The following is a 102,964-nucleotide window of genomic DNA, read 5'->3' on the forward strand; positions in this document are numbered from 1 at the left end:
TGCTTTAGATACATTTTAGGTTGTTTTTACAATGCTTTAGGCACATTTCAGGTTGTTTTTACAATGCTTTAGGCACATTTCAGGTTGTTTTTACAGTGCTTTAGATACATTTTAGGTTGTTTTTACAATGCTTTAGGCACATTTGAGGTTGTTTTTACAATGCTTTAGGCACATTTTAGGTTGTTTTTACAGTGCTTTAGGTACATTTTAGGTTGTTTTTACAATGCTTTAGGTACATTTTAGGTTGTTTTTACAATGCTTTAGATACATTTTAGGTTGTTTTTACAGTGCTTCAGGTACATTTTAGGTTGTTTTTACAATGCTTTAGGTACATTTGAGGTTGTTTTTACAGTGCTTTAGGTACATTTTAGGTTGTTTTTACAGTGCTTCAGGTACATTTTAGGTTGTTTTTACAGTGCTTTAGGTACATTTTAGGTTGGTTTTACAATGCTTTAGGTACATTTGAGGTTGTTTTTACAGTGATTTACACACATTTTAGGTAATTCCAGTCATTGGTTGAGTTTTGATCAAGGTATAACACATTTCATGAGCTCATGAGCATATTTCATGACTTAAGCTATGATTGACTGCAGGATTTGAACAAACAGTAATTTCAACTACATTTCAAGTAAACTTTTAGGGTTATTTCTACCAATCCATTGACATTGCTGTGGACCTTGGCCATGATCAACATGGTCAACATGGTTAACAACACAGCAGAAAATCTGTATTCAGGACACATACAGGACACATACCTCAGCTCATGATTCAGTCTCTAAATATAGGGACACACGGAGGCAGTGGGGTGGGCAGGGGAGACATGCAGGAGGTAGGGAGAGAAGGGAAGCTAGGGGGAGAGGGGAAGAAGGGAAGCTAGGGGGAGAGGGGAAGAAGGGAAGGTAGGGGAGTGGGGAAGGGAAGCTAGGGGGAGAGGGGAAGAAGGGAAGCTAGGGGAAAGAGACTGGGGGGAGGTAGGGACACAGAGGCATTGGGGTGGGCAGGGGAGACATGCAGGAGGTAGGGGGAGAAGGGAAGCTAGGGGGAGGGGGAGAAGGGAAGCTAGGGGGAGAGGGGAAGAAGGGAAGCTAGGGGAAAGAGACTGGGGGGAGGTAGGGACACAGAGGCATTGGGGTGGGCAGGGGAGACATGCAGGAGGTAGGGGGGGAAGGGAAGCTAGGGGGAGGGGGGAGAAGGGAAGCTAGGGGGAGAGGGGAAGAAGGGAATCTAGGGGAAAGAGACTGGTGGGTGAAAGGGACACAGAGGCATTGGGGTGGGCAGGGGAGACATGCAGGAGGTAGGGGGAGAAGGGAAGCTAGGGGGGGGGGGGGAGAGACTAAGGGGGAGGTAAGGGTAGGAAGACAGAGGTAGGGTTAGGAAGACCTGTGTTTATCTCCATCTATCAAGACTCTATGGCAATAACTCCCTGGTAGATTAGGAATGTGGATGCCTAGATGAGACAGATACCATTTAATTTACGTAGCCAGCTGACTCAGTGTGCTGTGTGATGGCTGGATCACCCTGGGATTATCCTATAATGATGACTAAACAATTACCAATTATTAGGGTGACTCAACTGGGATCTTTTAGCAATGCATTTCCACAATCTACTGAACTCTCTATAGAGCAATTAGTTGTGACAACTGAAGATCTAACTCTCTCCCTATGGCATTTCTATGACGTAAGAAACATTGTGGCAAGCCCTCATGCTAGTCAGGAGCATACAGTACGTACTCATGCTAGTCAGGAACATACAGTACGTACTCATGCTAGTCAGGAACATACAGTACGTACTCATGCTAGTCAGGAACATACAGTACGTACTCATGCTAGTCAGGAACATACGGTACGTACTCATGCTAGTCAGGAACATACGGTACGTACTCATGCTAGTCAGGAACATACAGTATGTACTCATGCTAGTCAGGAACATACAGTACGTACTCATGCAAGTCAGGAACATACAGTACGTACTCATGCTAGTCAGGAACATACGGTACGTACTCATGCTAGTCAGGAACATACGGTACGTACTCATGCTAGTCAGGAACATACAGTATGTACTCATGCTAGTCAGGAACATACAGTACGTACTCATGCTAGTCAGGAACATACGGTACGTACTCATGCTAGTCAGGAACATACGGTACGTACTCATGCTAGTCAGGAACATACAGTACGTACTCATGCTAGTCAGGAACATACAGTACGTACTCATGCTAGTCAGGAACATACAGTACGTACTCATGCTAGTCAGGAACATACGGTACGTACTCATGCTAGTCAGGAACATACGGTACGTACTCATGCTAGTCAGGAACATACGGTACGTACTCATGCTAGTCAGGAACATACGGTACGTACTCATGCTAGTCAGGAACATACAGTACGTATGCTCCTGACTAGCATGAGGGTTTGCCACAATGTTATTCCTTCAAAATTATGATCAAATTAGGCAGGTGAGAGCATGCTTTCATCGTCTCAGTCAAACCTGATTGTTGATCATCATGGCAAAGGAATTAATTAAGGAAAGAACGATGGTACAGATGTAGGATCTTAATTTCTTTAACCTTCATTTAACTAGACAAGTCAGTTAAGAACAAATTCTTATTTACAATGACGGCCTAGGAACTGTGGGTTAACTGCCTTGACTGATTTTTACCTCGTCAGCTCAGGGAATCGCTCTAGCAACCTTTTGGTTACTGGCCCAATGCTCTAACCACTAGGCTACCTGCCGCCCCAATTTGACCACCCTGTTGCAGGAGAACTTTCCAGCAATGCAGGAAATAAAAAAACGTGTAGTGTATTTGAGGTTTAAAAGGCTTCTGAAATTTGTAATTTCCACTTTGAAATTCAAGACTTGATTTTTCCTTATGAAAAATGGGTCATCCCCAACAAAAATGTCCATTAATTATAATCCACATAATAATTCACATGTCCTGTTGCTGCAGGATTATTTTCCTGCTGTAGCAAACTAGCTCAAATTAAGATCCTACATCTGTAAGAAAGAAAATAAAAGAGAAGTCCTGAAACACTGCTAAAGCCCTACCTTTGACAGTCAGGTAAACAGAGCTGAGGGTGTGTCCCAGAGCGTTGGACGCAGCACACACGTACAGCCCTGTGTCCTGATGTTTACAGTACATCACTTTGAGTGTGTAGTAACCCTCTCTGTCCTCAAACAGAAGGTGACGCCTCCCAGCCTCTAGGGGCGCTCCGTCCTTCTTCCAGATGATCTCAGGCTTAGGTTTCCCTGTCACGAAGCAGCGGAACTTAGCATGTTTCCCCTCCGACACCGCAAATTTCTTCACATTGGCAGAGTTCAGATTGGGCTCGTCCGGCTGTCTCGACAAACCGTGTCTTCCCATCCTGTGCCTCATACTACGAGGTGATGTCTGACCGTTGCTGTGCCCATTTGACATGGACGCCCCGCTCTCCTGCCGTTCCGGGACGAGCTCCACAAGCAGCACTGCGCCCGCCAGCGCCCCTCCTTGATTGTTATGGGCTCTGCAGGTGTAGACACCCCCGTCGGGCATCCTCGTCCGGAAGATCTTCAGCTGGAACCAGCCTCCGTCCTGGCTGCTGACGTTGAAGTGGGCGCTCTCGAAGATGTCGCTCAGCTTCTTCCCGTCCTTCTCCCACACCACCTGGGGCAGAGGGTTGCCCGACAGCTTACAGGAGAAGGCTGCGTCCTCGCCCCGGTCCACCCTCAGGGAGAGGGGCTTGATGAGGAAGTGAGGTCTGTCGTCTGACAGCAGGGGCTCCCCTTCATAGCGCTGCTTCTTTTTCTCCCGCTCACTCTCCTCTCCCTTTTCCTTCTCTACCGCTCCGCTCTGTTGGTCTACCGCTCCGCTCTGTTGGTCTACCTCTCCATTCCTCTGCTCTATCTCTCCATTCTGTTGCCCTCCATACTCCCTGTTCTCTTGCTGTCTATATTCCCCATTCTGGTTCTGTTGCCCCTCCAACTCACTGCTCTGTTGCCTTCTAAACTCCCCATTCCGTTGCCCCCCTAACTCTCCATTCTCCAGCCTGGTTTGCTGCACCCCATTGACCTCTTTCTGTTTCTGTACCCCTTCCTGCTCCTGACTGTTCCCCTCCACCTTCAGTGTGGCAGGGGCGCACGTCTCACCCACGCTGTTACTGGCCTTGCAGATATACTGGCCAGCGTCCTCCAGCCTGACCCCAGTGATGTGTAGGAAGTAAGCCTGGCCCTCCTCCGACAACCTGTAGCGTCCCTCTGACAGGATCTGTACATTCTTCTTCTCCCAGACCACCTCGGGACGAGGGTCGCCGCCGATCTTGCATTGCAGGACGGCATCCGTGCCACACTGTGCCGCCACGGGGCGCGAGTAGCCCAGTACACGGGGGGCACCACCGAATATGTCCATGTTGGCTTCCTGCGTCTGTCTCAGTCCGTTCTTCTCACTCTGATGGGCAAAACAAATGGGCTCCGTAGTAGAAGTCTCTTGTAGATTGTGCCACGCGGTCGTCTCTACCGCATTTCAATCTGCAGAGAAGATATGAGTCGTAGTACATTAACAATACAGTTACTACATAACTCTCACACAGTATCTAGTGATGTCTTTTATGCATAATTTAGCAATAAGGCCCGAGGGGGTGTGGTTTATGGCTAATATAACACGACTAAGGGCTGTTCTTATGCACGAGTGCCCGGATACAGCCCTTAGCCGTGGTATATTGGCCATATATCACAAACCCCCGACGTGCCTTATTGCTGTTACAAACTGGTTACCAACGTAATTAGAGCAGTAAAAATATTTTTGGGTCATACCTGTGGTATAAGGTCTGATATACCACGGCTGTCAACCAATCAGCATTCAGGGCTTGAACCACCCAGTTTATAATGCCTTACATACAGCCCATCAGATTTGTCTTGGAAGAAGTACTACAGCCTTTCACTCTGAATGTTTTGCATCTAGTGGACAATGTATTCACTGCTTTGTGATAACAGAAGGACATTGAATACAGCCCCAAGCTGAAGGACAGTGCTTTCTCCTCAGTCTAGTGGTGTTGACCCAGTAAAAGTAAAGTAGCGTCTCAGTCAGAACTGAACAGACCACAGCCCTCCCAGCTGGTGCTGTAGCTCAGCCAGAGGAGTATTTCAAGTAGTCTGTCCAAATAAAGACCCTGCCTGGAGGCCTTGTGTCAGATAACAGAAAATCCACACAGTAACATACAGTATCTACGCCTTTACTCTCCAAGATAAGAGCTCCTATACACTAAAGGGAAAATATGATACCTCCTGGGATTTTTGGATTACTGTTGATGTGCTACCTTACCTGAGAGACAGTCACAATCTGAATGCCCACAGGGATTGGGATCAGGAAAAGGGAACTCTAGAAATGCCTAATACTTGCTGTCATTGTTGCTATACTAGTAACCCCATATCAGGTTCAGCTATAGCCTTCCAAATGCATTGTGGTGCAGTTGATGTTCCTATAGTTTGTCTATAGCAGCTGTAGGTTTCATCTCTGGCATGGAGGGGCTATTTCCCAATACAGAGATAACTCTCTCTCTCTCTTACACGTGAACACATGGCATTTGATACTGCAGCCAATGTGTCTAGGTGCTGCAGTATATTCCCTCCAAAAGGCTGTCACACAGTACATTCTACTGGATCATGCCATTGACCCAGTTATCTATTTGGTTACCATGGGGGCAAAGATCCTGTTGATAAAGAAGCTATTTTATCGACTTCCAGTGTTCTCCAAGAGTTGCTGCATTTCCTCTTCCCTCTCATAGGTGAGGTGAAATGATACACAATCCGCGTCGCTTAAATAATGATACAATCGTACAAACTATGATAATCAGAAACTTACCAGTGATTCCAGAGTGACACTTCCTTTGTTCCACATTGACAATATAGCCCACAAATCAAAGCCACTCTTCAGAATCTCCCGTCAGGGTTCAAGAAGACTTGGACCCCATTGATTGGAATGACTTTTGACCCAGGTGTAAGTCTGGTTCCGCGTCCCTTAAAATGGCCGCTGTCTCCTCTGTCCGGTAGGGATATGTTTCCCGCTCTCAGTGGTCTGCTGCAGTCCTGCTCTCTCACTAAGACAAGAATGTCTCTCAAGATGCCCTGACTAAATAAAAGCTAAATGAGTGTCTTGATCAGCATCAAACAGATCCACAGCTCTCAAGGCTCGCCCTGTTGCTGTATCTGTCCATCCAGTGAGGTGGCTGTGGCTTCTGGAACTGGTGGGGGTCTGGAGCTCCTGTACAGGGACCACACAATCCACTCTGACTGCCTGGTGGTTTCCGTCACCCGGTCCTAAGGCACCCGGTGTGTCAATGTCAGGGAGAGAGAGAGAAAGAGAGAGAGGGGGAGGGAGACGAACAACTGTTGCCCTGCCACTGCTAACCGCCCCTAAAAATACCACAGGTTTTGATGACAGCCAGTCAGATAAGTCTTGGCCCTCCATTCACAGACCCTACAGGAGCTAAAGATAGACAGAAGCACTGAGCAGCACTGCTCTGTGACTGATCATCAGCTTCCTAGAGATACTCTGTTTAATCTCCACAGAGGACACCCCACCTGCCAAGACAGTGACTCCCGGCATCAAGCACACTAGCTCATCATCCGTAAACACAGACGATGTATGATGTGTCATTGACATAGATGTTTAAATGTACATTCTGGAAGTGCAGTTGATAATTGCTGAGCTCAAACTCTGCTTATAAACAATTGGTGAAGCATTTAACCTTTCACTGCAGTGAAAATCAGGGTCACAGAGTGATTCTTGTTAGTCTTAAACAAATCTGCTTTGAAACAAAAGTATACACCTCACACACATGGTTATGGGATTAAAACAATAAGACACCTGTACCATGTCAGATATAGAGTTGAAATGTATTACATCTTGATTTTGCATCCCAATATAAATATCCACATAAATAACTAAACATATAGAGAGTCAATCATTACTAACACTGCATATGCTATGGTAATGGCCTCCACTATTAGTATCTGTCAGTCCCAGCCCCCAGCCCCCCAATCACCAGCCCCCCTTCCCCAGCCCCATGCCACCTCATGCCCCCAGAGCCTCACTCTGGGTTAGCACACATTGTTTATTAGAGGTGTATGTAGGATAGTGTTATTCGTCAGAACCCATTACCGTCCGGCACATCAGAACTTCCTCACCACCCGAGTCACCACCCGAGTCACCACCCGAGACTGCCATGACATCTGTTTCACAGAAATACAATACATACAGCTGGTGTTGTTTCATGGAAACACAATAAATAAAACTGAGGTCACTGAAGCACTTTGAATTGTTGAAGTAGCTACAGCTTAACTACCACAACACGTACTATGGTACGACCACAGACATGTAAAATATGTTCTATTGCACTACGGATGGGTCCATAAAAGTCTACATGGCATGGAGAATCCTGTTTGTTTTACACATTCAATTTATATAGGAGCTACAATGGGACTTTCCTTTCTTCTGTCCCGTTCATGTCAAAAGAGGTAAACTACAAACTCTCTATGCTTGTATGGTGAGAGACTGGGCCCATAACAACAGTTTGACTACAGCTTGTATGGTGAGAGTCTGGGCCCATTACAACAGTATGATTACAGCTTGTATGGTGAGAGACTGGGCCCATTACAACAGTATGACTACAGTTTGTATGGTGAGAGACTGGGCCCATTACAACAGTATGACTACAGTTTGTATGGTGAGAGACTGGGCCCAATACAACAGTTTGACTACAGCTTGTATGGTGAGAGACTGGGCCCATAACAACAGTATGACTACAGTTTGTATGGTGAGAGACTGGGCCCATAACAACAGTATGACTACAGCGTTGACATACAACCCCCACATTCTCAGACGATAGCGGAATGTCCACCACAGCCAATCACAAACACTTGGCATCAGAGGAAGATGACCTCCGGAAGGTCACATGCTGTAGCTTCAGGATCCACTCATTTAGTTAGGATGACGATTGTTGACAACCCTCTCCACGTTGACCCTATTCGATCTAAATGGATCCACCATCATCATCATCCAGCTATTCCCTGATGTCTGTCTTTAGGGGTCTTTAAAGGTTGGCCTAGATCTTGGTTCTATATCTTAGTGATATCTACAAAGTGGGATATGATATAATGTGGTATATGATATAATGTGGTATATGATATAATGTGGTATATGGATATAATGTGGTATATGATATAATGTGGTATATGATATAATGTGGTATATGGATATAATGTGGTATATGGATATAATGTGGTATATGGATATAATGTGGTATATGATATAATGTGGTATATGGATATAATGTGGTATATGATATAATGTGGTATATGATATAATGTGGTATATGATATAATGTGGTATATGATATAATGTGGTATATGATATAATGTGGTATATGATATAATGTGGTATATGGATATAATGTGGTATATGATATAATGTGGTATATGATATAATGTGGTATATGATATAATGTGGTATATGATATAATGTGGTATATGGATATAATGTGGGATATGATGTAATGTGGGATATGATATAATGTGGTATATGATATAATGTGGGGTATGATATAATGTGGTATATGATATAATGTGGGATATGGATATAATGTGGTATATGGATATAATGTGGGATATGATATAATGTGGTATATGATATAATGTGGGGTATGATATAATGTGGTATATGATATAATGTGGGATATGGATATAATGTGGTATATGACATAATGTGGGATATGATATAATGTGGTATATAATATAATGTGGGATATGGATATGGAGATATGGGATAAAGAATGTTTATTTTTACCTATCATTGTTGCATGTAGGAAATATCTATCTGACAAAAGGAGAAACCATAGTTTATATGATTTTGCTTGTTTTTTAAAACAATGACCCACCTGTCCATGTAAGGGGGCTGGTCCCTCTGACATTCACCCTCATGCAGTCATCTCTAACCAGCTGCTGGGTAAGAGGACAGTCATAGGAATCAAAAGCATAGTGTTAGATTCTGTTCTGAGATTGTATTTCAATATCAAACAGCAGTATGAAGGTTAATCTCTTCACAGGTCAGTCCTGATCCCCTCCATCCAAAATCAACAGCAGTCAGGGATGTACATTTTCTTTCTTAATCGGGAGTATTGAATAGTGCTCCCAACTTTGAAAAAGTTAGGAGCAAAAAAAAGAGAAAAAGCGATTGATTTAAAATAATTAAGATCTACCATTTGGCCATGAATTATCTGAGTTTGTTTGGGTTGACAGCAATGGAGTAGGCAAGAGCACAAACAGATCTGGGGCAAGGCTACCGCTTGAGACAAGTGGTTTTCTGCATTTACAGGTGCAACCATAACTGTCCAAAGATGTTGTTCTCTAGTATGTGGTACTCATGCTGCATTCATAAACAAGTGGGAAGGTGGTATTTACCACATATGACTGGAAAAAAATGCAACTGGTAGTTAAAGCTGCAATATGTAACTTTTTGGGCAACCAGACCAAATTCACATTGAAAAGTGTGTTATAGATCTGTCATTTTCATTGAATATGTTCTATGTACCCTATTTCTATGCTCCCATTCTTAATTTTTGTTGTTGTCTTTTACTTTCTGTTTTGTACACAAGCTTCAAACAGCTGAAAATGCAATATTTAGGGTTATGGAAAATATATTTCACAGATGTTTAGATGGTACAATGATTCTCTACACTATGCTTACTTGTTTGTCACATAAACAAAAATTAAGCTAATTATTAGAATTTTAGCAACCAGGAAATGGCATAGCGATTTCTGCAAAGTGCATCTTTAAATACGAGTGGTAAACTGATCTAGCATCTCTGAGCTCTGACTTCTCCCACATGCTCTGACGTCACCTATTAAGGAAATTACCTCAATAACAGCATTTTTGGCAGTTAAATGCAACAACAAAACATTATTTATAAATAGCAATCTATTAACGTGGTTTTTGAACACTACAATTTGTTTACAAGCATGATAGCTATACTTTTAGTTTATAATTGACGCAGCTTGTTGGCCATTGGCAAATCGCCATTTCTCAGAGAGTTCAAAGCAGGTGAATGCATCCAACTAATATTTACGACTTCACAACTGGTAATTACCACCTCCCCACTTGGTTATGATTGCAGCATTAGAGACTGCGGTAGGCCTAACGATGCCTAATCAGCCCTGCCAGTGCTCATGGTTGTCATAGATGCAAAGAGACCACTGATGCAGCTACCTCGCTCTCCAACCAGGGTGCATGAAATGAGGGTCAAACATAAGTGAAGAGGAAATTCAGCAACTTTCGGAGGACAATGGATGTTGAGAAAAGTGCTTATTGTTATTGTTAATGTAAAAACTTGTTTTGGCCCTTCCCTCTTTGTTTAGAGATCATGTGTGAATTTAGGTATGCTAACGTTACCTCTAACTCTCTCACTCTCCCTCCCCTCCCAGAGGACCTGAGCCCTGGGACCATGCCTCAGGACTACCTTTCTGGATTTTTGTTTTAGATTCCGTCTCTCACAGTTGAAGTGTACCTATGATGAAATTACAGACCTCTACATGCTTTGTAAGTAGGAAAACCTGCAAAATAGGCAGTGTATCAAATACTTGTTCTCCCCACTGTGTGTACGTTTGAACATCTTGGCCATGTACTCTTATAATCTCTACCCGGCACAGCCAGAAGAGGACTGGTCACCCCTCAGAGCCTGATTCCTCTCTAGGTTTCTTCCTAGGTTCCTGCCTTTCTAGGGAGTTTTTCCTAGCCACCATGCTTCTACATCTGCATTGCTTGCTGTTTGGGGTTTTAGGCTGGGTTTCTGTATAGCACTTTGTGACATCTGCTGATGTAAAAGGGGGCTTCATGAATACATTTGATTGATTGATTCATATACATGAAGGAGGCCTGTAGATATTTCCAAATGGCCTCCCGTGATGTGATTACCAATCACCTCAGGTTTTGTATCCCCATTGTGACTGGTCCCTGAACTCACCGGAGGCAATTTTGAAATATATATAAACCTCACCTTCATTTTCTTCTGTAAAAACCAAAGAGATTACACCTTGATGAAGGTTAGGGCCAAAACCCGTAGGTTTTATGGTTGACAACAAAGAAACTATTTTATCAACTTCTAGTGTTCTCGGAGAGTTGCTGAATTTTCTCTTCACTCTCATAGGTGAGATGAAATTACACAACGTATCACCTTTGCACATAATGTGCGCCGCTTAAATAATGATACAATCGTACCGGACACAAAACAACTATATGATACTATTAAACTTTTTTTGCTAGCAAATGGCAAAAAAATATGATTTTATAATTCAATGTTTTATCATGACTATTTTTCTAGTCAGAGTTGGACATATGTGTGCTAAACACTCTACCCCACCACTGGCAGCCTCATTCTAACTACACTTGTCAGAAAGAGATACTATGGCTATACTTCTGGCAGAAGCACAGAGACTGGTCTCCTCACTTCCCTGTAGTGAGAGAGTTATAGAACTGCTGTCCTTATCTGTGCAATGTTTGAAATAAAAGACATGTCCTTTTCAGGTTTCCCTTCCTGTGGGCCTTTTGTTCAAAATTCATTTGGTAGTTCTTGATTGAGTTAGTCAAAGCATAGTCAAAGGATATAGATCCCTTATTTGATTGTAAAATAAAATGCCATTCACTAGGGACATGTCCCCTAACACACATTCTGAAATTGCATTTTTGTCCCCCCCCAGTTTTATAATTGGAATGTGATACTAAACGAGGCAACGATGTGCTTTAGGACCATGTGGATGCCTCCGAGCGGTCGGGTAGGCTGTTTGGAATGTTTATCCTACTGGATTAAAAAAATATACATATATTAAACGTTATACTAATAACGTTCATATGCAGTCACAGTTTAAGTGGCACCTTGAAAATGTCACTTCCTGTGCTTTGACTGCCCAAGTTGTGGAGGAAGATGGATGGAGTCTGGCTCTGGAATGAAGGCCCTAGAAACACAACGCCTAGATACACACCTCCAGGCTACATAGCTGAGCAGCGTGGTGAAATCTCTCTGAAAGACGAGTGGACCTGCCTGTCTACGTGTGGGGACAAGATCGAGGTCGAAATGAGGTACCCGGGGATTCAGAGTTTCAGACGTGCAAGCTAACCTAACACAGGAATAGACTAGTCATTTAAAAACTCATTGTACATGGTTCACCTCTCAGAAACGTCAGGCATGTTCTGGCAGCACTCTAAGATTACATGATGACCTTGACATTTTGTGTGAGTTTCCTTGGCTTACTGAACTAAATGACAGGCGAGGAAAATTGGCTGCGTTTCGCAATTCCTGACTTGTTAACAACCGTGACTATGTTGACCCTCCTGAGAGGAGAGTGAGAGTCATTATGGCTGTCAGTTATGTGTCTTGTTTCCTGCACTTCCCTTTGGGATAAGACAACTATTCCATTCTATTGTATTATATTACATTCTATCCTATTCTATCCAATTCTATTCTATTGTCTTCAATCCTATTATATCCTATTAAATTCTATCCAATTTTATTCTATTCCATTCCAACCATTCTATTATATTCCATTCCATTCTAGTCCATTATATTATTTTCCATTATATTCTACTCCATTCTATTCTATTCTAGCAGCTCAAGCCAAGCCAAGGGTAGGATTGCCCTCTACTGACAAAGAAACGCCATCACTGATCAATTGGTCAGCAGATCTGACCACACCACACATAGAGTACTGTCGCTAGCAGTGCAAGGCTGAACTACGCAACCTGCATACAAACTACATAATGTACAATTAATAACATGGGCATATAATGTCCGCTGACATGACATGAAACATATTTAACATTTGCTTGAACAGTATCAATAAATGCCACTCTTTAGGGATTGGGAAATCACTCTTGAAAAGCAATTCAACTGGCCATACAGGGCCTTCGGAAAGTATTCAGACCCCTTGACTTTTTCCACATTTTGTTACGTTACAGCCTTATTCTAAAATGGATTAAATTGTTTCCCCCCTCATCAATCTACACACAATTGACAAAGTATGACAGGTTTTAAGAAATGTTTGCTAATTTATAAAAAACAATTAAAAACGGAAATATTACATATACATAAGTATCCGTTACTCAGTACTTTGTTGAAGCACCTTTGGCAGTGATTACAGCCTCGAGTCTTCTTGGGTATGACACTACAAGCTTGGCACACCTGTATTTGGGGAGTTTCTCACACAGCTGCACAGCTATTTTCAGGTCTCTCCAGAGATGTTCGATCGGGTTCAGGCTCTTGCTGGGCCACTCAAGGACATTCTGACACTTGTCCTGAAGCCACTCCTGCGTTGTCTTGGCTGTGTGCTTAGAGTTGCAGCCCCATTGTAAGGTGAACCTTCACCCCCAGTCTGAGGTCCTGAGCACTCTGGAGCAGGTTTTCATCAAGGATCGCTTTGTACTTTGCTCCGTTCATCTTTCCCTCGATCCTGACTAGTCTTCCAGTCCATGCCGCTGAAAAACATCCCCACAGCATGATGCTGCCACCACCATGCTTCACCGTAGGGAATGTGCCAGGTTTCCTCCAGACGTGGCGCTTGGCTTTTAGCCAAAGAGTTTAATCTTGGTTTCATCAGACCAGAGAATCTAGTTTCTCATGGTCTGAGAGTCCATTAGATGCTTTTTGGCAAACTCCAAGTGGGCTGTCATAAGTGGGCTGCCACTTTATCATAAAGACCTGATTGGTGGAGTGCTGCAGAGATGGTTGTCCTTCTGGCAGGTTCTCCCATCTCCACATAGAAACTCTAGAACTCTGTCAGAGTGACCATCGGGTTCTTGGTCACCTCCCTGACCAAGGCCCTTCTCCCCCAATTGTTCAGTTCGGCTCTAGGCAGAGTCTTGGTGGTTCCAAGCTTCTTCCATTTAAGAATGATGGAGGCCACTGTGTTCTTCAATGCTGCAGAAATGTTTTGGTACCCTTCCCCAGATCTGACACAATCCTGTCTTGGAGCTCTACGGACTATTCCTTCGACCTCATGGTATGTTTTTGTATACATTTGTTCAAATGTCTCAAAATCTGTGTTCGCTTTGTTATTATGGGTTTCTTTTTTAAATTTAACCTTATTAAACTAGGCATGTCGGTTAAGAACAATTCTTATTTTACAATGGAGGCCTGATGAATTTGTTTTATTTAATCAATTTTAGGTTAAGGTTGTAACATTGCAAAATGTTGAAAAAATAAAAGGGTCTGAATACTTCCTGAAAGCACTGTCTGTCTTCATTAGAGAATATTGGTTTCCACATGTAGGCTTTAACAGTGTGGGTGGGTTGATTTAGTGCTAGAAGGACAGACTCACTACACACTGCACACTGCACACTCACTGTCTGTCTTCATTAGAGAATATTGGTTTCCACATGTAGGCTTTAACAGTGTGGGTGGGTTGATTTAGTGCTAGAAGGACAGACTCACTACACACTGCACACTGTACACTCACTGTCTGTCTTCATTAGAGAATATTGGTTTCCACATGTAGGCTTTAACAGTGTGGGTGGGTTGATTTAGTGCTAGAAGGACAGACTCACTACACACTGCACACTGTACACTCACTGTCTGTCTTCATTAGAGAATATTGGTTTCCACATGTAGGCTTTAACAGTGTGGGTGGGTTGATTTAGTGCTAGAAGGACAGACTCACTACACACTGCACACTGCACACTCACTGTCTGTCAGCTAAGCAGCTTTTCCATTCTCTCTGGGTGGAATGCAGGGTTTAGGGGCATGTGTTGTATGCCATCATGTCTCAACATGGGGACATGTATAAGCCAACTAAATGCTGATAATACCGTTTTCCTGCAGCCTTTGATTAGGTTTAGTCAAATGAGTCTTGGTGTACAGAAAGCTTATTGAAGAACTTGCATATTGTGTAAATAATTGTTTGACTGTGCCCTAGGTTAGCTTACCTGATTTTGAAAAGTATGTGGATATCATGAAGTCATAAAAGGCGCCAAATGTCAGTGTGTTCAGTATGTATTTTAGATTGGACCTGTCAGTCACGGAGGTTTGGATGAATCTGCCAAACGTAGGATACTTAGGACCCAGGGGAAAATCCCGTCGATAAATTGAGGGTTTGTCCATAGCGCCCGCGAACTAACGTTTTACTGTAGATTATACTGTCAATTCTGTTTCGGTACTCAAGGTTCCGTGCGCAGGCAGAGAACTCACCTTGGAACTGTGCAAAGGCTGCGTAGCCTACCTGCCATTAATTCCAACGACACTGTTCTAGGACCGAGACGGAGATGCCCAAATGTGCATGAACCTTTTAGCTTACCAAACAAAAGGACTTGTGGAAATATTTTGCACAAATAAGCGGAAAAGCATGCCTTGTGTTGACAGGTGGTCGTTTGCTCTGCATACATGCGTACTTCTGCTGGCTGTCACATGGACAGAAACTCAAAGGACAGGTAAATATGTCGGATACATTGTTGCAAATTCTTAGAAATGTACAGGCAAAATTGAAGCCTTTCGAGTCTTTAAATGCATGTGACTTAATTATCTTTAATACTATTGCATCTCTAGTTGGTAATTACAACATAAAATAACAGCCTACTATGTTACATTTTGTGAATAAAAACATTTTACATCTGCGTTATAGGAGATTATAGATTTTATTTGACCCCCTCCTGAACATTAGTTTATTACAGCTACTCTTGACATTTCGGTTTCTATGACACCTATGCTGTGGACGGTTCTGGGCATAATCAGGTATAGTGATATTTGATCCATCACTCAAGGGAGGAATGAAGTGTGGTGGTTGTGCTAATGGTAATGTATGTCTAGGCTTGTCCGGAACTATGAACAGCTCAAATCGCAAAGACAATCTTCCAACACCAACGCCAATAGCACATTCAATAGTTGCATTGGAATAGAAAGTACAATATTAGGTTAGTCTACTATACAAGCCAGAGCTTGTGGTGGTCTTTTAACCTGCTAGATATAATATTGACTTGACGTTTATTAGTCTTTTCATCTTTGTAATGTTTTCACTGAAATCCTCAATCAGCTATTATAATTGAAGGGGCTTTATTGGCATGGGAAACATATGTTTACATTGCCAAAGCAAGTGAAATAGATAATAAATAAAGTGAAATAAACAATAAAAAATGTACAGTAAACATTACACTCACAAAAGTTCCAAAAGAATAAAGACATTACAAATCTCTCTCTCTCTCTCTCTCTCTCTCTCTCTTCTCTCTCTCTATTCTCTCTCTCTCTCTCTCTCTCTCTCTCAATTCAATTCAAATCAAGGGGCTTTATTGGCATGGGAAACATATGTTTACATGGAAATGGATAAACAAACGTGAAATAAACAATAAAAAGAGAACAGTAAGTATTACATTCACACAAGTTCCAAAATAATGAAGACATTTCAAAATATACAGTGTTGTAATGAAGTGCAAATAGTTAAAGTACAAAAGGCTAAATAAATAAACATAAATATGGGTTGTATTTACAGTGGTGTTTGTTCTTCACTGGTTGCCCTTTTCTTGTGGCAACAGGTAAAAAATATTGCTGCTGTGATGGCACACTGTGGTATTTCACCCAATAGATAAAAAATTGAATTATTTTTGGGTCTGTGTAATCTAAGGGAAATATGGTCATACATTTGGCAGGAGGTTAGGAAGTGCAGCTCAGTTTCCACCTCATTTTGTGGCCTGTGTGCACATAGCCTGTCTGCTCTTGAGAGCCAGGTCTGCCTATGGCGACCTTTCTCAATAGCAAGGCTATGCTTACTGAATTTGTACATAGTCAAAGCTTTCCTTCATTTTAGGTCAGTCACAGTGATCAGGTATTCCCTGTTTAGGGCCAAATAGCATTCTAGTTTTCTCTGTTTTTTTTGTTAATTCTTTCTTTCTTTTTGTTTTCTCATGATTTGGTTGGGTCTAATTGTGTTGCTGACCTGGGACTCTGTAGGGTCTGTTTGTGTTTGTGAACAGAGCCCCAGGACCAGCTTGCTTAGGGGACTCTTCTCCAGGTTCATTTTTATTTTTATTTTTTATTTCACCTTTATTTAACCAGGTAGGCTAGTTGAGAACAAGTTCTCATTTACAACTGCGTCATGGCCAAGATAAAGCAAAGCAGTGCGACACAAACAACAACACAGAGTTACACATGGAATAAACAAACTTACAGTCAATAACACATTAGAAAAAAGGAAAGTCTATATACAGTGTGTGCAAATGGTGTGAGGGGGTAAGGCAATAATTAGGCCATAGTAGCGAAGTAATTACAATTTAGCAGATTAACACTGGAGTGATAGATGAGCAGATGATGTGCAAGTGGTGATACTGGTGTGCAAAAGAGCAGAAAAGTAAATAAAAACAATATGGGGATGAGGTAGGTAGATTGGGTGGGCTATTTACAGATGGACTATGTACAGCTGCAGCGATCGGTTAGCTGCTCAGATAGCTGATGTTTAAAGTTAGTGAGGGAGATGTAAGTCTCCAGCTTCAGTGATTTTTGCAATTCGTTCCAGTCACTGGCAGCAGAGAACTGGAAGGAAAGGCAGCTCCGGGTGCTACGGGTGGGTGTTGTTATCGTGACTAGTGAGCTGAGGTAAGGCGGAGCTCTCCCTAGCATAGACTTATAGATGACCTGGAGCCAGTGGGTCTGGCGACGAATATGTAGCGAGGGCCAGCCTACTAGAGCATACAGGTCGCATTGGTGGGTGGTATAAGGGGCTTTGGTAACAAAACGGATGGCACTATGATAGACTGCATCCAGTTTGCTGAGTAGAGTATAGGAAACTATTTTGCAGATGACATCGCCGAAGTTTAGGATCGTTAGGATTAGAGGTCGACCGATTAATCGGAATGGCCGATTAATTAGGGCCGATTTCAAGATTTCATAACAATCGGAAATTGGTCATTTTGAACGCCGATTTTGCAGAGTTTTTTGTTGTTTGTTTCTACACCTTTATTTAACTAGGCAAGTCAGTTAAGAACACATTCTTAGTTTCAATGACGGCCTAGGAACGGTGGGTTAACTGCTTTGTTCAGGAGCAGAACGACAGATTTGTACCTTGTCAGCTCAGGGATTCCATCTTGCAACCTTACGGTTAACTAGTCCAACGCTCTAACCACCTGCCTGTTACGCGAATGCTGTAAGAAACCAAGGTAAGTTGCTAGCTAGCATTAAACTTAATCAATCATAATCACTAGTTATGGTTGATGATATTACTAGTTTATCTAGCGTGTCCTGCATTGCATATAATTGATGCAGTGCGCATGATGCAGTGCGCATTCGCGAAAAAGGACTGTCGTTGCTCCAACGTGTACCTAACCATAAACACCAATGCCTTTCTTAAAATCAATACACAGAAGTATATATTTTTAAACCTGCATATTTAGCTAAAAGAAATCCAGGTTAGCAGGCAATATTAACCAGGTGAAATTGTGTCACTTCTCTTGCGTTCATTGCACACAGAGTCAGGGTATATGCAACATTTTGGGCCGCCTGGCTCATTGCAAACTAATTTGCCAGAATTTTACGTAATTATGACATAACATTGAAGGTTGTGCAATGTAACAGGAATATTTAGATTGATGGATGCCACCCGTTAGATAAAATACGGAACGGTTCCGTATTTCACTGAAAGAATGAATGTCTAGTTTTCGAGATGATAGTTTCCGGATTCGACCATATTAATGACCTAAGGCTCGCATTTCTGTGTGTTATTATGTTATAATTAAGTCTATGATTTGATAAAGCAGTCTGACTGAGCTATGGTAGGCACCAGAAGACTCATAAGCATTCATTCAAACAGCACTTTTGTGCGTTTTGCCAGCAGCTCTGCTGTTTATGACTTCAAGCCTATCAACTCCCGAGATTAGGCTGGTGTAACGATGTGATGTGAAATGGCTAGCTAGTTAGTGGGGTGCGCGCTAATAGCGTTTCAAACGTCACTCGCTCTGAGACTTAGAGTAGTTGTTCCCTTTGCTCTGCATGGGTAACGCTGCTTCGAGGGTGGCTGTAGGAGCGAGGAGAGGTATGGAGGCTATACTAATACTAAAGTGCCTGTAAGAACATCCAATAGTCAACGGTATATGAAATACAAATGGTATAGAGAGAAATAGTCCTATAATTCCTACAATAACTACAACCTAAAACTTCTTACCTGGGAATATTGAAGACTCATGTTAAAAGGAACCACCAGCTTTCATATGTTCTCATGTTCTGAGCAAGGAACTTAAACGTTAGCTTTCTTACATGGCACATATTGCACTTTTACTTTCTTCTCCAACACTTTGTTTTTGCATTATTTAAACCAAATTGAACATGTTTCTGTTTCATGTTTTTTAACATTATTTGAGGCTAAATTGATTTTATTGATGTATTATATTATGTTAAAATAAGTGTTCATTCTGTATTGATGTAATTGTCATTATTACATTTTTTTTTTTGAATCGGCAGATTAATCGGTATCTGCTTTTTTTGTCCTCCAATAATCGGTATCAGTATCGGCGTTAAAAAAATCATAATCGGTCAATCTCTAGTTAGGGTAGTCAGTTTTACTAGGGTAAGTTTGGCGGCGTGAGTGAAGGAGGCCTTGTTGCGAAATAGAAAACCGATTCTAGAGTTGATTTTGGATTGGAGATATTTGATATGAGTCTGGAAGGAGAGTTTACAGTCTAGCCAGACACCTAGGTATTTGTAGTTGTCCGGGCGGGTGCGGGCAGCGAACGGTTGAAAAGCACGCATTTGGCTTTACTAGCGTTTAAGAGCAGTTGGCGGCCATGGAAGGAGTGTTGAATGGCATTGAAGCTCGTTTGGAGGTTAGTTAACACAGTGTCCAAAGAAGGGCCAGATGTATACAGAATGGTGTCGTCTGTGTAGAGGTGGATCAGGGAATCACCCGCAGCAAGAACGACATCGTTGATATATACAGAGAAAAGAGTCTGCTCGAGAATTGAACCCTGTGGTACCCCATAGAGACACACTGAGCTCTGTCTGCGAAGTAGTTGGTGAACCAGGCGAGGCAGTCATTTCAGAAACCAAGGCTATTGAGTCTGCCGATAGGAATACGGTGATTGACAGAGTCGAAAGCCGTGGCCAGGTCGATGAAGACGGCAGCACAGTACTGCCTTTTATCGATGGCGGTTATGATATTGTTTAGTACCTTGAACATGGCTGAGGTGCACCCATGACCAGCTCGAAAACCGGATTGCACAGCGGAGAAGGTACGGTGGGATTCAAAATGGTCGGTGATCTGTTTATTAACTTGGCTTTTGAAAACTTTAGAAAGGCAGGGTAGGATGGATATAGGTCTATAACAGTTTGGGTCTAGAGTGTCACCCCCTTTGAAGAGGGGGTTGACCGTGGCAGCTTTCCAATCTTTAGGGATCTTGGACGATACGAAAGAGAGGTTGAACAGACTGGTAATAGGGGTTGCAACAATGGCGGCGGATAGTTTTAGAAAGAGAGGGTCCAGATTGTCTAGCCCAACTGATTTGTACGGGTCCAGGTTTTGCAGCTCTTTCAGAACATCTGCTATCTGGATTTGGGTGAAGAAGAAGCTTGGGGAGTCTCGGGCAAGTAGCTGCGGGGGGTGCGGCGCTGTTGGCCGGGGGTTGGGGTAGCCAGGAGGAAAGCATGGCAAGCCGTAAAGAAATACTTATTGAAATTTTCGATTATCATATCATCATTATCATCTCTCTGTAGGTGATGGCTTTGTTATGGAAGGTTTGGGAATCGCTTCCTTTTAGGTGGTTGTAGAATTTAAAAGCTATTTTCTGCAGCTTTTTTTAAGTCAACAAAGCATGAGAAGACTTTGCCAATGTTTTGGTTTATGTCAATTAGGATGTGCAGGGTGAATACAAGGTATGTCATATGGTCATTTGGTAAAAAGCCAATTTGACATTTGCTCAGTAGAGGAAATGTACAATTCCTTTCACCGAGGAAATGTACAAGTCTGGTGTTAATGATAATGCAGAGGATTTTCCCAAGGTTGCTGTTGACACATATCCCACGGTAGTTATTGGGGTTAAATTTGTCTTCACTTTTGTGGATTGGTGTTACGGTGAGTGAATGAGGACCCAAAAGCGAACTAACTTAAACAGAGCCTCTTTAATAACCAAACATAGGTAGGCTCAGATAGACCGGCAGATTCCGACAGGACAGGACAAGGTTACAGCAAACATGACGATAGTCTGGCTCAGGCATGAAACACAACAAACAAGAATCCGACAAGGACAGGAACAAAAACAGAGAGAGATATAGGGGACTAATCAGAGGGAAAAAGGGAACAGGTGGGAAACGGGGTGACGAGGTAGTCAGGAGGAGACAAGGAACAGCTGGGGGAAAGCGGGGGAGAAAAGGTAACCTAATACGACCAGCAGAGGGAGACAGGGTGAAAGGAAAGGACAGAAAGACACAACATGACAATACATGACAGTACCCCCCCACTCACCGAGCGCCTCCTGGCGCACTCGAGGAGGAAACCTGGCGGCAACGGAGGAAATCCTCGATCAGCGCACGGTCCAGCACGTCCCGAGAGGGAACCCAACTCCTCTCCTCAGGACCGTACCCCTCCCAATCAACGAGGTACTGGTGACCACGGCCCCGAGGACGCATGTCCAAAATCCTGCGGACCCTGTAGATGGGTGCGCCCTCGACAAGGATGGGGGGGGGGGGGGGGGGAAGACGAGCGGGGGCGCGAAGAACGGGCTTAATACAGGAGACATGGAAGACCGGGTGGACGCGACGAAGGTATCGCGGAAGAAGAAGTCGAACTGCGACAGGATTAATGACCCGAGAAATGCGGAACGGACCAATGAACCGCGGGGTCAACTTGCGAGAAGCCGTCTTAAGGGGAAGGTTCTGAGTGGAGAGCCAGACTCTCTGACCGCGACAATATCTAGGACTCTTAGTTCTACGCTTATTAGCAGCCCTCACAGTCTGCGTCCTATAACGGCAAAGTGCAGACCTGACCCTCTTCCAGGTGCGCTCGCAACGTTGGACAAAAGCCTGAGCGGAGGGGACGCTGGACTCGGCGAACTGAGATGAGAACAGCGGAGGCTGGTACCCGAGGCTACTCTGAAAAGGAGATAGCCCGGTCGCAGACGAAGGAAGCGAGTTGTGGGCGTATTCTGCCCAGGGGAGCTGCTCTGACCAAGACGCAGGGTTGCGAAAAGAAAGACTGCGTAAGATGCGACCAATAGTCTGATTGGCCCGTTCTGCTTGACCGTTAGACTGGGGGTGAAAGCCGGAAGAGAGACTGACGGAAGCCCCAATAAACGGCAAAACTCCCTCCAAAATTGAGACGTGAATTGCGGACCTCTGTCCGAAACGACGTCTGACGGAAGGCCATGAATTCTGAAAACATTCTCGATGATGATTTGTGCCGTCTCTTTAGCAGAAGGAAGCTTAGCAAGGGGAATGAAATGAGCCGCCTTAGAGAACCTATCGACAACCGTAAGAATAACAGTCTTCCCCGCTGACGAAGGCAGTCCGGTGACAAAATCTAAGGCGATGTGAGACCACGGTCGAGAGGGAATGGGAAGCGGCCTGAGACGGCCGGCAGGAGGGGAGTTACCGGACTTAGTCTGCGCGCAGACCGAACAAGCAGCCACGAAACGACGCGTGTCATGCTCCCGGGTGGGCCACCAAAAACGCTGGCGAATGGAAGCAAGCGTACCCCGAACGCCAGGGTGGCCGGCTAACTTGGCAGAGTGAGCCCACTGAAGAACGGCCAGACGAGTAGGAACGGGAACGAAAAGAAGGTTCCTAGGACAAGCGCGCGGCGACGGAGTGTGAGTGAGCGCTTGCTTTACCTGCCTCTCAATTCCCCAGACAGTCAACCCGACAACACGCCCCTCAGGGAGAATCCCCTCGGGGTCAGTGGAGGCTACTGAAGAACTGAAGAGACGAGATAAAGCATCAGGCTTGGTGTTCTTAGAGCCCGGACGATAAGAAATCACGAACTCGAAACGAGCGAAAAACAGCGCCCAACGCGCCTGACGCGCATTAAGTCGTTTGGCAGAACGGATGTACTCAAGGTTCCTATGGTCAGTCCAAACGACAAAAGGAACGGTCGCCCCCTCCAACCACTGTCGCCATTCGCCTAGGGCTAACCGGATGGCGAGCAGTTCGCGGTTTCCCACATCATAGTTACGTTCCGACGGGGACAGGCGATGAGAAAAATACGCGCATGGGTGGACCTTGTCGTCAGAGAGGGAGCGCTGAGAAAGAATGGCTCCCACGCCCACCTCTGACGCGTCAACCTCGACAACGAACTGTCTAGAGACGTCAGGTGTAACAAGGATAGGAGCGGATGTAAAACGATTCTTGAGGAGATCAAAAGCTCCCTGGGCGGAAACGGACCACTTAAAGCACGTCTTGACAGAAGTAAGGGCTGTGAGAGGAGCTGCCACCTGACCGAAATTACGGATGAAACGACGATAGAAGTTCGCGAAGCCGAGAAAGCGCTGCAGCTCGACGCGTGACTTAGGGGCGGGCCAATCAATGACAGCTTGGACCTTAGCGGGATCCATCTTAATGCCTTCAGCGGAAATAACAGAACTGAGAAATGTGACGGAGGAGGCATGAAAAGTGCACTTCTCAGCCTTCACAAAAAGACAATTCTCTAAAAGGCGCTGGAGGACACGTCGAACGTGCTGAAGATGAATCTGGAGTGACGGTGAAAAAATCAGGATATCGTCAAGGTAAACGAAAACAAAGATGTTCAGCATGTCTCTCAGGACATCATTGACTAATGCCTGAAAGACAGCTGGAGCGTTAGCGAGGCCGAAAGGAAGAACCCGGTATTCAAAGTGCCCTAACGGAGTGTTAAACGCCGTCTTCCACTCGTCCCCCTCCCTGATGCGCACGAGATGGTAAGCGTTACGAAGGTCCAACTTAGTGAAAAACCTGGCTCCCTGCAGGATCTCGAAGGCTGAAGACATAAGAGGAAGCGGATAACGATTCTTAACTGTTATGTCATTCAGCCCTCGATAATCTATGCAGGGGCGCAGAGACCCGTCCTTCTTCTTGACAAAAAAAAACCCCGCTCCGGCGGGAGAGGAGGAGGGGACTATGGTACCGGCGTCAAGAGCTACAGACAAATAATCCTCGAGAGCCTTACGTTCGGGAGCCGACAGAGAGTATAGTCTACCCCGGGGGGGAGTGGTTCCCGGAAGGAGATCAATACTACAATCATACGACCGGTGTGGAGGAAGAGAGGTGGCCCTGGACCGACTGAACACCGTGCGCAGATCGTGATATTCCTCCGGCACCCCTGTCAAATCACCAGGCTCCTCCTGTGAAGAAGAGACAGAGGAAACAGGAGGGATAGCAGACATTAAACATTTCACATGACAAGAGACGTTCCAGGAGAGGATAGAATTACTAGACCAATTAATGGAAGGATTATGACAAACTAGCCAGGGATGGCCCAAAACAACAGGTGTAAAAGGTGAACGAAAAATCAAAAAAGAAATGGTTTCGCTATGATTACCAGAAACAGTGAGGGTTAAAGGTAGCGTCTCACGCTGAATCCTGGGGAGAGGACTACCATCCAGGGCGAACAAGGCCGTGGACTCCCTTAACTGTCTGAGAGGAATGTCATGTTCCCGAGCCCAGGTCTCGTCCATAAAACAGCCCTCCGCCCCAGAGTCTATTAAGGCACTGCAGGAAGCTGACGAACCGGTCCAGCGTAGATGGACCGACAAGGTAGTGCAGGATCTTGAAGGAGAGACAGGAGTAGTAGCGCTCACCAGTAGCCCTCCGCTTACTGATGAGCTCTGGCTTTTACTGGACATGAAGTGACAAAATGACCAGCAGAACCGCAATAGAGACAGAGGCGGTTGGTGATTCTCCGTTCCCTCTCCTTAGTCGAGATGCGGATACCTCCCAGCTGCATAGGCTCAGCTCCCGAGCCGGCAGAGGAAGATGGTAGTGATGCGGAGAGGGGGGCAACGGAGAACGCGAGCTCCTTTCCACGAGCTCGGTGACGAAGATCAACCCGTCGCTCAATGCGAATAGCGAGTTCAATCAAGGAATCCACGCTGGAAGGAACCTCCCGGGAGAGAATCTCATCCTTTACCTCTGCGCGGAGACCCTCCAGAAGACGAGCGAGCAAAGCCGGCTCGTTCCAGCCACTGGAGGCAGCAAGAGTGCGAAACTCAATAGAGTAGTCTGTTATGGATCGATTGCCTTGACATAGGGAAGCCAGGGCCCTGGAAGCCTCCTCCCCAAAAACAGATCGATCAAAAACCCGTATCATCTCCTCCTTAAAGTCCTGATACTGGTTAGTACACTCAGCCCTTGCCTCCCAGATTGCCGTGCCCCACTCACGAGCCCGTCCAGTAAGGAGAGATATGACGTAGGCGACACGAGCAGTGCTCCTGGCGTAAGTGTTGGGCTGGAGAGAAAACACAATATCACACTGGGTGAGGAACGAGCGGCATTCAGTGGGCTCCCCAGAGTAACACGGCGGGTTATTGATTCTGGGCTCCGGAGATTCGAAAGCCCTGGAAGTGGCCGGTGGATCGAGGCGGAGATGGTGAACCTGTTCTGTGAGGTTGGAGACTTGGGTGGCCAGGGTCTCAACGGCATGTCGAGCAGCAGACAATTCCTGCTCGTGTCTGCCTAGCATCGCTCCCTGGATCTCGACGGCTGAGTGGAGAGGATCCGAAGTCGCTGGGTCCATTCTTGGTCGGATTCTTCTGTTACGGCGAGTGAATGAGGACCCAAAAGCGAACTAACTTAAACAGAGCTTCTTTAATAACCAAACATAGGTAGGCTCAGATAGACCGGCAGATTCCGACAGGACAGGACAAGGTTACAGCAAACATGACGATAGTCTGGCTTAGGCATGAAACACAACAAACAAGAATCCGACAAGGACAGGAACAAAAACAGAGAGAGATATAGGGGACTAATCAGAGGGAAAAAGGGAACAGGTGGGAAACGGGGTGACGAGGTAGTCAGGAGGAGACAAGGAACAGCTGGGGGAAAGCGGGGGAGAAAAGGTAACCTAATACGACCAGCAGAGGGAGACAGGGTGAAAGGAAAGGACAGAAAGACACAACATGACAATACATGACAATTGGGGTCATCAGTGCTTGGTTCCAAATATTGGGTAAGAGGATGATGAGGATGAGGATGATGTGAAAGAGTTTAAGTAAAGCCAATTGGAATTTGTGGTCCACAGGCCTTTTTGGATTGGAGGGTTTGCATTTTGTCTATAGTTCTCTCTCTCTCTCTCAGTCTGTATGTACAGTGGGGCAAAAAAGTATTTAGTCAGCCACCAATTGTGCAAGTTCTCTCACTTAAAATGATGAGAGAGGCCTGTAATTTTCATCATAGGTACACTTCAACTATGACAGACAAAATGAGAAAAGAAAATCCAGAAAATCACATTGTAGGATTTTAAATGAATTTATTTGCAAATTATGGTGGAAAATAAGTATTTGGTCACCTACAAACAAGCAAGATTTCTGGCTCTCACAAACCTGTAACTTCTTCTTTAAGAGGCTCCTCTGTCCTCCACTCATTACCTGTATTAATGGCACCTGTTTGAATTTGTTATCAGTATAAAAGACACCTGTCCACAACCTGAAACGGTTACACTCCAAACTTCACTATGGCCAAGACCAAAGAGCTGTCAAAGGACACCAGAAACAAAATTGTAGACCTGCACCAGGCTGGGAAGACTGAATCTGCAATTGGTAAGCAGCTTGGTTTGAAGAAATCAACTGTGGGAGCAATTATTAGGAAATGGAAGACATACAAGACCACTGATAATCTCCCTTGATCTGGGGCTCCACGCAAGACCTCACCCCGTGGGGTCAAAATGATCACAAGAACGGTGAGCAAAAATCCCAGAACCACATGGGGGGACCTAGTGAATGACCTGCAGAGAGCTAGGACCAAAGTAACAAAGCCTACTATCAGTAACACACTACGCCCCCAGGGACTCAAATCCTGCAGTGCCAGACATGTCCCCCTGCTTACGCCAGTACATGTCCAGGCCCGTCTGAAGCATTTGGATAATCCAGAAGAAGATTGGGAGAATGTCATATGGTCAGATGAAACCAAAATATAACTTTTTGGTAAAAACTCAACTCGTCGTGTTTGGAGGACAAAGAATGCTGAGTTGCATCCAAAGAACACCATACCTACTGTGAAGCATGGGGGTGGAAACATCATGCTTTGGGGCTGTTTTTCTGCAAAGCGACCAGGACGACTGATCCGTGTAAAGGAAAGAATGAATGGGGCCATGTATTGTGAGATTTTGAGTGAAAAACCTCCTTCCATCAGCAAGGGCATTGAAGATGAAACGTGTCTGGGTCTTTCAGCATGACAATGATCCCAAACACACCGCCCTGGCAACGAAGGAGTGGCTTCGTATGAAGCATTTCAAGGTCCTGGAGTGGCCTAGCCAGTCTCCAGATCTCAACCCCATAGAAAATCTTTGGAGGGAGTTGAAAGTCCGTGTTGCCCAGCAACAGCCCCAAAACATCACTGCTCTAGAGGAGATATGCATGGAGGAATGGGCCAAAATACCAGCAACAGTGTGTGAAAACCTTGTGAAGACTTACAGAAAACGTTTGACCTCTGTCATTGCCAACAAAGGGTATATAACAAAGTATTGAGATAAACTTTTGTTATTGACCAAATACTTATTTTCCACCATATTTTGAAAATAAATAAATTAAAAATCCTACAATGTGATTTTCTGGATTTTTTTTTCTCATTTTGTCTGTCATAGTTGAAGTGTACCTATGATGAAAATTACATGCCTCTCTCATCTTTTAAGTGGGAGAACTTGCACAATTGGTGGCTGACTAAATACTTTTTTGCCCCACTTGTATGTCTCTCTGTATGTATGTCTTTCTGTCTGTGTGTCTGTGTGTCTGTGTGTCTGTCTGTCTGTCTGTCTGTCTGTCTGTCTGTCTGTCTGTCTGTCTGTCTGTCTGTCTGTCTGTCTCGCTCTTGCTCTCTCTCTTTCTCTGTGTGTGTATGTGGTGTGTGCGTGTGCAGCATTGTTTGTGTGTCCCTCGAGGCTAGTGATTGATGGTGTGCTCAGACTTTCCCTTCTCCGGGGAGGGTTGAGGGTTGGCCCGGCCAGTCTTTCCAGGGAAACAGATGCCAGTTCATCTTGTGGCTCCTGACTTCATCTATCTTTGTTTCCTTCTCTTGTTGACCATGCCAGGGTGGCAGGGAACACATTGTCCTTCAACCCCGCTCACTCACATAGAGGTCAACTCTGTTGGAACGCTGTGTCTTTTGTATGGACAGACAATTCATATCATCAGGGGTTTCAGAAATTCCATTATCATTATTTTTAGCAATATTCCCACATTTCCACATAGAATTGATGTGGCATCTCTGTCCATGTTACAGTAGGTGTCTTGAAAATGATTGGTTGTATTGGAGCTGTGGTCTCCTTCCTTACAGGATGTTTCTGAGTGGAAAGGCAGAGGAACGCTGATGTATTGTAGGGTAGCTTCTGTCTCATGCTGTAATTAAATGATAAACTCTGTTGTTTCGTAGGGCTCCAAAATCTCTGGATCCTTTCCTGGATCCACAGCTGTTCCAACAACCTGTATGAACATGAGGTCCCAAACTCAGTCATAATCATACCAGTGTTTAACACCGTAGCAGCATTATGTTTTGTGTTCGTTGACTGATGGATGGTTGGGTCTTGTGGAACTTTATTAATAACACATATCGGGGGAAGATTATATGATGAATGTCTAAGTAACATACACATGTTTATTTCTGCTAATGTAGTAAAATAGATTTCACATAACTGTTACGCAAACTATCAATAACTGTATGATCATATTTTACTTCTGAGGTCTTTCTGCAGGCTAGTTCGACTGGGCTCTAGGCCCAGACAGTGGCTTGGAATGTGACGTTGGGATGTTTGAAAGACGTCCCTTCAACCTGAAAATTGCCCTGCTCATTATACTGTGCAGACCTATAAGCTGTGATAAATAATCTACCCCTCTGGGGTTTGGCTGGAAAACATGTCTGCTTCAGATCTGAACTAGAGACAGGAAGGTAGTTCTAGTCCGTAGACAGCTACTGTACTGCCATATAGTTCTAACTAGAGACAGGAAGGTAGTTCTAGTCTGTAGGTAGCTACTGTACTGCCATATAGTTCTAACTAGAGACAGGAAGGTAGTTCTAGTCTGTAGACAGCTACTGTACTGCCATATAGTTCTAACTAGAGACAGGAAGGTAGTTCTAGTCTGTAGGTAGCTACTGTACTGCCATATAGTTCTAACTAGAGACAGGAAGGTAGTTCTAGTCTGTAGACAGCTACTGCACTGCCATACAGTTCTAACTAGAGACAGGAAGGTAGTTCTAGTCTGTAGACAGCTACTGTACTGCCATATAGTTCTAACTAGAGACAGGAAGGTAGTTCTAGTCTGTAGGTAGCTACTGTACTGCCATATAGTTCTAACTAGAGACAGGAAGGTAGTTCTAGTCTGTAGGTAGCTACTGTACTGTCATATAGTTCTAACTAGAGACAGGAAGGTCGTTCTAGTCTGTAGGTAGCTACTGTACTGCCATATAGTTCTAACTAGAGACAGGAAGGTAGTTCTAGTCTGTAGACAGCTACTGTACTGCCATATAGTTCTAACTAGAGACAGGAAGGTAGTTCTAGTCTGTAGGTAGCTACTGTACTGCCAAATAGTTCTAACTAGAGACAGGAAGGTAGTTCTAGTCTGTAGCTAGCTACTGTAATGCCATAGAGGTCTATCATGATCTCTGTGACACTTTGGTGAATTGTGTCTTGAGTTGGGTGTGACTAGGGGCAAATGAAAGGGAGCTGACAAATCAACTAGCTTTACCTGTCACTGTCTGACTCATCAAAGGACTCTGGTGTTGGGCAGGGCTCAGGTTCAAAAAGAGGGACAGGAGGACATGACATTTGTGTTGAGTATGGCTCAGGTTCAATAAGAGGGATAGAAGGACAGGACATTTGTGTTGGGCAGGGCTCAGGTTCAAGAGTCATGGTGGACATGTTGTTAGGACAACATTGATGGAAGCATCTTGGTAGACATGTTGTTAGGACAACATTGGTGGAAGCGTCTTGGTGGACATGTTGTTAGGACAACATTGATGGAAGCGTCTTGGTGGACATGTTGTTAGGACAACATTGGTGGAAGAGTCATGGTGGACATGTTGTTAGGACAACATTGGTGGAAGAGTCATGGTGGACATGTTGTTAGGACAACATTGGTGGAAGAGTCATGGTGGACATGTTGTTAGGACAACATTGGTGGAAGTGTCATGGTGGACATGTTGTTTGGACAACATTGGTGGAAGAGTCATGATGGACATGTTGTTAGGACAACATTGGTGGAAGAGTCATGATGGACATGTTGTTTGGACAACATTGATGGAAGCGTCTTGGTAGACTTGTTGTTAGGACAACATTGGTGGAAGAGTCATGGTGGACATTTTGTTAGGACAACATTTGTGGAAGAGTCATGATGGACATGTTGTTAGGACAACATTGATGGAAGCGTCTTGGTAGACATGTTGTTAGGACAACATTGGTGGAAGTGTCATGGTGGACATGTTGTTAGGACAACATTGATGGAAGCGTCTTGGTAGACTTGTTGTTAGGACAACATTGATGGAAGCGTCTTGGTAGACTTGTTGTTAGGACAACATTGATGGAAGCGTCTTGGTAGACTTGTTGTTAGGACAACATTGATGGAAGCGTCTTGGTAGACTTGTTGTTAGGACAACATTGGTGGAAGAGTCATGGTGGACATTTTGTTAGGACAACATTTGTGGAAGAGTCATGATGGACATGTTGTTAGGACAACATTGATGGAAGCGTCTTGGTAGACTTGTTGTTAGGACAACATTGATGGAAGCGTCTTGGTAGACTTGTTGTTAGGACAACATTGATGGAAGCGTCTTGGTAGACTTGTTGTTAGGACAACATTGATGGAAGCGTCTTGGTAGACTTGTTGTTAGGACAACATTGATGGAAGCGTCTTGGTAGACATGTTGTTAGGACAACATTGGTGGAAGCATCTTGGTAGACATGTTGTTAGGACAACATTGGTGGAAGCGTCTTGGTGGACATGTTGTTAGGACAACATTGATGGAAGCGTCTTGGTGGACATGTTGTTAGGACAACATTGGTGGAAGAGTCATGGTGGACATGTTGTTAGGACAACATTGGTGGAAGAGTCATGGTGGACATGTTGTTAGGACAACATTGGTGGAAGAGTCATGGTGGACATGTTGTTAGGACAACATTGGTGGAAGTGTCATGGTGGACATGTTGTTTGGACAACATTGGTGGAAGAGTCATGATGGACATGTTGTTAGGACAACATTGGTGGAAGAGTCATGATGGACATGTTGTTTGGACAACATTGATGGAAGCGTCTTGGTAGACTTGTTGTTAGGACAACATTGGTGGAAGAGTCATGGTGGACATTTTGTTAGGACAACATTTGTGGAAGAGTCATGATGGACATGTTGTTAGGACAACATTGATGGAAGCGTCTTGGTAGACATGTTGTTAGGACAACATTGGTGGAAGTGTCATGGTGGACATGTTGTTAGGACAACATTGATGGAAGCGTCTTGGTAGACTTGTTGTTAGGACAACATTGATGGAAGCGTCTTGGTAGACTTGTTGTTAGGACAACATTGATGGAAGCGTCTTGGTAGACTTGTTGTTAGGACAACATTGATGGAAGCGTCTTGGTAGACTTGTTGTTAGGACAACATTGGTGGAAGAGTCATGGTGGACATTTTGTTAGGACAACATTTGTGGAAGAGTCATGATGGACATGTTGTTAGGACAACATTGATGGAAGCGTCTTGGTAGACTTGTTGTTAGGACAACATTGATGGAAGCGTCTTGGTAGACTTGTTGTTAGGACAACATTGATGGAAGCGTCTTGGTAGACTTGTTGTTAGGACAACATTGATGGAAGCGTCTTGGTAGACTTGTTGTTAGGACAACATTGATGGAAGCGTCTTGGTAGACTTGTTGTTAGGACAACATTGATGGAAGCGTCTTGGTAGACTTGTTGTTAGGACAACATTGATGGAAGCGTCTTGGTAGACTTGTTGTTAGGACAACATTGATGGAAGCGTCTTGGTAGACTTGTTGCTCTTTGTGGTCATGATGAAAAGAAAGGAGACTGTATTGCTATTTGGGACAAACAGGTAAAATCCTGGACTACACCTCTACCCGGTCAAGGGAAGTAGTAACACCTCTGCCCTGTCCAGGGAAGTAGTAACACCTCTGTCCTGTCCAGGGAAGTAGTAACACCTCTGTCCTGTCCAGGGAAGTAGTAACACCTCTACCCTGTCCAGGGAAGTAGTAACACCTCTGTCCTGTCCAGGGAAGTAGTAACACCTCTGTCCTGTCCAGGGAAGTAGTAACACCTCTGTTCTGTCCAGGGAAGTAGTAACACCTCTGTTCTGTCCAGGGAAGTAGTAACACCTCTGCTCTGTCCAGGGAAGTAGTAACACTTCTGTCCTGTCCAGGGAAGTAGTAACACCTCTGCTCTGTCCAGGGAAGTAGTAACACCTCTGTCCTGTCCAGGGAAGTAGTAACACCTCTGTCCTGTCCAGGGAAGTAGTAACACATCTGCTCTGTCCAGGGAAGTAGTAACACCTCTGTCCTGTCCAGGGAAGTAGTAACACATCTGCTCTGTCCAGGGAAGTAGTAACACCTCTGTCCTGTCCAGGGAAGTAGTAACACATCTGCCCTGTCCAGGGAAGTAGTAACACATCTGCTCTGTCCAGGGAAGTAGTAACACCTCTGTCCTGTCCAGGGAAGTAGTAACACCTCTACCCTGTCCAGGGAAGTAGTAACACCTCTACCCTGTCCAGGGAAGTAGTAACACCTCTGTCCTGTCCAGGGAAGTAGTAACACCTCTGTCCTGTCCAGGGAAGTAGTAACACCTCTGCCCTGTCCAGGGAAGTAGTAACACCTCTGTCCTGTCCAGGGAAGTAGTAACACCTCTGTTCTGTCCAGGGAAGTAGTAACACCTCTGCCCTGTCCAGGGAAGTAGTAACACCTCTGTTCTGTCCAGGGAAGTAGTAACACCTCTGTTCTGTCCAGGGAAGTAGTAACACCTCTGTCCTGTCCAGGGAAGTAGTAACACCTCTGTTCTGTCCAGGGAAGTAGTAACACCTCTGTCCTGTCCAGGGAAGTAGTAACACCTCTGCCCTGTCCAGGGAAGTAGTAACACCTCTGTCCTGTCCAGGGAAGTAGTAACACCTCTGTCCTGTCCAGGGAAGTAGTAACACCTCTGTTCTGTCCAGGGAAGTAGTAACACCTCTGCCCTGTCCAGGGAAGTAGTAACACCTCTGTCCTGTCCAGGGAAGTAGTAACACCTCTGCCCTGTCCAGGGAAGTAGTAACACCTCTGCCCTGTCCAGGGAAGTAGTAACACCTCTACCCTGTCCAGGGAAGTATGCCCGTTCCTCTTATTTCCTAAGTGTTTCTGGAGACAGCTCTTAGCATGTTAATACCTGTGTTTTGTCCCACTCTTAACTATAATTACTACTTTACCCTTGTGTAGCCTAGTTGACCAAACCCATCTAGACTTTTAAGTCACTCTAAGTGAGGTAGTAGAGGCTGCCCCTAACCACAGATATGGGATCTGATTACCCTACCACGAGTCTTAACATGAAGCCATTTGGTTAATAACAAATATCTGACCCCGGGCCAGCAGTTAGGGAAAACGTCAACGACAATCCCAGGATGCTTTGGAGAGACACAGGAAGTGTAATAATAGTGTAATAGTGACATACATGGATGATCTAACAGGGAGAAGAGGATGTTTTCATACCCTCTTCCACCTTTCTTTGTGTTTATATCAGCTCGCCCATCTAAATTGGTCTTTGAACAGAATAGGTCCTGTTTGATGGTACGGGATGCAATGTTTTCCCATCTGCAGAGTCAGACTGGGCAGGCTGCTTTGAGGTGGTGCTACGGGTGATGGTGGGGACAGGGGAGACCGCAGGCTGGGGCTTGCATCACATCCCCTGCTCCTCACGACATGTCCCTATTAACATAGCTTTATTGTCATGGAAACCATTAAGAAAACATGTAACGATACATTGAGTACGAAACATTAGGAACACTTGGTCTTTCCATGACATAGACTGGCCAGGTGAATCCAGGTGAAAGCTATGATCCCTTATTGATGTCACTAGTTAAGTCCACTTCAATCAGTGTAGATGAAGGGGATGGAGAAAGGTTAAAGAAGGATTCTTAAGCCTTGAGAAAATTGAGACATGGATTGTGCATGTGTGCCGTTTAAAGGGTTTATGGGCAAGACAACAGATTTAAGTGCCTCTGAACGGGGTATGGTAGTAGGTGCCAGGCACACCGGTTTGAGTGTGTTAAGAACTCCAACGCTTCTGTTTTTTTTATGCTCAAAGGTTTCCCCTGTGTATCAAGAATGGTCCACCACCCAAAGGGCATCCAGCCAACTTAACACAACTGTGGGAAGTGTTGGAGTCAACATGGGCCAGCACCCCAGTGGAACGCTTTCGACACCTTGTATAGTTAGTTCATGCTCCGGCGAATTGAGTCTGTTCTGAAGGCAGTAGGGGGCTTAATAATAAACATCAGGATTCACTTGTATGTATACTTCATTGAATGGTCAACAGACTATTTCATGGTTAATAGGTAGTTCACACACCACTGCACATATCTTACTGTGTCAAGCAGCCTCTCAAAACATAGAAGGAATTTACCCTGAATTCTCTTCTTTGCTAGTCAGTCACTGTATCAGAGAAACCTCTATGTGTTGAGTGAGTGACTCGCTGGTCATGGAAAGCCGGTTTCTAAAGCGTTTGATCAACACAGAACAAGACAATTGTCTGAGCTGCCTGTATTCAGCATAGTGGGAAAGGATCTCAGATAAGATAGCCGAGTGTCTAACTTTTCCACTGGAGGATCTACTGTGTTGTGGGTACTCTACGTCTCATCAGGCCTGGTGGAATGGAAGAGGATGCTCTCATTCACTTCCCACATGGGGCCCAGATGGCATGGTGCCCAATTCAACTCCAACCTGAACAACTAACTGGATCCTAGCCGACCATTGTCCATTTAAGATACAAGTGTTAGATTCACACGGCTATTTGTCGCCATGAGCCTAAAGGGTAGAGGGTGAGGCTTAGATTTACTCCCTAGGGATTAATCATTGGAGTTGTGTTTTTTGGGGGTGAGAAACTGCAAATTTGTTTAAAACAATGTAATATTGTTTATATGCAGTTTAAAAACAGAATGTCAGATTAATTGTGATGGTATCAATGACTATGTATGAATGGACAAAGCCATTGAACACGTGACACCATTAATTCCTATGTGAAGACTCAATAGCGCATTAAAGCCAATTTAAATCAGTTAAAATAGCTTCTCATAGAGGCATAACGTGCAGTTTGAGCTACTCCAGGAAGTGACGTTGCAGGCTAGCTCAGTGCTGCCCCCTCTCATTGAGTAACTCGGTAACTGGCCGATTATGACATAGGTTTTCACACAAGTGTGTTAAAATCAATTTTAATATGTTTTATTTAGAAATTCTTTAGTAAGTAATACTTAAAATCTAAGTCTAGTTGGCTTATTTTAATGATTTAAGTTAAATATGGGGGAGAAATGGTGTTGCACATGTCACCATTAATATCTGCACTATGAGGAGATTTGACGAAAAATCCCAGTAGTCTTTAAAATTGCATTCAGGAGCAAAAGGTTTTCAATAGTTGTTTTTAATTCATAAAAAATTAATTGGAAGATAATATTGGAATGTAATATAAATAATAACATTAAATAACATTGGAATATAACATTTAATAACAACTAAATAACTCTGTGTAACATTAATGTGGCAACTCTCTTATGCTCGCTATTGCACGATTCTAATTTGTACCTGTAGGTCACAAATAAAGCTATCTCCAGTAAAATTGTAGCACAACTCATGAGCCTACCTCCTGCACTGTTCACACCGAATCCGGTCCCCACCTGTGACTGAAAACAGGGGGAGAGATGCCAATTGAGAAGCTCTCTCTTTAAAATGTAGATAGCTATCTATCTATATGACAAAAAAAATGCTGTGTAAAATAGCTAAAAGGCTATAAAGTTGCATTAACTGTAAAGCTATCAGTCAACAATGGAAACATTTACAACTGAAATTAAGTTATGCCATCTTTTTTTATGTTTATTAATGTACTTTACCTCAGACAATCTGGTAGTAAGTTTGCTAGCTAGTCCTCCTAGCAGCTTATGCTAACTAGCTAGCTGGCTAGCATTTACAAGTTAGCATAAACTAGCGCTAACTGGGCTAGTCATTGTCTAAATGACAGGTAAAAACACATTCAAAACCATAAAGGGATAACTAGCCCCCAGGGGAACGTTTCCCCCTAGTATGGAACACACTCCAACATATTACAACTTTACTAAAACATTATCAACGATTTTCCCTCTAAACAGTGGTTATTTATTTTAAGGCTTTCCTATTTATATATTTTTTATTTTTACATTTGATCAACTTTTTTGTTGAATTATTGCCAAAAGTTGTGATGACACAGAGGACATTTTTTCTTCAGCAAGAACAGTGACAACCAGGGAAAGTGTTGGGGAAATAATTTGGTGACATCCTGTGGTCTTTATGTGAATCTCGGGGGGGGGGGGGTGGTTTGGAACCATTGGCCCCTTGTTTGCTTGTAAGCTTCTCGTCATCCAGTCCAATCCACCTCAAACCATCACTGATTAAACATCTGTGGTGAAACGCCCAGTGAGTCAACTGTGTCATGTTAGCTGTGTCAGAGTACAGTTATTCCAAAATGTGTCTGACCCCTGTGACCAGCATCACAGTATGCCTGGCCCACCTGTCACCTCTCTGTCTGTCTCTGTCATCTCATCGTCATCTCATCGATCCTGAAGTCTTTACCCTGGTCCAAGATCTGTTTGTGCTGTCTTGCCAAATCCTACGGTCATTTCTTTAACCTGGTCCCAGATCTGTTTGTGCTGTCTTGCCATTTGCCAACACCAATGGTCGTTGTTTGCAAGACAGAACCAGGCTAGAAGTCTGAGCCTGTTACTGGGAACTTAGTGTGAATTGATGTGTTGTGACACATGCTGCAAGGGAAAAGGCCCATCTCCGGAGGAATGTGATCGCAGTATTGAGCTGCACCTCTATGGCCCTTGGGTCTTGGTCTTTCCACTTGACTTTGATGTCACATCCCCCTAGAGTCTCACACTAAAGACAGCAGTGTCTGCCAGATGAACAGTAGCCTATAGCAGGGTTTCCCATCTACAGTCCTCCAGTACCACCAACAGCACACATTTGTGTTGTAGCCCCAGACAAGCACCCGTGATTCAACGAGTCAACTAATCATCAGGCCCTCAATGAGATGAATCAGGTCTGCTTGTCTGGGCCTACAACAAAAATATTTGTTGTTGGGGGTACTGGAGGACTGGAGTTGGGAAACACTGGCCTATAAGCAATGGAGGAGAGAGGTATTATGAAGTTTAGCTAAATACGTATTTATAAAAGAGGGAATAAAAGAGGCCTTAGATGCTTTGTTTTGGTCTCATATTTCATATTTCAGTAGGTCAACGGAAATATAAGAATCGCAGCGACCCTCAGAGAGAATAATAGTTTTATCTCCTATTCACGTGGCCTGCTGTACTTCATGTTGTTGTCAGCTACAGGTGTGGCCCTGGTATTATAAAGTTACACCATTCAACAAACTCTCGTCCTAGATACTGTACGTAGTCATTTCTAAAGCGCCACTTGCTCTTTGACTGTGTGTTTACAAAATGCACTCCTAATTGTAGACAAGAAACAGTGTTTTAGTCTTAAACTAACACCATTTTCCCAGTCTTTCCTTGAAACAACCTGATTGTAGACTAATTAAAAGAGTGGGAAATTACAGACAGCAGAAAGGAGTCCTGAAAGCTTTTAACGATACAACCAACACCCAATATCCTTCTTTCCTGCTTAGGGAGTGAACGTTATTTAAATCTGACTTCTCTGAAAAGGAAATGAATAGAAATGCCTTCTCTTCAGCAAAATATATTTGACCTAAAAAACAAAAACAAGTGACCCCTCCCCTATACCCCAAATAATAATGAAAACATCAAGTGGATAGCAGAGAACATGCCTACTGTTTACCGTCACTTCTTGGACACACCAGAGCCTTAGATATGCATTAGATAAGCATTAGGCCTATAAGGCAAAGCAGGATTTTTTTTATAGGGCACAGGGCCAGAAGGTTATGGGTTCACAGACCACCATGGACAAGAGTTAGAGTTGAGGTGTAAAGATCTCCTTTATAGTAAAAGCATTGCATGAATCTATCATAGTATTTGCAGGTCTGAGAAAAAAATAGCCTTTTATAAACATTTCATGCAATTCTATGTCATTTTACATATTAGCAGAATCTTTTTAAATACCACACACATTACTGAAATTACAGATTCGGAATGGACAGAGAGATAGACGTATGTGTTCATCTTATCATATTTCTCCAATGCCAAATCAACGAAACTGTCCCTGTCCCTGTAATTAAATCTGAGACATCATTAGAAATCTGAGCATGGTACTTTAAAAAGTTAGGCCTGCCTTTCCACCTCAGACGGAGAAAAATGTAAGCTTTAACTGCTGGCTACTCTTCTTCCATGGCTTAACCCAGTGAGAGAAGGTCACAAGTGTTTCCCTAATAGCTATCTAGGTTTAAACATCTTCTATTGTACAGAAAGTGAATAGCTTAGTCAATTGAAAGGGACAGAATTAGATTACTTCTCAAGCAAAGTACATTTTTTGTCTCCCTGGCTATAGAAGGTTGTGAATGTCAAAGATACGAAACAATAATATCCCCATATGCATTGGAAACAATGATATCCCCATATGCATTGGAAACAATGATATCCCCATATGCATTGGAAACAATGATATCCCCATATGCATTGGAAACAATGATATCCCCATATGCATTGGAAACAATGATATCCCCATATGCATTGGAAACAATGATATCCCTATATGCATTGGAAACAATGATATCCCCATATGCATTGGAAACAATGATATCCCCATATGCATTGGAAACAATGATATCCCCATATGCATTGGAAACAATGATATCCCCATATGCATTGGAAACAATGATATCCCCATATGCATTGGAGTCACGTCTTTCCCGGGTATTTTACAACTTGTTTCTAGCATAAAGTATCGCGGACCAAAGCGCTGTTATAGATCACTTTACATAATCAGATCCGTACATGTTTTTCAACATCTTAAGCTGACAAGGCCTGTGCTTTTTGTTGTGTTCTTCTGACCACTTTTCTAACAGTTATTGAAGTCATGATTCCACTACCATGTTTTTGAGCCAGGTCGTTTGTGCCAAAAATCTATAGGCACAGTACTCCCCCATTATCCTGAGCAGAATATCAAAGTGTTGGGACTACTCAACTTTTTTTCTTGTGTCTCTTCTACTGAGTTGGGGGAAGTCAATATATTTGTGGTCGATGACAGTAGATAAGCTAAATATGGAATATCTATAGACGGTTGTTTTTCATCATACAATATGTTTACAGATCTCAACAGATTCCTTTCTGCTGTTGCCTGAAACCAAGGTCCCCTTGTACTCTAGTTAAAAGATACTTCACAACAAGCATCTTATTGTGTTGCTCTCCTGTCTTCTCTAATGAATCCGGCATTGATACTTGAGAAAAAAAACAGTGTTTTTCAGTTTTACACCCTCTCCTCTGAATATTCCCTGCTTCGCTCTCTGAAAAAAATCCCATTTCGATATCCCACAGTGGGTTCAACCTAGCTCCCCCTCCTTCAAACACAACCACAGACACAACCACAGAATTTAAAATTTCACAATTCCTGACATTTAATCCTAGTACAAATTCCCTGTCTTAGGTCAGTTAGGATCACCACTTTATTTTAAGAATGTGAAATGTCAGAATAATAGTAGAGAGAATTATTTCTTTCAGCTTTTATTTCTTTCATCATATTCCCAGTGGGTCAGAAATTTACATGCACTCAATTAGTATTTGGTAGCATTGCCTTTAAATTGTTTAACTTGGGTCAAATGTCTCGGGTTCCACAAGCTTCCCACAATAAGTTGGGTGAATTTTGGCCCATTCCTCCTGACAGAGCTGGTATAACTGAGTCAGGTTTGTAGGCCTCCTTGCTTGCACACGCTTTTTCAGTTCTGCTCACAACATTTCTATAGGATTGAGGTCAGGGCTTTGTGATGGCCACTCCAATACCTTGACTTTGTTGTCCTTAAGCCATTTTTGTTTAAAGGCACAGTCAACTTAGTGTATGTAAACTTCTGACCCACTGGAATTGTGATACAGTGAATTATAAGTTAAATAATCTGTCTGTAAACAATTGTTGGAAAAATTACTTGTGTCATGCACAAAGTAGATGTCCTAACCGACTTGCCAAAACTATAGTTTGTTAACAATAAATGTGTGGAGTGGTTGAAAAACAAGTTTTAATGACTCCAACCTAAGTGTATGTAAACTTCCGACTTCAACTGTAAGTGAGTATTAGTTGAACTCATGAGTGAAATAACACACACACTAGACACAGCTTTTTTCCTCATCTCAGTGTAGTATGTGTAGTCCACTCGACAGTAGATGGCAGCATTTCATGCATTTTTGTTAATTTATTTGCACACAGATTCCAATACCCCTCTCCATAATGATGGTGCCTCAATGCAATGGTTCCCTATTCAATGCTCCCCTTTACTGGTGGCTGTGTTTATTGTAAGCTCTTACCAGTAAATCAACTTCTCATAGCTATAACCCACAAGTACATCAGTGGAGGCTACTGAGGGGAGGACAGCTCATAGTAATGGCTGAAATGGAGTGAATGGAATGGTATCAAGCACATGTTTTGGATACCATTCCATTCACTTCACTCCACCCATTATTATGAGCCGTCCTCCCCTCAGTAGCCTCCAATGAAGTACATGGACAATTCATGGGCTACAAATCAATCAATTAATCTACTATTTATTGTCCCATTGCCAATCTCATCTTGTGAGGTGCTGTTGTAAATTATACTGTGTTCTCTGTTAGAGTAAGGGTGAAATATAAATACAGAACAAAGTAGCGTGCTGAACTGTCTGTGTGAGGCTCTGGATGGTGTGCTGAGGGTGTGCTGAGCTGTCTGTGTGAGGCTCTGGATGTCCTGGGAGTGCTGAACTGTCTGTGAGAGGCTGTGGATGTCCTGGGAGTGCTGAGCTGTCTGTGTGAGGCTCTGGGTGTCCTGGGAGTGCTGAGCTGTCTGTGAGAGGCTGTGGATGTCCTGGGAGTGCTGAGCTGTCTGTGTGAGGCTCTGGATGTCCTGGGAGTGCTGAGCTGTCTGTGAGAGGCTGTGGATGTCCTGGGAGTGCTGAGCTGTCTGTGTGAGGCTCTGGATGTCCTGGGAGTGCTGAGCTGTCTGTGTGAGGCTCTGGATGTCCTGGGAGTGCTGAGCTGTCTGTGTGAGGCTCTGGATGGCCTGGGAGTGCTGAACTGTCTGTGAGAGGCTGTGGATGTCCTGGGAGTGCTGAACTGTCTGTGAGAGGCTGTGGATGTCCTGGGAGTGCTGAACTGTCTGTGAGAGGCTGTGAATGGCCGGGGTGTTAGAGAGTGTTGTGTTGGGTCCAATGGCGGACTGGTTGATGGTGGTCAGTTCAGAGTCAGACTCAGAGCAGGAACCTTCAGGTACAACTTAAAGGCACAAACCTAAACATGTAGGCTATGATTTTAGATGAATATGTGCTTTGTTTATGAGATTATCAGTAGGACTGTAATCGGGGGGCATACCTTGTACATTTGTATGTGCTATGATTGGTGTATTCCTAGTGAGTTTGAGGGTGCACCCATAGCCATAGCATACCTTGAAAACTCAGTGTTCAGATAGGCTACTTGTTGGTCAGTCCCAAATGTTTGTATATTGTAATGTGGATAACTTTCTTCCCAGATGAACATAGTGGCCAAATGTATAACTAGTTTGGTACCTGTTGCATCAACAAATAGGGTTAGCCTACAAAATTAGCAGTCTGGTGGTTTGCATGAACAGGGTGGCCTGGGATGGAGTCAAATTCCCGGCCAGAATTATTGTTTCAGTCCGCCCCTGGTTGGGTCCATACAGCTGTGGTGGGGGTATTTAACAATGTGGGGTCCTGGCATGCTCTCACTGTAAATCCCCTTCCATAAACCTTAACTAATTACTTGGAAGATCTCTATAGTCCTCTAGTACTGTTTGCCAAGGACTAGAGGATGTGTGTGTGCGTGCGTGCTTGCGCATGTGCGTGAATGAAATGAGCTTTTAAACAGCATTTTTTTCCTTTCAGAACCATGACAAAATGTGTAGATTTGCAGGAAATTACTTTGAAAACAGCAAAATGTCCTCTCGCCTGCCAAGATGGAGGCCTCTAAAATGTTCTTTCCCAGGCCCATTGCCACGCCCACCACCTAAGTCCCTTTTTTATCCAGAAAAAACCCTGTAATGTATAGTAAGTACATTGGCAATCCATGGTTTTCCCATGTTAAGGAAGGTCAATTAGTCTTAGATATTTTTGTGATAAGCTGGATACTCTTCATAATACATCACTTGGATAGGTTGCCTCAATTACACACAAATAGTTCAGATCTGTCACCAGCAGAAAATGTAACAGTGAAAAGAACCCATTACAATATCCCAACCATTTTATGACAGTTAGTCCACCCATGTTGGGTTAATATAACACAAATGAGGAGACAAATGCATCACACCACAGACATGTGCATATTTCCTCTCTAGATCTCTTCTCTTTAACCATGTAGACCCCTAGCTAGGCAGTGACAGTTCTTTCCCCATGTAGACCTCCTAGCTAGGCAATGACAGTTCTTTCTCCATGTAGACCTCCTAGCTAGGCAGTGTCAGTTCTTTAACCATGTAGACCTCCTAGCTAGGCAGTGTCAGTTCTTTCCCCATGTAGACCTCCTAGCTAGGCAGTGTCAGTTCTTTCTCCATGTAGACCCCATAGCTAGGCAGTGTCAGTTCTTTCCCCATGTAGACCTCATAGCTTGGCAGTGTCAGTTCTTTACTCATGTAGACCTCCTAGCTAGGCAGTGTCAGTTTTTTAACCATGTAGACACCTAGCTAGGCAGTGACAGTTCTTTAAACATGTAGACCTCCTAGCTAGGCAATGACAGTTCTTTCTCCATGTAGACCTCCTAGCTAGGCAGTGTCAGTTCTTTCCCCATGTAGACCTCCTAGCTTGGCAGTGTCAGTTATTTCCCCATGTAGACCTCCTAGCTAGGCAGTGTCAGTTCTTTCTCCATGTAGACCCCTAGCTAGGCAGTGTCAGTTCTTTAACCATGTAGACCTCCTAGCTAGGCAGTGTCAGTTCTTTCCCCATGTAGACCTCCTAGCTAGGCAGTGTCAGTTCTTTCTCCATGTAGACCCCATAGCTAGGCAGTGTCAGTTCTTTCCCCATGTAGACCTCCTAGCTTGGAAGTGTCAGTTCTTTCCTCATGTAGACCTCCTAGCTAGGCAGTGTCAGTTCTTTCTCCATGTAGACCTCCTAGCTAGGCAGTGACAGTTCTTTAACCATGTAGACCTCCTAGCTAGGCAGTGTCAGTTCTTTCTCGATGTAGACCTCCTAGCTAGGCAGTGACACTTCTGTAACCATGTAGACCTCCTAGCTTGGCAGTGTCAGTTCTTTAACCATGTAGACCTCCTAGCTAGGCAGTGACACTTCTTTAACCATGTAGACCTCCTAGCTAGGCAGTGTCAGTTCTTTAACCATGTAGACCTCCTAGCTAGGCAGTGTCAGTTCTTTAACCATGTAGACTTCCTAGCTAGGCAGTGTCAGTTCTTTAACCATGTAGACCTCCTAGCTAGGCAGTGTCAGTTCTTTAACCATGTAGACCTCCTAGCTAGGCAGTGTCAGTTCTTTCCCCATGTAGACCTCCTAGCTAGGCAATGACAGTTCTTTCTCCATGTAGACCTCCTAGCTAGGCAGTGTCAGTTCTTTCCCCATGTAGACCTCCTAGCTAGGCAGTGTCAGTTCTTTCCACATGTAGACTTCCTAGCTAGGCAGTGACACTTCTTTAACCATGTAGACCTCCTAGCTTGGCAGTGTCAGTTCTTTAACCATGTAGACGTCCTAGCTAGGCAATGACACTTCTTTAACCATGTAGACCTCCTAGCTTGGCAGTGTCAGTTCTTTAACCATGTAGACCCCCTAGCTAGGCAGTGTCAGTTCTTTAACCATGTAGACCTCCTAGCTAGGCAGTGTCAGTTCTTTCCCCATGTAGACCTCCTAGCTAGGCAATGACAGTTCTTTCTCCATGTAGACCTCCTAGCTAGGCAGTGTCAGTTCTTTCCCCATGTAGACCTCCTAGCTAGGCAGTGTCAGTTCTTTCCCCATGTAGACTTCCTAGCTAGGCAGTGACAGTTCTTTAACCATGTAGACCTCCTAGCTAGGCAGTGTCAGTTCTTTAACCAATGCAGACCTCCTAGCTAGGCAGTGACACTTCTTTCTCCATGTAGACCTCCTAGCTAGGCAGTGACTCTTATTTAACCATGTAGACCTCCTAGCTAGGCAGTGTCAGTTCTTTAACCATGTAGACCACTAGCTAGGCAGTGACTCTTATTTAACCATGTAGACCTCCTAGCTAGGCAGTGTCAGTTCTTTAACCATGTAGACCACTAGCTAGGCAGTGACACTTCTTTAACCATGTAGACCTCCTAGCTAGGCAGTGTCAGTTCTTTAACCATGTAGACCACTAGCTAGGCAGTGACACTTATTTAACCATGTAGACCTCCTAGCTAGGCAGTGTCAGTTCTTTAACCATGTAGACACCTAGCTAGGCAGTGACACTTCTTTAACCATGTAGACCTCCTAGCTAGGCAGTGACTCTTATTTAACCATGTAGACCTCCTAGCTAGGCAGTGACTCTTATTTAACCATGTAGACCTCCTAGCTAGGCAGTGACTCTTATTTAACCATGTAGACCTCCTAGCTAGGCAGTGTCAGTTCTTTCCCCATGTAGACCTCCTAGCTAGGCAGTGTCAGTTCTTTAACCATGTAGACACCTAGCTAGGCAGTGACTCTTATTTAACCATGTAGACCTCCTAGCTAGGCAGTGTCAGTTCTTTAACCATGTAGACCTCCTAGCTAGGCAGTGTCAGTTCTTTCCCCATGTAGACCTCCTAGCTAGGCAGTGTCAGTTCTTTAACCATGTAGACACCTAGCTAGGCAGTGACTCTTATTTAACCATGTAGACCTCCTAGCTAGGCAGTGTCAGTTCTTTAACCATGTAGACCACTAGCTAGGCAGTGACACTTCTTTAACCATGTAGACACCTAGCTAGGCAGTGACTCTTATTTAACCATGTAGACCACTAGCTAGGCAGTGACACTTCTTTAACCATGTAGACCCCCTAGCTAGGCATTGACAGTTCTTTAACCATGTAGACCACTAGCTAGGCAGTGACACTTCTTTAACCATGTAGACCCCCTAGCTAGGCATTGACAGTTCTTTAACCATGTAGACCTCCTAGCTAGGCAGTGACACTTCTTTAACCATGTAGACCTCCTAGCTAGGCAGTGACAGTTCTTTAACCATGTATACCTCCTAGCTAGGCAGTAACCGTTCTTTAACCATGTAGACCCCCTAGCTAGGCAGTGACAGTTCTTTAACCATGTAGACCACTAGCTAGGCAGTTACACTTCTTTAACCATGTAGACCCCCTAGCTAGGCATTGACAGTTCTTTAACCATGTAGACCACTAGCTAGGCAGTGACACTCCTTTAACCATGTAGACTCCTAGCTAGGCATTGACAGTTCTTTAACCATGTAGACCTCCTAGCTAGGCATTGACAGTTCTTTAACCATGTAGACCACTAGCTAGGCAGTGACACTTCTTTAACCATGTAGACCCCCTAGCTAGGCAGTGACAGTTCTTTAACCATGTAGACTTCCTAGCTAGGCAGTGTCAGTTCTTTAACCATGTAGACCTCCTAGCTAGGCAGTGTCAGTTCTTTAACCATGTAGACCTCCTAGCTAGGCAGTGTCAGTTCTTTCCCCATGTAGACCTCCTAGCTAGGCAATGACAGTTCTTTCTCCATGTAGACCTCCTAGCTAGGCAGTGTCAGTTCTTTCCCCATGTAGACCTCCTAGCTAGGCAGTGTCAGTTCTTTCCACATGTAGACTTCCTAGCTAGGCAGTGACACTTCTTTAACCATGTAGACCTCCTAGCTTGGCAGTGTCAGTTCTTTAACCATGTAGACCTCCTAGCTAGGCAATGACACTTCTTTAACCATGTAGACCTCCTAGCTTGGCAGTGTCAGTTCTTTAACCATGTAGACCCCCTAGCTAGGCAGTGTCAGTTCTTTAACCATGTAGACCTCCTAGCTAGGCAGTGTCAGTTCTTTCCCCATGTAGACCTCCTAGCTAGGCAATGACAGTTCTTTCTCCATGTAGACCTCCTAGCTAGGCAGTGTCAGTTCTTTCCCCATGTAGACCTCCTAGCTAGGCAGTGTCAGTTCTTTAACCAATGCAGACCTCCTAGCTAGGCAGTGACACTTCTTTCTCCATGTAGACCTCCTAGCTAGGCAGTGACTCTTATTTAACCATGTAGACCTCCTAGCTAGGCAGTGTCAGTTCTTTCCCCATGTAGACACCTAGCTAGGCAGTGTCAGTTCTTTAACCAATGCAGACCTCCTAGCTAGGCAGTGACACTTCTTTCTCCATGTAGACCTCCTAGCTAGGCAGTGACTCTTATTTAACCATGTAGACCTCCTAGCTAGGCAGTGTCAGTTCTTTAACCATGTAGACCACTAGCTAGGCAGTGACACTTCTTTAACCATGTAGACCTCCTAGCTAGGCAATGACAGTTCTTTCTCCATGTAGACCTCCTAGCTAGGCAGTGTCAGTTCTTTCCCCATGTAGACCTCCTAGCTAGGCAGTGTCAGTTCTTTCCACATGTAGACTTCCTAGCTAGGCAGTGACACTTCTTTAACCATGTAGACCTCCTAGCTTGGCAGTGTCAGTTCTTTAACCATGTAGACCTCCTAGCTAGGCAATGACACTTCTTTAACCATGTAGACCTCCTAGCTTGGCAGTGTCAGTTCTTTAACCATGTAGACCCCCTAGCTAGGCAGTGTCAGTTCTTTAACCATGTAGACCTCCTAGCTAGGCAGTGTCAGTTCTTTCCCCATGTAGACCTCCTAGCTAGGCAATGACAGTTCTTTCTCCATGTAGACCTCCTAGCTAGGCAGTGTCAGTTCTTTCCCCATGTAGACCTCCTAGCTAGGCAGTGTCAGTTCTTTAACCAATGCAGACCTCCTAGCTAGGCAGTGACACTTCTTTCTCCATGTAGACCTCCTAGCTAGGCAGTGACTCTTATTTAACCATGTAGACCTCCTAGCTAGGCAGTGTCAGTTCTTTCCCCATGTAGACACCTAGCTAGGCAGTGTCAGTTCTTTAACCAATGCAGACCTCCTAGCTAGGCAGTGACACTTCTTTCTCCATGTAGACCTCCTAGCTAGGCAGTGACTCTTATTTAACCATGTAGACCTCCTAGCTAGGCAGTGTCAGTTCTTTAACCATGTAGACCACTAGCTAGGCAGTGACACTTCTTTAACCATGTAGACCTCCTAGCTAGGCAGTGACACTTCTTTCTCCATGTAGACCTCCTAGCTAGGCAGTGACTCTTATTTAACCATGTAGACCTCCTAGCTAGGCAGTGTCAGTTCTTTCCCCATGTAGACACCTAGCTAGGCAGTGTCAGTTCTTTAACCATGTAGACCCCCTAGCTAGGCAGTGACAGTTCTTTAACCATGTAGACCCCCTAGCTAGGCATTGACAGTTCTTTAACCATGTAGACCTCCTAGCTAGGCAGTGACTCTTCTTTAACCATGTAGACACCCTAGCTAGGCATTGACAGTTCTTTAACCATGTAGACCACTAGCTAGGCAGTGACACTTCTTTAACCATGTAGACCCCCTAGCTAGGCATTGACAGTTCTTTAACCATGTAGACCTCCTAGCTAGGCAGTGACACTTCTTTAACCATGTAGACCTCCTAGCTAGGCAGTGACAGTTCTTTAACCATGTATACCTCCTAGCTAGGCAGTAACCGTTCTTTAACCATGTAGACCCCCTAGCTAGGCAGTGACAGTTCTTTAACCATGTAGACCACTAGCTAGGCAGTGACACTTCTTTAACCATGTAGACCCCCTAGCTAGGCATTGACAGTTCTTTAACCATGTAGACCACTAGCTAGGCAGTGACACTCCTTTAACCATGTAGACTCCTAGCTAGGCATTGACAGTTCTTTAACCATGTAGACCTCCTAGCTAGGCATTGACAGTTCTTTAACCATGTAGACCACTAGCTAGGCAGTGACACTTCTTTAACCATGTAGACCCCCTAGCTAGGCAGTGACAGTTCTTTAACCATGTAGACCTCCTAGCTTGGCAGTGTCAGTTCTTTAACCATGTAGACCCCCTAGCTAGGCAGTGTCAGTTCTTTAACCATGTAGACCTCCTAGCTAGGCAGTGACAGTTCTTTCTCCATGTAGACCCCCTAGCTAGGCATTGACAGTTCTTTAACCATGTAGACCTCCTAGCTTGGCAGTGACACTTCTTTAACCATGTAGACCACTAGCTAGGCATTGACAGTTCTTTAACCATGTAGACCTCCTAGCTAGGCAGTGACAGTTCTTTAACCATGTAGACCTCCTAGCTAGGCAGTGACAGTTCTTTAACCATGTAGACCTCCTAGCTAGGCAGTGCCAGTTCTTTAACCATGTAGACCCCCTAGCTAGGCAGTGCCAGTCTTCCTGTCTGATGAGGATGACCATCAGTCTCTCCATCCTGGTCTCAGTGGTCCCAGCTGTCCCTGTTACCAACCAAGAGTGTTTTGAAAAAGGACCACCTGGTTGGCCCTGTGGTTATGGATCATGTTTCTCTCCCTTTGTTGTGTTTTGGCCAGTTTCACTATTCACACAGTACAAACACTCACATAGTCCTGACTGGACCGTTTCCCTCCATCTATGCATATGCATTCACACGTGACCATAAGAATACTCTTATGCATTCACACATTTTACTATAAGAATACTGTGTGTGGTATCTCATTCCAGCAGAATGAGATACCAGTGCTTCTCTAGGAGTCTATCAGTCATGTGGTTGGGGTGCATTAGGGGTGCATTAGGGGTTTAGGAGGGGTAGCAGGGTTGTGGGAGGTCTGTCTGTGTCAGGAGGAATGTGCAACAGCTGGATAGTGAAGACGGACAGGGACAGGGGTGACGGGGTAACTGGGCATCAGGGGCACCCAGGACTGAGCCAGGCTGTGGGAACCATGGAGCGGGGAAATTACTGGAAGTTTTTCTCAGATGAGGCAATGGGCTGGCCGTTAGGCCCCTGGGGGCCGAGAGCTTAAAACATCTATCAGATACGCTCCTCCTGAACCTCTCCGCTCTCAGCTGTTCTCCCTCATTTTCTTCATCCTTCGCTCTGTCTCATTTGGTCCCTCACTCACTCACTCACTCACTCACTCACTCACTCACTCACTCACTCACTCACTCACTCACTCACACAGCTGTAAAATAATGAATGACCTCAAAGGTATGGCCAGTTATGTCATATATTTTTACAAGAGCTGTGAGTAGATGATGGAGTTCACCAACCTATTCACATTTGTAATGGTAGAGATACTATATGAACCCAGTGAATGGGTCTCCCTCCCTCTCTCTCTCTCTCTGTCTCTCTCTGTCTCTCTCTGTGTGTGGTGTGGTGTGTCTTCTGTCTGTGTGTGTGTGTCAGTGTGCATGTTCTCTTCATTGAGGACTGTGTGTATGAGGGGGACCCACTCATCAACCTAGTAACAGGAGGGAGGGGCCAGAATGTGAGGGAGAAATTAATATTTACCAATGAAGCCCCTCTCCAGCACAGTAACCCCACCTCCTCATTTGTGTGTGTGTGTGTGTGTGTGTGTGTGTGTGTGTGTGTGAGATTCTGCAGTGGACTGGCGCATGGAGTGAAAGGAGGGTCAGTGTGTGTGTGCATGCTAACAGTGTGCCTTATGGACAGAGGGGGCTTGAGTGACTGTTGACTAGCCGGCTAGTAGGTGGAGGAACAGTAAGAACACAGACAGAACTCCGTGCTTGTTGGATCCAGTGTTTGTTGTGGAATCTATACTCTCAGACAAGGAGGTTCTGGGTGACGGTGGGTTGAAGGAGCGGGATGTCTAAGATGACGTTGTGGTTGGGCCTTCTCCTGGCTCTCAGCGCAGGTCATCTGGATGCTTGGTTCTGGAACAAGGACCCTGATCCTACTACCCAAGCCCCAACGAAGGCTCCGCCACTGGGCAAGGCAGGAGGACAGCCCAAGAGAGGTGAGGAGAACCTGGCAGGGGTTGGGGCAGAAATCATCAACGTGGCTGATGGGATCCGTAAGTTTGTGCAGACGTGGGACGCGACCCCAACCACTTGGACTGACGGTGGAGTGGCGAGCCCTACCACACAGACGGTTAATAAGGAGGAGTCTGGGTCTGGGGAAGGATCTGGGTCTGGGTCTAAGGAAGGATCTGGGTCTGGGTCTGGGGAAGGATCTGGGTCTGGGTCTAAGGAAGGATCTGGGTCTGGGGAAGGATCTGGGTCTGGGTCTAAGGAAGGATCTGCGTCTGGGGAAGGATCTGGGTCTGGGTCTAAGGAAGGATCTGGGTCTGGGGAAGGATCTGGGTCTGGGTCTAAGGAAGGATCTGGGTCTGGGGAAGGATCTGGGTCTGGGTCTAAGGAAGGATCTGGGTCTGGGGAAGGATCTGGGTCTGGGTCTAAGGAAGGATCTGGGTCTGGGGAAGGATATGGGTCTGGGTCTAAGGAAGGATCTGGGTCTGGGGAAGGATATGGGTCTGGGTCTAAGGAAGGATCTGGGTCTGGGTCTGTGTCTAAGGAAGGATCTGGGTCTGGGTCTGAGATGGGTTCAGGATCAGGGTCTGGTTCAGCGTCTGGTGTAGGGTCTGGGTTTGGATCGGGGGTTGAGTCTGGTGTAGGTTCAGGGACCGGCTCGGGTTCTGGGTCAGGGCTTGGAGAAAGGGAAAGCTTGGTTCTCCCCACTAACCTAACAGATGACCTCACAGGGGTTGATGGGGTGAAACAGGGCGAACCAAAGACCAACCTCTCTGACATCACTTCTCATGACCACAATGGAACCTGCCACCTCGTGTCCTCTGATTGGCCGATCTGCATATCAAGGGGGTCGAAGCATTTCTCGCTGCCCAACTTCCTGAACCACACCTCTGTGGAGGAGGTTGGCATGGCCCTGAGAGAGTGGGCGTGGCTGGCCAAGGCGGGGTGCCACCATGGAGCCGAATGGTTCCTCTGCCTCCTCCTCGTGCCCAGGTGCCCGCTGCCTGGCCAGGTGCTCGACAAGGTTCCCCTGCTGCCTTGCTGCAGCTTCTGCCAAGTCCTGCAAGACAGCTGCTGGCCAGCCCTGGATGACGGGCGACTTCCTGTAGAGTGTAATTTGCTGCCCGACAGGGATCAGGAGGCGGGGTTGCGGTGTCCGCCATGCGTGTCAGTTAGTCATCGGAAAGGTAAAACCGCGGGTTAGAATGTATCCTGTTTGGAGATACATTTTGAATCCGGTTGTCTGGTCAGCTGTGTGTGTGTGTGTGTGTGTGTGTGTGTGTGTGTGTGTGTGTGTGTGTGTGTGTGTGTGTGTGTGTGTGTGTGTGTGTGTGTGTGTGTGTGTGTGGGCGGGCGGGCTTGTGCACGTGTGTTTAACACACCTTTGTGAAGCAGCATAGACACGCGTTATCCTTCAAAATGCTTGTGTGGACTTTCATGGACTGCTGATGATTGTACCTTGTTTTGGGGTCAATCATACTCCACTGCACGTGCTCAGAAGTGTGACATGAACACAAGCATGACTGACCGGCACTATAGACCACCAACCTGGGACCATTTGCATGTTGTGTATGAATGTTAACGTTAATAATAATGTTTTGTCTGCATAGACTGGAGACAATCCATGAAATATGCATAAAGCATGAGACAAAATCATGCCACAGCATGTTGTTTTCAGACAGTGGAAAATACATGTCCTGCATTCTTCCCAATACAGCATTTATGAGTATTCAGATATGCTCGTACCGAACCCACAAAGGAACAGGAAGACTTCTATAAGCTCTACCTGGGCTTTAGCTCGGCAGGCTATGGCAGCTCAATAAATCATTCCCAGCTGAGTATGCATGGGAGAATTGATTGTCTGAGTTCAGAGTCACAGCACATTAAACGCATCAAGCCATATTTATCACACAGCTGTTTTCCCGTGGGGATTTGTAAGTGCTCAGGTTTCTTAGCATGTTATTGAAAATGTTTTTCATTGTCCGTGTTAACTTTACTTTTACCAAGTAGGGTAGGAGTTTAGATAAAGTTGAAAAGTTATCGTAAACCATAGTCCTATAAAATAGGGGTTAGGCTGTAAAGCCACTATTTTTGGAAGGCTCATTTAAAAGAAATGCATTGCAGTGTACTAGTATATATATATGTCACTGTTTTCCTCATTGTAATACATGACAGAATAGGTCAATATGAGACAGGATAGAAAGACTGTTTCCTTATATTGGCTGTACTCATTTCATCGTAGTTTGCACTCGTCGTGTTTTTGCCCGACAAGATAAATTACTTCAGAACATGTTCATTTGTGATTTACTTGGTGCTTCAGTTTGCCAAGCAAAGCAGTGGAACAGCACGTGCTTGTCAGCATGTCGTTCTCTTCTGGGATGCATTCCTAGACTTGTACATACACACTGAATCAAACACACACACACACACACACACACACGCACACACACACGCACACACACACGCACACACACACGCACACACACACGCACACACACACACACACACACACACACACACACACACACACACACACACACACACACACACACAGTGCACTCTTTCCTTTGTTTACTTGAGTTCACTTGTCATTTGAGATGGGAGTTTAAATGGAAAGTCCCTGTTTTGTTGTGGAGTTGATGTTAGTCTGTGTTATGGGGACTGTCCCTTAGGCCTCTCTATCACTGTTGTGCCTTTTTCTATTCCAGTATCCTGTTTTACTGAGTTCACTAAGTTTGTCCTATCAGCATGAGAGGTGGAGATGGATGAAGGGATGCATGGGTTAATGGGTAGGCTGATGATGGGCCTATAGGTAGAAGGATGGAAACAAACTGTTACAAACAGCCATCTTAAGATTTGACTCAACTATCTGGCTGAAGAGGGTCAACCATCTTGTCTCTGCCAATCTACAAAGCATTTTCACGCCACTATCTGTACCAATGGAATTTGGCTTGGTGGGCGACAATCAATCCGACCCTTATCGAGATCCGAGATCCTTTCATTGCCATCTTTATATTACATAGCCTACATACTGTATTCTAGTATTTCTGGGACTCAATCAATGTCTGAAATCAGTGAGCATGAGGATTGGAGTGAAGAATGTTTCTAGAAGGAGTGAATGATGCCTTCTCAGCAGAGCAGACTACTGCAGTCTGAACAATGGTTTCATCTCATCCACACTGGTGCTGTTATGGACAGTATGGGGTGCGTGGCTGGGGGTGGAAGATTCATGGACAATGATCTGCTCTGGGGAAGAGTGTTGCGATTCTGCCCTCTGGTGTGGGAGAAAGGGTGAGGGTGTCCTTGCGTGCCCCCTTCCAACAAGGAGCTGTCTGATTCGGATCAGACCGGGGCACGGAATCTCCACGAGGGGTCATGGGTCGCACCCACATTTTTACACAGTGTGTCAGTGACAGTTGGATGTAAAGAGTCGAAATGAGTCAATGAAACATCCAGTCATCCGTGTGAAGAAGAGTAAAGAGAAAAACAAAGAGAAAGAGAGAGTCATTTGTGTCGGGGATTTACCAGTTCATTACATGTGAAGGTTCACGTTAGTTCACTGGGAAACAAGTGGGTGGTATAGCATGCTTGTTGCCCGCATTGATGTTATCATGCAGTGGATCATGTTTCGTAATAAACAAGTGTTGATTTTTGTAATATCTGTTATTTAAATGGATGTTATAGGTATGTAGGTAGCAAAACCCTTGCTCTACAGTATACCAACTCAAATCACTGCAGACAGTTGAATTTCCAGAGGATTCCAAGTATGGGCAAAATCTCTGAAAGATGGGCCCTTGCCAGAGAAAACCTAGCTGCTGTGGCGCCAAATGTTATGTTATGTTATGTATGACCAATCCAACCATTAGCTTGAATAGCAGAATGGGGCTGATTTTCAGCAAATTGAGCCAATGTATAAGGTTGGATTTAGTGATGTCATCTTTGTGGAGTGCTCTGCTTTCTTGTTTCCTGTTCCACCATCAGTCATCTTTAACTGATCATACCCGGGGTTTGGTCAAATATGGATTAAGGGCTGACCTGGGAACAGTGGAAATGCCATAGATGTCACAGCTGTGTTGCCTCACTCTGAAGTGTTAACTGATGGGCTTTCAGTTCTGGCACTGCTCCCCTTTCTGTAGCTCTCCGGGTCCAGTTGGTCTGGTCCTCTGGGATGTGTCACAGCTGGAGAGGTTGGACCATTCAGACTTTCTAACAGGGGGGTCCTTGGAGAGGATGGAAAGTGGCGTTAAATACTCTATATCTCAAACACCAGCTGACATCTGTCTGTTTCTGGTACAGTAAGATCAGTGTTTCACATTAAAGCCTGTTCCAATGGTCTTTGATGGGCTTGTCACCACCTCTAACAAGCATTGCAAGTTAGCACCAATAAACAATGATGATGGTTTCACTTTTGGCTACGTACATTTATTTTATTTATTTTTTTAGCCCTTTTTCTCCCCAATTTCGTGGTATCCAATTGGTAGTTACAGTCTTGTCCCATTGCTGCAACTCCCGTACGAACTCGGGAGAGGCGAAGGTCACGAGCCGTGCGTCCTCTGAAACACAACCGTACCAAGGGTTGCTTCTTGACACAATGACTGCTCAACCCGGAAGCCAGCCGCACCAATGTGTCGGAGGAAACACCGTGCACCTGGCGACCGTGTCAGCGTGCACTGTGCCCGACCCGCCACAGGAGTCGCTAGTGCGCGATGGGGCAAGGACATACCTGCCGGCCAAACCCTCGCCTAACCCGAACGACACTCGGCCAATTGTGCACCGGCCCATGGGTCTCCCGGTCTCGGCCGGCTGCGACAGAACCTGGACTCCAACCAGGATCTCTAGTGACACAGCTAGCACTGTGATGCAGTGCCTTAGTCCACTGTGCCTCTCGGGAGGCCACCGGCTACTTACATTACTGTAATTAAAGTACATTCTTATGTCCGTACAGTAGTTTTTGTCACTGTCATCTTGGAACCTGGACGTTTAAACAAACAGTTGTTTGGTGTACGGCCTCTGGGTCTCTCAGATGCATCATTGAATTAGGAAAATAGTTTTCTGTTGCTCTTTGCACATAGTTAGTAGGCCTTCTGATTTTCCCAAACAATTACTTATTACAGTTTTCAGACGAAGAGAACAGCACCATTGCTTCAGCGCGGTCTCGAGGCAATGAAGCATTTTACAACGAGGTAGCATTCTGTTAACTTTTTTATTGTTCACTGTGACATACCTAAGTTTATTTAAAACAGAGTGAAACTCAGACGTGAGGTAACTAGATGGATTGTAGTTGAGTCAATGTTTGGGTTGTGGGACATTTTATGTACGCCCTCTTGGCTTGTTGTAAGAGGAAGCTCTTTGCTAGGATAACAGAAGTGAAGAGGAGAGGATGAAGATAGGATAGAGAGGCGAGGGGATAAAATAACGTTATACAGTACATACGGAAAGTATTCAGGCCCCATGACTTTTTCCATATTTTGTCACATTACAGACTTATTCTGAAATGGATTACATTATTTTTTCCCCTCATCAATCTATAGATATTACCCCATAATCACAATGCAAAAACAGGATTTTTTTTTTTTTTTGCAAAAAACTCAGAAACACCTTATTTACATAAGTATTCAGACCCTTTGCTATGAGATTCAAAAATGGAGCTCAGGTGCATTCTGTTTCCATTGATCATCCTTGAGATGTTTCTACAACTTGATTGGAGTCCACCTGTGCTAAATTAAATTGATTTTACATGATTTGGAAAGGCACACACCTGCCTATATAAGGTCCCACAGTTGACAGTGCATGTCAGAGCCAAAACCAAGCCATGAGGTCAAAGGAGTTGTCCGTAGAGCTCCGAGACAGGATTGTGTCGAGGCACAGATCTAAGGAAGGTTACCAAAACATTTCTGCAGCAATGAAGGTCCCCAAGAACACAGTGGCCTCCATCATTCTGAGCAATCGGAGGAGAAGGGCGTTGGTCAGGGAGGTGACAAAGAACCCAAACCCAAACAAGATTCTCTGGTCTGATGAAACCAAGATTAAACTCTTTGGCCTAAATGCCAAGCGTCATGTCTGGAGGAAACCTGGCACCATCCCTACGGTGAAGCATGGGGGTAGCAGCATCATGCTGTGGGGATGTTTTTCAGTGGCAGGGACTGGGAGACTAGTCAGGATCGAGGGAAAGATGAACAGAGCAAAGTACAGAGTGCTCAGGACCTCAGACTGGGACGAAGGTTCACCTTCCAGAAGGACAACGATCCTAAGCACACAGCCAAGACAGCGCAGAAGTGTTTTCGGGAAGAGTCTCAGAATGTCCTTGAGTGGCCCAGCCAGAGTCCGGACTTGAACCCGATCAAACATCTCTGGAGAGACCTGAAAATAGAGGTGCAGCGACGCTCCCCATCCAATCTGACAGAGCTTGAGGGGATCTTAAGAGGAAAATGGGAGAAACTCCCCAAATACAGGTGTGCCAAACTTGTAGCGTCATACCCAAGAAGACTTGAGGCTGTAATTGAGTAAAGGGTATGATACTTACTTAAAACGTCCTATTTTGTTTATTTTTAATACATTTGCAAAAATATCTAAACCTTTTTTTGCTAAGTCATTATGGGGTATTGTGTGTAGATTGATAACGGAAACATTTTTTTAAATCAATTTTAGAATAAGGCTGTAACGTAACAAAATGTTGAAAAAGTCAAGGGGTCTGAATACTTTCTGAATGCACTGTATATACAGCTAAATATATCAAATTTCAACACTGACATAAATGTAACTGTTTATTTTATTCACTAAGGAAGATTGATTCATTCTCAGTGTAATGTATTGTTATGGATATGAATGACTGCAGGTTGGTGTATGTATTCATTGGCAAGCAGGGTTTTTGTGGCTACAAGATTTCTCACGTTTTTTCTAGATTGTATTCGTATAGTGCTTTCCATCATGTCTAAAAGTATTTCATACCGTAACTCACCCTCATCCACTAGCACCTACCTGGGTGATACAACATGGCAGCCATTTTGTGCTTCACTGAAACCACCCACCACACATCAGCTTAGTCATGGTCTGAGAGCCAGTCGTTAGGCCTCGTCCCAAGCCACTTCAGCATGTTTAGACTGGCAGGCCTGTTGTGCTGGCCTCTGGGCCCAGACGCTGGGTACTGTACTTAACAAGCTTATTGGATTCCCACATGGTCCATTTTCACATGCACAGACACACACACACACACACACACACACACACACACACACACACACACACACACACACACACACACACACACACACACACACACACACACAGACTCACATGCATAGACACACACTCACATGCATAGACACACACACACACACACACACACACACACACACACACACACACACACACACACACACACTCACATGCATAGACACACACACACTCACATGCATAGACACACACACACACACACGCACACGCACACACACACACACACACACACTCACATGCATAGACACACACACACACACACACACACACACACTCACATGCATAGACACACACACACTCACATGCATAGACACACACAAACACACACGCACACACACACACACATATCCTTGTTTTGGGTTCTTTAGTTTGTGCATGACATTCTATGGTCAGTGCATGCATTGAGGCCACTCACTTCACAAAATTATGCTTCCATGTTATTCCAAATATGGAAGTTCATGATATTTCCGGTGACATACAGAGATCAGGTCTCATACAGTGCATTCAGTTTTCAGACCCCTTCACTTTTTCCAATTTGCAGTCTTATTCTAAAATTGATTAAATTGTTTATTATCCTCATCAATCTACACACAATACTCCATAATGACAAAGCAAGAACAGGTTTTTAGATTTTTTTGCAAATTTAAAATGGGCACTGTAGGCCATGGATTTCCCAATCTGGGGGAGATGGGAATATATTCCCTATTGGGATGGGACATCAGCAGTACGTAATTGACAGGATATTCCCTTAATCTATATCTGACTGGGAATCCCTGGAACGCTGTAAGGTTCCCTATTACTGCAGTGCTGTGGAACGTCTCTGAGCGTTGCCAGGATAGCGTGAAGGATCAGACCAGTGTGGAGAATCATGGAATCATGTCAGATTGGGAACAGGGAAGGGAAGCTGCCTGCCTGGCCAGCCACCCTGGTCCCATGTGGCTCAGCTGCTAAATGACTGAAATGAAATGTGATCCTGGGATGTGGTGGTGGTGTTCCCACGTTCTCCTCTGTCAACACGACATCTGCCTGCATGGGAATCCCCATTCAATGCAGTGCAACTCAGTCCCAGTTGATTTTGTATAGTGCAGTACAAGTGAGTGAGTCGATGGATTCTCTGTTATGACATCCATGTTGGTAAACATGGCTGGTATGTAACTGACAATACTTTCTGACAGCTATAGTGAATACATTCCAAATTCCTCTTTTGTTCTGCCTCTCTTATCTAACTTTTTCATTGTCGTTCCTTGTTATGTTTGGTAGACAGAAATCAGTTACTCCCTGAGGCTCTTTTGTGACTCGGGTTAGTGTTGAGTTAGTGTCTGCGGTAGTGTTGAGTTAGTGTCTGCGGTAGTGTTGGTTTAGTGTCTGCGGTAGTGTTGGGTTAGTGTCTGCGGTAGTGTTGGGTTAGTGTCTGCAGTAGTGTTGGGGTAGGGTTGGGTTAGTGTCTGTGGTAGTGTTGGTTAGTGTCTGCGGTAGTGTTGAGTTAGTGTCTGCAGTAGTGTCTGCGGTAGGGTTGGGTTAGTGTCTGCAGTAGTGTTGGGGTAGGGTTGGGTTAGTGTCTGTGGTAGTGTTGGTTAGTGTCTGCGGTAGTGTTGAGTTAGTGTCTGCAGTAGTGTCTGCGGTAGGGTTGGGTTAGTGTCTGTGGTAGTGTTGGTTAGTGTCTGCGGTAGTGTTGGTTAGTGTCTGCAGTAGTGTCTGTGGTAGTGTTGGGTTAGTGTCTGCGGTAGTGTTGGGTTAGTGTCTGCGGTAGTGTTGAGTTAGTGTCTGCGGTAGTGCTGGGTTAGTGCCTGCGATAGTGTTGGGTTAGTGTCTGCGGTAGTGTTGGTTAGTGTCTGCGGTAGTGCTGAGTTAGTGCCTGCAGTAGTGCTGGGTTAGTGTCTGCGGTAGTGTTGGGTTAGTGACTGTGGTAGTGCTGGGTTAGTGCCTGCGGTAGTGTTGGGTTAGTGTCTGTGGTAGTATTGGTTAGTGTCTGTGGTAGTGCTGAGTTAGTGCCTGCAGTAGTGCTGGGTTAGTGTCTGCGGTAGTGTTGGGTTAGTGACTGTGGTAGTATTGGTTAGTGTCTGTGGTAGTGTTGGGGTAGTGTCTGCGGTAGTGTTGGTTAGTGTCTGCGGTAGTGTTGGGTTAGTGTCTGCGGTAGTGTTGGGTTAGTGTCTGCGGTAGTGTCTGCGGTAGTGTTGGGTTAGTGTCTGCGGTAGTGTTGGGTTAGTGTCTGCGGTAGTGTCTGCGGTAGTGTTGGGTTAGTGTCTGCGGTAGTGTTGGGTTAGTGTCTGCGGTAGTGTTGGGTTAGTGTCTGCGGTAGTGTCTGCGGTAGTGTTGGGTTAGTGTCTGCGGTAGTGTCTGTGGTAGTGTTGGGTTAGTGTCTGCGGTAGTGTCTGCGGTAGTGTCTGCGGTAGTGTTGGGTTAGTGTTGGGTTAGTGTCTGTGGTAGTGTTGGGTTAGTGTTGGGTTAGTGTCTGTGGTAGTGTTGGGTTAGTGTCTGCGGTAGTGTTGGGTTAGTGTCTGCGGTAGTGTTGGGTTAGTGTCTGCGGTAGTGTCTGCGGTAGTGTTGGGTTAGTGTCTGCGGTAGTGTTGGTTTAGTGTCTGCGGTAGTGTTGGGTTAGTGTCTGCGGTAGTGTTGGGCTAGTGTCTGCGGTAGTGTCTGCGGTAGTGTTGGGTTAGTGTCTGCGGTAGTGTTGGGTTAGTGTCTGCGGTAGTGTTGGGTTAGTGTCTGCGGTAGTGTTGGGTTAGTGTCTGCGGTAGTGTTGGGTTAGTGTCTGCGGTAGTGTCTGCGGTAGTGTTGGGTTAGTGTCTGCGGTAGTGTTGGGTTAGTGTCTGCGGTAGTGTTGGTTAGTGTCTGCGGTAGTGTTGGGTTAGTGTCTGCGGTAGTGTTGGTTTAGTGTCTGCGGTAGTGTTGGTTAGTGTCTGCGGTGGTGTTGGGTTAGTGTCTGCGGTAGTGTTGGGTTAGTGTCTGCGGTAGTGTTGGGTTAGTGTCTGCGGTAGTGCTGAGTTAGTGTCTGCGGTAGTGTCTGCGGTAGTGTCTGCGGTAGTGTTGGGTTAGTGTCTGCGGTAGTGTTGGGTTAGTGCCTGCGGTAGTGTTGGGTTAGTGTCTGCGGTAGTGTTGGTTTAGTGTCTGCGGTAGTGTTGGTTTAGTGTCTGCGGTGGTGTTGGGTTAGTGTCTGCGGTAGTGTTGGGTTAGTGTCTGCGGTAGTGTTGGGTTAGTGTCTGCGGTAGTGCTGAGTTAGTGTCTGCGGTAGTGTCTGCGGTAGTGTTGGGTTAGTGTCTGCGGTAGTGTCTGCGGTAGTGTTGGGTTAGTGTCTGCGGTAGTGTTGGGTTAGTGTCTGCGGTAGTGTTGGGTTAGTGCCTGCGGTAGTGTTGGGTTAGTGTCTGCGGTAGTGTTGGGTTAGTGTCTGCGGTAGTGTTGGGTTAGTGTCTGCGGTAGTGTCTGTGGTAGTGTTGGGTTAGTGCCTGCGGTAGTGTTGGGTTAGTGTCTGCGGTAGTGTTGGGTTAGTGCCTGCGGTAGTGTTGGGTTAGTGTCTGCGGTAGTGTTGGGTTAGTGTCTGCGGTAGTGTTGGGTTAGTGTCTGCGGTAGTGTCTGTGGTAGTGTTGGGTTAGTGCCTGCGGTAGTGTTGGGTTAGTGTCTGCGGTAGTGTTGGGTTAGTGTCTGCGGTAGTGTTGGGATAGTGTCTGCGGTAGTGTTGGGTTAGTGTCTGCGGTAGTGTTGGGTTAGTGTCTGCGGTAGTGTTGGGTTAGTGTCTGCGGTAGTGTTGGGTTAGTGTCTGTGGTAGTGTTGGTTTAGTGTCTGCGGTAGTGTTGGTTTAGTGCCTGCGGTAGTGTTGGGTTAGTGTCTGCGGTAGTGTTGGGTTAGTGTCTGCGGTAGTGTTGGGTTAGTGTCTGCGGTAGTGTCTGCGGTAGTGTCTGTGGTAGTGTTGGGTTAGTGCCTGCGGTAGTGTTGGGTTAGTGTCTGCGGTAGTGTTGGGTTAGTGTCTGCGGTAGTGTTGGTTAGTGTCTGCGGTAGTGTTGGGATAGTGTCTGCGGTAGTGTTGGGTTAGTGTCTGCGGTAGTGTTGGGTTAGTGTCTGCGGTAGTGCTGGGTTAGTGCCTGCGGTAGTGTTGGGTTAGTGTCTGCGGTAGTGTTGGGTTAGTGTCTGCGGTAGTGCTGAGTTAGTATCTGTGGTAGTGTTGGGTTAGTGTCTGCGGTAGTGTTTGGTTAGTGGCTGCGGTAGTGTTGGGTTAGTGTCTGCGGTAGTGTCTGCGGTAGTGTTGGGTTAGTGTCTGTGGTAGTGTTGGGTTAGTGTCTGTGGTAGTGTTGGGTTAGTATCTGTGGTAGTGTCTGCGGTAGTGTTGGGTTAGTGTCTGCGGTAGTGTTGGGTTAGTGTCTGCGGTAGTGTCTGCGGTAGTGTTGGGTTAGTGTCTGCGGTAGTGTTGGGTTAGTGTCTGCGGTAGTGTTGGGTTAGTGTCTGTGGTAGTGTTGGGTTAGTATCTGCGGTAGTGCTGAGTTAGTATCTGTGGTAGTGTTGGGTTAGTGTCTGCGGTAGTGTTTGGTTAGTGGCTGCGGTAGTGTTGGGTTAGTATCTACGGTAGTGTTTGGTTAGTGTTGGGCTAACCGGGCCACAGCTGTGACTGCCCTAGCGCCCTGTCAGATGGACCAATAACAGGTGCATCCGATGAGAAGCTGCCTCCCCCTCGCCCTCTCTGCCTCCCACTAATTGGCTGAAATCCCACAGGATCTTCAGCTAAGCTTCGGTTAACTTGCAGGTTTAGAATGTAGATAGCATAACAGCAGTGTCCAGTGAGACCCTAGCTGGCTTAGCAATATGGTGTGGGAGTGAGTACAGACTGTACAGACTAAGTGGTGTTGCTGTGTTAGTGTGTAGAAACATATGTTTGGGATTAGTCCAAAAAGTGTTGAGTCTCTTGTTCCAATTCCTTTTAGGATGTAGTACAATAGTCCTTCTGTATTGGTTGCTGTCCAAGGGCTGCACCCAAGTAGTATCGAATAGTCAAATAAATGCCGTTCACACAAGTCACAACTGGAAGTAAGATACTAATATGAGACATGATGCATTTTAAAATGTAGGCTTACTCAACCACCTGAAAGGGCATTTATAGATTTAGCCCATGGTAACTTGTAGAATAGACACTGGCTAGAATGCGATTTTAATCAATCAGCATTCAGGATTTAGACCCACCCGTTGTATAATCTTAGAATCCTGAATGCTGATTGGCTGACAGCTGTGGTATATCCGTGGTGTATCAGACCCTATACCATAAGTGTTACTGCTTTAATTACATTGGTAACCCATTTATAATAGCAATAAGGCACCTAGGGGGTTTGTGGTATATGGCCCATATACCACACCCCCTCGTGCATTATTGCTTAAGTATGATATAATATTGCACTTACTTATGAATGCCACTTTTGGCCATTGAGAAGTTAGATCCCTTTTAGGATACAACATTAGCTATTGGAATAACTCCTCATGGTTCAGTCTAGATCCTCTGAGATTTAATGACTGTGTTACGGAGTTCACTTCCCCTGTTTAAGTTTACATCACTGGAGGGATAGGAAATCTCAAGTATCTCTGGTTCGTGTGACATTCACATTGTACAGTGTGGGCTTTTCTGTAAACAGCTGTCATAAATCTACTCTGACAGTTCACCCATGAGAGGATGTCTGTCTGTCCAGTGTTTAGTTCCCTAGAGGTGCTATTTCATGTGAATGTGATGGTTAGTCTAATGTAATTTCCTCATTTCCCTCTAGGCTATTTGAGTCCATGGGAACTGGATTACAGTCAGACGTTTTTCCATGCTAAAACAGCCCAAGTTCATTTGACACAGTCTTTGCCTGCTGAACCCCAACACTCTCTCCATAAAGCCTTATTTTTTTATTTATTTTACATCTACTACCTACCTTGGTCAGTCAGGCTTACTGCTGCGCTTGAAAGACAATGTGAGCATCATCACATATCATTTTTTGTTGTTGAAACGATGTGGAAACAACGTTGATTCAACCAGTTTTTGCCCAGTGGCTATGTTGTTTACTCCACTGCACATGTATGTCTATGGCCTGAGGCACTCATCCTGGCTAAGTCACTTGGTGAAGCACAGCACACCAATCAAGGCATGATGCTTTCTAATCTGCTACTGCACTGTGCCCTTGTACCCTTCGGTAACCTCATGTCAATGATAAAGTACTCTGTGTATGCTTACTCTATGCCCTTAACAACTGACTCAGGATCAGTTTGGCTGTTCAGCTGAGGGTTAGGTTTGGGGGTATGGTAAAGGAAGATGGTACAGGCTGGGAAAAAAAGGAGCTGTCTAGAAGCTAAAATGATTATTCGGCTGTCCCCATAGTAGAACCCTTTGAAGAACCTTTTTTGGTTCCAGGTAGAACTAGGGCTGCAAAGCTACCAGTAGTTTACCAAAGTTACCGGAATCTTCAGTCCTTTTTTGGTAATTAACAGAAAATATGTGGCAATCTATCATAACTTTGGTAATTTAGACTTGAATAACTTTTACAAAATGTATTCATACAGTATATAGGATTATGTATTTAAATATCTGTGTCCATATTGGCCACAGGTTTCTAGTATACAGACCATCTGGTTCAGGAGAAAATAGACTAAATAATGAAACTGCAACTCGTACAACTATTGACTTTTTTCACAACTGCCACCAGTTTGACACTGAAACATTGTCAACCAATTTATAGTAAAATAAATAAAAGTGTGTAAAAAAAATATATATATATATATTTCATGCTGTAACCCTCATATTAAACACCAATGATATTCACTAAGTTGATGGTTTATATTTTGGATAATGTTTTGCAGCTTTTATATTCAATGTTTTATTTGAAAATCATCTTATTTAATTATTTAATATACTGTATGTTACATGTGGTAAGGTCACACCAGGTCACACTACATGTCGACTAGATCGGAAAGAAGCCCTGGGCACTTCATGTAGACTAGTCTGAAAGAAGCCCTGGGCACTTCATGTAGACTAGTCTGAAAGAAGCCCTGGGCACTTCATGTAGACTAGTCTGAAAGAAGCCCTGGGCACATCATGTAGACTAGATCTGAAAGAAGCCCTGGGCACTTCATGTAGACTAGTCTGAAAGAAGCCCTGGGCACTTCATATAGACTAGTCTGAAAGAAGCCCTGGGCACTTCATATAGACTAGTCTGAAAGAAGCCCTGGGCACTTCATATAGACTAGTCTGAAAGAAGCCCTGGGCACTTCATATAGACTAGTCTGAAAGAAGCCCTGGGCACTTCATATAGACTAGTCTGAAAGAAGCCCTGGGCACTTCATATAGACTAGTCTGAAAGAAGCCCTGGGCACTTCATGTAGACTAGTCTGAAAGAAGCCCTGGGCACTTCATATAGACTAGATCTGAAAGAAGCCCTGGGCACTTCATATAGACTAGTCTGAAAGAAGCCCTGGGCACATCATGTAGACTAGATCTGAAAGAAGCCCTGGGCACTTCATGTAGACTATTCTGAAAGAAGCCTTGGGTACTTCATGTAGACTAGATCTGAAAGAAGCCCTGGGCACTTCATGTAGACTAGTCTGAAAGAATTGGACAAATCAGAATGCAAGGTGACATTTTTATTATACTGCTATCCAATGTTTTCAGATCTACACAGTGCCCTGGGACCTAAGTAAGGGCTAGTGCTTTGTTTCTGAACTGGGACAATGGGACTCCTGTACTGTAAGCGCTGGCTTCGTGTGTGTAACCTCACCTCCTGTCCTGTCTCCTCCCCTTCAGCAGAGAGTGGTGTGACTCTACTGCAGCTGATTGGAGACCTGCCTCCTGATGATTCCCAGGCCGGTCCGGGGGGGAAACCCGCCTACTACTTCGGAGGGCAGGATGGGCTGACTGCTGCAGGACAGCCGGCCCTGGCCCACCTCCCCAACCCCTTCTACAGAGACTTCTCCCTGGTCTTCCAAATCCTCCCCTCCAGCCCCGGGGTCCTCTTCTCCATCACAGACGCCTCCCAGAAGTTCATGTACGTGGGGGTGAAGCTGAGCGCCCCGGACGCTGACGGCAGGAATCAGAAGATTCTGTTCTACTACACAGAGCCCGACTCGGAGGCCTCGTACCTGGCCGCTAGTTTCACCGTGCCCTCCCTGGACCTAGTCTCCTGGACCAAGTTCTCTCTGTCCGTGTTCAACGACCAGGTGACCTTCTTCATGGGGTGCGACGCCTCTGGGAAGACGGTGAAGTTGGAGCGCTCGCCGGATGACATGGAGCTGGACAGGGGGGCGGGCATCTTCGTGGGTCAGGCGGGAGGCGCGGACCCTGACAGGTTCGAGGTACAGTATGGATTGCCAACCACACCTCTAATGCGGACCTGACCACACATATTTACCTCAAACTTTATTGTTCTCTCATGTAAAACATCTTTATTGTTCTCTCATGTAAAACATCTTTATCGTTCTCTCTTGTAAAACATCTTTATTGTTCCCTCATGTAAAACATCTTTATTGTTCCCTCATGTAAAACATCTTTATTGTTCTCTCATGTAAAACATCTTTATTGTTCCCTCATGTAAAACATCTTTATTGTTCTCTCATGTAAAACATCTTTATTGTTCTCTCATGTAAAACATCTTTATTGTTCCCTCATGTAAAACATCTTTATTGTTCCCTCATGTAAAACATCTTTATTGTTCTCTCATGTAAAACATCTTTATTGTTCTCTCTTGTAAAACATCTTTATTGTTCTCTCATGTAAAACATCTTTATTGTTCTCTCATGTAAAACATCTTTATTGTTCTCTCATGTAAAACATCTTTATTGTTCTCTCATGTAAAACATCTTTATTGTTCTCTCATGTAAAACATCTTTATTGTTCTCTCTTGTAAAACATCTTTATTGTTCCCTCATGTAAAACATCTTTATTGTTCTCTCTTGTAAAACATCTTTATTGTTCTCTCTTGTAAAACATCTTTATTGTTCTCTCTTGTAAAACATCTTTATTGTTCTCTCATGTAAAACATCTTTATTGTTCTCTCATGTAAAAAATCTTTATTGTTCCCTCATGTAAAACATCTTTATTGTTCCCTCATGTAAAACATATTTATTGTTCTCTCTTGTAAAACATCTTTATTGTTCCCTCATGTAAAACATCTTTATTGTTCTCTCATGTAAAACATCTTTATTGTTCTCTCATGTAAAACATCTTTATTGTTCTCTCATGTAAAACATCTTTATTGTTCTCTCTTGTAAAACATCTTTATTGTTCTCTCATGTAAAACATCTTTATTGTTCCCTCATGTAAAACATCTTTATTGTTCCCTCATGTAAAACATCTTTATTGTTCTCTCATGTAAAACATCTTTATTGTTCCCTCATGTAAAACATCTTTATTGTTCCCTCATGTAAAACATCTTTATTGTTCTCTCATGTAAAACATCTTTATTGTTCCCTCATGTAAAACATCTTTATTGTTCTCTCATGTAAAGCATCTTTATTGTTCTCTCATGTAAAACATCTTTATTGTTCTCTCATGTAAAACATCTTTATTGTTCCCTCATGTAAAACATCTTTATTGTTCCCTCATGTAAAACATCTTTATTGTTCTCTCTTGTAAAACATCTTTATTGTTCTCTCATGTAAAACATCTTTATTGTTCTCTCATGTAAAACATCTTTATTGTTCTCTCATGTAAAACATCTTTATTGTTCTCTCATGTAAAACATCTTTATTGTTCCCTCATGTAAAACATCTTTATTGTTCCCTCATGTAAAACATCTTTATTGTTCTCTCTTGTAAAACATCTTTATTGTTCCCTCATGTAAAACATCTTTATTGTTCTCTCATGTAAAACATCTTTATTGTTCTCTCATGTAAAACATCTTTATTGTTCTCTCATGTAAAACATCTTTATTGTTCTCTCATGTAAAACATCTTTATTGTTCCCTCATGTAAAACATCTTTATTGTTCCCTCATGTAAAACATCTTTATTGTTCTCTCATGTAAAACATCTTTATTGTTCTCTCATGTAAAACATCTTTATTGTTCTCTCATGTAAAACATCTTTATTGTTCTCTCATGTAAAACATCTTTATTGTTCTCTCATGTAAAACATTGGTATGTATAACTCTTCCTCTAAAGTCTCTGTCGTTCTGCACTCCCACCCTCAACCCTCGCTCTGGTGTCAAACCCCATGTGACCATCACATGTGTTTAGACGGGTCAGTGACTATGCTGAGGGGTCAAAGTTGAAAGGCCAGACGTCAGGCCAGGTCAGCAAATAGATTTACTAGAGGGAGGAGGGGTTAGTAGTGCTGTGTTAGTGAGATGTGACTGGCTGTCTGGCTTTCCTGTTGCCAGTGACACATACCTGACTGAGATTCCTGAGGGAGCGATTAGTGAGGGATTTACCCCCAAACAACGTGAGGGTTTAGGTTTCATCTCACTCACACCTGCTGTTCTTAACAGACAGTGTGTTGAAACATGCATTCTCATAGTCTAACTCTATCAGGCCCCTGGGAGAGATGTAGAACCCTGCCATTCTCATAGTCTAACTCTATCAGGCCCCTGGGAGAGATGTAGAACCCTGTCATTCTCATAGTCTAACTCTATCAGGCCCCTGGGAGAGATGTAGAACCCTGTCATTCTCATAGTCTAACTCTATCAGGCCCCTGGGAGAGATTTAGAACCCTGTCTGTTGTTTCAGCAAGACTCTGTTTGTTCTGAGTTAGTAAGCCCACGGTCAGTCAGACACATCCTCTTTACATTTGATTGTATATTAATGGCTTTGATTCTGACTAGCATCATTAAATTCATACTGCACCAATGGCTATACAGTATCTCCTTTCTCACAGCCATCAGTGTGTTTGTCTGTGTCTCTGTGTGTGTGTCTGTGCGTGTTGTGCAGGGGGCGATCGCTGAGCTGAACGTGGTGGGTAACCCTCGAGCAGCTGAGTTACTCTGTGAAGACGATGATGACTCAGACGCTGTGAGTGATTAGACTGTAGAACCAGACACAGTTTAGTAGGAATATGATATGATTCATGTCAACTAATGTTTTCTCAACTGCCTTGACTTGTCTCTATTTGTCTTGCTGTCTCTCTCTCTCTTTCTCTGTCTCTCTCTCAGGCCTCAGGTGACTTTGGCAGTGGGGATGGGGACAGAAGAGAGACCGGCAAAACTGTAAAGGAATCTTCTTTATCCTATGTTGTCCTGTTAATCTATTCTGTGATGTGTAAATAGAAGGAAGGATTTACTGTGAAAGTATTGGATCAGGGTCTGTCTGTCCTGTCTAACCTTCCTCTCCTCCCTCCTGTCAGACCACACCTCCATCTCTCCGACCGGTGCCAGAGCCCCCTCTGACATCATCAGTGAGCGACAGGCTCTCAGAGACAGGTCAGTGGGCTGAGCCGAACAATGATGACATCATATGTAAAGTTATCCTCTAAAATATTACTTAGGTTTATTGAAAATGCGCATATAATAGTGAACCAACCAAGCTATATTTAGAGTAACTGCAGTGCTAACAAAAACTGTTGACGTAAAAATTGTGAAACTACAGTGCCTTGCGAAAGTATTCGGCCCTCTTGAACTTTGTGACCTTTTGCCACATTTCAGGCTTCAAACATAAAGATATAAAACTGTATTTTTTTGTGAAGAATCAACAACAAGTGGGACACAATCATGAAGTGGAACGACATTTATTGGATATTTTAAACTTTTTTAATAAATCAAAAACTGAAAAATTGGGCGTGCAAAATTATTCAGCCCCTTTACTTTCAGTGCAGCAAACTCTCTCCAGAAGTTCAGTGAGGATCTCTGAATGATCCAATGTTGACCTAAATGACTAATGATGATAAATACAATCCACCTGTGTGTAATCAAGTCTCCGTATAAATGCACCTGCACTGTGATAGTCTCAGAGGTCCGTTAAAAGCGCAGAGAGCATCATGAAGAACAAGGAACACACCAGGCAGGTCCGAGATACTGTTGTGAAGAAGTTTAAAGCCGGATTTGGATACAAAAATATTTCCCAAGCTTTAAACATCCCAAGGAGCACTGTGCAAGCGATAATATTGAAATGGAAGGAGTATCAGAACACTGCAAATCTACCAAGACCTGGCCGTCCCTCTAAACTTTCAGCTCATACAAGGAAAAGACTGATCAGAGATGCAGCCAAGAGGCCCATGATCACTCTGGATGAACTGCAGAGATCTACAGCTGAGGTGGGAGACTCTGTCCATAGGACAACAATCAGTCGTATATTGCACAAATCTGGCCTTTATGGAAGAGTGGCAAGAAGAAAGCCATTTCTTAAAGATATCCATAAAAAGTGTTGTTTAAAGTTTGCCACAAGCCACCTGGGAGACACACCAAACATGTGGAAGAAGGTGCTCTGGTCAGATGAAACCAAAATTGAACTTTTTGGCAACAATGCAAAACGTTATGTTTGGCGTAAAAGCAACACAGCACATCACCCTGAACACACCATCCCCACTGTCAAACATGGTGGTGGCAGCATCATGGTTTGGGCCTGCTTTTCTTCAGCAGGGACAGGGAAGATGGTTAAAATTGATGGGAAGATGGATGGAGCCAAATACAGGACCATTCTGGAAGAAAACCTGATGGAGTCTGCAAAAGACCTGAGACTGGGACGGAGATTTGTCTTCCAACAAGACAATGATCCAAAACATAAAGCAAAATCTACAATGGAATGGTTCAAAAAGAAACATATCCAGGTGTTAGAATGGCCAAGTCAAAGTCCAGACCCGAATCCAATCGAGAATCTGTGGAAAGAACTGAAAACTGCTGTTCACAAATGCTCTCCAACCAACCTCACTGAGCTCGAGCTGTTTTGCAAGGAGGAATGGGAAAAAATGTCTCTCGATGCGCAAAACTGATAGAGACATACCCCAAGCGACTTACAGCTGTAATCGCAGCAAAAGGTGGCGCTACAAAGTATTAACTTAAGGGGGCTGAATAATTTTGCACGCCCAATTTTTCAGTTTTTGATTTGTTAAAAAAGTTTGAAATATCCAATAAATGTCATTCCACTTCATGATTGTGTCCCACTTGTTGTTGATTCTTCACAAAAAAATACAGTTTTATATCTTTATGTTTGAAGCCTGAAATGTGGCAAAAGGTCGCAAAGTTCAAGGGGGCCGAATACTTTCGCAAGGCACTGTATCTGTCAGGGAAATATGTACCTAGTGTAATACCACACTACTTGAGAACCTTGCTGCTTGTTACATACAGTATGCTGGGATATACAGCACACTAGCACCTTCTAGTGGAGAAGGTAGACATTACCTTTTTTCCTTCAAAAGTGGCTGATTGGAAAGGAAAAGGAATGGGGGATACCTAGTCAGTTGTACAACTGAATGTATTAAACTGAAATGTATCTTCCCCATTTAACCCCTCTGAGGGGGGGGGGGGGGGCTGCCTTAGTCGACATCCACGTCATCGGTGCCTGGGGAACAGTGGGTTAACTACCTTGCTCAGGGGCAGAACAATAGATTTTTCGGTTACTGGCCCAACGCTCCTACCCGCCAGGGGAATGTTGATCATTGTTAGTGTTTTCTAGTGTACGAACTAGGCATGCAGGTAAGTGTGTTTGTGTTGATTGACTGTAGGTGACAGGAATCATCAGACCTCAGTAGAGTCCAGACCAGGGTCAGGAGGTCAACCAGGTAGGTCACTGGAAACTTTGTCTGTCTGTCCGTCCGTCTGTCTGTCGGGCTATTTCATAAACACTCTCCAATGAGGTCCAGTGGAGTTCCCTGACAACCAGTCCCTGATTTCAGGACAGTATACCCTTACCACTCCATGTCAGAGTTCAGGGAAGCTTCACTGGACTAGGTTGATGAGATCTCATCATGCCCTCAGCATGTCCTGTCTGCATGGAACTCTGTGGAGTAGGTTGGCATGGAACTCTGTGGAGTAGGTTGGCATGGAACTGTGTGGAGTAGGTTGGCATGGAACTGTGTGGAGAAGGTTGGCATGAAACTCTGTGGAATAGATTGGCATGGAACTCTGTGGAATAGATTGGCATATAACTCTGTGGAATAGTTTGGCATGGAACTCTGTGGAATAGTTTGGCATGGAACTTTGTGGAGCAGGTTGGCATGGAACTCTGTGGAAGGGGAGGACAAAGGTAGTAGGACGCTAACTGAGGATAGAGGATGCTAGTGAAAGTGATGATGACAGCAACATTCATGCCGATGATGACCACAATGTTACTTCTGGCGTCTGTTCTAACACCCACCTCTCCCTCTTTCTGTCTCTCCCTCTCTCTGTGTCTCTCTGTGTGTCGTCAGGCCCTACTGGTTCTAACGGACTGAAGGGGGACAGAGGGGAGAAGGGCAGTCCAGGGGACAGAGGTCCCGCCGGGCCAAAGGGAGACTCGGGGTCTTTCTCCAGCTCTGCCTCTTCATCAGACGGAGGAGAACGTGGAGAAAAGGTACTGCATGCTGCCTGGCACAGTACTGTGTGTTATACACCCCCTATAACTGATGACCCCCATAGCTGATTACATCTGATTCAGACAGAACACATACATGCCTCTGAGACACATGTAATAGTACCAACATTATTTACGACTTGTCTTTGTCTCCTTTTCCTTTCAGGGAGACAAAGGCTTGAAGGTGCGTTTTGACTTTGTCCTTCCCAGCTTCTTTTTATTTGACTTGATCTTAGCTAGTCATTGAAGTGATCAGATTAAATAGGTAGTTGATTGTTTTCTTCCCACAGGGCAGTTCTGGGTTTGGTTACCCAGGCTCCAAGGGGGACCGTGGTGTACCTGGTCCCCCTGGCCCTCCTGGCCCTGGGGGGCCAGCTGCCCAGGTTGTGAGGCTAGGGGACGGCTCTGTCGTGCAGCCAGTGGCCGGGCCAATGGGACCGATGGGGCCCCCAGGGGCCAAAGGACCAGCAGGACCCCAGGGACCAGAGGGAGAGGCGGTGAGTTGTACCATACCGTCTGACATACAGTGCATTCGGAAAGTATTCAGACTCTTTGACTTTTACCAAACGTTACAGCCTTATTCTAAAATGGATGAAATCGTTTTTTCCCCCTCAACCAACCTACAAACAATACCCAATAAAGACATAGCAAAAACAAGTTTTTCGACATTTTTGCACGTATTAAAAATAAACAACTGAAATATCACATTTACATAAGTATTCAGACCCTTTACTCAGTACGTTGTTGAAGCACCTTTGGCAGGAATTACAGCCTCAAGTCTTCTTGGGTATGACGCTACAAGCTTGGCACAACTGGATTTGGGGAGTTTCTCCCATTTTTCTCTGCAGATCCTTGCAAGCTCTGTCAGGTTGTATGGGGAGCGTTGCAGCACAGTTATTTTCACATCTCTCCAGAGATGTTAGATTGGGTTCAAGTCCGGGCTCTGGCTGGGCCACTCAAAGACATTGAGACTTGTCCCGAAGCCACTCCTGCGTTGTCTTGGCTGTGTGCTTAGGGTCGTTGTCCTGTTGGAAGGTGAACCTTTGCCCCATTCTGAGGTCCTGAGTGCTCTGGAGCTGGTTTTCATCAACTATCTCTCTGTCCTTTGCACTTTCATCTTTGTATCGATCCATCCCTGCCGCTGAAAAACATTCCCACAGCATGATGCTGCCATCACCATGCTTCACCGTAGGGTTGGTGCCAGGTTTCCTGCAGACATAACGCTTGGCATTCAGGCCAAAGAGTTCAATCTTGGTTTCATCAGACCAGATAATCTTGTTTCTCATGGTCTGAGAATCTTTAGGTGCCTTTTGGCAAACTCCAAGCGGGCTGTCATGTGCCTTTTACTGAGGAGTGGCTTCCGTCTGGTCACTCTTCCATAAAGGCCTGATTGTTGGAGTGCTGCAGAGATTGTTGTCCTTCTGGAAGGTTCTCTCATCTCCGTCTGAGCTCTGTCTGAGTGACCATCGGGTTCTTGGTCACCTCCCAAACCAAGGCCCTTCTCCCCCGATTGCTCAGTTTGGCCGGGTGGCCAGCTCTAGGAAGAGTCTTGGTGGTACCAAACTTCTTCCAATTAAGAATGATAGAGGCCACTGTGTTCTTGGAGACCTTCAATGCTGCAGAAATGTTTTGGTACCCTTCCCCAGATCTCTGCCTCGACACAATCCTGTCTCGGAGCTCCACGGACAATTCCTTCGACCTCATGGCTTGGTTTTGGCTCTGACATGCACTGTAGTATCTTTATATAGACAGGTGTGTGCCTTTCCAAATCATGTCCAATCAATTTAATTTATCACAGGTGGACTCCAATCAAGTTGTAGAAACAGCTCAAGGATGATCAATGGAAACAGGATGCACCTGAGCTCAATTTCTAGCAAAGGGTTTGAATACTTATGTAAATAAGGTATTTCTGAAAACATTTCTAAAAACCTGTTTTTGCTTTGTCATTATGGGGTATTGTGTGTAGATTGCTGATTTATTTAATCAGTTTTAGCATAAGGCTGTAACCTAAGAAAATGTGGAAAAAGTCAAGGGGTCTGAATACTTTCCGTAGGCACTGTATTCTGTGTAGAGCATTCTCACTTTATTTGGTCTCAGTACTTGTACATTTTCTTTGAATTGACTGTAACAAACCATATCTATTTCATTCCCCAGGGGGATCCAGGAGAGGATGGCAAATTAGTGAGTGTCACTTTCTGATCTTTTATCCCATTGATCTCATGTCATGATTTTTTATTAATTGTTAATTGTGTGAGGAGAAATACAGTGGTAGTCAGATGTCATTATTGATAAGCGGTGGTGGTCAGTAGCAGTGGTCAGACAGTGTCAGCCTCACTAAGCTGTGTCTTCTCTCTCTGTCCCACCACAACTCAGGGACCTGCCGGAGACAGAGGGTTCCCAGGAACACAAGGAGACTCAGGGGTCAAAGGACAAAAGGTAAAGGCCAGAAGCCATTTATTTAAGAGCATGAGTATTTGAATATTATCGGACGTGCCCAAAGGTTAAATACTAAGTGTTTTCCTTGTGACCTCTCCAGGGGGATCGTGGTGATGGTCACCCAGGACCCAGGGGTCCTCCAGGGCCACCTGGACCCCCAGGCCCAGGGACAGTTGATCGCGCTGTGAGTCAACCACTACAGCATCAGGCCATTCAGCCCATTAATTCATGTGCATCAGATATGAATATACCAATATACCACTTTTAATGTTTCTTCATTTGTCCCTAGACATTTGTGGATGTGGAAGGCTCCGGATTCCCAGATTTGGAGAAAATACAGGTATGTTTTAGCCACAGAGATTTTGAGTTTGGCCCAGAAAAACAACTTTTCCCAAACTGTATATTGTGAAACCCAAGACTGTTGTGTTGACTGTTTCTTTAGACTTTCCGTGGTCTACCAGGCCCCCCGGGCCCACCAGGTCCCCCTGGCCCCTCAGCCGGTGGTGTCAGCTCCCATGGGTCAGGCTCTTTCGGGCCCCCTGGACCTCCCGGACAGGACGGGGCCCGTGGCCTACCAGTGAGGACCCTCTCTCTACTATATCTGACGTGACAAAATTTTTTGTGCCTAGTTAACTGTAGACAACACAACTACAGCATTGAAATGAATGTCTTGATTTGTTGACCATTATGTATTGATATCATGCTGTGTTTTTCAGGGGCCCGCTGGTCCACCTGGCAGGCCTGGAACCCCAGGACCCAGTAGCGGAGAGAAGGTATGAGACAGGGAGGAGACATTTTATTTTAGCTCAACTGATCATACTAAACTCAGTAAAAAAAGAAACGTCCTCACTGTCAACTGCGTTTATTTTCAGCAAACTTAACATGTGTTAATGGTCACTCAGACAGAGTTTGTATGAACATTTGTATGAACATAACAAGATTCCACAACTGAGACATAACTGTTTTCATAACTGTGACCTTAATTGCCTACCATCTGTAAGCTGTTAGTGTTTTAACCATTCTACAGGTGCACGTTCATTAATTGTTTATGATTCATTGAACAAGCATGGGGAAACAGTGTTTAATCCCTTCACAATGAAGATCTGTGAAGTTATTTTGATTTTTACAAACTATCTCTGAAAGACAGGGTCCTGAAAAAGGGGTGTTTCTTTTTTTGCTGAGTTTATATATCACTGTATACAGCACAGAACTGGACCTTTGAATAGGGATCCTTTTGAGATGATTGTCTCTTTCTCTCTCTGTATCGCTCTCTTTCCCCATCTCTCTCCCTCTCATCCGCAGGGAGAAGCTGGTGATCTAGGTCTTCCAGGGCCCAGTGGAGAGAGGGTGAGCTCTGAAATACACCCATACTATCCCACCTCTAAATCTAAATATATAGCTATTTTCACTTTGATCTTGTTTCTTTGGTGCTGTTTGGTGTGGGACTTCTCCTAGAGATTGATAGTCTAAACATGATGTTGGTGTGGGACTTCTCCTAGAGATCGATAGTCTAAGCATGATGTTGGTGGTGGGACTTCTCCTGGAGATCGATAGTCTAAGCATGATGTTGGTGGTGGGACTTCTCCTGGAGATCGATAGTCTAAACATGATGTTGGTGGTGGGACTTCTAGAGATCGATAGTCTAAACATGATGTTGGTGGTGGGACTTCTCCTAGAGATCGATAGTCTAAACATGATGTTGGTGGTGGGACTTCTCCTAGAGATCGATAGTCTAAACATGATGTTGGTGGTGGGACTTCTCCTAGAGATCGATAGTCTAAGCATTATGTTGGTGGTGGGACTTCTCCTAGAGATCGATAGTCTAAACATGATGTTGGTGGTGGGACTTCTCCTAGAGATCGATAGTCTAAACATGTTGGTGGTGGGACTTCTCCTAGAGATCGATAGTCGAAACATGACTTTGGTGGTGGGACTTCTCCTAGAGATCGATAGTCTAAACATGATGTTGGTGGTGGGACTTCTAGAGATCGATAGTCTAAACATGATGTTGGTGGTGGGACTTCTAGAGATCGATAGTTTAAACATGATGTTGGTGGTGGGACTTCTCCTAGAGATCGATAGTCTAAACATGATGTTGGTGGTGGGACTTCTCCTAGAGATCGATAGTCTAAACATGATGTTGGTGGTGGGACTTCTCCTAGAGATCGATAGTCTAAACATGATGTTGGTGTGGGACTTCTAGAGATCGATAGTCGAAACATGATGTTGGTGGTGGGACTTCTCCTAGAGATCGATAGTCTAAACATGATGTTGGTGGTGGGACTTCTAGAGATCGATAGTCTAAACATGATGTTGGTGGGGGGGTGTGAGGATTTTATGCTTATGCTTGTCTCCCTCTAGCAAAACTCTTTGTCTGCCTTCTCCAACTTTTTGACCAGTATCTTTAGTGAAGGTGATGGGTCACAGGTACTACTGGGTCTCCTGCTATTGGTTCCTTGTTTTCGTCTGCATACTATTGGTTCCTTGGTTTCAGCTGCATTCATCACATGGGGGAATCAACTCACTGAGAAAAACTCTAATTCCCAGTGTGTTCATTATAGGACAAATGGAACATTTGCTTGTTTGACTTCTGACATAACATCTTAAATAGCATGTAGTTGCTTAAGATATTTTACCATCAGTCTGGATGTTTTATATTGGAACTAAACTATATGCAGTCAATGGTTTTTATAATTGTTTTTTATTCTTTTCAATATTGATTGCTTGTTATAGTAATAATTCAGCTTAAATGTGTTTCCAATTTTGTGGAATGCTTCTTTATTTGTCTGTTAGCATGCTGTGTCAATTATGTCTACATGTAAATTGTCTGCTGATTTTTACACACACCTCTTTACAATCTCTCTCTGTCTCTCACCTCTTCGCTCCTAACCACCAGGGTTCTCAGGGTGACCCTGGAGTGCCTGGTCAGGCAGGGCAGGGGGGCTTGGCTGGGCTTCCTGGGCCCATGGGACCGATTGGGCCTCCAGGACCACCCGGACCCCCCGGACAGTCCTACCCCGTGCGTTATGTGAGTACTGTACACAACTCCTGCCACCCACCCAGACTACATCAACTACAGCTTAACCTCCCACCCCACAGCTCCCTTCATTCAAATTGTTACCAAATTGACTACATACTGTATTTTTGACTACATATATTTTTGTGGAATTGTCTTTTTTGAACTGTATCTGTGTCCTCTCTGTGTAGGGTGACGGGGAGGGTTCCGGAGTGACGGGGGTCAATGGTGTTGCTGGAGTGATAGGGATTCCAGGACCACAGGTGATCTATACATTGCCATCCACTCATCATTTGGATTGCCTTTACGATCACGTCAACTAATACATAGTCACATATCCATTGTTTTTCAGGGTCCGCCCGGAATCGCAGGCCTTCCGGTAAGAACCAGGAAATCCCTTTGAATATATTGCTAAGTTTGATTGGAGGCCATATCTTTGTTATATAGCAATGCTTACTGTATTCCTGTCATCATACAGGGAAGATCTGGTTTGCCTGGGCTTTCGGGAGAGAAGGGGAGCGAGGGAGCAAGAGGACGGGATGGAACACCAGGGATGGACGGATTCCCAGGACAATTGGTAGAAGATCATTATCCCTCAGCCACCTCCCCAGAATCTATTAGAACGTTACTTAGGCTTTAGAGTAACCCACACAAAGTGCACTAACCTATTCTGTTTTGTTTCTTGTGTATACACAGGGAGACAAAGGGGAGAGGGGAGACAGAGGAGAAAGGGTGAGTTACCTACTCCTGATTACCATATTTTGGTGGTTGATTTTTTTTATTTTCTTGCTTCTTTAATAAGCACAACAGTTTTCAGCTGTGCTAACATAATTGCAAAAGGGTTTTCTAATGATCAATTCGCCTTTTAAAATGATACACTTGGATTAGCTAACACAACGTGCCATTGGAACACAGGAGTGATGGTTGCTGATAATGGGCCTCTGTACGCCGTTTCCAGCTACAATAGTCATTTACAACATTAACAATGTCTACACTGTATTTCTAATCAATTTGATGTTATTTTAAAAATGGACAAAACATTTGCTTTTCTTTCAAAAACAAAGACTTTTCTAAGTGACTTTTGAACGGTAGCGTAAGTCATCTATTGCGTGTCCCATGGCTCTCATGCTGTTGTGTGTGTGTGGTGTTGTAGGGTGAGCCAGGACGTGAAGGGGGGCCCCCTGGACCTCCAGGAGCCCCTGGCCCACCGGGACAGATCTACCAGACTTCAGGCAGTGTGAGTGTGGCTGTGTACTGTACGGTCTTGTCTGCTCTGGATCATAGTGATGTTTCAGTGACACAACTGACTTATCTGTCTCTGTCTCGTTGTAGTTTGATGGAGTTCTTGTGAATCAAGGACAGGTGAGAATTTGACTCGGCAGACAAGTCACTGTTACTCTACATGCAGTTTTATAATGTCTTATGTTTTATAGTCACCCTAACCCTTATTTCCTTTTCTCCAGGGAGGACCAGGTCTTCCCGGCCGGGCAGGATTCCCAGTATGTATCAGTATCACACTGCCAATGAACACACAGTGGAGTGGAGACATTTACCTTGACTGTTTCTAAAGATATATCACAGTTGAAACACACCAAACGGACAGTGTTGTTCTAGATGTTTGGTGGAGATTGCGGCAAAAACTATTTTATAACATGTTAATGGATTTTTTAATTTTATATATATTTCAGTTGAAACACCTTAATAGTGCTCCCTAATATTTCAAAAAAACAATGCTGTACGGCCTGCTAGTTGTATGTTGAAAACTGTCTAAAACATGTTAATGGAACTCTCTTTTAAAAATATACACACACAAGGTTGTTATTTCTACTGATCACAACTTCTTCTGTAGGGGCCTATGGGACCAAAGGGAGATACAGGAGAGCCTGGACAGCCAGGATACGCAGCTAAGGTCTGGTAATAACTTAATTCATTCATATCTTGTTTTCTGTACAGTACAGGGAAAATTGCATGAAGTATTGACATGTCTCCACCCTGTGTCCTGTCCAGGGGGAGAAAGGAGAACCTGGTATTATCATGGGGCCTGATGGAAGACCCCTGTACCTGGGAGGGCTGGGGTCTCAACCGGTGAGAAAAACCACACACGAGATGTATAGTTGGTAGAAATACTGTATGTTATTATGCTTGTCCATCTCTTTTATATGTGCCATGCAACATAAAATGTTGATACCCTTTGACCTCTGTGTGTGCAGGGAGAGAAGGGACTCCCGGGACCTGAGGGACCTCCTGTAAGTACTCTCCTTTAACAGTGACATGCTTTGTTTCTGATTAGCCATCGATAACCATGGATGTACTGTACATAGTTCTCCGTTTCTATAGGGTCCAGCTGGTAAATGTATATTGTTCTCTGTATCTATAGGGTCCAGCTGGTAAATTTATATTGTTCTGTATCTATAGGGTCCAGCTGGTAAATGTATATTGTTCTGTTACTATAGGGTCCAGCTGGTAAATTTATATTGTTCTGTTACTATAGGGTCCAGCTGGTAAATTTATATTGTTCTGTTACTATAGGGTCCAGCTGGTAAATGTATATTGTTCTTTAACTATAGGGTCCAGCTGGTAAATGTATATTGTTATTTTACTATAGGGTCCAGCTGGTAAATGTATATTGTTCTTTAACTATAGGGTCCAGCTGGTAGATTTATATTGTTCTGTCTCTATAGGGTCCAGCTGGTAGATTTATATTGTTCTGTCTCTATAGGGTCCAGCTGGTAAATGTATATTGTTTTGTTACTATAGGGTCCAGCTGGTAAATTTATATTGTTCTGTTACTATAGGGTCCAGCTGGTAAATGTATATTGTTCTGTTACTATAGGGTCCAGCTGGTAAATGTATATTGTTCTTTAACTATAGGGTCCAGCTGGTAAATGTATATTGTTTTGTTACTATAGGGTCCAGCTGGTAGATTTATATTGTTCTGTCTCTATAGGGTCCAGCTGGTAGATTTATATTGTTCTGTCTCTATAGGGTCCAGCTGGTAGATTTATATTGTTCTGTCTCTATAGGGTCCAGCTGGTAAATGTATATTGTTTTGTTACTATAGGGTCCAGCTGGTAGATTTATATTGTTCTGTCTCTATAGGGTCCAGCTGGTAAATGTATATTGTTTTGTTACTATAGGGTCCAGCTGGTAGATTTATATTGTTCTGTCTCTATAGGGTCCAGCTGGTAGATTTATATTGTTCTGTCTCTATAGGGTCCAGCTGGTAGATTTATATTGTTCTGTCTCTATAGGGTCCAGCTGGTAGATTTATATTGTTCTGTCTCTATAGGGTCCAGCTGGTAGATTTATATTGTTCTGTCACTATAGGGTCCAGCTGGTAGATTTATATTGTTCTGTCTCTATAGGGTCCAGCTGGTAGATTTATATTGTTCTGTCTCTATAGGGTCCAGCTGGTAGATTTATATTGTTCTGTCTATATAGGGTCCAGCTGGTAGATTTATATTCTTCTCTGTATCTATAGGGTCCAGCTGGTAAATGTATATTGTTCTTTTACTATAGGGTCCAGCTGGTAGATTTATATTGTTCTGTCTCTATAGGGTCCAGCTGGTAGATTTATATTGTTCTGTCTCTATAGGGTCCAGCTGGTAGATTTATATTGTTCTGTCTCTATAGGGTCCAGCTGGTAGATTTATATTGTTCTGTCTCTATAGGGTCCAGCTGGTAGATTTATATTGTTCTGTATCTATAGGGTCCAGCTGGTAGATTTATATTGTTCTGTCTCTATAGGGTCCAGCTGGTAGATTTATATTGTTCTGTCACTATAGGGTCCAGCTGGTAAATGTATATTGTTCTTTTACTATAGGGTCCAGCTGGTAGAGTTATATTGTTCTGTCTCTATAGGGTCCAGCTGGTAGATTTATATTGTTCTGTCTCTATAGGGTCCAGCTGGTAAATGTATATTGTTTTGTTACTATAGGGTCCAGCTGGTAGATTTATATTGTTCTGTCTCTATAGGGTCCAGCTGGTAGATTTATATTGTTCTGTCACTATAGGGTCCAGCTGGTAGATTTATATTGTTCTGTCTCTATAGGGTCCAGCTGGTAGATGTATATTGTTCTGTCTCTATAGGGTCCAGCTGGTAGATTATATTGTTCTGTCACTATAGGGTCCAGCTGGTAGATTTATATTGTTCTGTCTCTATAGGGTCCAGCTGGTAGATTTATATTGTTCTGTCTCTATAGGGTCCAGCTGGTAGATTTATATTGTTCTGTCTATATAGGGTCCAGCTGGTAGATTTATATTCTTCTCTGTATCTATAGGGTCCAGCTGGTAGATGTATATTGTTCTGTCACTATAGGGTCCAGCTGGTAGATTTATATTGTTCTGTCTATATAGGGTCCAGCTGGTAGATTTATATTGTTCTGTCTCTATAGGGTCCAGCTGGTAGATTTATATTGTTCTGTCTCTATAGGGTCCAGCTGGTAGATTTATATTGTTCTGTCTATATAGGGTCCAGCTGGTAGATTTATATTGTTCTGTCTCTATAGGGTCCAGCTGGTAGATTTATATTGTTCTGTCTCTATAGAGTCCAGCTGGTCAATTTATATTCTTCTCTGTCTCTATAGGGTCCAGCTGGTAGATTTATATTGTTCTGTCACTATAGGGTCCAGCTGGTAGATTTATATTGTTCTGTCTCTATAGGGTCCAGCTGGTAGATTTATATTGTTCTGTCACTATAGGGTCCAGCTGGTAGATTTATATTGTTCTGTCTCTATAGGGTCCAGCTGGTAGATGTATATTCTTCTCTGTCTCTATAGGGTCCAGCTGGTAGATTTATATTGTTCTCTGTCACTATAGGGTCCAGCTGGTAGATTTATATTCTTCTCTGTCACTATAGGGTCCAGCTGGTAGATTTATATTGTTCTCTGTCTCTATAGGGTCCCTATGGTCCAGCTGGTCTAAAGGGAGATATAGGCATGCCAGGTAGACCGGTAAGTATCTCTGTTCAGCTATTAGCCAAGTGGTGGTGCTCTGTAGCTCAGTTGGTAGAGCATGGCGCTTGCAATGCCAAGACAGTGAGTTTGATTCCCAGGACCACCCATATGTAAAAATATATGCGCACATGACTAAGTCGCTTTGAATGAAAGTGTCTGCTAAATGGCACTGAAGTGTGACATAGAAAGAATCCAAGTGTGCTATTTCCCATTCAGTATTAACATGGTGATGGACTGCTGCTGGATGTGAACCAGTGTGTTGGTTACAGGGCCGTCCTGGGTTGAATGGTGTCAAAGGAGAGAGGGGGGATTCAGCGGGAGGGACTGGAGGATATGGAGTAAGTATGACTCCGCTGGTTGGTGATTGATGGGATTCATACATGAAAGACTGTTGGGATGCAACCCAGAGGTCAGCATGTCAAATCATTCACAAAAGCAGTGGTATGGTTAGACCGTCATGACCCAGACAGGGCATCAGTTTAACCCAGATTGATCCATGTTTTTAGGGTCCTCCAGGACCACCTGGTCCACCCGGACCCCCCGGGCCAGCAGTACCTCTGGACAGGTTCAATGTGAGTAGATGTCTGATCCAGTATTGTATCTTTCCCAGACGTTGGTGTTGTGAGTTATATGCTGTAGTCCGTCAGGTTGTTAAAACCCACTAATGTGGGTTTACAAATTGACAGGGTCTCTTTCCAAGGTACAGTAGTGTAACTCTTCTCCCCTTTGTTCTGTTTCACACTCAGAGGGATGATGTCTCACGGTTATATCCTGGTAAGTCAACTCATTCTCATTGGCCAGTCCCACACCATGACATAGAACGTTACATGTAAAACGATGTCATGTGTTGGCTTACATGTTGGCCTTTTCCCCCCACCCATCAGACTCCAAAGGAGACAAAGGTGATCGTGGAGTACCAGGAATACCCGGGGTACCAGGTACAGTAAAACCAGCTAGTTATTTACCTCCGCTGGCCTTAGATGTACTAACACACGAGATTGAGCTGATTGAACTCACGTTCTATCGTCTCCACTCTAGGTCTCACGTCCAACTTTGACATCTACACCTTCAAGGTAAGTGACGTAACGACAAAGGAGCTCTACACTCACAACCCGCCACGCGTCTGTATGTGTTTGACGTGAGGTCAAATGACGTGGTGTGTGTGTGTGTCCCTGCAGAGGGAGATGAAGGGAGAGAGAGGAGACTCAGGGATGAAGGGGGAGAAGGGCGAGCCAGCCGGAGGATATTATGGCGGAGGTTACGGTGGACAGGGTGGTCAACCTGGACCTCCAGGACCTCCGGTAAGAATAACCACTGAACAACAACAGCCATTTATTTTACTGCATTCTCCACGTTTTATCAGTGCCTTGCATCAAAAGACATGTGGAATTGAATTCAATTAGAAAGTTTTAATGAACAAGACAAATATCTAATCTGATCTATCGATCTCCAGGGGCCAAAGGGAGAGTCCATCATCGGTCCTTCAGGGCCCCAGGGCCCTCCAGGTAACTCAGGAAGAGGGTACGAAGGCAGGCAAGGGAACCCAGGCCCACCGGGGCCCCCCGGACCTTCAGGATCATCCTCCTCACCTGGAGCCTACAGGCCAACACAGAGTGAGGCATACTCTCTCGCACACACACTCATACATACAGTACATACATACATACAGTACATACAGTACATACATACATACAGTACATACATACAGTACATACATACAGTACATACATACAGTACATACAGTACATACAGTACATACATACATACAGTACATACATACAGTACATACAGTACATACATACAGTACATACAGTACATACATACAGTACATACAGTACATACAGTACATACATACATACAGTACATACATACATACATACAGTACATACAGTACATACAGTACATACATACATACAGTACATACATACAGTACATACATACAGTACATACATACAGTACATACAGTACATACAGTACATACATACATACAGTACATACATACAGTACATACATACAGTACATACAGTACATACAGTACATACATACATACAGTACATACATACAGTACATACAGTACATACATACATACAGTACATACATACAGTACATACAGTACATACATACAGTACATACAGTACATACATACATACAGTACATACATACAGTACATACAGTACATACATACAGTACATACATACAGTACATACATACAGTACATACATACAGTACATACAGTACATACAGTACATACATACATACAGTACATACATACAGTACATACATACAGTACATACAGTACATACAGTACATACATACATACAGTACATACATACAGTACATACAGTACATACAGTACATACATACATACAGTACATACAGTACATACAGTACATACATACATACAGTACATACATACAGTACATACATACAGTACATACATACAGTACATAGGCAGGAACACAACCTTCTGGTGACATGAAGTACAGTAGCTCCTTGGTTAACAGCTTCAATTAATGTGATATTTTTACATCTCAGCCATCAGCATCCCTGGACCTCCGGGCCCTCCTGGCCCACCTGGAACTGATGGACACTCCTCTGGGGTGAGTCTGTTAACCCCTCCATTCCTAGTGTAGGGTCTAGGAGGTTAGGGCCTGTTTCTGGACTGGGCCTCACTGTGATGATATATACACCCCTTCCAGGATGTGGCATCATTTAGCTCCTTGTCGTCCACATTTGAACAGGTGATGGTGCTGAGGTCATATGACACGATGACAGCCACGGCCAGACGACAGGCAGAGGGGACGCTGGTGTATCTGGTCGACCAAACAGACTTTTACATCAGAGTACGAGATGGCTTCCGGCAAATCCAGGTGCAGTGTTTACCGGTGTAATGGATGCAAGCCACTATATTTATAAAATACAACACCTTCATCCTTTTTAATGTTTACATGATTAACTTGGAAGTTTTACCTTTCAGCTTGGACCATACATAGCTTTACCCCCTGACCAGGTAAGTCATTGGAAATGTGCACTTGAGAAATGCTGACAAACTATTGTGACAGTGAAGGAATCACTTAAGGAAGTTGTTAATCACATTAGTGAATCTTATTGACATGATTTCTCTGCCTGTATCCATCTGAAGGGCAATGAGGTAGCAGCTGTCGACCCTCCTCCAGTGGTCTACTACCAGCCAGACCATCCCTCTAACTCGGCCACAGAGCAACCCCCCAGACAGCTAGACCCCCACGAGCCACAGCCTGAGGGACAACACCCTGTTCACCCTGACCCACGTTACTCGACTCACCCGGATCCACGCTATCCAGCCCAGCCAGATCCACGCTACCCAGCCCAGCCAGATCCACGCTACCCAGCCCAGCCAGATCCACGCTACCCAGCCCAGCCAGATCCACGCTACCCAGCCCAGCCAGATCCACGCTACCCAGCCCAGCCAGATCCACGCTACCCAGCTCAGCCAGATCCACGCTACCCAGCTCAGCCAGATCCACGCTACCCAGCTCAGCCAGATCCACGCTACCCAGCCCAGCCTGATCCACGCTACCCAGCCCAGCCAGATCCACGTTACCCAGCTCAGCCAGATCCACGCTACCCCTCACATTCAGACCCCAGATACCCCTCACACACTGATCCACGGTACCCCAGTTATACAGACCGACAGCACAACCCTGACCCTGTTCAGCCGGTCCAGCCCCAGCCAGCCCCTGTCCCACAGAACCCAGTTTACACAGACACCCGCTACCCTGTAACCCCACAACGCAGAACCAGACCCCCTGAGACCCCCAGCCACCAACACACGTCAGGCCCAAGCGTGAGTAGCCAGTGATTTAAATGTCATAAATGTAACCTGAAAACATGCCACTGCTGAAATACTTCTGGTTGTGGATGTGATGGGAAGCACGTTTTTAAAAGCAGACTTTTCTTCTTCGTTCCTTCTGCAGATTCACCTGGTCGCCCTGAACGCCCCCCAGGGGGGTAACATGCGGGGTATCAGAGGGGCAGACTTCCTGTGTTTCAACCAGGCTCGGGCCATCGGGCTGAAGGGAACCTTCCGGGCTTTCCTCTCCTCCAAGCTCCAGGACCTTTACAGCATCGTCCGCAAGTCAGACAGAGACCGCATGCCCATCGTCAACCTAAAGGTACTATCGGCTAAGACTGAGATGCATTTTCAGCTTCATTCAGAATCCCAGTATCATTCCATATCATTTAAGTAATTGGCAGCAACCGTCCCTAACCATTTGTCTGTCCCCTCTATAGGACGAGGTCCTGTTTGACAGTTGGGAGGCCATCTTCAGTGACTCAGAGGGCAGAGTGAAGGACAATGTACCCATCTACTCCTTCGATGGCAAAGACATTTTCACAGACGGCACATGGTGATAAACTACACTTCTACATATCACTCACTATACACAAAATATCAAAACCTCTCTTTTTACAACACCCATAAGGAGGCATTGATAAGTTATGTAAAGATAACAGCTGAGAAAGTGAATGGAAGCAAAAATATGATGATTCATCCCTTCATCTCGTTCTCTCCCTTATTCCCTCTCCTCACCCAGGCCAGACAAGATGATATGGCACGGTTCGACCAGCAGGGGGCACGGCCAGGTGGATAACTACTGTGAGACGTGGCGTATAGGGGAGCGTGCGCTGACGGGCATGGCCTCCTCTCTACAAGAGGGCCAGCTCCTCCAACAGAGAACCAGCAGCTGTCACAGCTCCTACGCCGTGCTCTGCATCGAGAACAGCTACATCGGACAGTTCAAGCGATAGGACTGACCGACCAAACGCACACACACACTACAGCCAGATCAAGAGATAAGCCTAATGAAACACCCACACAAACACATCAGCCAATCCAGGAGGCCTAACAAAACGTACCTACCAGTGGAGGCTGGTGACTTAAATAAATAGGAGGATGGTAGACCCAGGGTATAGGTGTGGAACGCACGGGGACAACAAAGTGTGTTTCAAAAATCGTCAATGACTAATTATTTTAACCTAAAGCATTTAATAAAGCCATTTATAGTACACTATTATGGGTAATGGGAATGAGGGCTACTTACAGTGTTGGAAAAGGACCACAGCAGTGATTGAATGAGGGTATGAGGCATGAGTTGAGGTGTTCAGAGGCTTGACCAGTGCAGGACAGGATTTGCCTAAAAAGACAAACAATAACACAACACACTACACAGTTAGACAAAAGGGCTAAGAATGAGTTAGTCCAAGCAAGGAGTAAAGTCATTGATGTGTAATAATGTGATTGTGTTTGTGTTTGACTCGAAATACAGTAACGAGAGAAAATTGATAGGGGTACTCAGTGCTTGGAGAGGAAACATTCAATGTGCCAGTGGATGAGCGAGCACATAAGACATGGATTCAGTTCATGTCAGGAGATAGTTGACAATGGTAGTGGAGTGATCATCACCTCTTAATAAGGGAACAGGAGGGGACTTAGCTGGAAATACAAATAGCAGATACATTCCATTACAGCTGCGCCGTCATAGGTTATGACAACAAGTTTCTCTATGAAGTTAAACTCAGACATCTCAAAATTCATTAAGTCAAACACAGACTGCGGCGCATCTCGCCCACTTGACACATCAAAGTAGCCCAAGAAACGTTCCTAATTAAAGCCCTGATCATCCACATACCTGACCATAACTGACAACTGCAAGCAGACTGGTGGCACGATAGGTCTCAGACCCCCTGGGGCCTGGAATTTTTCCTTATATGGTAACCTAACTAGGAAAACTCTGGACCCTATAAAGTATGCCAGTGATGAATTAGTTGTAAAAAAGGTTAATCAGACTGAAATATAGTCTCGTTTTCATCCCATACAGCATGTCCGATTTCTAGCGTTTAGGTGTGCCTAGGCTGCTGCAACATTTATGTCATGAGTTTTTACTTGTGTCTGTCCTGAGTGGTTGTGTTCTTTGCTAAATAAATCCCGGAGGAAAGTAGAAAGCTTACTTGAGTGCACGCGAAAAAATGTGCTGTGTCAACCTCTCTCTTTAATCGAAATGTTTATGGATGATGCGATGAAGCTATCAAATCATTCTGAATTGTTTTCGACATCCTAGAAAAAACAAGTCAAAAGGTCGATATGTTCAACAAGTAAAGCATCCTAACGTGCAATTACCTCTGCAAGCTCCTTGTAGTTGCCCTTGTTGGCGGGAATTCCCCCTCTCGTCATGTCCTCTATCGATGCAGCTTTTCCCCAGAAGCTTGAATGTCGGCATTTATATTCTCCCTGCTTTTGTTTTGCCGTTTAGCTGAACGATCGATGTTCTTCAGGTCACTGTACCCACCTTTTGACCAAGGCTCAGACTTTCCCTAAAGCAGGCAAGGCCAGCAATACAGGCAGCTTGATGTTACCAGCTTTACTTTTGATACCAGTTGGTATTGAACACCCTCACCTTTTCATCTTTCTTCATGAAACTGATCTCAGGCAGTGGTCGACCCTCCCTTTTCCGTGTACCCCAGAGAATGAAAGGGGTTCTTCAACAAAGTCCACAAACTGCTAACTTCAGTAGCTAGCTAACTTGAAAAAATGTTAAATCAGTTGCACTAGCTGGGCACAAAAATTAAGTTCTAAAACCAAGAAAACAATTTATATACCTCTTCTGTCTCCTGTCATTTGAAAAAAAAAAAATTGAATTGAATAAAATACCAAAAATGCTCAACTATCACTGTTCACTCTTAATCTCTATCCGACAATGTCACCAAGCTTCTCAACACATAGAATCCCCATAATGCTCTGTGGCACAATCCCAATACAACACACTGTTTGTTCTCTGATCCTAAAAGCTTTGATCGGTTGGAGGATTTCCTCCGGAAGTGGTCATAATTACCATGTATGTCTATGGAAGGGGGTGAGGTCTACAAGCCTCCTAGGTTTTGTATTGAAGTCAGAGGAGGATGGAAGCTAGCTGTCCTCTGGCTACACCATGGTGCTACCCCAGACAGTGCTTTTGAAGTTACTGTAGACCATCATTGCAAAACAGTGTATTTTAATCAATTATTTGGTGACATAAGAATATATTTAGTATAGTTTTATCTAAAAAGTATAACTTGAATGTTTCTAATGTTTAAATTTTTATGAAATTTCAGTGAGGATGGTCCTCCCCTTCCTCCTCTGAGGAGCCTCCACTGATACGTACACACACAATGGTGCTTTGTATATAACAGCTACATTCCCCTTCTCAATACACTCAGTCCAGCTGGCCAAATAGGACCACATATCCATAATATGGGGTTGATCAAGAACAGCGACAACCAGGCTAAGAGATGGACCCCCTCCAAGCCACCCCCTTTTTACACTGATCGCAGCTGACTAAACAGCCCACCCCGACCCCCTGCACATACGTCTAAATCGCTGTTCTGTAAACACCTCAACACTGGTTTTCAGAGTTTGTATTCATTCCACTTCTCCTTTCACTGTCCACTTCAGAAAGCCATGTTCATTGGGGGTTAGATAAGACTATCACAATGTACTTTTTTTTTTTTGTGGTCTTACCCTCAAAAGCATAATACCTGCACTGTAGAAAGTCTATAGCCTTTTAACAGTTTGCCCTAGAATCAAACCACACCTACAGATTAAACAGGACACATTCTGTTCTGAGTCCAACAAGCTAATTGTTGCAGTATTGTACATGAAATGTTTATTATCCAATGTTGTAATTTTTTTATTCACTTTACATTGTTGTAATCAGTACATATAACCAGTTTTTGAAGCACTATCTATAACATTGTCGTAAATGTTGGATGGTTTTATTTTGCTAGGGGACATCAAAAGAGAACAGGATATTTAAAATGTTTTGATAACAAAAGGAGTATTTATTTTGCAATTTAACATTTTGTCAAGTAGTTTTAACATTCACACTTTTCAGTAATGTACTCCATGGATCTATGTATTGACAGAGGAAGAGAGATGAGTCTGGGCCAAGAATCATGACATTTTGTATCAAACATCAAATGACAATGTTTTTGTTTTGCAATGTCCTTTTGCGTTTCAAAATTATCAAAAAGTGCTCTTAAGTGTTTTTCATGTCTATGCACTGTGATGGAAATTAAATAAGGCTTTTTATCCAAAATCCAAAGCATTGCAGCTCACTGAATTAACCGGTGTATGACCCTGATGAAGAGTTTTCTGAGGTGACATGTACTGTGCCATTTCTCTCAATGTCATCAATGTTTATTGCAAACAAACAAATGCTACATTGTTTTTCCAAACTGATTTATTTGTAAATCAAAAATAAAATGTTGACATGTCTTTTTTTTACAGCAACAAAATAGGTTCACAGTCATTCACCCAAAGTGTATATTTTCGGCATTGATTGAAGTCAGTGTGACAATAATAAACATGAACAATTCTGACAGTTAACATTCCAAAGCTTATCCTATACTGAACTCGTTGGCTAGTATACTGCACGGCATATAGACCATTAGGTGCAATTAATCTCATACCTTTGTATTTGTTTATGAGGCCATATGACCATGTAAAAATCATTGTATACTCTACAACCTCATCACTATATGCTGAAACCTACCTTGAGATATGACCTTTAAAAATCAATTAGAGAATAGTGCCAAGTTCAAGTTGCATAGCATTCTCAAGTTAAGTGCTTGTATTGTTCACACATCTTTTATTCACCCTACATGTAATTAATAGGCACTCAAACTACTATAGTCTATATTCTGACATGATTTCTCAGTTTTGTAGTAAGATGGTCCTAAGACTACTCAAGGCGACAGGAATTCAGCAAACCACTTCCTATGCACAGCAATTAAATTAAACTAAAGGTAACTTCAATAAAAAAAATTGGTTAGGTGTAATCTGCATTTATGGGCGTACTTTAAGTATGGTACACATTTAGAATGTAAAGGGTACACCAGATATGAGTTCCCAGAGTTGTCAGATTCCAAAGAATAAACATCGGCCTAAAATATATTTACATTTTTCAACTTCATTTTGCATTTTTATTTCCTGTGACAAACGTTTAAGAAAACCCAATTTCACTCTTATGCACAGATAAATAAATTGTTCCATTAAAACAGTAGTTCCCAAACTGTGGGATGGGATGCAGAAAAGAGAACGGACCTATACATTTTTCAATAATAGCCTATAATCTGAGAATTTACAATCAACAAAATAAAAGCTAGACAATCAGGCCTCCACTGATGTTATGTTGGTGCATAAGAACACCAACCATGTCAAAATGCATAGAATTGTATGAAATTTGCTTACAAGCAAACAAAATTTCAGCTCCATGGCAAAATGCATAGAATTGAAGGAAATTGGTTTTAAAATTGCAAAAATGTTATTTCAGCTCCATGGCAGGATGTGGAATTGCAGGGGATTAGCTTTGAAACGGCAAAATATTGTGTCCGCTGCCAAGATCATATTTTGTATTTATGCTTTGGTCTGTGTATGTTTGTTTTTTACCACTCAACCCTTATGGTGGGTGGAGACTCAAAACACAGCTCAATTGGTGGGTCACGAAGCAAAAACATTGTGAGAACCCCTGCATTTAAACAATACAAAATAGCTCATTCGAAAATTCTGGAAAATAACATGCAGAATAAAGGTCTGCCAGCTCATTGCTAAATCCTCAAAACTCATTTGCAGTAGTTCATAACAACTATACTCCAGTTTACACATTCACATTCATGTGGGCTTCCTATTACAAAAGATGACAATGAACATATGATTAGCACTGCTGGGGGAGAAAAGACAAATCTGCATGAAAACATTTCAACAAAAATAGGGAAGAGTGGGGTAGGTTGAGCCATCCTTGTTTCTAGGAAACCCTACACAAAATGTTATAATTTGACCAAATATCTCGGAAGAGGGTCATCATTTCATGGAGTCTGAAGGAAGAAACCACATGAAAAAAGTAAAGTAAAAAAGAAAAGATTTTCAGCAAGTCAAATTATTTTATGTTATAGAGGTTTCATGATGCTTGTATCTAAAGCAAAGTAGATCATTTTAAGATTATTCTATACATAAGCATGAAATTTTTGTATATGTGTGTGCTAATATAATCCAAATGTTTGCCTTGGGGTAAAAGTTGAGCCAATTGAAGTGTTTTCTTCCCAGGCAAAATGCAAGGCATTATCGCTGGGATATGAGGTAACAGGGCCTGGCCAATATTAAATATATATATATATATATATAAAGTACAAAGTGTTTGTTAGGAGCCTGTGTTAAAAAGGTGCTTAAAATTATTAAAAAGAAAAAGCAATTGTGTTCAGGAAATAAAGATAGATATTTTAAAAAGGTATTGGTAATATTTCATTCAGTAGAGACATTTCTATGCGGCTTAACTTGCCCTATTCCGTGAATTAAGTTACCCGAATCCCGGGGTAAATTGTGCCAAGAGACCACTTTTTTCCCCCAGACAATCTATGTTTTCAAAACTGTAAAGTTTACATGAATTTTGATTATTTCCAGGGATACACAACATCCTGAAATATATGTCGATATCTTTGTTAGAAAGAATACAATATATCTCGCAGTGATGCTGAACGTAAAAAATGGCTCAACTTACCCCACCCTCCCGTAAGCAAAACTATACACAAAATGGTAGCTAAAACACTTCCTGACACAAGGTGCATTGAATTACTCACTGGCAGCAAGCATAACTTGTTCTCTTCTGGCCTACCTGGTTAAATAAAGGTGAAATCAAAAAATCCACTGACATGGTTAGTTTGAAGGCCCTAAAACAATTGGCATCTGCTTTGTTCACAAGCAATCGCTGATTAAACCTAAGACAATGGGAGTGTAGTGAACATACACACAAAGGGCTTCGTTTAGAAAATATTTTTACACTTCAGAGAAAAATCTTCAGGAAGATTCAGCAGCCCAAAAATGCATCCTGTCATGTGTCTACTTAATCTAAAGCAATGCTAATGTGATCACATAGTAATCATGATCCTGTGGGGCACACCTCTCTCACTGGAGGACTTCTGTACAGCTAACAATAGACACAGATTCAAAAATATGGTTTTCGCTAATCAATACAATTGCAGCAACTGTCGACAATTCCTAATGATCGCAAACAGTGAATCATTTGCTGAATATAAACAGGCTATTGTTCCATCAGTAGAAGAAGTAGTCCAGTAGAATTAGACTGTTTCTGTAGATCATTTCCTATTGGTCCCCTCTACTTGAGATTATTATATTCTCAGTCAGAGTTACGAAAACAAACATGCTTTAACATCAGGGAACATATGATTACCCTGTATTTGGAAACCTCTGAACATAATCCCCCGTGGATAACACCATTTGGGATGTTTCTGGGATAAGAAGAGCAAAGCAGCCACTACATAGTACATGTCAACAGTCTCTCTGAGAACATTAGGCTGACAACTAGGCCCAAACTCTGACTATTAAAAACAAAACACTGTTTGAGTGAGAAGTAGGGATTGGTCTAAAGCCAAAAAATAAAATTCCTTAAATTGACCTACTACAGTAGCTATATGCTGGTCTGTTGTACTTCGAAACAATGTTGAGGCAGGTTGCTTAGGATGTAAACCTTCCCAAAGAGCCTAATTCATTCTCTTAGAGGTGCTCCCACAATGTGATTTGTACCGCATACAAGGTCATGTATTGCTACTTACAGGCAGTGGTGTAAAGTACTTAAAAATACTTAAGTACTACTTAAGAAGTATCTGTACTTTACTATTTATATTTTTGACAACTTTTACTTCACTACATTCCTAAAGGAAATAATGTCCTTTTTCCTCCATACATTTTCCATGACACCCAAAAGTACTTGCTACATTTTGTATGCTTAGCAGGACAGAAAAGTGTTCCAATTCACACACTTATCAAGAGAACAACCCTGGTCATCCCTACTGCCTCTGTTCTGGCGGACTCACTAAACACAAGTGCTTAATTTGTAAAGTATGTCTTAATGTTGGAGTGTCCCCCTGGCTACTGATGAATAAAAAAAATGCAATTGTGCCATCTGGTTTGCTTAATAAGTCATTTGAAATAATTTATACTCTTACTTTTTAATACTTAACTTTATTTAAAAACCAAATACTTTTAGACTTTTACTTGAGTCATTTCTATGAAGGCATCTTTACTTTTAATTAAGTATGACAAGTTGGTACTTTTTCCACCGCTGCATACAAGACCATTAGGCTCGATCGAGTGAGCTTTTCTTTATATATTATCTTGTAGTAATGTAGGTGGGCCCTGCCTGTAATTCTTTAAAAACATTGAGAAAAAAATATGTATTCCATAATAACATCCTTTTGGTGAACTGAATACACGTTGGATATAACAGATAAGGCACTAAGGGCTGAGAACAGTGACTGTTCACTAACATTGGTAAACTACACTCCCCCAACACATCCAACGAAGTGTCATGAGGTCTCGACTCACCTCTAAGTCTCATCTGTCCTTGTGCAGTCGTGTGGAAGCCGTAGCGAGAGATTCCGAGACCGTTTAGACCACTCAAAGTCAGTGTAGGGGGTTTAGGTGTTGATGTAAAGATGACACAATGTTCAAGGGTTAGTTAAAGATTTTGGCAAGGAGACCCTTTATCTACTTCCACACAGTCAGATGAACTCATGGATACCATTTTTATGTCTCTACATCCAGTATGAAAGAAGTTAGAGGTAGTTTCGCGAGCCAATGCCAACTAGCGTTAGCTAGCGCAACGACAGGAAGTCTACAGGGACAACTTGCATGCTAGCTGTTCCGATAGACTTCCAGTCATTACGCTAATGGCAGTTAGCAATTTGGCTAACGCTAGTTAGCAAATTCCTTCAAACTGCATGCAGATACATAAAAATAGTCTCCACGAGTTAATCTGACTCTGGGGAAGTAGATAAAGGGCTTCACTGCCAACATTCCAGAATATTCCTTTCAGGCCTTCACGTTGTTCCCATTGGACAGAGGTTCCGTCTCTGAGGGGTTTGATGGTACGGAACATAGCTCAGTGGGCGTGGCCTGGTCTGTGTCCCCTCCCCCTCCTGCCGATTGGTTCCTGTAGTGGCGAATGATGACCAAGGCAGCACAGCCCAGGTAGATAACCGTCAGCAAGGCAAAGTAGAAGAAGTAGACCAGAAACTATTGGAGAACAGAACAACACTCATTAGAAAACATATGGTGTTCCCATATGGGTGACGTCAGCTTGCAGGAAGTCGTCTGAGCGTGGTCGTAATCAGAGTGTGTGTGACTGACCTGGGAGTGCACGTCTAGTCCCAGACCCTTCTTGTCAGAGACGATGAGGGTGATGATGGTCTTCAGAACGGTCGCCAGGAAAGTGTTGACCCCAAACACCAGGGCACACAGCTCCTTGGTGAGCGACGAGGCGATCTGGAAACTACAAACACCACAACAGGATAGTAGGCAGATTAAATGTACAGCCTAAAGTAAGAAAGACGTGACAGTTCTATTTGACAATGCATTCATACACTGTACACGTCTGAACATGAAAATCCCCAAAATCCCATTATATGTATACAACAACGTTAAATAAAAGTAGACCTAAGGAAACGTACATGGCGATAGGCACGAGGAACTGGTAGAAACCCTTGAAGAGGGAGTAGGCCACATAGCAGACCCATATGTTGCTGGTGGTCCCCATGAGGAGCAGCAGGCCAGCCTGCAGAGCCGTGATGATGCCAATCACCAGCTCAGACCACAGGTTCCAGCGGATCTTCACGAAGCCCGCTGCAAACGACGTGATCGCACCTGGGACAGAGTAAACGGGGTAGAGTTAGTCGAAGAAGATAAGCTGACTAAGTTAATGACTGAGTAGGTGATTAAGGCTTGGGGGAACTTCATTTAATAAATGCTGTGTGTGGACTCAGGGTCACAGTTTGACATTATCATTATCAAGGCAAACAGAGGGGATTGCTGGTTCAGTAAGCCTTTATGTTATTATTATGCATCAATAAAATAATTATACTAAATGACTATGGGGAGCAGCACATTGTCTGGCGTCATCTCCATCATCTAAACCATTGTTTAGATGATGGACATCAACATCTATCAACATCTAAACCATTGTCATCTTCCACACCTTTCAACAGAACGTGACTGTTTAGTCTTCTGTTGTCTCACCACATTCTGCTTCATGGGAATTCCTCTTCCTAGATTGATGGGCTTTGTATGTCTCCTGTCCTTGTCAGCTGTTTAGGTCATGTAACTTCAGTCATAATTAAATAATTGGAGAGGGGTCAGTCTAAAACAGTGTTTCCCAACTCCAGTCCCAACAGTGCGCATTTTTGTTGTGGCCCCGGACAAGCACACCTGATTCTACTTGTAAACTATTGAATCAGGCGAGTTAGCCTGGGGCTACAACAACGTGTGTTGTTGGGGGTACTGGAGAACTGGAGATGGGAAACCCTGGTCTAAGACAACTCATTTGACTGAGAAAATATGTACCTTGAAGCATGTTGCCATGGTGCGCTCACTACTACCTCTGCCAACTGCTGTAGGGGTGTTAATATTTTGTAGGAATCATTGACTTGGAGAACACAGGCTCCAACCCTGTCAGACAGTAAAGACCCAGGTGAATGCTACACATTGGTCATTAAAACACTTGTATACCTGGCTTTGGAGGGCCTTTGTACCCAGACTAAAACCTAGGGAAATGGATCCCTCACCCAGTAGTGTGGAGACAGCCTCCACCCCTCCGTTGTAGACGTGTTTGTTCTCCGTGGCGGGGTACACCTTGTTCCACAGGACATGGACGTACAACAGCACCAGGTAGTAGCCAGCGGAGTTGAACACCCACCACAGGCTCCACAGTCTCAGGCTGGGCCTCTGCGGCACGTTCCTCAGCTCCTTCAGCATCTGAATAAACACAGAGTCCCTCCAGGAGGAACCAGAGCTGAGAGGGGCCAGGGAGGGTGTGTCACCTAAACCCAAGCCCGCTTCGCCCTGCTTCATCCTGGCCAGCTCCGACTGGGCGGCAGCCTGCTCCTGGAGGTTCCTCTGGGCAGCGTGGTGGGCCCTGTTGAAGAACAAGGACCTCTTGGGCCAGGGCAGGCAGCAGGAGAGCACCAGGCCGAAGGACACCAAGGCCAAGGAGACAGCACTGAGCGTGGCGAAGGAGAGCCTGCCTACAGATATCAACACCTGGCCCAGCACCGAGCTGGCAAACACCCCCATGAGGACGCAAGAGCGTGAGTAGCTGGCCACGCGTTGGTAGAGCTCTGGGGTGACCAGGGAGAAGATATAGGAGGAGTAGGCCACGCGTGCTGCCATGGTGATGCCGTAGAAGAACTCCATGAACTGCATCTCTAAGAGGGAGGAGCCCAGGAGAAGGAGGAGCCAGATGGCCACGTGGCTGAGGCTGGAGAGGACCAGGACGGGCTTGTAACGCAAGACGTCTGTCAGGAGGAAGACTGGCACCAGCACCGCCATGTAGGAGTAGGACAGGATCGGGTTGATCTCATTGGTCACCTGGAGGAAGAGAATGGCGGGTATGAGAGGGGGAGACCACATAGAAGAGACAGAGGACTACGTGGTATCTAATTCTCCTTGTAAAAAGTTGTTGTAGCTGAAGGCTCTATAAATGTGCCGGCAGGTGTTCTCAAATTGCATATTTAGGCTAGTTTCCTGTGAGTCCTCGAACACTGACAAATGCACATGCCTCATATGCTGTTCAGAATAACCTTGTCGCTGTGCTGACACCTTTTGCCAACGCAACAACGTTAATCCCCCTCTACAGGAAATGAGGGGAGCAAAAACCTTCACTGATCCCCTTCATTTGAACTAATGCTACATTGTAGGCAAGGACACCTTCCAATGAGACTGCAGACGTCAGGCCATTAGGTTCATTAGTTGATACTGAGCCAGACAAGCCTACAGTAACCAATCAGAAAAAGACTCCTAATTTGTAGGAATGTGAACTTTGACCATACTGAGGAGGGGTTACTGCACTCACACTGATAGCCTTATTACAGTCCAGTGGGTTCCATGACTAAGGAACACTGGTTCAATTACTTTAGGATTGAGCGGTTGTAGTTCAAGCTCCTAGTATAAATTCAGATGGAACACGTGTCAGCTGATATAGCTTATATCAGGGTCGCCATTCTATGTGACATACAAGGCTATAGCCTCCAGCGCAGGACATTGCCTTTCATATCCCTCAAAATCAATTGGGCCTCAGGTTGAACTGACATGCCCTGGCCTTTAAATATATATATATATATATATCATTTTCTTTTTACATGTAACCTTTATTTAACTAGGCAAGTCAGTTAAATAAAGGTTAAATACATTTTTTTTTAATTCAGTAGAAGACCGATAGCAATAGTTGACACGACTAACAAAATACTTGTTTACTAAGCAAGAGTGAAGATAAGTTTCTCGATCCTTCCTACTAGTGCTCCAAAAGTATTGAATTCACATCGTAATCAAAATATTGACGTGCAATATCCATATCGCAAGAGATCCATATTGCAAGAGATCCATATTGCAAGAGATCCATATTGCAAGAGATCCATATTGCAAGAGATCCATACTGCATGCAATATTTTGAAACGTGTAATGGACGTTTTTATAGTTTCCGCCATTGTTTTCTCCTCTTGCGGCTGCTTCCCACCAAGCGGTGCAGTTCCTCCTCCTTGCTGTTAGATTCACTGTAAGTTCACATGCTATTCTGTTAGGTCAATGCAGTCAACTAATCGTTCCAAACAAGAACGATGCCGCTTTCCACTTTGGTTCTTAATAGCGATGGAAATCTAAACAGTTACATATCGGGATATTATTTGTGACATATATATATATATATATATATATCATATATATCATACCACTGACAATATCGCCAATTTGTTTTCAGCACTTTTATTTCCATGACTGATCAAAACTCATTTTCTCATGGCTCTCTCTTGTCCCTCTGCAGCAGACATATGGTGAGCAATATGTTTGGAACATCGAATCACAATAAAATCACAGTATCGAATCGCAATATTTTATATTTTATTTCACCTTTATTTAACCAGGTAAGCTAGTTGATAACACCTTTATTTAACCAGGTAGGCTAGTTGAGAACAAGTTCTCATTTACAACTGCGACCTGGCCAAGATATCGGCACCTAGGTATCGTATTGTGAGGTCCCTGACTGTGCATCACTGACCTGTTCCCTGGTGAAGTTCTTCTCCATGCTGAGCAGGTTTGGTGTTATAAAGGGCTCCCCAGGCTTCAGCTGCACCATAAACCCATAGAAACACAGGAACACCACCGACAACTCCCAGGTCCGGGCGGTCTTGGTCTGGCCGTCTGAGGGGTCCTCAGGTGGGGGAAGAGCCATCTCAGGGTCAGGCTCTCCAGGGGAGGTCTCCTTCAGGTCCAGTTCAGCCTCTTCCTCCACAGCCCTGTCCCCACTCACCATAGCGTCTTTGTTCACCATGGTAGTGGCCTGACAGTGGACACTGGAGTCCCAAGTCTACGTCTGACTGTATCAAATGACTAAGTGGTATTGCTATAGTGAAGAGGCTTGCTATAGGAATTTTCATAGAAACCAGAGAGTAGGGCCTAAACCTTCAGATTCAGATGTTCTAAGCAGACAAGTAGAGATTCCTGTTAGCACTATTCCCTTCCACAGAGGATCCAGTGTTACACATTACAGAGGGGGTGAGAGGGAAACCTTTCACAATGACGAACATGGCGGTAAAGTGCTACCTGCAGCTATTTTCATACTGTATGTATGAGAGAAGGTCAACCTTTGCTCCATTCCATGGATTAACAATGATTGAAAGCAAGCTAGTTTACAGCTGGACCTCTGGTCATTGTGAACCTGAAAAATACAAGAATGTTTGCAAATAGTCATTCAAAGTTTGTTTTCTGACAAGAGTGCTGTATTCTTCATTATTTTGTGGGATGGTGCTCAACCAAACTCCCTATGTCCAAAGCTGTCCTTTCCCGGGCAGGGACATCAAATCACACGTATTGTAGTAACAACCATGGTAAACAACGACCCAAACAGATCTGAGCTGTCAGGTCACGAGTATTATTTGGGTGCAGTCAGTGTATTATAATGTTGTTGTTCTCTGTTGGACTGATTTACTAACCTGGGGTTGACACGCTCCAAAAATAGATTCACAACGAACGACTTTTGTAACGTCTACCTCTAGACCAGCTATTGCATTTCAGTTTACCATAGTTAAATAGCTTTGTAATTGCAATGCATGCGAGACCCGACATAGTTACTTTAAAAAGTATTCGCTAAAACAGGGGTGCAACTTCTGCACGCATGGCTGGCACGAGCGATATTCAATGTTAGCTAACTAGTTACGTTAGCTAACCAGATTCCAGTCTGGAAAACCTAACGTTAGGTAGCTAAGCTTGTCTGGAAGAGGTAGCTGAGCTTATTTTGATAAACCCCTTGCCAGTGAACAATGTCAGAGAGCTAGCTACAGCTAACATCAACTAGCCTAGACAATTTAGCTAACGTTAACTGTCTACAGTAGCTGACATTATCTAGCTAATATTAGCTACATCATGCGAGTTAATATTGTATTTTTGCAGGGAACATTGGTGAACTTGTTAGCTAGCTGAAGTTGACACCAATAATTGGGTTTTAAACAATGTACATACAACTTTATACATTGACAAGGAAAGTAGGTAAAACCTACCTCTAAATTCTTCCCCGACTGAACTCGTGTGCGCGCTGTTGTCCAGTTGAATGCATTTCTGAGAGCAACTGAGTCTGTGAGATTTTGCAAGGAACTATGGGGGCTGTAGTTTCTGTCGGTTGAACGGAGCTCATCCAAAATGCACCTTAAAATGTATTTAGTCAATTAACATTAGTATATCACTCAATGATCAATACTTTTCACTAGTTTCAATATCAATGGCCAATAGGCTACATAATGTATTCCAACATATTAGGACATAATATCATATTTAATGAATAAAGACAAACACCCTACACAAAACATAGAGCATTCTACTGAGCACGCAACTGAACATTGCCCCATGGATAATCATTGGACCTGACCGTCTCGCGCTGTGATATCAGGGAGTTCTATGTTCCTGGTCCGGGTTGAACCAAGCAAGGGCGCATCATGTCATCGGGTGGAAAGCGGGGAGGGAGGGAGGAGCGCATTTCTCTAATCAAACAGCAATCTGCCCCCCTTGGCCAATCGTCCAGAAACATACAACATCTCTTTTCCATAAAAATAAATGTTTGAATGTTCAAAATAATGTTCAAAATAAAGCGTTTTTATCGCAATCACTTTTGCACAGAATCCGACTCATCACTAATCCGATGTATCACTCCAATTGCTTAATTACTTCACGTTTGTTTAGAACCGGCTCACGCCCGTCAGGCCGCCCTGTTCCAAAATTAATGCAATCACCTTCACCCGATACAAACTCCCCCCATCGGGGTAACCCGGGCTAGATAAACGAATCCCCTTAGTGTTAACGTCCATATTAAATCTTTGGAGAGTAGGCTACATGTCGGCGTTACAATGTAACTGAATAAAGTAACGTTGTTATGGTATGAGGAGAAAACGTATGCGAATGTTTGTAAACTTTATTTTCGCGTCACGTGTGATCTTTTATATACACATTTGGAATACGTCTAGCAGTATGAATATGCTTGAAAACGGCTGCAACATCATAAACAAACTTCAGCAAACATTTGCAATCTGAGTTTGACCTTTGGTGCTATAAATGAGGGCATAGCAATGGAGTGGTGACTGACTCTCTCCAGTGCGCATGTCACACAAACCTATTGTGCATTTGCCTACTTATTTTTCAAACTGGGTTCTTTTATAGGATTTGGTAGGGTATTTATAACATATTTACTACACGTATAAATAGTTCTCTGAGTATGGCATGACCAATTTGATTATCATGTGGTTGGTTTTAAGTTTTAAAAAACTGCCTCAGGCTACATGGAGAGAATCAGTCCATTGTCACAGCACTTTAAATGTTATGTGATTTAGCCAGTCATGAGATATCTTCTGTGCCCTCAACAGAAACCAATAAACACATATCTGGGGATTTGGTTGTCATGCAGTTATCCCAAGGCAGTCCAACAGTGTGCCTTGATTTCATGGACATCACAGCCATAGCTGTGAGGAAGGCCTCACTGCAAATTCTGGATCCATCCAACCTTTCCTTTTCTAACCAAGACCCGTCTGCGCCTAGTGCTGTTTCCCAGACGAAGCACCTCCCTCTGTGTCACCTCCTTTGAGAACCAGACCCTAATGGGAAAGGATAGCATGCATGCATACGGTGGCGGCCATTCTGCTGTATCACTTTCATCCATGAATGTATTCTGTGCTTTCAACTAGGAACTATCCACCTCTTTCAGATCAGTGGTTATAAGGAATCGGACAGAGAGGGAAATAAGTCTTTAGGACATCATTTCCACAACATTTTCCTGTTACCTTGGTTTGACTGTGGCAATATCCTGTATATTATTCACAGCGACCAATACTAATTTCATCGCAGCTGGTAAACCCTGCCTATATTTCCCCTCTGTGCCCA

The 102,964-nt window shown here is 44.0% G+C and overlaps 3 protein-coding genes across 8 annotated transcripts in view; 1 reads left to right on the top strand and 2 right to left on the bottom strand.

Annotated features, from left to right (window-relative positions):
* LOC110495436 (obscurin-like protein 1) overlaps positions 1 to 6,344 on the bottom strand; it is a 52,724-nt gene extending 46,380 nt beyond the window's left edge. The window contains exons 1-2 of the mRNA XM_036951937.2: positions 5,835 to 6,344; positions 3,047 to 4,501 (exon numbers count right to left, since the gene is read on the bottom strand). Of these exons, the coding sequence (XP_036807832.2) occupies positions 3,047 to 4,382 (1,336 nt within the window). The 5' untranslated portion in view covers positions 4,383 to 4,501; positions 5,835 to 6,344. The remainder of the gene's footprint in view (positions 1 to 3,046; positions 4,502 to 5,834) is intronic.
* Positions 6,345 to 15,123: 8,779 nt separating this feature from the next.
* Positions 15,124 to 90,780, top strand: LOC110495439 (uncharacterized). 6 transcript variants are annotated; one of them, XM_090207843.1, is made up of 42 exons: positions 15,124 to 15,440; positions 65,395 to 65,942; positions 68,512 to 68,592; positions 68,733 to 68,786; positions 68,924 to 68,999; positions 71,237 to 71,293; positions 71,921 to 72,063; positions 72,230 to 72,247; positions 72,354 to 72,560; positions 74,218 to 74,244; positions 74,437 to 74,499; positions 74,600 to 74,683; positions 74,789 to 74,839; positions 74,942 to 75,076; positions 75,216 to 75,272; positions 75,802 to 75,846; positions 77,396 to 77,527; positions 77,707 to 77,778; positions 77,868 to 77,894; positions 77,994 to 78,092; positions 78,212 to 78,247; positions 78,669 to 78,752; positions 78,848 to 78,877; positions 78,979 to 79,014; positions 79,365 to 79,424; positions 79,523 to 79,600; positions 79,726 to 79,761; positions 82,414 to 82,467; positions 82,740 to 82,808; positions 82,977 to 83,042; positions 83,217 to 83,244; positions 83,355 to 83,408; positions 83,509 to 83,543; positions 83,649 to 83,771; positions 83,924 to 84,083; positions 85,006 to 85,070; positions 85,212 to 85,340; positions 85,448 to 85,480; positions 85,613 to 86,296; positions 86,427 to 86,624; positions 86,743 to 86,858; positions 87,045 to 90,780. In XM_090207843.1, the coding sequence occupies exons 1-42, from the start codon at positions 15,284 to 15,286 to the stop codon at positions 87,256 to 87,258; spliced, it is 4,521 nt and encodes a 1,506-aa protein (XP_090063969.1). In that variant the 5' UTR covers positions 15,124 to 15,283; the 3' UTR covers positions 87,259 to 90,780. The 6 variants fall into 6 exon arrangements, with proteins under 6 accessions (XP_090063969.1, XP_090063966.1, XP_090063968.1 ...); XM_090207840.1 differs by having other exon boundaries at positions 15,159 to 15,440; positions 65,398 to 65,942; XM_090207842.1 differs by lacking the exon at positions 15,124 to 15,440 and adding an exon at positions 49,980 to 50,398.
* LOC110495442 (reduced folate transporter) lies at positions 90,707 to 101,441 on the bottom strand. Its single transcript, XM_021570683.3, has 6 exons — positions 101,098 to 101,441; positions 99,600 to 100,259; positions 97,117 to 97,918; positions 96,007 to 96,199; positions 95,687 to 95,828; positions 90,707 to 95,572 (listed from the first exon to the last, which is right to left on the bottom strand). Exons 2-6 carry the CDS (start codon positions 99,870 to 99,872, stop codon positions 95,369 to 95,371), a joined length of 1,614 nt encoding a protein of 537 aa, XP_021426358.2. The 5' UTR covers positions 99,873 to 100,259; positions 101,098 to 101,441; the 3' UTR covers positions 90,707 to 95,368.
* Positions 101,442 to 102,964: the final 1,523 nt, after the last annotated feature.

Source organism: Oncorhynchus mykiss, chromosome 18, assembly GCF_057628025.1.
Source record: "Oncorhynchus mykiss isolate SJ-2025 chromosome 18, ASM5762802v1, whole genome shotgun sequence".
Taxonomy (NCBI): Eukaryota; Metazoa; Chordata; class Actinopteri; order Salmoniformes; family Salmonidae; genus Oncorhynchus; species Oncorhynchus mykiss.

Excerpts from the sequence above, each read along its gene's own strand:
- LOC110495439 (XM_090207838.1), top strand. The coding sequence starts at position 50,248 with ATGTCTAAGATGACGTTGTGGTTGGGCCTTCTCCTGGCTCTCAGCGCA. Across the intron at positions 85,071-85,211 it reads CTGATGGACACTCCTCTGGG|GTGATGGTGCTGAGGTCATA; the intron begins GTGAGTCTGTTA and ends ACATTTGAACAG. Across the intron at positions 86,297-86,426 it reads AACACACGTCAGGCCCAAGC|ATTCACCTGGTCGCCCTGAA; the intron begins GTGAGTAGCCAG and ends TTCCTTCTGCAG.
- LOC110495442 (XM_021570683.3), bottom strand. The coding sequence starts at position 99,872 with ATGGTGAACAAAGACGCTATGGTGAGTGGGGACAGGGCTGTGGAGGAA. Across the intron at positions 97,919-99,599 it reads AGAACTTCACCAGGGAACAG|GTGACCAATGAGATCAACCC; the intron begins GTCAGTGATGCA and ends CTCTTCCTCCAG. Across the intron at positions 95,829-96,006 it reads TTCCTCGTGCCTATCGCCAT|TTTCCAGATCGCCTCGTCGC; the intron begins GTACGTTTCCTT and ends TGGTGTTTGTAG.